Source organism: Podarcis filfolensis (genome assembly GCF_964270895.1).
Source record: "Podarcis filfolensis genome assembly, chromosome: 5".
NCBI lineage: Eukaryota > Metazoa > Chordata > Lepidosauria > Squamata > Lacertidae > Podarcis > Podarcis filfolensis.
The window spans coordinates 17,511,631-17,655,809 of NC_139608.1; the positions used below are offsets into that span (position 1 = coordinate 17,511,631).

The window sequence follows — 144,179 nt, forward strand, 5'->3', positions numbered from 1 at the left end:
ATTTTGACATTTTAAACTTTATTTAACATAATTTAAGTACAGATGTTGACAGCGACGTCTCTGATTTGCATGCGTGCTCCCTTATAGCGTTGATTTTAGCTCTGTGACTGTCATTTGTTTCCTCTTCGTACTGGTGCTGGGCTGTGTTTTATTGGATTCTGTTGTGCATTTAGATTGCGTTATGCTGATTGAACTTGTTTTAAATTGCTTAATAACCTAGGTTATTGAGCAGCTAACCAACACAATGCACAAAATAAAATGTCCAGAAGTACGGCGTTCCAGTCATTTTCTGTTTAACAAACACATTTATTTATTCCCTTTATCCCAGCAAATCAATGCCACTAGACATATGCACAAGTAAGCACACAGGGATACTTAAGGAACAACTACCAGGGAGAAAAAGCAGGGCACTCATTCAAATCTGTATCTCCTTTGATGCAGAAGGGCAAATTACATTTCACATGGAGTACCCTACTTGGGAGTAGATCTGCTTGTAAGTATCCTGTGGGAAAACCTAGTTGATTTCTTGAAATATGGGTTTTTGTAGACAATCTCCTCTTTCCTCAAAGGCAGTGATAGGAGTGTGCAATGATTCTGTGCTGCAGCAGAATAACAAGGCAAATTGGGGTGATTTGGAGTCATTTTACCTTTCCTTGAATCAAATTGTGATGTCGGCAAAGTACCCCTAGACGAATCAGGGCTCTGTGGTGTAGAGAGCCATAACTCATAATCTGGTGAACCGGGTTCGCTTCCTCCTCCTCCTCCTTAGGGTAGTGATAAAGTGGGATATCAAATCCAAACTCACAAGGCCTGCTGCTCTGATTTTCTGTACTCTCTACTTTTCTGGGCACTATATCTATATATGCTTTTACGTCTCTGTTTCTATACTCTAGATCCACAGGATTTGCAAGAAGCGAGGTGGTTGGAATGCTGCCTGCAGAGTGCTGAAGAACTCTGAATTAAAACAACAACAGAGCACAGCTTTTCTTTTTCCTTTAAAAAAAATCATTTGAAGCTCATCTGCACTCTGCAGGCAGTACTACGGACAGCCTGACCTTGCAATTTCTGTTGGAGGATATCCCTTCCCAATACTTGCGAGTGCCAGGAAAGCTATGTTGGCCGATGTGAAGCTGTTAAAAAAAGGGGGGGACAGGCAAGTATACAGATGATTGGTGACTTCTTAATTATTTTAAGGTAAAGAAAAGTAAGACAAATCCCTGCTCCTATCCTGAAAACATGAAACTCATACAGATCTTAGAGTTTTGGTTGGCCTAAAAATTGCCCTAATATGGTTTGTGGAGAAAAGAGAACCACTTTCACTTCCCCCATGAAAGCCTTTGCACCTGCAATCTGGAAGGTTCAATCCTCCCTAGTGGGGTGAGTATGGGTGTGTCCTGTGTCTACAAAGTTCATCTGCCAAAAGGATATATATATATATATATATAATCATTGTTAGATTCCCCATAAGAGTGAATTGTGAACATATGGTTTCATTTTACACTCAGCAGCTCAGAAGGTGAATCACAAATCAAATTGGACAGAGCACAGAGTGATTCAGAAACAGAATGTTGTTTTTTTAACTGCAAGCACAAGGCAAATATTGGGGTCCATACAGACCCTTAGAAAATACTCTTCCTGAAACAATTTCATATAGTCATGCATTTGGAAACTAGCCCACTGGGCCATTTAACCCAAAGTTTGCTTTACAGCATGATATACTATACCTAAAATCCTCTTCCTACTCATTTTCTTGGAAATAATCTCTAGTTATCACTTACGCACTTACATCCAATTCCATGTGCTTGTTTGCTTATTTATTGACCAATGACATCCTGCCCTCCCTGTGTGCACAGAGATAAACAAAGCTTAGGTTTATTGCCCTAGATATCCCTTGTGAATCACCAAGGATGGACGTTCTTTCACAGGCAGCACAGCAGCTGGGAAACTGCTGTTAGGTGCCACATTCCTTCTGTATCTGCCTAGATGCAGGCGAAGTCAACAGGGCTTAAATGTGCGTAAGCACAGAATGGAAGCCATAAGGTTGGTGTGTACAGGACTTCATGGACCAGCCTTACCCAGCAGCCTTCCTGGTGACTTCGGTAGTGATGGGTTCTGACAGCTACTACAGCCAAACATGGAGAACCACCTCCCAGCCTTTTCTGTGTCACTTTGACTTGCATCTTGCTCTTTCATGCTACAAGAAGATGGGAAATGCTGCCCGAGGCAGCTGACAGCACTGAAGGAGGGCTGGGAGAAGGCTCTTTGCATGAGAATGTGGCAGCTATTGGAACCACCAGCTCCTTCCTTCACCTCTTGACTTCATGGCGGCACATTCCCAGACTTCTGTTTAAACAGACCCATAGATTAAACATTTAATCTATGTCTACCTTGCATAGTCTAAACCTACTATTTCTTGCAGTATTAACAGTGGATAGGGTGAATAATCCTATTCAGTCTCCAATTTCAAATGCTTTTATTAAACAATGGAAACTGTTTCATTGTCAACCAAAGAAGAATGACAAATCAGGTTGATGGACTATGTTGAAATGGCAAAGTTAACTGGGAAGCTCAGGAACCAAGAAGACTAGAAATTTTAAAAAGAATGGGAAATGTTTATAATGTATATACAAAATCATTGCAAACAGGTCAAAACATTAGCAGGATTCTAAATACACTTGTAATGTAAAAGTACAGATAATTTAGGATGATGAAAAATTGGAAAAGTATTCATATGTACTTGAAAATATAATTAAGAGAATGCATGGGTGGGATAGGGGGAAGTCAGGAGATTCAGAGAAATCTTGATATGTGGAATTTGTATGATATTTTGATGTAACTTTATTCTTCTTCTCTCATTTCTTTTGAGTGTGTGTGTGTGTGTGTGTGTGTGTGAGAGAGAGAGAGAGAGAGAGAGAGAGAGAGAGAGAGAGACTGTTCCACCCTGAAATATTTGTTAAGAATCTGTTCTCATCTCAGTTTCTCCAACCCCAGCCAGAATATTAACAGCCATTCCTTGTATGAACACTCCACCCCATATATTGTTAGAAATTTGTGGCTGCCAGGCATCTCTAATCCATGAATCCACCCAATCTTAGAATTTAATCAAGCCAGGCTAGCTTCCTGAACCCCTGGATCCAGCAAGTGTTAAAATATAAGCCAGGCTAGTTTTTTGATGAGGTGATCACCTGGGTGATGGGCTCATAAGGGGCTCAGTGCAAGACGGCAAATGGGTGGCGCCTACTCCCTCAACAGAAAAAAAACAGAGTTTAGAGAGTTTACGAAGGAGTGGTGTGACTTGGAAGAAAAGCAGCAAGCCAGGAGAGAGCACCATGCCTGATCTCTGCTTGAATCCAAGGCTGTGGCTATGGGAGAAGTAAGACTCTTTTGGAATGTTAATGCTGTGAACCCCTCCATTGTAGGCTCGGGTTGTATATATGTGTAAATAAACCATATATCATAAAGACACCACAGTCTCTGCTGTGCCTCATTTCCCCAAGGAAACACAAACCCTGTGTAAGTGCCTGGAATCTCAAACCACTCAGAGACTGGGATGGCGTGCAACAATATTTTATCTCATTTCTATCTCTCCTTTAGGCCACTGTCTTGTTGCTATCAATATTATTCTTAGGCGAAGGGTCATAGCTCGGTCATAGACCGAGCAAGCAGAAGGTCCTGGATAAAATCCCTGGCATCTTCAGGTAGGGTTGGGAGCATACCCTAACTTAAACCCTGGAGAGCCACTGCCAGCTAGTATAGACCAGGGCTTCCCAAACTTGGGTCTCCAGCTGTTTTGGACTACAATTCCCATCATCCCTGACCACTGGTCTGGTAGCTAGGGATGATGGGAGTTGTAGTCCAAAAATAGCTGGAGACCCAAGTTTGGGAAACCCTGTTTAACTGAGTTAAATGGACCAATGGGTCTTACTCAGTAGAAGGCAGATTCCTGTGTTTATGTAGACCTGGAAATTGTCCCCTGGTGACCCTCTGACCATCTGTAGAGGCAATCCTGAGCTAGCTGGACCAAGGGTCTGTCTGATTCTGTATAAAACAGATTTCTATGTTCACACAGGCATGGGAATGCACCCTGCCTGAAACCCTGCAAAGTTGTCAGTGTAAACAATACTGAGCTGGATTGACCAAGAGGTCCTACTCAGAATAAGGTAGCTTCCTATGTTCCAGTTGTTGTTGTTGTTGTTCTGCAGCAGCACACAATGAATGCAACTCCACACTACTGGCATTCGTAAAGTCTGGATAAGATATTAGGCAAAAGGAGATTACCAATCTGCTGAGAAGATGCTGCGAAAGGCTATGTACAAAGGCAAGTAAACAAACATGGCTTCATTACACAGTTCACTACACCTTGCAAGCAATAGGCAGTCCTTTGTCCCTCGCCACATACAGTATTTCATCTGCACCACAACCCAGGAAAGCCAATAAAACATGAATGAGCGTTGCCAAGGCAAAGTTTTAAGACTTACGATTTTGAATTTTCTATTAGGGATAAGGTTAAATTTATGGATGATATACTGATTTAGAAATGTGTTTAGACAGGAACGTGGCATTTCCTATCCCACCCTCACCCCCTTCCCCTTCAGGCTGGAATCAGAAAGCTTGGTGAAAAGAAGATTGTTAAAGGTTCGGCAGTACATAAAATAAATTCAGCTTATACTTTCAGAGAGCCCTCTGGCTGTATAAAAAGATGATGACAGTGACAGTGGGGGGAAAATTGCTTATATCTACAATTCTCCATTATTTTCTCATTAGCCTGAGTTTTAAAGGGAATCATATTAGTGCCTCCAGAGGATGAACTATATAAACAAGAACTACAGATTTATCTGTGCATTAAAAGAAATGCTATGGTAACAGGTTTGATTGCCTCCACTGCAGTTTAGAATCCTAAAGGATGAATTATCCTGAGATAATCTCACCCCTGTACCCTTTTCTATATTATATTTCATACCTTTAATCCTCCAAGGCTATGGCTATCTAATAATACCCCTTTTGCCTTTCTTCCTGCTTTCCATGCGGCAGCTAAAAGTATTTCCTTATCATTTAACTAAAACACATCAGTTAAGTTGATTTTCCTTTGATTGCCGGGAATGCAATGAGTTACTGTGTGAGTTTTACATCTGGAAGATTTATGGAGATTAATTTGCAGTGTTAGATGCTGTTCCGCCGACACCCTTAGTTGAAAGTATTCTTTAAAGTAGGCTGTTGCGGGGCACTGTGGGTCTTTGCTGTGAGGAATGATCATTCTATTGGTTATAAGTGTTTCTGAAACAAAAGAAGAAAGAATAGTGATATGATGTACAGAAGCTGATGGCTAATAGAGGAAGTTCTAAACAAATTAATGGGGTTTCGGATATTGAGGACCTCTTGTTTTATTCTCCCAAAGAATACCAGGAACAGTTGTTTGTTAAGTGTGCTGATAACTATTAGGGGACACTTCACAGCACTACAGTTCCTAACACCTTTAAGAAACCACGGTTCCCATAATTATTTTTTTTTGGGGGGGGGAAGTAATGACTGTTGAATAGGAGTGCTTCAAATGTATGATTTGAATGTGACTTTGGTTTCCTTTCTGGAACCACAAAGAGATAGACTGTTTCTTTCTTTTTTTATTTGCATCCCAACTTTTCTTCAAGAAATTTATGTTACCCCTCCATTGTATGCCACAACAGCCCTGTAAGGTAGGTTAGGAGATAGGAACTGTCTGAAAGTTACTCAGCGAACTTCATGATTGAATGGGGATCTGAACCTGGGTCTCTCCAGTCTTAGTTCAGCAGTTTAATTTTTATGCCACTGTGGCTTGCCACAAAAAAGAGCATATGCACCTGGCCCCAGGAAATATGGTTAAAAGGTGTCATGTCTAGTAGAAGTGGAAGGAATTCTCTCCAAGATGGGGGGGTATGTTTCAGCCTTGTCTTTATGATTATTGGATCTTCCAGTTGCTAGCCAGTGTGACGTAATTGTTAGAGTGCTAGAAGAAGACCTAGGAGAGTAATGTTCCAAGAATCTCACTGGGTGACCTGGCCCTATTCACAGTCTCTACCTCATAGGGTTGTTGTGTGGATAAAATGGACCAGAGAGAACTACATGTATACCACCTTGAACTCCTTGGAGGAAAGGTGGGATAGAAGAAGAAGAAGAAGAAGAAGAAGAAGAAGAAGAAGAAGAAGAAGAAGAAGAAGAAGAAGAAGAATTTGGACTTGATATCCCACCTTTCACTCCCCTTAAGGAGTCTCAAAGGGGCTAACAATCTTCTTTCCCTTCCTCCCCCACAAGAAACACTCTGTGGGGTGAGTGAGGCTGAGAGACTTCAGAGAAGTGTGACTAGCCCAAGGTCACCCAGCTGCTGCATGTGGAGGAGCGGGGAAGCAAACCCGGTTCACCAGATTATGAGTCCACCACTCTTAACCACTATACCATATACCTGTTCATATTTGCAAAAGCACTGTCCTAAAAGGTGTGACTCAGATCACATGACTTTCCTTTATATGCAAACTCAAAACCCATCGCCACCTACTCAGAGCTCATGGATCAAATTATTCCCCCTTGGGCTTCTTTTCTCCATAGTGTCCAAGAGAGAGGTTGCCAGTTCTTTCATCTGGGGAATACTTTGCCACTTCCTGAGCCTAAACAAGCCTCTTAATTGGAAGGATTTGGACTGGTGACCTAGGCAAGTTTTCTTCCCATGAACCTTGCTTGCTTGTTCATGGTACATGGCTGCACAGTGGGAGAGAAGGTGAAGCAGTGTGAGTAGACTTTGACCAGCAGTGAATGACTGCAGCAATTGATTAACCCATCTGATTAATCCTTCTTCAATAAAAGCCCTCCCAGATACAATGCCATTGATGCCATTAGCAATGGTGTGACCAGCACTTTAAAAATAAATTGCAGCTGGCAGAGGGCTGTAGCTTAGTGGTTGTGTGCAAAAGGTGCCAGGTTCAATTCATAAGCATCTCCTGGAAAAGATTCCTGTCTGAATCCCTGGAGATTTACTGCCAGTCAGTACAGGCAACACTAAGCTAAATAGGCCATTGGTATGGGACCCAACGGGTGGCGCTGTGGGTTAAACCACAGAGCCTAGGGCTTGCTGATCAGAAGGTCGGCGGTTTGAATCCCCGTGACGGGGTGAGCTCCCATTGCTCAGTCCCTGCTCCTGCCAACCTAGCAGTTAGAAAGCACATCAAAATGCAAGTAGATAAATAGGTACTGCTCCAGCAGGAAGGTAAATGGCGTTTCTGTGCGCTGCTCTGGTTTGCCATGCTTAGTCATGCTGGCCATATGACCCAGAAGCTGTACACCGGCTCCCTTGGCCAATAAAGCGAGATGAGCGCCACAACCCCAGAGTCGGCCACAACTGGACCTAATGGTCAGGGGTCCTTTACCTTTATGGGACCCAACATGTTGAAGGGTATGCCACACCATTCCATTCCTCCCCACATTCCTCAGTTTTACCTGCCAACTAGTCAGCCAGCATTCTGTGCCCACTGAGCGTTATTCAGTTTTCAGGGTTCTCCCACCCTGGTTATTTAAAAATACAGTGGTTCCTTAGGTTACAGACGCTTCAGGTTACAGATGCTTCAGGTTTACAGACTCTGCTAACACAGAAATAGTTCTCGGGTTCAGAACTTTGCTTCAGGATGAGAACAGAAATCGTGCGGTGGCAGCAGGGCAGCAGCAGGAGGCCCCATTAGCTAAAGTGGTACCTCACGTTAAGAACAGTTTCAGGTTAAGAACGGACCTCCAGAACGAATTAAGTTCTTAACCCGAGATACCACTGTATGTATATTTTCTGGACTTCCTGAGGCTGCCCACAAACCTGCCGACATTCCCCTTTTGTGCGCCTTTTTGCTACATAAGTATAGGAACTTTGAAAAATTAGTTTTCTTTTTTTTTTTATAATATTTTTATTTTTTTCCAAATAGACATAACATACATAAACATACAAAGACAAAAACAAAACAAAAAAACATGTACCATTTCATATCCTAATTTCTTATACCTTTCTTCCCCGACTTCCTCATGCCTCCCATTTCTGTATTCCGATTTCTTATCAATTACTCAGCAAATCTTCCCTTATTTTAATTTAAATTTAAACTAATCTTCCTTATTCTCCTTGTCTTAACCATTGCTAATAGTAACCATTTGCTTTCCAGTCCAACATCATTCTAACTTTCATTGATTTTGTAGTATTTCTTTAAATAGTCCTTGAATTTTTTCCATTCTTCTTGCACTGCTTCTCTTCCCTGGTTTCGGATTCTGCTCGTCATTTCTGCCAAGCCCATGTAGTCTATCACCTTCATCTGCCATTCTTCCAGTGTGGGTAGCTCTTGCGTCTTCCAGTACTTCGCGATGAGTATTCTAGCTGCTGTTGTAGCATACATAAAAAAAGTTATATCCGTCTTTAACACCCCTTGGCCGACAATACCCAAGAGAAAGGCCTCTGGTTTCTTGGGGAAAGTATATTTAAATACCTTTTTAAGTTCATTATAGATCATTTCCCAGAATGCCTTAATCTTCGGGCAAGTCCACCAGAGATGAAAAAATGTACCTTCAGTTTCCTTACATTTCCAACATTTATTGTCAGGCAAATGGTAAATCTTTGCAAGCTTGACTGGGGTTATGTACCACCTATATATCATTTTCATAATATTTTCTCTTAAGGCATTACATGCCGTAAATTTCATCCCGGTGGTCCACAACTTTTCCCAATCAGCAAACAAAATATTATAACCAATGTCCTGAGCCCACTTAATCATAGCTGATTTAACCGTTTCATCTTGTGTATTCCATTTCAGCAGCAAATTGTACATTTTTGACAAATTCTTAGTACTGGGTTCTAACAGTTCTGTCTCCAATTTTGATTTTTCCACCTGGAAGCCAATTTTACTGTCCAGTTTAAACGCTTCATTTATTTGATGATAGTGCAGCCAATCTCTCACCTTCCCTTTTAATTTCTCAAAGCTCTGCAATCTCAGTTTGTCCCCTTCCTTTTCCAAAATTTCCCAGTATCTTGGCCACTTGGACTCCATATTTAACTTTTTAACTGCCTTAGCTTCCATTGGCGACAGCCACCTTGGAGTTTTATTTTCCAGCAAATCTTTATATCTAACCCAGACATTTAATAGTGCTTTTCTGACAATATGATTTTTAAAACTTTTATGTGCTTTAACCTTGTCATACCACAAATATGCATGCCACCCAAAAATATTGTTAAAACCTTCCAAATCCAAAATGTCTGTGTTTTCAAGAAGCAGCCATTCTTTCAGCCAGCAGAAAGCTGCCGCTTCATAGTACAGTTTAAAGTCTGGCAGGGCAAACCCCCCTCTTTCCTTTGAATCCGTTAATATCTTAAATTTAATTCTGGGCTTTTTGCCCTGCCAGACAAATTTAGATATGTCTTTTTGCCACTTCTTGAAACAATCCATTTTATCCATTATTTGCAATGCTTGGAACAAAAACAACATTCTTGGCAATACATTCATTTTTATAACTGCAATTCGGCCTAACAAGGAAAGCTTTAAATTGGACCAAATCTCCAAATCTTTTTTCACTTCTCTCCAAGTTTTTTCATAATTATCTTTAAACAGATTCACATTTTTAGCTGTCATATTTATACCCAAATATTTCACTTTTTTAACCACGGTCAACCCTGTCTCGTTCTGAAACCTTTCTTTTTCTACCTGTGTCAAATTTTTCTCCAAAACCTTTGTCTTTGACTTATTCAATTTAAATCCTGCCATTTGACCAAACTCTTGAATTATTTCCAAAACTCTTTTCGTGCTAGCTTCTGGCTCTTGCAATGTAAGTACTAAATCATCTGCAAATGCTCTCAATTTATATTGTTTAGCTCCGACCTGAATCCCTTTAACCAACTGGTCCCTCCTAATCATATTAAGCAAAACCTCCAGGACCGATATAAAAAGTAGTGGGGAGATAGGGCACCCCTGACGTGTCCCTTTTTGAATCTTGAACTCTTCTGTAACCACATTATTTACAATAAGTTTCGCTTTCTGTTCAGAGTATATTGCACCTATACCATTCTCAAACCCTTGGCCTACCCCCATCCCCCGGAGGTTCTTCAACATAAAACTCCAAGAAATGTTGTCAAAGGCTTTCTCGGCATCCACAAATATCAAAACCGCCTTAGTGTTTATATTCACTTCCAGCTTTTCCAAAATGTCAATTATATTCCTTACATTGTTCGACAAATGCCTTTTTGGGAGAAAGCCCGCTTGGTCCCCGTGAATCTCCTCCATCAGAACTCTTTTCAGTCTCTTTGCTAAAATATCAGCAAAGATTTTGTAATCCACATTCAATAACGAGATGGGTCGGTAGTTTTTAAGTTGAGTCTTTTCAGTCTCTGTCTTTGGTATAAGTGTGATATAGGCCTCACTCCACGTATCAGGTGCCCTTTTCCCCTCCATAATCTCATTACAGACTTCCTTCAAAGGCTGTATCAGTCCTTCCTTCAAAACTTTATAATATTTAGAAGTCAGTCCATCCGGCCCCGGGGATTTGCCCAGCGTCATGCCTTGAATGGCATCTTCTATTTCTTGTGCTGATATCTCCTGATTCAAAATTGTTTTACTTTCCTGCGAAACCTTTTTCAGCCCATTTTTCTCGAGGAATTGTTGTATATCCATTTCATTCTGCGGCCCTTGTGTGTAGAGTTGTCTAAAGTAGTTCTGAAAACAGTTCCTAATTTCCACTGGGTTGCTTATATTCTTTCCTTCCACCTCTATATTTGTCACCGTGTTGAGTTTTTGTCTCTTCTTTATTTGCCAAGCCAATAACTTACCACATTTGTCAGCAGATTCAAAGGTCTTGAAAAATTAGTTTTCTAACCTATAGGAATATAGGTTACAATATACCATTCAATTCATGGAAGAAGTTGTGGAAAGAAGATTTAAAATTTACGGCTTGTAGTGCTTTAAAAGAAAATTACGGTATATGAAATGGTATTTATCTCCAGTAAAGTTAGCTAAAATGTATAAGAATTTATCAACTGTGTGCTAGAAGTGCAAAGATAAAGTAGGTACATTCTATCATATGTGGTGGTTGTGTAAAGAGGCAGTAGGCTTCTGGGAAATGATTTATAACAAATTGGGGGGGGGGGGATGTTTAAGATAAGTTTTGTTAAAAAACCAGAGGCCTTTTTATTAGGAATAACAGGTGAAGACGTACCAAGAAATGTTAAAAGACTATTTATGTATGCAACCACAGCAGCAAGGATGCTATTTGCCCAAAGATGGAAGGAAAAGAAAGTTCCAATGAAGGAAGAATGGATAACAAAGATGATAGACTATGGCAAAGATGACCGGGAAGATCCGCGACCAAGGTGAAAAGTTTGTACAAGACTGGAAAACTTTTTTATAGAATACCTTAAAGTTCATTGTAAAGAGTTAAAAACATTAGCAGGATTGATATAGCATCTATGAAGTCCCATGTCTTAAGGTTATTAATGGATTTGAGATTGAATGGAAAAGATAAGATGTGTAAGGAAACAAAGGGGAGATGTTGGAGACCAGAGTGGGTGGGAGGGAAGTTCAGAAGGCATAAATAATTACTTAGATTTAATTTGTGTTATGTTGAAAATTTAGAAATAAAAAATATTTAAAAAGAAAAAAAGAAAAATTAGTTTTCTATTAGTAAGTGTAGCAATATTCTTCAGCAATTGAAATGTTCGGCATTCCCCCCCCCCCCCGAAATCTGAGTGTTTTTACTATAGAAATGAAATGATTCAGAAATAAAAGAGTAGCTGAATGGATTATAAACTGAGGCAGAGAAGCCATATTAAGGGGCAATAGCCTCTGTGTGGTTCAGACAAATCCTAGTGCAGTATAAGCCTCATCAAGGCCTGCCACATTCGGGAAAGGGTCTATTTTTGTCTGTTTCTCCGGGTCTAAATTGGCTCTGTGCACACCCCTACCTGTCAGTAATGAGCAGCTATTTCCAGGTGTCACAAACTCCCATCTCTGGAGGCCGAGCCCTGAATGGATCGCTGTAATTATCTCCACAACCAACACAGAATATAACAATTGTAACTTATCAGCGACAATGGGAAGCAATTGTAGGTAGGCGAAGGGATTTCCAGCTGGTGCATATGCACAAATGACCATTTTCATATTGAAAATGGCAGGTTCCAGACAGGCACAAACAGACACAGACACACACACATGGTTATTACAGGGATGGGAACGAGAATCTTTTTGAAACTCCATTTCCAAGTGTCTCTGAAAACGCAGCGCAGTGGAATTCTAGGCTTGTTTCATATAAATCGTCTGCAGTTGAACCTGGAATTTAAGGGCAGAGTCACAGGTCATGGGTTGTAGCTACTCAGGAGTGTTAGTCCTACTCAGACTACACCCATTGAAATTAACAGACATGGCTAACTAAGGCCTATTGATTTTGATGCATTGATTTTAATGAAAACAGTATCCTTCATCAATCTGTAACTGCGCACTGCTGTACATCCTGACAGCATTACACTGCATCATCAACAACAACAACATCATCATCATATAGTTGTACCTTGATTCTCAAGCTTAATCCATTCTGGAAGTCTGTTCCAAAACCAAAGCATTCCAAAACCAAGGCGCGCTTTCCCATAGAAAGTAATGCAAAACTGCTTAATCCCTTCCAGACTTTTAAAAACAAACCCAAGAACTAGGGTTACCAGATGTCCCTGGTTTCCGGTTGACAGTCCCCAGATTTCCAAATCTTTCCCCGGACAAATTCAGTCCCCAGGATGTCCCCGGATTTGCAAATCTGTTCCCGGGAAATGTGGCAGCGGCAGCCTCAGCAGCCTGGAGCCAGCCTGGTAGTGCAATTGGCTCTGGCTGGTTCCAGGAGCTGTTCGCTGCCCACTGCCCGCTGCCCGCTGCCGTGGCACCTGCCATTTTTCCTTGCCAGAACTTCCGGCAAGGAAAAATGGCAGGCGCTACAGCAGCGAGCAGCTCCTGAAGCCAGCCAGACCCAACTGTGCTACCAGGTTGGCTCCAGGCTGCTGACTGCCGCCGCCACTGCCAAAGGGGTACCGGGGACGTCCGGCGGTACAGATCTCCTGCCCCCTTCCCCCTTTGTTTTGACTGAGGGGGCTTTTGGATGGGGGATTTTATACATTTCCACAGTCACACAACCAATCAATCAGTAGCTGACTGAGTTCCACACGGTCACAAAAACAAATTAACCGAAAAAACCTCAAAAACAAAAACGCAAAATAGCAAAAACAAAAGTGCCAAACTTTGGTGCAGGTGCCCTGGAAACAATAGCTGACAGCCGCATTGGATGTTTGGCTTCCAAAAAATGTTCAAAAACTGGAACACTTGCTTCTGGGTTTTTGGCATTTGGGAACCAAGGCGTTTGAACACCAAGGTACAATAATAATAATAATAATAATAATAATAATAATAATAATAATAATACCTCAGCAACTCTGGGTGGCTTCCAACATATATAAAAACATAATTAAGCACTAAAAAACTTCCCTATACAGGGCTGACTTCAGATGGTTCGGGGGTTGGATAACTCCATACTGTCCAACATTTCTGTGATGAAAACAGGAACACCCTAAGGAAAAGCGGGACATTCCAGGATTAAATCAGAAGCCAGCGTGGCTTCTGTAAATCCAGGACTGTCACTGGAAAATAGGGACACTTGGAGGGTCTGAATTAAATACAGTATATTTATCTATGATTAAGAGTAAGAATCATGCTTGCTTGCTTGCTTTTTATTAACAACTATTAAAGAGGGTGCTTACATAAAGTATTAATGCCATGCTACGGATAGAAGTATTCCTGCATAAAACTAACATGGTATCGCAGTTCCTATAGCAACTAAATGTTTCAGAGTGGACACCACAGTAAGTGCCAATCTGTGAATATCTGGAATATGTTGCAGTACATTTGTGGCCTCATTATTATTTTTTAATCTTTTGTCATCAGGTTGACTTTAAAGTCCTGTTGTTGAATTATTCAAATTATTCCATTTGAATCATATTGGGGGAAAAGATGAAATTATGTCCATTTGAAATCTAAACAGGACTTAAATAATAATTTGCCTTTCTGTGGGAGTAAAATCTCTAGAATAGCTTGCCATCTGCTCCCACTATTTCTGTTTATCCAAGATTTTCCCAGCATCTATCTCTGGTGCATATCTGTCCCTGTTTTGCCTTTGAGAGATGCCTTCTTCAAATTACGTTAATGTGATCTGCTAGCTTTTTCATTGCTATGCTTCCCAGGGCTTTAGGGGTGAGAGCCTTTACAGGTAAACCTCTGTTGTTGTTGTTGATGATGATGATGTTGTTACTTCTGCTGCTGCTACTTCTACCCATCCTTCACCGATAAGTCCCAGGGAGCAAAAGTTTCAAAATCCAGAATTAAAAACAGATAAACCAGTTATAATCAGAGGGACAGAGTAGGCCCTGAAAACACACATCTCAGGTGTCAAAGACTAAGATAAAGAGGTACAGCTTCAGCATTTGTGGAAAGTTGTGTAATGAAGGTGCCAAACACACTTCTGTAGGTAGGGAGTTGCACAATTCAGAGGCTACCACAGATAATTTCCTCTCCAGGGCACCACCACTTGGACTTCTGAGGGAGATGGAACAACCAAGAGGGCTGCCTCTGTTGATCTTAATACCTGGGCCTAAGCCCTTTAGGGCTTTAAATTGTGGCATGAATGCCTTAGATTTGGCCCAGCTGTTTCTGTGACTGAGTGTTGGTTGTATACTTTGGGAAAGATCTGACATTACTTTACCCAGATGCAGTTTGCATCAGTTCATGGGTGTAAAAACATGATGTCCTTACCAAATGTGACATGCATGTACAAAATCCAATGTGTATCTGCAAATCGGGTCCTCTCTTAAAGAGGACGCATATTGCAGTGAGACCTGGACAACCGACGCCCTGTGTTGTGGATGGGTACAACTGGTCCGCCACAACACCCGATTGGTAGGTCCCTCGAAGCTGGGTGCAATCTGGTCATGTGTCGTCTGTCATTGGGACAGGGGCACGGCAGGAATTTTCCCCACTTGGCTGATTGGCTGCTGCCATTTGGGTTTCGCCTGCCTTGTAGCAAATCATCACAACTTGTAAGGTTGCGGATAGGCTCTGGTTCAGGTGATAGGGATGGGAGAACGCTCTCACCATCCCTATGTGAAGGGTATTCCGTTAAAGGAATCCAGGGACTCGATGGTTTGGTCAACCCCTGAGAGGGGGTTGTGCCTGTGCCTGAGTCCAGGGGGACATATGGGTGGTGGAGATGGCCCATTCCCAGCTTTCCGCTTATCCATGTGTTCACCCTTGACTGACCTATGCTGGAACCCTGGGTCAGCGCTACCTGCATGGCAGGGAGCTAGTTGAACCAGAGCCTATGCAACCAGTCACTTTCTGTAATCAATAAAGTTGTGGCCTAAATTCTGCCAAAAACCAAATTTGAGTCATGTGTGAATTTATTTAGTGGGGAGGTTTCTGGGTCTGAACATGCAAAAATCACACAGTCAATTTCAACTATAAAAGTTAGAAATCAAACATGCTCCATTTTACACTTATTAGGTTCCATATTCCTCTTCAAACCTAATAGTCCCAGGTTGATGCCCAGGAATTTCTGAGGCAGGTCTGGTGCACTCCTTGGTCAGGGAGGGCGAGGGTATATATACAACCTTTCATGCACCTGGAACATATCAGATGTTGCACTGATGCATCTAGCCCAAAGATTTGCCAATGGGGTTTCTTACAGATTATCAAATTTCTACCATTTTCAAAGATTAGTGAGAGTTACATTGCAAGAGAGGGACTGATTCAATAGGCTTCTAATATAATTTGTACAAAACAGTGGAGGGAGGAATTAACATGATAGTGTTCTTAACTACCAGACTTACATTCCTTCTCTACCTCATTCATAGGCTAAGGCTGCAAAACTAACTCCAGTTACCTGGGAGTCAGGCCCACTGAATGCACTATGGCTTATTTCTGAACAGACATGGTTAGGATTGCAGTGTAACTTATATTCCTGACTTGAAGTGGTTCTTTTGCTGTTCACATAGCAGATCAGTATTAAATGCTACCATTAAAGCATTATGAATGTTACCTTAATTAGAGGCTTCACAACAAATCAATGACTCTTTAAGCACTCAAAACAAGCTACACTTACATCATTATCATATCATTGTTGTTTCCAGGAATTGTAATGTGCATCTACAAGGCAAGTAGATGCAGAGACAGAAAAGCATGCTGGAGACTATTTGCATATGATACCGATATGGAAAGTGATCTGCCCCTTCACTCTCCCTTCATGTTACAGGGGGCAAAGAGGGCACCCCCAGTGATACCAGAAGTGCTATTTAGCTCACCCATAATGGTTGCTGATTAATATCTCTTTGTTCTTTTCTGGTACAGAGAGCATCTGTTTAGGGGAACTTGTGTACACTGCCATTTCAGACGTGTGCCGTGAGAGTTTATCTTGCTGTCAGTACCCAGATTACAAATGTCATCTACAAAACAGATGACTTTTGGGGGTGGGTATCCTTTCATTCCTTTTTCCTTTCTTCTATCTGCACATTACGCCATACCTTTCCCTTCTTAACTCAGACTGCAACAGGAACTGCAAGGTTTTGATCTGGCAACTTATTGTTGTTGTTGTTTAGTCGTTTAGTCGTGTCCGACTCTTCATGGCCCCATGGACCAGAGCACGCCAGGCACTCCTGTCTTCCACTGCCTCCCGCAGTTTGGTCAGGCTCATGTTTGTAGCTTCGAGAACACTGTCCAACCATCTCATCCTCTGTTGTCCCCTTCTCCTTGTGCCCTCCATCTTTCCCAACACCAGGGTCTTTTCCAGGGAGTCTTCTCTTCTCATGAGGTGGCCAAAGTATTGGAGCCTCAACTTCACGATCTGTCCTTCCCGTGAGCACTCAGGGCTGATTTCCTTAAGAATGGATACGTTTGATCTTCTTGCAGTCCATGGGACTCTCAAGAGGCTCCTCCAACACCATAATTCAAAAACATCAATTCTTCGGCGATCAGCCTTCTTTATGGTCCAGCTCTCACTTCCATACATCAGTACTGGGAAATCCATGGCTTTAACTATACGGACCTTTGTTGGCAAGGTGATGTCTCTGCTTTTTAAGATGCTGTCTAGGTTTTTTTTTTTTTAAATAATATTTATTACTTTTAAACCTTACAAAAAGGAGAAAAGAAAAGAAAAAAAGAAAAAGCAAAAGAAAGAAAAAACAATACAGTACAATATATAAACAATACACAACACAACATTAACACATTAAACAAAACGAGAGCCAAAACAATTCAAAAAACACACATCATACCATCTCAATACCCTCTCTTTCATTCCCTTGTTTCATCGACCTCCTCTCACCTCCCTTTTTGTATTCCATTTCTATTAATTATTTCAGCAAATCCTTTCCATTTTTCTCTATTTTCTGTCATATGGTTATCTTAACATATTTTAACCTTATTTTCCATTAATACTATAGTACTTATTTATACTTAATTCATTATAACATTTCTACTAAAGCCATATAATTCCATTCCATCATTTTTCTAACACTCATTAATTTTACATTATTTCTATATATAGACTTTAAACTTTTTCCAATATTCTTCCACCATCTCTTCTCCCTGGTCTCGGATTCTGCCAGTCTTTTCCATCAATTCCATATAGTCCATCAACCTGGTGATCTTCTGTCCGAGGCTCTTAACTCTTTTCCAAGTCCCTTCTGCAAGTCTTCTTCATATTTATACATGCACTTTACTTTGTCTTCTCCTGATCTTGTTCTTATTTTCCTTCCTTTGATGCTGAAGAGTAGATCTCGGGGAAATTCCCACCTAGCAATGTTTTTATTCCTTCTTGACAGGTCAGCCAAATCTCCATAGTTAAAACTAAGATTCAAAAGATATTTCAGGACGTATTTCAAAGTTCCTCCAAATCTGGAGGTCCCCACAACTCCAGTCTCCTCCTGACCTAAGTCCATGTCCCAAAGGTCAGTAAATCCCTGCATGAAGGGATCTATCCAACTTTCCTTCTCCAGTCCAAGCGGGGCTCCAATCCTCAAAATCTGACTTTCTCTAAATTCACTCATAAAAAGCATCAACTTATAGTCATCAAATTGCATCTGTAAGGCTGGGGCTCTCTCCCTCTCCACTTGTGCTACTTTAGGTTCAACAACAACAATTTTCTCCCCCGCCTTCTCCACAACTTGCCATGTCAAAGTAGATCCCTGCATCGATTCCTGAATAGTTTCTGTAATAATGTTCTCTTTTTGTCCCAAATTAGTCACTTTTTGTCCCAAGTTATCAATTTTTATAGTCATCACATCCGTCTTCTTATGGAGCTGTTCCAGTGGATCATTTATCTTACATAATGCAACCACTAAGGCTTCTTCTGTCAACATTCTTAACGCTCCAAGATCAGTCCCAGATTCTCACAGTTTTTTATCTTGCAGCTGGAAATTCCCCCAGCTCAGCTCATGTAACAATTTCAAAGGCTTCCTCTAGGGGGAAACAATTTCTATTTGTATCAATCCTTTTAAGCACAGTTCAAGCAATAAAGTTAGTTTCAATTTTCAGTTACATTTACTCCTTTTTAAATGCAGAAGGAGACAATGGAAACAATGTATTTCTCTTATTTAACTAGCTGTCAACGAACAATCTATTCACAGTCAATGAGCATTTCCAAAACGTCAGTCTTACTAGCAGCCCGTTTCCAGGTTCAGAGTGGTGGTAATTTGACTTTCTTCACTCTCTCCTGCAGGCTTACACGATCCAAAATTTTCCCCCTCTTCTCCTGCTTCCAAGGGGGGTTTAATAATTTTAGCCGATGGAAGTTTAATCCTTTACGGAAGGCTTTCCAAGACTTTAGCTTGCAGCCTCTTTGCTTCAGTCTATTTACAAAAGGGGAAGGCGGACTTCCTGTTTGAAACCTCCCCGTTTCGGTGCCAAATTAAGACGTTTAAAAATCCAATTTTCCATTCTACTCATGGGTAGTTGTTTTAAAATCAAATTGTCCACAGGAAAAAGTCAGCGCTCTCCGGCAACAGCAATGCGGCTTCACTCCGTGAAAGAAGCAGTCAATTCGAAGCACCGCGCCACTCACCCCACTTCGCTCCGGATCCCCGAAACCGGGTTTCCCCGTGAGTAGGGGAGGCGCAAAAGGTGCCAGCCGAATCCCACGTTCACAGGCTTCTCCCACCTGTGATTTTTTGTGGGTCCCCACCTTTGCCGTGGCGGCCAGACCCTAATTTCCACGAAGCAAATTCCTCCCGATCAGAGGAATTCCGCCATTGTCCAGAGGCGCCAATCCGGAAGTCCCAAGATGCTGTCTAGGTTTGCCATTGCCTTTCTCCCAAGGAGCAGGCGTCTTTTAGTTTCGTGACTGCTGTCACCATCTGCAGTGATCATGGAGCCCAAAAAAGTAAAATCTCTCACTGCCTCCATTTCTTCCCCTTCTATTTGCCAGGAGGTGATGGGACCAGTGGCCATGATCTTCATTTTTTTGATGTTGAGCTTCAGACCATATTTTGCGCTCTCCTCTTTCACCCTCATTAAAATGTTCTTTAATTTCTCCTCACTTTCTGTCATCAAGGTTGTATCATCTGCATATCTGAGGTTGTTGATATTTCTTCCGGCGATCTTAATTCTGGCTTGGGATTCATCCAGCCCAGCCTTTCGCATGATGAATTCTGCATATAAGTTAAATAAGCAGGGAGACAATATACAGCCTTGCCGTACTCCTTTCCCAATTTTGAACCAATCAGTTGTTCCATATCCAGTTCTAACTGTAGCTTCTTGTCCCACATAGAGATTTCTCAGGAGACAGATGAGGTGATCAGGCACTCCCATTTCTTTAAGAACTTGCCATAGTTTGCTGTGGTCGACACAGTCAAAGGCTTTTGCATAGTCACTGAAGCAGAAGTAGATTTCTTTCTGGAACTCTCTAGCTTTCTCCATAATCCAGCGCATGTTTGCAATTTGGTCTCTGGTTCCTCTGCCCCTTCGAAATCCAGCTTGCACTTCTGGGAGTTCTCGGTCCACATACTGCTTAAGCCTGCCTTGTAGAATTTTAAGCATAACCTTGCTAGAGTGTGAAATGAGTGCAATTGTGCGGTAGTTGGAGCATTCTTTGGCATTGCCCTTCTTTGGGATTGGGATGTAGACTGAAATTCTCCAATCCTCTGGCCACTGCTGAGTTTTCCAAATTTGCTGGCATATTGAGTGTAGCACCTTGACAGCATCATCGTTTAAAATTTTAAATAGTTCAGCTGGAATATCATCACTTCCACTGGCCTTGTTATTAGCAGTGATTTCTAAGGCCCATTTGACTTCACTCTCCAGGATGTCTGGCTCAAGGTTAGCAACCACACTACCTGGGGTGTCAAAACAAAAAACAAAAATTTTCCCTTCCAGTAGCACCTTAAAGACCAACTAAGTTAGTTCTTGGTATGAGCTTTCGTGTGCATGCACACTTCTTCAGATACACAGATACCTGGGGTGTATGAGACATCCATTTCTTTCTGCTATAATTCCTCTGTGTATTCTTGCCACCTCTTTTTGATGTCTTCTGCTTCTTCTGCTTGGCAACTTATAGTTCTGTGCATAGTGCTCTGTGTGATGGGCCACCAGGACTTTATGCTGACGCATATCTCTAGCCAGGTCAGTAAAGCAGTAGTAGCCAGCAGAGACGCGGGTGGGGCTGTGGTCTAAACCACTGAGGCTCTTGGGCTTGCCGATCAGAAGGTCGGCGGTTCGAATCCCCACGACGGTGTGAGCTCCTGTTGCTCTGTCCCAGCTCCTGCCAACCTAGCAGTTCAAAAGCACGTCAGTGCAAGTAAATAAACAGGTACCCCTGTGGTGGGAAGGTAAACGGTGTTTCCGTGCACTCTGGTTTCCATCACGATGTTCCGTTGCACCAGAAGAGGTTTAGCCATGCTGGCCACATGAACCAGAAAGCTTTCTGTAGACAAATGCAGGCTCCCTCAGCCTGAAGCGAAATGAGTGATGCACCCCACAGTCACTTTTGACTGGACCTAACCATCCAGGAGTAACCGTCCAGGCTACCTTTTTACCTTAGTAGCCAACAATGTGCTCTACTGATGATTTGGATTTCAACTCTAACCCTGCTCCTGCCAAACTCAAATCAATATATTTTTCATCCCCACTCCAGTGATTCTACGTATCTGAATAACTCTTGAATTATCATTCATTTGCATTGCTCCTTCCTCTTTCTCCCTTTGCAATGTTTTTCTCTTTGCAACGTTTCTTCATTTGCATGCTCTCCTCCACCTGCCCCAATTTCCCACATGACCAGAATGGCTGTCTTCCCCACACCGTGCCCCCACCTTATTACTTTCCCCATCTTATTCTCTGTCTCTCATGCGCACGCACACAAACATAAAAATGACTTCATTTGTATTCTGGCGATTGGCAACCCAATTTATCCTGCCTTGCCAGTTCGTTTAAAGTCTCTACATATGAAGTCATATAAGACAGCTGACTCCCTTAAAAGAGCATATTTAAATGCAGCCTGGCAAACATTCCTGCAGACTGGCAGCATCTACAAGTTCCTAAGTGACCTTTCCCTGTGTTTCCTATGCAACCGTACCTGAAGCAAAATCTTTGTTTTTCCCCACCAGATGTCTTAATTAAAAGGACACCGTAACAGCTATCTCCCAGAAATGAATGGAAGGCATCATTTAAATGCTGCGCATTCATTTTTCAACTGCTTGGCCAGCAAGAAAATATATAACAAGCAAGCAGCAATTGCGGAAGTTGCTACAACAGTTTCACTGTCTACCAGTTAATTTCCAGATACAATTCAAAGTGTTGGTTTGTTGCCTATAAAGCCCTATTCAGATTAGGTACAAGTTATCTGAAATACCATATTCCCTCATATGGACTTGCCCAGGTTCTGAGATCTTTGAAGAAGGCCCTTCTCTCAGTCCAACAACCCGTCTCACAGGCACACTTGGTAGGGATGCAGCGAAGGGCCTTCTCAGTGGTTACTCCTCCCAGGATGGATCTACACTAACGGTTTTTAACGTTAAGGAAGGGTTAAGGAATGGTTTTGATAGCATAGATCAGGGTTCAGCAAACTTTTTCAGCAGGGGGCCGGTCCACTGTCCCTCAGACCTTGTGGGGGGCTGGACTATATTTTGAAGGGGAAAAATGAACGAATTACTATGCCCCACAAATAACCCAGAGATGCATTTTAAATAAAAGGACACATTCTACTCATGTAAAAACACGCTGATTCCCGGACTTTCTGCTGGCCAGATTGAGAAGGCGATTGGGCCAGATCCGGCCCCCGGGCCTTAGTTTGCCTACCCATGACATAGATGGACACATGACGCCCTACTTTTTACATTCACAATGCGTTATTACCTTGTCTTTTTATCACTTTTTAAAATCGTTCTATGCTGCTATATCAGTGAAACATGGCTCATATGTCCCTATGTAGCGTTCCCCTTCCCCCCCTTTTTTACCACATTCAAACTCTGCCTCCCCTTCCAGTGGTATTGGAGGGACAATGTTCAGTTCAAATAACAAAGGACACAGAAGGAGGGAGGGAGAAAGGACGAATTAAAATGTGACATCAGAGGATGGAGCGGAGAGACCAGCAGCTGCAGGGAAAGAAACAGCGTTTTGGGAAGTGGTGTGGCCGGGTATTACTTACATTTGACCCCCAAGAAACAAGGTAAAAAACTTTTTGATTAACAAGTATTCCCTGTGATGTTTTGGAATGACATATCTAATATCGTTCTAATAGGGGGAAATAACATTAAACAGGTCAGTGTAGATCCAGCCTCTGACATCTTTGGATTTTCCTGCCAAGAGAAATTAGACTTGGCTTCCTCCTTGCTGTCCTTCTGACAGCAGGTGAAAACCTTCTTTTTTATTTTTTTTAATAAGATATTTATTCGAATTTTCCATTTTATACAAACAAAGAAAAAATTAAAAAGAAAAAATAATAAAAACACATAAAGTTCATAACTTATTTTTCAATAACATATTTCCCTGACCTCCTCATGCCTCCCCTTCTTGTATTACAGTTCAAATTGTTTATCCAGCAAATCCTTATCTCATAGCATTACAGCTAAAAAAACCCTTATTTTCTATCCATCTTCTTAAATTATTGTAACTTAAACTTTTACTTAGATACAAAGAAAAAAGAACCATTTTTGTGCCATTACAGCTAGAAACCACTTAATTTCAATCCAACATCACTCAACATTCATTACTATTGCAGTGTTTTTGTAAGTAATCCTTGAATTTCTTCCATTCTTCTTCTGCCGACTCTTCTCCCGGGTCACGGATTCTGCCAGTCATTTCTGCCAATCCCATAAAGTCAATCAACTTCGTCTGCCATTCTTCCAGAGTGGGTAAATCTTGCGTCTTCCAATACTTTCCGATGAGTATTCTTGCTGCTGTTGTAGCATACATAAAGAGAGTTCTATCCTTTTTTAACACCAATTGGCCGACCATGCCCAAGAGAAAGGCCTCTGGTTTCTTGAAAACCTTCTTATTCCAGCAGGCCTCTAGGAAAAGAATGGTGCTATAACATTTTTTATTGTTGCTATTATTTGTATTTTAAATATATCTTTATTATACATTGTTTTAATTCTGTTAGTGTTTAGTTACTTTTTAATGTTTATCTATTTTATGTTTTTAGCCTTTTCTGGTTTTTTTTCCTGTGTGTTTTTATTTTTTTTATTTTTTCTACCCACTTGTAATTATCATCATCACCATCATCATTTATTATTCATACCACTTTTCCCTCTGACCCCACACACCACTGGCCAGTGTACCCAAAAAGGCTGATCAGAAGAGAGTGCAGCCCTCAAGCTGGAAAATGCCCAAATTTCCCCTAATATAAAAGTTTCTAGGAATGTGAAATGGATAGATATTTAGGTTATTTCATCTGCTTCTCGATAAATGTTTGGAAGACCATTGGCAACAAAGTGTAGCCCTGTAAAAAGAAACTCTCAGGTGAGATCTGGGCAAATTCACTCTTCTGTGTGTGGAATAAAAATATATAGAGCTTGGCATTATGACAACGTGTTATGGAATTAAAATTTGGCCACAACTTTATTAAACTTTCAAATGTAGGAGAACCTTGGATTAGGCATTGGGTGTGTATCCCTCCCAGCCCTGCAGCTGGGGGAACTGGTCTCCTCAGGGTAAATGGGATATGGGGGTGCTCTGCAAGATGTATGTGTACTCACGCAGCCCACCCCATATCCCCACATGAAGGGTAGTTCACTGACAACCTTTCAGTGTATGGCCCTTTAAGAAGGGACCCTGAAATTGCCACCGCATAGGGAAGAAAAGACTAAAAGATTCCACCCAAGGCCTAAAACTGCCAAAGTTGTGACGAATTGCTACGGGGAAGACAAAACCTGCCAATGCAGGAAAATTTCTTCCCGGCTCTTCAACAGCAACCAGTCAAAAGACCGTAGCAGCCTCCGCTAAACAGGAAGAAAAAGGTTAACCTGCAAACTAGAAACATTAAACAAAGGGAGGGGAGGGTGCGTGGGTGAAGCTCCTGAGTTGACTGCCTGGCTACTGCCGGCTCCTCCCCCTATTTATGTGACTGGCCCCACCTCCCAGCAGTGTAAATTGACTAACTGAGGCTGGGCGTGAGCCTCAAAGAATAACACTGAGAGGCAGGCCAGCCCATACAAACTGGTAAGTTCCCTGAGGTCCGAAGCACCGTGCGTGATCCCGCAAAGGGCCCTCACAGTGTAAAGTGTGAGTGCTCATTCTAAATCTGCTCTAAAGGAGAGCTTCTTCCGTAGAGACCGATATATTTGAGCTCCGTATTTTGCTGGCTGTAGCCTCTTTTCTATCTTGTTTCCCATGGTGTCATCTTATCTAATCACAGCTTAGTAAATGCTAACGCCATAAGAAGCCTTCAGCAGAAATGAGAGTTCATGCATCTGTCTCTTGCTGAAAATGCTTATGAATAATGGCATATGGCTGTTCTAGTCAGTTAGGAAGAGGTGAGCATCTCTTCCAGTGTCATTTGAATGGAGGGGGACTGCAATGGCTGTAGACTTTTATAATGGTGGTGGAAAGATTGACCTTAAAAATTACTGAGATGACACAAGAACCGGAGCTTCTATTTTCTGCCCTGGTAGATGAAGACCATTCCCAACACATGATACAGCTACCTTGCTGAATCCAAGAATGGGCAAACCAGTCTATTTCTAGTAACATTTTCACATGCATTCAGCCATGTGTCCATTCTGTTTCATCTCTCAACCATGTTCAGCTTGTGACAGGAACAACATCACAGTCCTAGATCATGGAGACTGAAATATACTCAGAGTCGCAAAGTGATTTCATGCTCTTTATTCAGCTCATAGTGGTGAGGAGGAATGAATGAAAGTCCCCTCAAAGTATCTGCTTTATATACATTATTTACACAATGGGCTGCACATGACTGGCTAATTCCAGAATTCTACTGTAAGCCAATCAGGTTGTGGATTCACTTCTATCTGGAGCATGATTGGGTGGTTCCTGCCAACCAATCACATGGAGGAGAAAGTATGTAGAAAATGGTGTGTGAAATTGTGGAAATACTTCACAATTAACCTTTGCAGGAACCTTATGATGAGAAGAGATTTTGACCTTATCAAAGGAGGAAGGGACTCACTCAATGGCATAGCATGAGGGGGGGTCACAGGGTTGGTTACCCTGGGCGCAAAATTATTAGGGGCGCCAAATTTCAACACCCAGTACTGCCTCAGTGCAGCTGTGGGCTTCCATTGCTGGGCTCCATTGAAAACAGCTTCTCCATGTGAACCAGGAAGTGACTTCCCCAGACAATGGTAATCCATGCTATGTCACTGGACTCACCAAGCTGCCTCTACAAATGTGATTAGATGTGGGAGTCTGAAGGAACACACTGCTGCATCTTTCAAGGGCCGTCTTATTCTTATTCTTAGATTCAGGGGTGCCAACTTGAATAAAATATGGTGGGGCAGGTAAGCGCCGTTCCACATAATTGATCACTTGTCATAGTGCACAAACACTTTTTGAATTGCAATGCCCATCAATTTTGGGGAAGGCAGGCCCCCTCAAATATTTTATGCCAACCTAGCAGTTCGAAAGCATGTCAAAGTGCAAGTAGATAAATAGGTACCACTCCAGCGGGAAGGTAAACGGAGTTTCCGTGCGCTGCTCTGGTTCACCAGAAGCGGCTTAGTCATGCTGGCCACATGACCAGGAAGCTGTACGCCGGCTCCCTCGGCCAATAAAGCGAGATGAGTGCCGCAACCCCAGAGTCGGTCACGACTGGACCTAATGGTCAGGGGTCCCTCTACCTTTACCTTAAAGACCCCCTCAGCCCCTAGAAGTTGGCTCCTGTGATTTGATTTATATCCTGCCTTTCCTCCCGAAGAGGCCCAGACAAAGACACTACCACTGTTGCTTGGGTAGACCCAAGCCTCGGGAGATGCATAGGTGAGACAGCCCAGGTATCAGTGCCAAGGGGCCCTGTAAGCGCATTGGTCCCCCAGCAACTGTCCAAGGATATCAGGTGGTGTCATTGGCCCTATCTCAGTAAGATGTTACACCTTTTTGTTGTACGGGGGGAGGGAGGACCTGAGCTTAAGCATGGAAATGAGACATTTGTTTCTTTTTCTCATGCTCATTCATCTTTAATACTTTTGTCCCCAATCATGTTTCCACTGAAGACCATATCACAGATTGACTTTTGTCTAAAGCAGAATTTCAGTCGCAATTAGAAGACTCCTTCATTAGTGAAACATGCAAAGGACTACAATGGCAGACAAGGGGGAGATGTTTATTTTCCTGGGACATTGCACGTATCCCAACCAGGGACCCACAGAAAACAGGATAAAAGTTGTTAGCCACTCCATACCATCAGTTTCTCTCCAGCTCTGGATTCTGCAACTGTGGAAGATGCATCTAAGGGACCTTCCAAGGGATTTCAAGGGGTGAATAAAGGAGCTGTTAGAGGAGATTTTAGAAGAGTCCCAAACATTCCTAATTAATCTGACTGCTTTAGGCTTTGGCATGGTTCATTATTTTTTTAAGAACCGGGAGAACATCTGTAATAATTTCATTGATAAGATTTCAAGTTATTAAAATATTGTGCTAGATATTTAATTCCCAGCCAACCAAGTAAAATAAAAAACCCAACCTTTTTCTCTTTTTTCCCAAAGTGACAATTCCTAGGACAGAATCAATAATTGATCATCTTTCTAACTTTTTTTAAAGTGTCGTTTTACCTGAAATTAAAGCCAAGCAATTTCACAAGTTCCACTGAATGATTTCTATCAATATCATATAAGAGTTAAAAATCCAACCCAGTAATTTAATACTGTACCTTGTCTACTGCCTATTTAAGTTATTTTGCCTCCTTATGTATTTTCACCCGCTTCACAGTCCTCTTCACAACTCTGCTTTTTTTTTTACAATATGGTTATACACAAACAATCTTATAAATGGAAATGTTTCTTGATGCGAAGAAGTGCTTTTCCCCTTGTTTTCATAATTCAGGCCCTGCTTCATTCATCATGCTCCACACTAGGGGTGGGTGGACTACAAGCTTGCAAAATCTACTTTGTGTTTCTTTTTAATAGAACCTCAAGGTCAACCAGCTGGCGCCAAGTGCAAAATAATGGCTTCTAAAGAGGACTGGCATATTCTTAGAATTAAGGAACAGGGCACCACTGAGTGCATCTTAGCCCAGGAATTTGTTTTTCTGTCTCAGAAGTGAGCTCATGGACCTTCCACACAAAAATCCATTCTTGTTTTCTTTCAGTAAAGCAATTGCAAGTCAGATCCTTGTTGATCTACTGCAAATCACCCACAAACCAGCAGATCCTGATCAAGCTTCTCTTCAGTGCTACTCTACACTGTTGATTGTGAGCAGCCTTCCCACATGTGGAATCTACTTCATTTTTTAAAGGGAATCTCAAGATCCACCACTTGGAGCCAGGTGTAAAAGACACACACTTAAAGCATTAAAGAACTCTGACCCCAGTACTTTGTTTTCAGTACAAACTAGTCCATTTACCACCAAAGCCGTTTTCACTTTGCTATATAATTGCAGGGGTGCGGGGGCCTCATTTTGTTGTTGCTATTATTATGATTATTTTTTAAGAGAGTAAAAAATATTTGCTGATATACTGTGGAAGGTCCTTGCTTCAATCCCTGGAATCTCCAAATAGGATTGGGAGATTTTGTACAGTGATTAAAACTTTATAATTAACCCTAACAGGAACCTTATGTGGAGAAGGGACAGTCTGAAATACTGGAGACCCAATGGTGGTCATTGTAGCTACTAGGAACAAGGATCTGGTTCAGTATATTATATATATATATATATATACACACACACACACACACACACACAACATACACACACACACACACACACATATATATAATGTGATTCCACCTTTGGGCAGTTTCAGTACTTGTGAAAGCATTTGTTTCCATCAGTTTTGGCTGGGCACACAGTTGATTGCCATCAGTTCCTTTCCGTAATGCCATCATCACATAGCTAATCATCATAGCCTGAAAATGGGAGAGAGAAGCCTTATGTTTGCAAAGGTTTGTTAGAGATTTGTTTGCACATGCTGAAGTGATGGACAAGTTACAGGAGTCAGAGCACACCTGGACACCTGGAATACTGTGTCCAATTCTGGGCACCACAATTTAAGAAGGATGTTGACAAGCTGGAATGTGTGCATAGGAAGGCAACCAAGATGATCAAGGGTCTTATGAGGAACAGATGAAGGAGCTATGCTTAGCCTGGAAAAGAGGAGACTGAGAGGAGATATCTTAAAGGGTGTCACATGGAGGAGGGAGCATGCTTGTTTTCTCCTGTTCTGGAAGGTAGGACTCAAACCAATGGCTTCAAGTTGCAAGAAAGGAGATTCCGACTAAATATTCGGAAAAACTATCTGACAGTAAGAGCTGTTCAGCAGTGGAACAGACTCCCACTAGAGGTGGTGGACTCTCCTTACTTGGATGTTTTTAAACAGAGGTTGGATGGCCATCTGTCAGGGATGCTTTAGCTGAGATTCCTTCACTGCAGGGTGTTGGACTAGATGACCCTTGTGGTCCATTCCAGCTCTAAGATTCTGTGACCTGAACCACACAAAGCCGGTTGAGAGAGGGGCAGAATGGGGATGCAAAGTAGTTCTGGCACAGCAGCCGAGCACACGAAACACCATTGCTTCATTGGCATGTTTCCAACACAGATTGCATTAGTGAAGCAGCACACAGCTGGATTGAACCCTCATGCTGTCTGCAGTTTATTTTTTTTTTTAAATAATATTTATTGAGTTTTTTCATAATTTCTCCAATCATACAATTTTAAGCATCACTTATTTTGACTTATTCGACCTCCCTCAACTCCTCTGATAATCATCCATACTTAATTTCTTATCAACACATTCCTTAATTATAGTATTACCATTTTAATACATCTTCCCGTCCTCTTTTACCTTTTTTGCAATATTCCTTATTTTTTTCACAAAGCTTCTTTGAAACACACTAGCGTTGTATTTTCCTCACATACAGTTTTCAAATAATCTCTAAATTTCCCCCAGTCCTCTAGAAACTCATAGTCTCTCTGAAGTCTGATTTTCCCAGTTAATTTATCGAGTTCTGCGAAGTTTGTCAGTTTTTCTCTCCATTCTTTGATATTTGGAAGTTCTTTCTGCTTCCATCTTTGAGCTAGCAATATTCTCGCAGCTGTTATTGCGTATTGGAAGATTTTGCGATCCCTCCTCTTTATATCATTTCTAGTTATTCCCAGCAGGAAGGTCCATGCTGTCTGCAGTTTAATAAGAATGAAAGGATAGGAAGATGCACCATCTCCTTACTCCGCCCCTATTTTGACTGTATATGCTAAAAAATCTATAAATAAACATTAGCCCCACCCATTCTGGGCTGGCACCTGATCAGCTGATCCCTAGGTCAGGGTGGGGCACTGGGTCAAGATGGGAGTGGCTGTGCACACTCCTAAAACTAACAAATTACACTATCCATTTAAAAATCTTAGGATTCCTTGGTTTTTTAGGATTCTTAAAATTCCTGGGCACCTTTCAGTTAGTCATGTATAAACTGGGCATCATTTTTGCTTAGCTCACAAGGTAAAAGCAGAAATTGACTCGTGTGTTCATGTTGCATCTCCTGTTGGTCTTTAGCCAGCTACTGGAAAAACTTTAAAAGGTGGGGTGCCATGACCATAAATTTCGTCTGCATGGCTTAGAAGGCATCTCACAGAGAAGCATGAACAATGAAATGGAAACCCAAGCGATACATGTGTGTGCGTAAGAAAGGGCACCTTATGCTCAGCACAAAACGAAAGCAGCAAGACCTTCTAAATACCCTGCCTGAGGGAATTCATTACTTTAACAGGTTTGCTCTTGGAACGCCACTTTGAGGCTCATTTTCTTATCAGTTTGCAAATGTCATAATTATTGAATAGGCATTTAGCGAGTTGGAAGTGTGATGGAACCGAACCTCAAGTGCCACCTCATAAATTAGTGCCTATTGTGTGAAGCGATTTCAGAGCCATTCTTTCTCCTTGATGAACTTTGGGAGCTACGGCAAATGGTACTTTGCAGACAATAATGCATTTGCTGCGACAACAAATGTTTCCCCTTCTCAGTGTTGAAGAACACAAGAAGAGCCTTGCTGGATCAGACCAAAGGCCTATGTAGACCAGTGTCCTGCTGTCACAGTGGCCAGTCAGATACCCATGGGAAGCTGCAAGCAGGGTAAGAGTGAGGTGTTGTTGTGTTTTTTTCAAGTTTGCATCTATTTGTGAGTGGAGTAGGAATTTTGTTTTGTAGTGAAGCTGATAGGTGATGCAATTAATAACAAGACTTTCAAAAACTCGGAGAGACAAGAAATATTATTTAGTCATCAGTCAGTGGGAGAAGACTGCAATGGGATAAAAGAATTCCAGTTCTGGAAAGAAAAAAGCATACTCAGTTTCAGCCCTTGTAATGGCTGCCTTTATCCTCCCCATACAAGTCCATACAATGTAGATGCTTATAATGGGAAAGGGTCAAAGAAAAGCAGATACTGAGCATGAGATGTGTTCACTTTTTATTTCTCTGTTGTGGTGCCTGCCTTTTAAATAGCTGCATAGAAACAGATGTTTGACAGATACCGCCTTTCTTGGTATAAAGATGTTATGACAGGGACATTCTTCTAGATAAGTCCTTGCCTGTTGTGCAGTGTTTAATCCAACTATGGAAAACATGGAGTTAAGTGCCATAGCCAGGAATAATTTGTGTTTGGGATCTTAAACCGAGTATGCCCACCTAGTCATCCATCTAGGTGGGTTGGAAAGGATTCGTGGATGAGGACACAATTGTTGGGTGCTGAAAATTGCATACCTGTGCCTTTTCAAATGTGTTTGGATAATTACTTGAGTTTGGCGCAAGCTGTATTGCACACATGGCTTACAACAAGCCATGAAACTAGATGATTACTATTTCTAAAACTCCTTGAAAATGGATACTAAGATTACATACTTAGACGTACTTAGACGGTTAATGAGTGGGTTTGCCAGCTTCAACCATTACAAACGCTGCATTTAACATGCGCCCGAGATGGTTTAGAAGTGGTAGGTAAATGATGTAGCATTAAGCGGGGGGAAAGAGAAATAACATGAAATGGAGAATAAAAATAGGGGAAGTGGGGAAGTGGTTGAGAGAAACCATCCTGAGAGTCAAAGTTTTGTGAAATTAATAGTCTCTCTAGATCTCATTTTAATGCTGTTCTGTAGATATGATTTATGCAGATCAGCCATGGTACTTACAAGGCCAGGCAGCATACTTCCCCATCCTCAGATAAAATACCAGTAAAGACACAACACAGTTGAATGGGATCTACTGTAATCAGGCCAAAACTTTATTGACTACAGACAAGGAGGTTTGGCATAGGCAATGGGTAACCATTTATTTCCGGCCCACCTGCCTGAAATGATGTCAGTGGCAACCCGGCAGAAGGGAATCCTATGACTTACATCAAATAGGGGGATCCCTGCCGGGATTGCCGCCTCTAGTAGAACTGAGGCCCAAGCCCCCATCTGGAAATATGGCCAGAAGCAACTCCATTGTGGATCCCTTTAATGGAATACCCTGTTTCTGAAGGAGAAAGCGAGGGTACAAACCCCCCTCCAGCCAAGACTAAGGTTAAAAGGTAAAGGGACCCCTGACCATTAGGTCCAGTCGTGACCGACTCTGGGGTTGCAGTGCTCATCTCGCTTTATTGGCCGAGGGAGCTGGCATACAGCTTCCGGGTCATGTGGCCAGCATGACTAAGCCGCTTCTGGCAAACCAGAGCAATGCACGGAAATGCCGTTTACCTTCCCACCAAAGTGGTACCTATTTATCTGCTTGCACTTTTGGGTGTGCTTTCGAACAGGAGCAGGGCCTGAGCAATGGGAGCTCACCCCGTCGCGGGGATTCAAACCGCCGACCTTCTGATCGGCAAGTCCTACGCTCTGTGGTTTAACCCACAGCGCCACCCGCATCCCCAATGCCTAAACCACCAAAGTTGTGGTGATTGCTATGAGGTAGGCAAAAACCCCAAGTCACAGCCAATTTGCAAATTTCTACCCGGCCCCCAAAACATGGCGAACACCACAGCCATGGCAGGGCCAATGCAAAATTAAAGGAGTGGGTGGGTTGATCTGATGAAGAAGAGCTGGGTGCTGGGGGCTGACACAGGCTGTTTAAATTCCCCAGGAGTGGACCTGAGGGGAGCCTGATTGTTCCTTCAAGCACACCCCCAAAGAGCCTTGCCCTCTGCACCAGTCTGCCATTGGCCAATTCGACAGGCTGGCCCGGAGCTAGATTTCAAGCCGGGAGCACATGTTGAACAGTGTTCTCGAAGCTACTAACATGAGTTTGACCAAATTGCGGGAGGCGGTGGAAGACAGGAGTGCCTGGCGTGCTCTGGTCCCTGAGGTCATGAAGAGTTGGACATGACTAAATGACTAAACAACAACAAATATATAGAGTACCTACATTCTGCATGTGCAAATGGCTTTAGATACCTATTAGGTCCATAAATTACCATATAGCATATAGTCAATGCAAAAAAGAGTGACAATTTGTTGTTGACAAAGGACAGCTGGACATATAAAGGACCCCCTTACCTTAAGTAGCTTAGGGCCTCATCAAACCTAAATCCGGCCCTGAGAGGACTTTTCCCAGGTAATATAACCCAATAAATATAACATTTCTACCAATTCCTATTGTTAAGTTCATTCAGGGCATGGAGCACTGCTCTTTCTAGATGGGCTTTTGGTCTGATCCATCTGTTCTCTCTCTCTCTCTCTCTCTCTCTCTCTCTCTCTCTCTCTCTCTCTCTCTCACACACACACACACACACACACACACACACACACAGCTTGAAACCTGAATAAAGGTTTTATTCAGAAGCCTTATCTGAGGAAGAAAAAGCATGCGAGGAAATCAAATGACTGACAGAGATGCCTATATTAAAATGCTGACATTTATTCTTGTCCAAAGAAAGCAGATTTTAATAGGATAAACATGTCAAACAATTGACGCTAACTATACTGGCAAGCAGTTAGTATGGCTAACTGACCAGGGAAAACAGACCCAGGTTTTTTTTTTACGTTTAATTGTAAAATGGCCAGGAGAGAGCAGAAGCCATTCCTCACCTCCACCTAATAAATGAAAACCTCTAAAAGGGTTACATAAAACAAAAGAAAATATCCGTTAAAAAAATACTGATAAAAACCAGCCATTAAAAACAAGTTGGCATAACATATGTCAAAATGTAAATAAAATCAGCAGTTTTAAAGCAAATGTGCACAGTACAAATGCACATTTAAAAAGAGTCAAAGTTGTTTTGTACATTGACAGGCCAACATAAAGAAAAGGTTGTTGACTCAGTGGTGCTCATCAAATCTCAGGTGCTAACTTTTCTTGGTGAATCATTGATCCCCTTTCCTCTTGTCTCTATCATCCTTCCCTCAGAGCCCTCTAGCCTTTTGCAGAATAATACACGCTACATGGAATTGAGTTTGAAGGCACTTCAACTGCAAAATGCAGTGCCTGGTATGTTCTGTTTTCAAAACCACTAGCGCCAATTAGCACAGGTCCTAAATGTTTATATTGGTGCAACCACCTCCCTAGCTGGTTTACTGCTTCTATTTTTTATTTTTTATTTTTTATTTTAATATTGCTCGTCTTAATCTTTTTGCATGCTTGCTTGCTTTGCATGTGTGGTCTCCTCATCTGGAAATTATTTCTGAAGGAAGTCTTCTTGCCTCTAGTTTCCTTGAGTCTGCATGTTAACCATGCCAGCATCCTCTTGGCCTTGGTGGTGCCTTGCCTGATCTGCTGCATACATTCTGGCTGAGCTTCTATTATTATGATTTTGAGCAACCCACAAGCATTCTGGAGAGTTTTGACCATGTTCTCTTTCCTCCCACTTCCCCACCACCACCAAAAAACAACTCCCTCAGTGAAGTCTTGTCACAAACAATCCAGGCATCAGATCAGGAGAAGGGCTATGGCTCAGTGGCAGAGCATCTCCTTTGAATGTAGAAGGTCCCAGGTTCGATCCCAGGTCGGGCTGGGTATTTCCCCTGCCTGAAACCATAGAGAGCTTGTCAATGTAGACAATGGATCAATTATTGTGTTGGCAATAAGGCACTTTCCTATCTTCCAGTTTGTGGGGGAAGAGACAGAGATGGGTGTAGAAAAATGGTTCAACAGGCAAGCATACAAACAAAATGCAGAAAACAAGGGAGAAAGATGGGACAGATGTAGGAAGACATTAATGCCAGCTCAGGTATTGTTCACTCCTTTGTGTATTAACAGGAGACGATAGAGTGGAGTCGTGCCAAGTAGCCTTGCTCCATTCTCCTGGGCAATAATGAAATATCCTAAAAGGGCAATGCAACCAGGTGTGTGCAATGTGTCCTTCCTCCCTACAGATGTTTGCACTGTACACATGGTCATCAGAGGCTGAGCTGCACCATGTGACCCTGCTCCTTGCTCCTGTGTTGCTGTTTAAGGTACCCAAGAATGCCCAGAGCCTAAAGTTCAGGTTGATATATCTACAGCATGCGTCAGAGGCTGCAGGGGCAAAGGAGAGAAAGAGAGATTCTTCCATAAGCCACTGATTAAATAGCTATGGCCTGAGAGGGAAAGGGCGGTGTGTATGAGAATTTGCCAGCCGAAACCTTGTCTGCAGGCTCAAGTCTGTTTTTTAGCATATTAGCAATGGCCAAATAATCCTGAGGTGCTGAATGAAGTGCCTCCACGAATCAATTATTGGCACCACTAAAGACGTGGGAACAGTTTGAAAATGCTTTCCTATTAGGTGGTATTATGTTTATATTGCATATGCCACCCTGAATGTACAGGGCTGCATTGAATGTAGTGCCAAAGAGATTGTCCCTCCAGTGCAACCGTTACTGCTTGCCTGATGGAACGATCTGGCCCTGCCACCCGCACTGAGTTTTTTGAGGGGAGGGGTTCCCCTGACCCTCAGGAACAGATGTAGGGAGGTCACAGGAGTGCACAAGGGGAGGAGAGGGGGGAAGTCCCATTGTAGTAGTGGGCATCACTGCACTGGTTTCCGCTAGTGCAACAGGCTTAATCTACTACTACTACTACTACTACTAAATAATATTTATACCCTGCCCATCTGGCTGGGTTTCCCCAGCCACTCTGGGCAGCTTCCAGCAAAATATTAAAACACAATAATTCATCAAATATTAAAAGCTTCCCTAAACAGGGATGTCTTCTAAAAGTCAATTAGCTGTTTATTTCCCACCTGGTGGGAGTGCATTCCACAGGGCGAGAAGGCCCTCTGCCTGGTTCCCTGTAACTTCGCTTCTCGCAGCGAGGGAACCGCCAGAAGGCACTCAGAGCTGGACCTCAGTGTCCGGGCAGAACGATGGGGGTGGAGATGCTCCTTCAGGTATACTGGGCTGAGGCCGTTTAGGGCTTTAAAGGTCAACACCAACACTTTGAATTGTGCCCAGAAATGTACTGGGAGCCAATGTAGGTCTTTCAGGACTGGTGTTATGTGGTCTCGGCGGCCACCCCCAGTCACCAGTCTTGCTGCTGCATTGTGGATTAGTTGTAGTTTCTGGCTCACCTTCAAAGGTAGCCCCATGTAAAGTGCATTTACACAGCAGTAAATATAAATTGTGTGAGAGTTTCACATGTACTGGAAGCTTGAAAACGGGGGGTAAAATATTGTCTGAGCTCATATTAACAGCTCCCAGGAACCTGGTGGGATCTGAACAGTTGAAAGAGACTCCATAGGTCACCTTGTCCAAACTTTATTGAAAGTATGATCAAACTAGCAGAGAAGGGAACCTTATCTCTGACTCTGAGATTTACACCTGGGGTAGAGAAGTTCAAGAAGTTGTTGGACTGCTACTACCATCCGGGCTCACCCACGCTTTGCTTTTCCCGCACCTACAGACCCTCCAAATGTCCCTATTTTCCAGGGAGAGTCCTGGATTTACAGAAGCCAACCCAGTTTCTGATTTGATCCCGGAATGTCCCGTTTTTCCATAGGACGCCCCTAGTTTCATCGAAAAAATGTTGCATGGTATGGTAGGACGTCCCTATTTTCGTTGGATAAATGTTGGAGTGTATGGAGTTATGTGACCTCTGAGTCAAGGAGATAAGTATCTATACAACCTTTAGAAGACATCTGAAGACAGTCCTGTATAGCTATTTTTTAATGCTTAATGTTTTATTATGTTTTTATATAAGTTGGAAGCTGCCCAGAGTAGCTGGGGTAACCCAGTCAGATGGGCGGGGTATAAATAGTAAAATAACTACTACTACTACTACTACTAGATAGGAGATCTGTATTTTTATCAGAGAGTTGTTGGAGGGTATGCAGCTAGGAAGAATGGGTCTGAGCAATTTTCCACATGTCCATTCTTTCTGGGTCTGAGTGGTTTTTCCATTTCCCCCACTACTTTCCCCAGGAAAACCTGCTCTTTACTGCTGAGTCAGAGCAAACGTCAAAACCCACAGGAAACCTGATTGATGTTTGCTCTGATTCAGTGGTAAAGAGCAGGTTTACTCAGGGGGAAGCAGCGGGAGAAGCAGAAGTGTGGACAAGGTACAACAGGAGCAGCACCTCAGCAGCATCTTGAGGGTCACAGGTCCCCCCTCCACTCCTGATTTATGCATTCCTTAATAGTCTGTTCTATTGAAAAACTAACTAGGCAACTAGTGATGTATGGAAGTGAGAGCTGGACCATAAAGAAGGCTGATCACCGAAGAATTGATGTTTTTGAATTATGGTGCTGGAGGAGACTCTTGAGAGTGCCATGGACTGCAAGAAGATCAAACCTATCCATTCTTAAGGAAATCAGCCCTGAGTGCTCACTGGAAGGACAGATTGTGAAGCTGAGGCTCCAATACTTTGGCCACCTCATGAGAAGAGAAGACTCCCTGGAAAAGACCCTGATGTTGGGAAAGATGGAGGGCACAAGGAGAAGGGGATGACTGAGGACAAGATGGTTGAACAGTGTTCTCGAAGCTACCAGCATGAGTTTGACCAAACTGCAGGAGGCAGTGTAAGACAGAAGTGCCTGGTGTTCTCTGGTCCATGGGGTCACGAAGAGTCGGACATGACTAAATGACTAAACAACAACAACAACTAGGCACCGACAGTGCTATTTCTTAATACAGTTCCTAAAGAGGGAAGGGCGTTTGGGGAGGCTCTGCCCCACTAGAAATGTTTCCTGAAACACAGTTTTTCTTCTCTCTCACCTGTTGTATAGCTATAAAACTGCTAGCACATTTGCAAAGCTAAGCAGGATCCCATAGGGTTTCAAACTGGAAGGGGAGCCATGTGTTGAGATTCCTGCATTGCAGGGGGTTGGACTAGATGGCTCACAAGATCCCTCCCAAGTCTACAGTTCTATGATTCTATGCTTCATACTGTATATCACACAGCTCCTCTCCTGCCTGTACAGTGGTACCTCAGGTTAAGTACCATATTTTTCGTCCCATAGGACGCTCCGTCCCATAGGACGCACCTAGTTTTTTGGGGGGGAAATAAAGGGAAAAAAATTTCCCTTTATTTTTTTCCAAAAAGCAGGTCGGAGAAACCGAACCAGGTCGAGGAACAGCGGGATGGCGGCGCTGCGCCTCCCTGCTGTCCCCCGAGCTTGTGGGGCTGGCCGATGTCTGCCCAGCGCGCGGGGCACTCTGCTTCAGGGTGCCCACGCGCCAGGTGGCAGGCTGCTATCCGCAGCGTGGGGAGCCCTGCAGGGAACTCCTGCAGGGCTCCCCACGCTGCGGATGTATGCCCGGCGCAAGGGGCGCTCTGCTTTAGGGCGCCCCGCCCGCTGGGCGGCAGACTGCTATCCGCAGCATGGGGAGCCCTGTGGGGAACTCCTGCAGGGCTCCCCACGCTGCGGATGTGTTCCCGAAGCGCCGGGCGCCCTGAAAGCAGAGCGCCCGACGCTCCGGGAAGCAGGCTGCTATTCGCAGCCTAGACATCCCTGCGGGACCTCCCACAGGGCTGCCTAGGCTGTGGATGTGTTCCCGAAGCGCCGGGCGCCCTGAGAGCAGAGCGCCCAATGCTCTGGGAAGCAGGCTGCTATCCGCAGCCTAGACATCCGTGCGGGACCTCCCACAGGGCTGCCTAGGCTGTGGATGTGTTCCCGAAGTGCCGGGCGCCCTGAGAGCAGAGCGCCCGACGCTCCGGGAAGCAGGCTGCTATCCGCAGCCTAGACATCCCTGCGGGACCTCCCACAGGGCTGCCTAGGCTGCGGATGTCTTCCTGAAGCCTGGAGAGTGAGAGGGGTCGGTGCGCACCAACCCCTCTCGCTCTCCAAGCTTCAGCGAAAGCCTGCATTCGCCCCATAGGACGCACCCAGATTTCCCCTTCAGTTTTGGAGGAGGAAAAGTGCGTCCTATAGGGCGAAAAATACGGTACTTAATTCGTTCCGGAGGTCCGTTCTTAACCTGAAACTGTTCTTAACCTGAAGCACCACTTTAGCAAATGGGGCCTCCTGCTGCCGCCGCACCGCCGGAGCACGATTTCTGTTCTCATCCTGAAGCAAAGTTCTTAACCTGAAGCACTATTAGCGGAGTCTGTAACCTGAAGTGTATGTAACCCGAGGTACCACTGTACTAGCAAAATGTTCTGGCAGAGGTGGGGGGACAATATTATGTAAGGCTAGGAAAAGTTCCTGGAATCAGATGCAGATGAGCGGAAGAAAACAGCAATAACCTTCTCTCATTGGGGTGCAGGCCAATCCTCTAGCTGTTCCCTTGGCTGCAATCCTCTTTTCAAAAGTGAGAAAAAATGTGAGTCATTCTGAGCGGCTGCTGTCACTGCCGCTTTGTTGGGAACAGCCTTCTTTGATCCTCAAAAGCATGAATTCCTCTGCTAGCTGTAACCTTTTCCTGGTTGCCGGCCAATCTCTGCACTGAGAGAATAGGACATGAAAGCGCCATCTGGGGGAACCTGCAGGCCTCTGCAGAAAATGAAACCAAGACCAGTTATTATGACAGAATATGAGATTCATCAGCTTCTTCAGTGGGTGGGAAGCTTGAGTTCTCAGTTTAGATTAAAAATCAACCCATGCAAAGCAGATTCTGTAGCGTGCATGGTGTAACTGAGTGCATTCAGCAGCTCTGTACCTCATCACAGATCTCTGCTGGAGGCCCTCACAAAGATGTTTAATTGGTAAATATTTGGGAAACAAAGATTTTTTTGCACCGAGGAGCAAATTTCAGCTGAGCTAAATTAGTGTGTCTCGAATGTTATGAAATCACACTTCTTTCTTCCCTGTGTTCTGATCTTCTCTGTGGGGGTCTGCACACAAATGTAAGCGTTACCACTGTTACCAGTCTCAGCATCTTAAAAAAAAAAAATCCTCGTGAAAATTGATAGATATTTTAACATGGGTTTCCCAAATATTCCTTTTTTGGTTTGGAAAGGCAACCTTCCCTAGTACTATGCAATTTTCCTATGCTGGTTTCACCAAAAAATATGCATTTTTTGCATAATTACATTGTATATGCATTTTTATACACATTACTTGACTTGAGAAATGCTTTATATTTTGGAGAAGTGTGATTTTTTAAAAGGGTGTTTGTGTTGAAATTTGTGCATTGTATTGGAAAGAGTGAATTTGGTAGTTTTGCCTTTAAATGTGACCATAATAATAATAATAATAATAATAATAATAATAATAATAATAATAGCTCTCCCATCCCCAATGGTGGCTGACATTTTGTTTTTCCCATTTTTGATTTTTGCATGTGAAGCACAGCATTGCTTTGGGACTTTATTTTGATGGAAGAACTGGTGGTCACCTCAAAGATCAGCTTACCTGTGGGGTGCAATATTTTTCTTGGGTGTCATTCCTTTCCCCAAATGCCCTGGAATGACACTACACTGGAGCATTCTGGGGGGAAATAAATGTCGGCTGCCAGGAGTGACTGCCAGTGTCTGCTCTACCAGTTTCCTTTTGTATCCAATGCTTCTTTCTTAATCATAAATTAGAGGGGAATGAACCAAATGGGCCCCACTTCATTCTGCTATTCATTGCAAAATAAATGTACATCCCTATATCTCTACTTACAGGAAGCTTTACCTTAAATGCATATAACAAACACACCCTGGGACATTGTTCATCCAACTGCATGTTCATAATTGCCTGCTGAAATCATGGAAGTATTTATACCACAAATGTTCTGGAGTGGTGTGGCGCTTCACATTTCTTGTGTTATTGGGCAAAAGTGCCGCTCCAGAGAGAGTGACATTGCCAAACAATTATTGCAGCAGAATGATGGGTGCTTGGTCCAGTATGAACCCACTACTAATGCACGGTGGCGCTGTGGTGTAAACCACTGAGCCTCTTGAGCTTCCTGATCGGAAGGTTGGCAGTTTGAATCCGTTCAATGGGGTGAGCTCCTGTTGCTCTGTCGCAGCTCCTGCCAACCTAGCAGTTCAAAAGCACACCAGTGCAAGTAGATAAATAGGTACCACTGTGGCGGGAAGGTAAACAGCATTTCCGTGCGCTCTGGTTTCCATCAAGGTGTTCTGTTGTGCTAGAAGCGGTTTAGTCATGCTGGCCACATGACCTGGAAAGTTGTCTGTGGACAAACGCCAGCTCCTTCGGCCTGAAAGCAAGATGAGCGCCACAATCCCATAGTCGCCTTTGACTGGACTTAACTGTCCAGGGGTCCTTTACCTTTTTTACCTTTTACCTGTGCCAATGACATGTTGTAGAATACACTTGCAAAAAAACAACCCATCAGTCTGGAAGGACGCTCTCAAATATGAAGTAACAAAGTATTGGCTTTGCTATATAAAGAAGCCTGAACAGTGTAAACTCTATCTATATGTTCTATCTATAAGCCCTATCAGTTTAATCAGAGTTAAATTCATGAGCTGTATCTGTCTACATGGGCACGTAACTGTAGGATGAGAGGATTTCCTTGTCAAACACAACCAATCAATTTTTAGAGAGAAGAACAGAACAGATATGTTCAAGGTTGCTGTGTTCTAAGGCAGCCTTCCCCCAACATGGTGCCCTTGAAAACTACATGGCCCACCAGCTTGCACAGGGTGTCAGGCAATATGGGAGTTGTAGTCCAAAATAATCGGGAGAGCACCACATTGAGGAAAGCTGTTCGAGGGCAATGGGATTCTGGTCAAGGTGATCAATCAAAGAGGATTTAAGATAAGAGCAGAAAGGTTGATAGGTCCTTTGGAGGTCATGCAGGCCTAAAAGAAGATCATTAATTTTTGCTTTCCTCCCAGTTGGCCCTTGGTATTATCTCAATCTAGAGTTTAACATGAGTTTTAAGATTGTATTAATCCATGATAAATGTTTATCTGAATGAACCCTTAGGAAAAGAAGGACTGCTGGCAATGAATCTATAGTTCTCTCCCCTCCCCAATTGTTTTAGAAACCCTCAGCTTTGAGACGACAGGGAGAAGGCAGATAATTTGCCAACAGTTCTGTTTCTGTGACGGCAAATCCATCATTCCAAATCAACTTAGTATGTTTGAGATACTTGAAGTTTGCGGTTGTATTGTTACAAATCTGCTTCGATTAGGTTTACCATGATATGACTTTGTGGTTTTTTTCTGTATTTCAATGAAAAGTCTCCTGGATTAATGTGCCCTCAAAGCTCTGTAAGCTGCTTTCCCTAAATGTGCTTTATAGGGATAATTCGTAAAACTGCATGAGATAAAACATTAATTATTGCTATGAAAACGGGACTGCATTGTTTTGCGCCGATCTGTTTTGATGCGCTCCTCCACTTCTTTACATGCATCCAAACAATCTGGGTGAAACTGAAAAGAAACTCAAAACATCACAAGGCTGTTTTTAACTGCAAATGAAAACCAGGAAATAAAACAATCCTTTGTTCGTTTTATCAAGCACACTCCAGCGCGCTTCATTCTGCACTGCCTTCCAACTTGCTTAAAACATGTACAAAATGGGTGCTCCAATTTCAATCGGATAATACTTTAAACCTCCTTTGTGCGAAACTCATGGAGCAGGCTCAGAAAGAGTTTGTCAGTTCATCGCCTAATACACTTTGGGCAAGCCAGCATATGCTGATGGTTCAATGGTAAAGGTTGAATATTCGGTTTTGTGCCACAGAATGCCTCAGACCCTTTTCCGGAACGAGGGCCACATTTCCTCGCGGGCCACTTTCCAGGGGCCACTTTGCAAATGGTGGGTGGGGCCAGGCAAAAATGACCAGAACAAGGGATGTGACTCTTACATCAAGCAATATTCCAGCCACACAGTTGGAGGTTTCAACACACACACTTCTCCACCCTAGCAAACACAAAACATTACAGCCAGGTAAAAGCATTCAAGGAGGGCGTGGGCAAAGGATGTGGGGTGGCCTGTGGAGAGGTTCAAGGGCTAGACAAAGACACTTGGAGGACCAAATTCAGTCCTCAGGTGCTACACAATGTGCACATCCACATATAAAAGGGGGGGGGGAACAATTTCTCCACTCCAACTGTTTTCAAACAAACTGCACACTTTAAGTCAGGGATGGGGCAGCTGCAGGTCTCTAGAATTTGTTGGACTACAACTCCCATCATCCTTGTCTACAGGCCATGCTGGCTGGCTGTGCTGGGAGATGGGGTCCAACTGCATCTGAAGGGTCACAGGTTCTGCCATCTGTCCTTTGGGTGCATGTACAATTGATGCTGCATGTTCTGCCCTTGGACAGACCATCAGCTTGTGCCAAGGGGCACATATTATTTTATTATTTCACTCATTATTTCATTTATGTCCCACACCCTAGCAACCATGCAGCACTAGCTAAGATAATGCACTTTGAAAAAAGGAACAGGACACCTTATCTTAGCTCAAGAATATTTTTTTTCCATTTCAGAACCGAGCTCACTGTCCTTTCACGCAAAAATACGTTCAGGGTTCCCACCCAGCTTTCTTTCAGCAGCAGATACCAATCTACTGTCTGCCCACCACGACCCAAAGCCGCCCATCTCCTTCATTACATGAAGGGTTTGGGGTGTTAAACTAGGACCTGGGAGACCAGAGTTTGAATCCCCACTCAGCCATGAAGCTCTTTGGGTGATCTCAGGCAGTCACTGTCTCTCAGGCAGACCTAACTCACAGGGTTGTTGTAAAGATAAAAGTTGAGCTCCTGGGAGAAAGTGGGATATAAATCACAAATGAATGAAAGTTGTGGTTTTCAGACTCAAAACCAGGAGGAGAGAGCAAGTCAGTCACTCACGTAGCTTCTCCGTCTGCACGCTACCTTAGTTTCTGATCATAAAATCAACACTATTCTTTTAGAAGTTCTAATATTTAATACATCACAAGTGTTTGCGAAATGTGGGGATTATTAAAAATTTTATAATACAATATGCCGCTGTGTTTATATATTAATACATTGGAACTCGTTAGCAACAACTGTTGTTAAGTAAGATGTTAAGATGTCTAATGTTGTGGTGTGAAGAGGTATGCTTGGACTGGTTCCAGTTTCTTTTATGGATCATTATTATTTGAATGACATGAGTGTGTTTACTGAAAGACTGATTAACGACTAGCTTTGACTGACCTCTGTGGAAATGCTCGCTTTGTAAAGAGAAATTAGAGGAGTGTGTTTATTTCAATCCCTAATGCAGAGAGAATAATTGTTGAGGGTGAATAAACACAGGGCCTAATTGATTACTTAGACAGCAAGAAACCCAATTAGGGGAAATGAAAAGAAGAAGGGATTGAGGACAGTTTGATTAATTTATTAGGGATCAATCTCTCTTAAAGGCTAAATATTGCTTTGCAATGATCAACACTCTTCAGCACATGGAAATGTATACATAGGTGGTCCTGACGTAAAGTGGGCTGCTTCGGGTGATAGTTTCTGGGGAACAATATATTTTGCATTTGTTTGTATTTTTTTTTAAAAAAAACAAGTTACTGAAAGAAAGTTGTGAGGAAGCTACATATATTTGATAGCATGGTGTGAGTATCTCTTCCTTAACCCCTGAGGAGTGGGGGCAGGGACTAGTCTAGTAGTGGACTGTGGGGTCTCAGATTTCACCGCCGCCCTATGTGTTGCCAAAATTCAGCACCCCCTTGATTTTCGCACTTCCTCTTAAATCATAGTTGTGGCTTCTCCACAGCGTCCCCAGGCTCCACACCCAGTGTGACCAAACCAGTTGCACTCTCCTAAATCTGCCTCTGACTAGTGCAAGATTCCTTGGGCATTGTTGGAGTTATAATGCTCTTATTGTTTTCTGTCTAAAAATACATTTTGTACTTCTGCAGCTCTTTGCACCCCCCCCCAAAAAAAGACCTGATGATACCTCCCTCTTGTGTGTGAATGGGACCTGCTATGATTGTGTAGGATTAAGTTCTGTAAGTGAAGGCTGCTGAATTTGACCTGAATCCTGAGCAAACATCCAGGTTGCTCTTTGGATGAGGTTTAGAACTTACCTTATCCAAATTCCTTTGAATTGTTCACTTTTGGTAAGTTTCTGTTTGAGGTCCGCCAGGCAATTAACTTTCACTGTTGGGTATGGGAAGATTTCCAGCAGTAACTCAAGTGAAGGGACAGCCACACTCTGTTCCTGGAAAAGGAAATATGAGTGTGTGTTTGTGTGTGTTTTCTAAACCAGCTCCAACAATACAGGTAGTTTTGTATGTGGTTGTGTTTTTTGTCATGATCTGTTGGTTTTTTTAGTGACTTTTCCAGAGATCATTTTCTCACCCAGCAAATTGTGAAATTTGTGCCTTTAGTTCTTGCGGAAAAGGATGCCCACTTCACACATAGGCCTGCATGACGGGTGTGTGGGAGCAGGTGTGTGTGTGTGTGTGTTAGTGTGTGTGTTAGCGATTCGCCGCCCTTCAGCTACCTTGAAGGCTGGGAGTACAACAGTATTACATCAAAATGATATGTGTGCTTCCAATCAATCATAAAATCATTAAAGGGCATTAAAAGGAATAACTCATTTGGCTGCAGAGAGCTCATGTGTGTGCCCTTGAATTCAAGAAGAGGGCACAGCCATGAGCCCACTGAGGCCAAACTCGTTACCTCTTTTAACACCCTTTAATGAAAGCAGTTAGAGCATGGATTTTAGTCACACTGAAACAATAGAGACAGTGGGGGGGGGAGCAAAGGGAAAAGAGTTTAGCTAGAGGGAAAGCTCCTTTCAATTCTTGAACTGGGCTCAGGAGCTTCCCATGCTATATGGGGGGGGGGGGAGAGACTCCTTAAAGGCATTAAAAAGAGGTTGTATCTTTGAGGCCAATGCTGAACACTGCAAGCCAGCTTCAGTAATGTCTGTGAAGGATAACAGCAACGGGAGACTAAATTTGTGCCCTGTAACAGAGGAAGTTGATAATTTCTGCAGCTCTGATGGGAAGATGCCTGATCATTCCCTGAGGGAATTATTTCTGCCTTTGATCCACACACAAAACTCATTTTCTCATCGAAAAGAGTTGCGCCTGCATAGCCATGGGAATGTATCACCCTAATAAAGGTCAATGAGATGTTCACACAAGGACCAAATGCAGGATATACTTGAACCGTATGAATAAGGAAACGTGATTGCTCAGGGTGGACAGAAGTGTTATAATCTGGTACTTAAAAAGGTAAAGGGACCCCTGACCACCTGACCATTAGGTCCAGTCATGACCGACTCTCGCTTTATTGGCCGAGGGAGCCGGCGTACAGTTTCCGGGTCATGTGGCCAGCATGACTAAGCCTCTTCTGAAGCACACGGAAACACCATTTACCTTCCCGCTGGAGCGGTACCTATTTATCTACTTGCACTTTGACGTGCTTTCAAACTGCTAGGTTGGCAGGAGCAGGGACCGAGCAACAGGAGCTGACCCCGTCGCGGGGATTCGAACCGCCGACGTTCTGATCGGCAAGTCCTAGGCTCTGTGGTTTAACCCACAGCGCCACCCGCATCCCTAATCTGGTACTTAAGTTGTCCCAATAGAAAAGAATGAAAATGTAGGCTGGTTGCCTGTAGCAAGAGTACAGAGCATCTCTACATCAAACCACATTTAGTGCCCAAGGCTGGCTTGACTTTCTTTACTTATGTCTTCCTCTTCCTTATCCTAACCTCCTTTATGAAGGAAATCATGGGATTTCCAGACAGGCTCCAATCCACACAATGACCAGACCTAGACCTGCTTAGCTTCAACGTGGTTGTTCCAATAATTTTGGAGGTGGGAGCCTGGTGGCTTAAGGATGGTACTCGGCAGTTCCAGCTAGGAGCCTGCCAGGATAAGAGTAGAGACTATCAGAAGACTGGTGAGGGCCAAGGATGGCAACAAGCTGGCCAGTGAAGAAGCTACTTTTCCTGTATTATAAACACTTACATATATGGGTCTATGAACTAAGCATGCATGCCAATGTCACAGTTTCCTTTTCTTCCAAAAATCACAGGGGCAAGAAGAGATCCTCTGGTGATAACATTTCTATTGAAATTGTGGCATTTTAAAATAGAGCAAGGGATGCGGGTGGCGCTGTGGGTTAAACCACAGAGCCTAGGACTTGCCGATCAGAAGTTTGGCGGTTCGAATCCCCATGATGGGGTGAGCTCCCGTTGCTCGGTCCCTGCTCCTGCCAGCCTAGCAGTTCGAAAACACGTCAAAGTGCAAGTAGATAAATAGGTACCGCTCCGGCGGGAAGGTAAACGGCGTTTCCGTGCGCTGCTCTGGTTTGCCAGAAGCGGCTTAGTCATGCTGGCCACAAGACCCGGAAGCTGTACGCCGGCTCCCTTGGCCAATAAAGCGATATGAGCGCCGCAACCTCAGAGTCGGCCACAACTGGGCATAATGGTCAGGGATCCCTTTATCTTTACCTTTAAAATAGAGCAACCACAGTAAAAAAAAATCTAAAATATACTGTGTTTATCTTACAGTTTTGGAAATCTCTTATATCAGTACTTTGAGGTTCGCTGAGTCTTGTTCCCTCCACCCCACCCTCCAAAATGTGTTGTATCCACACATTTGCTTTAGCTGTTGTTTTTTATGCCCGTGAAGCTTTGCTGCCTGAGGCAGAATAGCAAATGGAGGTCCCTCTCCCCCAAAACAAGGTGTTTTGTACACAAAGATACTTACTTCACCAAAGCTTTATTAGGCATTATGAATATGGGCCATCATAAAACATCCATATATAAAACTTTAAAATATATACAAAAACAGCCATGTAAAATATGTAATAATGAGGATTTTCATTGGAGTTTCTTCCCGCTAAATAGTGCCATTCACCACTCTAAGAGATACTATTGACAAAAACTCAGCCACCCTTGCAGTTACTTCCGGGTTAATGTCAAACAGATAGAATTTGATACTTTTCTTGTGCCATGATGCTAGATTACCCCCCAAAATTGGATAGCACGTGTTTGCGTAGCTATCTTTGTACACTAAGATGTCTGAGTTGTTTTGGCACCTTAGAAAGAAAATCCCACAAGTGCCTCACTCTGGAAGTAAATAATAATACTATGGTAATAATAAATTAAACAACAACAATTTGCTACCCCTATCAGGTCACCCAAAACCAGCTCCTTCCTTCTGCCTAATGGTAGGGCCCTTCCTCCTGGTATCACCACAGGGGCCAGGTAGCTGTTCCTTGCTTTGCTTGAAAGCTCTCACCTTTTCTCCATAGGCCCAAATGTTGCCCACTTACTTTTGTGTGTGTTGAACTGGTGGCAATGAAGCCATCTTTGCTGCTTTCTGAGCTGGGTCTGTTTCAGCTGGAACACAGTGAGTCAGATTCTGAGAGAATGTTACTCGTGGGAGCATTTTGGATAAATTTAAAACCTGCTCCATGTGATAAATGAGCTAATGGAAGAAAAAGAAGTGGGGGGCGGGGACAGGACACCCAACCAACAGATTGATGTTTGTAACAGATTTTTTTCCTCGGGACTGAGACAATATGTAGAACAATGGAAGTGGGTCTCCTTGAAGCAAACGGGCACAGATGTATGTATCCAAGTAAGTAATGATAGGGCTAGTGTTTCAGGGAAAATTTCAATCCATAAACATAACATGACAGAAGAGACACTCAGGGTCAAATTAATCCTTATGGCAAGTATAACATAAGGCATAAGACCAGACATAAGATACTGGTCACTGTGTTTGCCGTTGGCAAGTCAGAAATCGTTTTTTGAAGCAGGCAAATGTCAATACTGTTGCCATCTGAGAAGCCAGTTCAAACATTCCTTGAGTCAGCTGTTCAGAAATAACTGATTCATGTGAGTAGACTCATTGCGTGAGCAGTGTCATGACAGAGAAGGCATTATCAGAATGGAACAGCAGCTTCTTCCATGAAAATCAACACTGAGTTCCCAATACACCCTTCTCACAGAAGAACTAGCTCCTTTGAGAGTTTCTACTTCAGCATTCTTCATCTGCACTTACTGACTGACCCAAATAACACGCCCTATGTTTGTGTGTGTGTGTGTGTGGTTCTTGCGTTGAGGAAAACTCAACTAGAGTTCCCATCTGGACAACTTCTGGCAGCCACATCTGGGCAGGGCCAGAGGCAAAAAGTGGGCAAAGCAATGAATGTCAATTTTGTATACAAAACTAGTTTCCACACGCACTCACACATGCTTCTCTATCCTCTGTCCAGGCAACCAAGAGGTATTACCAGAGTTCAAGAACACATTTCAGTCAGGGGGAAAGCAGTGTGCAAAGCTGGGCTGGTGAAGGGTATGGCATGAGGGGTGTGGCTAAGGAGCACCTGGAGCTTGAGTACAGTCCAAGGAGCCAGATAGAGGGACCTGGGCGCTACATTTGGGGCCCATGCCGGAGACCCCCTCTCTTTGACTTTTTTCTTTATATATTTCCAAAATAGGCAAGTCACTATCTGTGTAAGCAATTGTTTAGAACAGTGGTTCCCAATTGGTGGTCCGCAGACCCCAGGGAGTCTGTGTAACCCACCCAGCGGGTCCATGGCACCATTCACATAACAAAACTAGCAAAACCAAATTTTTGTTTACCTTAGCACAGTATGGGAGTAAAAAAGATCAGGGAGAAGCAAAGCAGCTGTGAGCTTTTCTCTGCAAAACCAGACTTTCATGCATTCCCAGTGAGATGTAGCGTGACTGGGGTAATTTAGTAATTTTAGAGGGTGAACATTACTTTTTGCAAATTTATTCAGTGAAGGGTCTTAAAAATACGTTTTGGGGTATAAAGAATTCAAATCTGCTATCATTATTTTAGTGACTGAACAACAATTGGGTTGGTAAGTCTACATTTGATTAAAAAGCACATAAACTGTTCCTGGAAAGCCAAAGAATTTTAATTTACCTTCTGAATATGTCAGATCATTCTTAACAATAATAGTAAGTACTTGGCAATCATTTTGACACAATTTCTATGCAATTTTACACGTTTTACTTACCAAGCAAAACTAAATTATATTAATTTAACCTATATATTTTGAATTCCCAGGTCACGTTACAACTTTTTCAGCACCCCTCATTTTTTGAATTTGGAAATTTCAACATTCAACATGCCCTATACGCAGTACGGAGTGGGGGAAGCCTGGTTGTCTGAATGCATCCTGAGAACACAAGACAGAATGCAAAAGGCCTGGTGAAGAGGTAGTGACTCATCATGTGCTCAGTTCTGTGCTACATCATGCCATGTGGCATCACTGTTTCCTCTGAGCACACTTGATTCTGACCAGGAGTGGAAGGAACTGGAGGAGGAGGAGGAGGAGGAGGAGGAGGAGGAGGAGGGAAGGAAGGAAGGATATTACGGAACCAAGCCCTTTTGGTGAACCCCCATCCCTTCAGTTTCCCAAGCAGGAGACCCTGAGGATGCTTCTTCTCCCAGAGGAAGATCCAGACAGCAAGGAGGATCCAGTGCCGTCTTCCAGGGAGAGGTGGCACATCAAGAGATTCAGTCCACTAGACATAGCATCCACCTGCAGGCCAGGAATTCCCACTGGGACAGGGGTTCTTGAAAATAACTGGAAATTCTCCACCTCTGCTTAAAGGTTGGGTGGGTAAGCATGGAAACTTGTTGGAACAATATCACAGCTCCTGAGCAGTCTTGGAACTCTACTAATCTCACACCCCTGAACCTTGATCCTTACTCCTGGGCCAGACTTCTTTGTTTTTTAAGACCTCCAGGACTAGATTTTGCTCTTTGCTTGCCACTGAACTTGTACCATTAGATTGCTCCCCCCCCCCTTTTTAACTTTGAGTAAAAATGACACATATCAGTGGTTTGGATCAGGAGACAAGATACATTGCTTCTTGGCTGACCCACAGTGTCAAGGCAACCACCACAGACCGTGACATTGCACTGTGGCCAGCCAAAATGCTCTAGGCCTCACCGATATTGGGCTTTCTTTTGAGAATCAGATTGACATTTACAGAACCTCTGATCTTTGCATATGTGACAGCTCACAATGGACATCACTGATGGACATAATATTGGTTATCCTATACCTGCAGTCCAAGATGCTGTGTTAACCTAGGATTCTACTAGGCTGTGTGCTGTATCTTGCTTAAGGCTCCTTCTCTCAGACTGGAAGCAGGAGACCCAGCCGTGCAGATTCACCCTGATGTGCCAGCATTGCAGCTTGAAGGATCAGGCCATGAGAGAATGACCTGGACAAAAAAGAAATGGCTTCAGGATACTGTCTAGGTGAGCATTTGTGGAGCATTAAGAGATGATCGCCTGTCAGGCAAAGGGATTGACCCAGATCGGGGGAAGAGTGTGGAAGAGAATTTTAATGAATTCCTGCGGCGTTAAGACTATGCGGAGCAGAAAAAGAGCTTTGAGTTATGCATGGTGGCACAATAAAGCACACTGCAGGGAAGTCCAGCGCAAGGCCTCAGTGAGGTGAAGCTTGATGAAAAGATAGAGGGAAATGAGGATAAAGCTGGCAGAAACAGCCCCTCTTCAGAACCGTGACGTTCAAGGCAATGGTTTCACATGTGATGCTAAGAGCACAATTTTCAAGCAATGTGTAAGTTGGCCAACTGCATTCCCTGTGGGCACATAAGTAACTAGGCCAGTTCACACCTTACTGCTGGACCAGAGCTGCTATTGAAAAGCTGCTTCCGTTTGGCCAGGAGGTACCCTGGATCAGTATTCTTCAACTTTGATGACCTTTCCAGATGATGTTGACCTACATCTTCCATCATCCCTGGGGAGGATGGGAGCTATAGCACAACAACTTTTGAGGCCCTAAGGTTAAAAAAAACCACTGGCCTGGATTGTTCGATTAGTTCCTACACCAGCATCCCCAATGGAGGTTTAGTACCAGTTTGAAAACTCAGTGTACCACCCAGGTACTCCATGATAGGATAGATGCTCTTGGGCAGACCCAACTCCTCCTACCAAGTGGATGAAGATCCTGGCAATGGGGTAAGGTAAGGTTACCAGACGTCCCTGTTTCCCTGGGACAGTCTCCGGATTTACAAATCAGTCCCCTGACAAAATCCATCCATTTAATAGGAAGTTGAAAAGTGTCCCCGGATTCATTGAAAAAAATCTGGTAACCTTAAGGTAATGGGGAGGTTGGTCCATGGCATGGAATACGAGCAAGGCGGGAAAACATGGGAAGAGAAGGAGCATGACCTGGAATTTTATAGGCGTGCATTGTGCAATTTCTTATTAACTGTTCAAGACACTTCTCTGCTGCTCTGGCTGGTTATTCTGTAGCTCCATTCTTTTACTAGAGTTGACAGCAGGTGGTAGGCTGGATCCCAGCCTAATATTTCTGGGGTGCTGGATTCATGATCTACTATAAGTTCACATTCTGACCCTTGTGTGCATTACTCCTGTGAAATGGAAGGTGTCATTCCTGCTCTCCCTTCAGAAACAACCAGTAGCAACATATGAATTAAACTCAAGTGACAAGAAGCTGTGTTGTATGAACTTGGACCAATACCTTTTATCTTGGGAAGTCCCTGTAGGCAATTGATGGGAGACCTGCAGCTTGCCAGATCTTGTTGCACTCAGGAGTAGATGTTGTGGTGGAGCACTGATGCTCATCTGACCTTCTAACAGCTGAGCTACTGTTGCTTATTGGGAAGGAGAGAGGGGGACAGCAGGCAGGTCGGTGTGGTGCAAACACTCCAGCAGGGGCATCAGATTGGCTCTGCCAGCCGATTTGCACTGTGCCAACCATTTGCACCACCTCACCCTTCCCTTCCTTCTTCCCAGTAAGCAACAGTGACTCAGTTGTTGGGAAGAGAGTGCCAACCCCACCACTGCACCGTCTGTTACTGGTTGGACTGCAGTTCCCATTGGCCATGTTGCCTGGAGCTGATGGGAGTCGGAGTCCAACTATAACTTGAAGGACAGAGGTTCCCCGCCCCTCCTACAAACAGTTTTTCACACAAAGACTTGAAGCTGGCTAATGCTAGAACCGTTTGGGTGTTACTAGTGGGTAAAGGATGGGCAAGCAGTATTGCACCCACTGGCTCTGCCGTTGTTTTGCACATCCAGCTCAACATGGGCACCAAGGCTCTGTCTGCATGATTGCATGTAGACCCTGCAATGCGGAAAGGCATGGAGCCAGTGAGCATATTCCATTTTTCTCCTGATTCACCCAGTTCAGTCTGCACTGGGGCAACGTGATCTGCAGAGTCCATGTAGCCAACTAGATCTGCAGTGGCTGTCCATAGGCAGGGCTCTTTTCTGTCTTTGTTGCCTAAAGTCCTTTCCCTTGAGATTCATCCTGGGACCTTGGTTCTAGCTGCAAAGGGTTGCCATACATCCAGGAATTCCCAGACACGTCCTCTTTTGGAGTCCTACATGCCCACCTGGGGAGAATTTTAAAGCAAGTGTCCTGGATTTTGGATATATATATATATATATATATATATATATATATATACCGGTAAATGCACAGGTAGCTCTGGTTTGGACTCTGGCTCTGGCATGGGCAACCTGGGCTCTGGCGATGGTGACGGCAGCCCAAACTCTAGCATGGTTGAACTGGGCTCTGGTTCAGGCTCTGGCTGTGGTGTTGGCGTCCCAGGGTCTGGTTCAGGCATGGGCACTGGTGATCCGGACTGTGGCTGTGGTGTGGGCAGCTGGCTATCAGGCGATTGCCCTAAATTGTGTCCAGATTTTGACCTCTTGAAATATGGCAACCCTAGTAGCACCAGCTATGTTCTACAACTGAGCTATGGGGACAGAGGTTGACTGACTTCCATTGTTGGGATAGGGACAGAATTACCTTCCAGATCTGATTGGCTGTTTACCCAGATTCTATTTATGCTGTGGTTCCTTTCTGTGCTTTGTGAACCAAAGAGCTGGCAGTATGGGGACGGATGGACTTTGGGGTCCCTTGCCAATCCTTGTGATCCTCACAAACCATGGCTAATAGCATCTTTGAAACCATTGCTTCCCTAAAGTAAGAATGAGAAATAGATTGAAAGACACACTACCCTGGTTTTAAACATATTTATCAAATAAAGTAGCAATAATGAAGATGGTGATGATGAGTGGTATATTCTATAGAAAATATGAATGGCTCAGTAGACTGGTAATTAGATTTGAAGCCTTTCACCTCTTACTCAGTAGTTTGAAGCTAGCTCAGGTCACTACTGACTCTAAGGCATTATCACATGATTAATGCCCTATGAAAACCGCTGGAGGTTTTCATCTAGTGACTGCTTCTGTCCCCGTTTAACTCCCAGAGAGCTTTGCCATTATGTGGTACTACCTCTAAGTTATACCTTTGACTGACAATCTGCTTCCTTCTGCACAGTGAACTTTCTTCCGCCCTGCTCTCTAAGCATATATTCAACTGCCTGTGAACCTTAGAAGTGGGCCTCACTCAGTCATCCTTCTCTTATTCTTTTGATTATTCAAAATGCACATTTCTGAAATATAGTGGTACCTCGGGTTACATACGCTTCAGGTTACATATGCTTCAGGTTACAGACTCCACTAACCCAGAAATAGTACCTCGGGTTAAGAACTTTGCTTCAGGATGAGAAGAGAAATTGTGTGGCGGCGGCATGGCAGCAGTGGGAGGTCCCATTAGCTAAAGTGGTGTCTCAGGTTAAGAACAGTTTCAGGTTAAGAACGGACCTCCAGAACGAATTAAGTACATAACCAGAGGTACCACTGTACTAAGCCTGAGAACTCTGCTATTCTGATTGTTTTGCTGCCGCATGCATTATTCGAAAATTGGAATGTCAATGTTCCTTCAACGTTTGCATTGGTAATCCTGTATGCTGGATAATATTATTGTTATCATCATCATCATCATCATCATCATCATCATCATCATTACTGTTAGATTAGAAGCTTAAAAAGAGTCCTTTTGGGTCAGAACCTGAATAGCGGTTACACACTGATACAGGATGGCTCAGCACCCCAAAATTCCCCCCAAAGCCAACTTGTGACAAGATTTTCATTTGAACAATGGGTTGCATGGATTGTTTTCAGAGGAACAAAGCCTCAGGTTGAGGATGCATTCACTTTTTCAAACAGCTGAATGAAAATCTGGAATAAACCCGGAATCTGCTAACCACCTTGGAAATGACGCTTTCCACACTACATAAGGGAATTTGAGTGACCTCCATACCTGTTGGGTCAACAGAGCCCTCAAAGCCCCAGGGAGCAAGTTGCCTCTGGCAGCTCCCCCCAATTCTTTGTACTTCGCCAAATGAATCAGCTTCACGATTCTCTCATCTTTCACCCTCCCACTTGGAACTGCCACATGCTCCCCTGCTCGGATGAATCTCATCTCACCACTGAACGGAACCCACTCTGTTCTCTCCACACAGAACGTGCCTGCGAAGCTACATACTCATGCTTGTGCTGTGGATATTATTAGAAATGCAAATAGACCTTGAAATGCTGCATTGGGTGCATGAAGCTTGCCTCTTCCCAAACACAGACTTTTCTGGCTCTTTCTGAGCTCACCTTTCGACACAATGAAATGATCTGACAACACAGTTGTGCCTCACTATGTTTTCTCTTCGCTTTTGATGAGAGATAGTGCTGGAATGGGTAAGAGGGTCTGCCCCGGAATCATTTTTGAATGCAAAGATCTCCTCTCTGACATCTGCAGTAATACGACGATGACTAGAGAGTGTCTGGCCATGTGCAGAGTACCGGTTCCTCTCTAATAAAGAACTACAAGCTGCCTCTATATATCTGGTGTCAGAGGACAGGCCATCTAGGTCAGAGGCCTACTGTGTTATTGCAAATTAGAGAGTCAGGACCAAATTAGCTGAGTTGGTGAATGGGTGGTGGCCTCTGTGGCTATATCAAGTTTTGCACTCCTATCTCTTAAACACCTAGAAGAACTTGCCTCATGTCATGCCATCATGATAGTCCACCATTTTCCAATGGTGTAGAGCAGCCTTTCTCAACCTGTGGGTCCCCAGCTGTTGTTGAATTACAACTCCCATCACCCCTAGCTAGCAAGGCCAGAGCTCAGGGATGGTGGGAGTTGTAGTCCAACAACATCTGGGGACCCACAGGTTGAGAACTGGCGGTGTAGAGCATTTTTCTTCAACCTGGGGTCCCCAGATGTTGGTGGAATACAACTCCCATCATTCCTTGCTACTGGCTAAGCTGGCTAGTGATGAGGGGATTCTAATTCAACAATATCCAGGAGGCCCAGGGTTAAAGAAGTCTTAAAGAAGGAGAAAATCAAGATAAAGAAATGTTGTGGAGGAGAACAGGGCTGTTAATTGCTACTAGACAAACTGGATGCATGAAAACTCAGCATGAGAGGTAGTATACCTTTGAATATCAATTGCTGGAAATCACAACAAGGAAATCACAACAGACCAACTCGTGGTCTGCTTGTAGTCTTCTCTGCCAGGCCACCATGGGAAACGAATTGCTGGACTAGACTGGCCTTTGACCTAGTTCAATAGAACTTTTCTTATATTCTTTAACTTTCCTGCTAGACAAGCTATGGGAACCTGTGATAAATATTGTTGAGAAACATTGGTTTGTCTGAATTCACAGTCACCGTTGGCACCTGGTTGGCTGCTGTGATATATGGGATGCTAGAATACACTAGTGGCCAAAATTGTGGAAACCTTTTGGGGAAAGTGTATTTCTGAGGTTTGGTGGCTCATAGCACCTGATGCGCTCTCTAAACACTCATGCTCATTGGCTACGTTCAAATGAAGGAAAGCTACAGTATATCAACCTAAGCAAGTTGTGCTTCCCTTTTCTGGTTATTTTACTATAACTTTTTATAGAATACAGATAATTGAACAAACTTTGTTGCATTACATTCTTCATTAAATTATCTTTCCATTGATATATAACTTTATGGTATTACTATAAAAAAGTGGTGTTATGAGCCATCAAACCTCAGAAATACACTTTTCCCAAAAGGTTTTCACAGTTTTGGCCACCATTGCAGATGGCCTTGAACCCACAGGACTCTTCTGAAGTTTTCAGGATCCATGGTTGAATGACATAAACCAGCACTGATTCATCTAAACATTTGCCCTGTAGAAGCCATGAGAATGCTGGTTTGGGAGAGGCAGGTGGACCCAGGGGCTAGGCTGGTAGAGAAAGCCATTATAATTCAATACCTTTTAAAGGAGGGTTAGACAACTTCATGAAGGAAGGATCTATCAATGACTACCAGTCATTAACCACCAAGTTCATTGGCAGTATCCCACTCAGCACCAGTTGTAGAGGATTAACAGTAGGAGAAGCCTATTGCTTTCATGCCCTGTGGGCTTCCTGGAGGCCTCAGGTTGGCTGGTGGGAAGAAGGATGCTAAACTCAATAAACCTTATATCTGATCCAGCAGCATGGTGCAGTGGCTAGAGTGCTGGACAAGGACCTAAAGATCACAATTACAATCTTTACCCAGCCATGAAGCTCACCGGGTGACCTTGGTCAGCTACTGCCTCTCAGCCTCATGTACCTCACAAGAAGGGGGTTAAATGAGAACCATGGACACCACATCTTGAGAACCTTGGAGAAAGAGGTGGGGCATAAATGCAAATAAATAAGAACATTAAGAAGTGGGACATGCACCTTGTGAACTAGATTGTGTTGCCACTGGGCTTCTTGTGGAGCCTGCCTGCATTAATAGCAACAGCACCGGTGAGGCAGTCTTCTGCCAGCAGATCTTTGGGTGCTTGCAAATGCCCCGACCTTGTCACTCCCTAGATTCATCCCTGGCATAGTTCCTTCCTCCCTTCAGCTGCTTTATCTTCTCCACTGCTTGGTGGTGAGCTTCCCACTCCTCTCTCCCTCTCTCCTGGCGATCTTCCCCAAAGAAGTGTCAGGAGAGGAGCTGTTAGGAAAGGCAACGAGTTGCTTTTACAGAGCAGATTGAATGGAGCATTAAACGACTGCATTAAGGAGGACTGCAGTGAGGCTAATGGTGGCCTCCGGTGGAAATGCAATGCTCTAATAATGCTCTCAGAAAAGGGGCACTTCCCAGGCCAGATCCCTTATCTGGTTCGTGCAAAAGGGTGCCCAAAGGTGATCCTTTTAGAAGGCTGGGCAGGGTCACCTGAACATCATAATTAAGAGGGGAGGTTGCCAAAAGAGGGTTACTATTTCCAGCTGCAACTCAGGGAGATCTGCTGATAATTATGGTTTCCTGCTAATCTAATTTTTACCATGTCAGTATTCTTTTATTTCCTGGAAAGACAAGGCATTTATTCAGATTCATAACCTGCCCTCTCTCTGCTGAGGCTCGTGGCAACTGATAGCAATATAAAAATAGTGGCCACAAAGCAATCAATAGTTTTTAAACATCAGCAACAGATAGATGGATGAACGGGCTGGAAAGGCAGCACAGCATAGATTAGTTTTAAAAAGAAGCAGCGGCAGTCATGATTCTATGTTAGCAGCACCATCATCAATAATAATAATAAATATATATTTCAAGGTCAGTAGGACCCTAAAGGGCATACATGCTAGAGTTGTGTGTTTTGTTTCCTAATATCACAAAAAACCCCACACCATTTTATTTCATATAGTCAAGGATCAATTGTTTTATCATGAATATTTTTGATGAGATTATATAAGGAACAAAATACTCTCAGAGGGATGGGGTGGCGGTTAGTAATGCAGTACACCAGGGGAAGATTCAGTTCTATGTTTACCTCTGTCAGGGATTTCCTTCTTGTGAGTGTAGCATGTAGGTTCAAGGAATAGACAGCAGCTCTATATGTTTGGGACAGTCAAATGATGGTCTCAGGATCTACCTGGCTCCCAAACTTCTTGCTGGGCTCTGAGCATAGTCCCTCAATGCAAAGACCTCCATCCTTGCTATGCATCTGAGCTGGTTTCTTCCAAATCACACAGGTCCTTCTCTTCACCATCCCTCAGGATGAGCCACAAGAGATTCACTCAGAGATCTCCCCTCACGGCCTCAGGTGATAATGAAGGCAAATGGCAATCAGTGTGCCACAGTGGTCAGAGTGTCAGATCGGGACCTGGCAGACCAGGGGTCCAGTTCTCACTTGACCATGAAGCTCACTAAGTGACCTTGGGCCAATTGCTCTCTCAGCCTCGCAGGGATGTTGTGAGGATAAAACAGGGAGGGCAGTGTTTATTACCTGGAGCTCCTTACAGGTAAGGTAGGATATAAATGTCATAATAAACTGATATATAGGGAGAGAGATTTAAAATGCAATGTATATAGAAACTCTTCTCTTATATAAGAGAGTTTGCTTGCTTATTTATTTCCACATTCCTCCAAGGAGCTCAATATAGCATACATGATTCTTTCATCATCACCCACCTTGTCGTGGACAGCTCAGTTGGTTAGAGCATGGTGCTGATAATGCCAAGGTTGCAAGTTCAATCCCTATATGGGACAACTGCATATTCCTGCATTGCAGGGAGTTTGATTAGATGATCCTCAGGGTCCCTTCCATCTCTACAATTCTATCTACCTATCATCTATCTGTCATCTATCATCTCTCAATAAAATTCAAGGTAGGCCAAGCTAAGCAACAGCAACTTGTCCAAGGTTAATCCATTGAACTTCAGGGCTGAGTAGGGATTTGAACCCAAGTCTCCGCAATCCTAGCCCACAACAATGACCATGGCACTACAAACAGCCCATGCTGTTCTAAGCTAGTGAGTATGACCAATATCTTCAGACCTAGCTCAATTCAAAAGATGGCTCCTGTTAAAACAAAACAACAACAACAACAATCATGTTACTAATCAGGACCAAATATCTACCCTGCACTAAACATTCTGGAAGAACAACCTCTGTGTTAGCTTCAGACTGTGCCATTTTGTGATTGCAATGCATAACAAATGGGAATACCATTGCCTCCAAAGGAATATGATTCAAAGGGTGGGGGAAAACACACTGTTCTGGTGCTTCCAGAGAGAAACCTGTTTCTTTCTTTCAGGTATTGGGTATCAGGTGTGCTGGTTCAGCAGAACAGGGATCAGAACTGGTGGCATAGTTGCAAAAGAGGACCACACACACACACACACAATCATTTCCAGCTTCGCCTCAGTACTATCTCAGCAAGCTGATATCTGGACACAGCCCAAGGTAGAGTACAGCCCAAAAATGTGGATACTGTTCAGCCAAGAACTGAATGCACATAAACTTGAACTTGGATCAAGGTGAAAGATTCTGCTGAGCATTATGTTATTGTTACTATTATCACCATCCCACCCACACCATTGATTTAGATTCATCACCCAAGCTTCATCATGAATTCCCAAGATAGGTTGCAACAATTCTAAAGTAAAAAATAGTTAAATTACAGTCAAGAGAATGGGGTGGGTTCTAAAATGATGGGGGAAGCCAAGAATTCATTCTATGCTTTTGAAGAGAGGAATCAGAGCCAGTTCATTCTGCCAACAAGGATGGGCTGCACCTCAGATGGAGAGCACATGCCTTGCATGCCAAGGATGGACAGTACATGCCTAGCATGCAGAAGGTCCCAGGCTCAATCCCTGGCATCTCCAAGTCTGACTGGGAAAGGGCCCTGTCTCAAACCCTGAGGAGCTGCACACTGTAATTTAGATGGACTGATGAGGCATCTCCTGATGTTCACTAAGGATGTCCTACAGCATCAGGAGAAAAAGAAGAAATGTTTCAAGTAGAGGTATTCCAGGGGCTATGAAAGCCTGTGCAGTAGGGGATCTCTAGTTCACAGATGAGGAACCTAGCACTTTCTAAATTGTGTTGGACTCCCAACTCTCACTAGCCCTGGGCCACCCTCAGAGATGATTGGCGCTGGAGTCCATCAACATCCAGAGGACCTCCAGTTTCCCTGAAGTTGGGGTGGGTGGCAAGGAAATCCAAGTTGCTAAACCTTGTTTAGGGAAGCTTTTAATGTTTAATAGACTATTGTATTTAATGTATTTAAATTATGTATTGTATTTAATGTTTAATAGACTATTGTAGTTTAATATTCTGTTGGAAGCCGCCTAGAGTGGCTGGGGAAACCCAGCCAGATGGGTGGGGTATAAATAATAAATTATCATCATCATCATCATCATCCTGGAGGAGGAAATCACATCTCCCTGCCTTAAACTATCTCATTGGGTCGTTCCCCCCCCCACAAATTGGGCCCTTCAGAAGTTCAATCTCTGGTTTATCTCAGCAGGGGGGAGGAGGGGAAAGCTTTGCTCGGAAAAGTGGAGAGCTGCTGGTGGTTAGCGTAGACAACAGAGAGCAAGAGCAGAGTGAGTTGGTGCAAGGCACACCCTATGCAACACAGATAAATGAAGGTTCCCATTTTCTCATCGTCACCAGGGTGTGCATTTTTCATTCCTGATCATCAAGTGGCACTTGTGGTGTGCTGCAGGTGACTCCTTTTGGACGCCTCTGAGCTTCACCCTCCCATTCCTGGAAGCCCTCTCCGTCCTCCCATTCCCAGACCACCATAACCCTGAAGCTGTTTTACCTGAAAAACAGCCCATCTCCCCAACTCTGATTCCTGAGGAACTCTGACTTCTCCATGCAACTGAACTGCAGCAGATCTCCAAAAACTGCGGGCTTCCTTTGGTTTCCCCACTCCGCCCCGGTCCCCTCTTCAAATACAGCTGTTTAAAAGAGGCATCTCTCCCCTTCCTCCTTAAAGCCATGTTGTTTTCTGCCTGAGGCTGGGACGAGGAGCTGACCTGCTCTATCCTGTGCACAAGAGATCCACCCACTAGTACCATCTCTCTCTCTCTCTCTCTCTCTCTCTCTCTCTCTCTCTCTCTCGATACATCAGACAAGAAGAGAAGGATACAAGCGAGCAAAGCAAGCAGCTGAAGGCTGATGTCCCACCTCCAGACGACTCCAGGAGGCTCCGGGCAGAGTTTCCCCTCCTCGCCGACAGATGAGAGAGGTGGAGGAAGCCAGGCGCCCAGATGCGTGATCCAGAGATCCGGTACCCGGGATCCGGCTCGCCCAACCCTCCTTTCCCGCGTCTCGGAGGGAGCCACGCGATTGCTCTGTGAAGCTTAAGGCAGCGGCGGCAGCAGCGCCCTACTGGAGCGAGGCGGTGCGCTTTCGCCTCGGAGGCGCCATGCCCAGCTTGGGCGCCGCGCACCCGGCGCTCTTTCCTCTGATGCGCCTTCGCTTTTCCTGGCTCTCTCCTCGCCGTCGATCCCCGACGCTTCTCTCCTGCTGGGCAAAATTTGAGTGGGGGAGAGAAAACCGCCTCGACGAAAAAGGATTACACCGGCGAAGCAGACAGCCGCGTTGGGCTGGGGAGGGGCGCGTGAGGGTGTCTCCGTGCGCGCTCGAGGGCGCGCGCGCGCCTGGGTGCGCGCCTCGCCGCTGAAATGCAGGCGGCGGGTCGGCGAGGCTGACATGGACCCGGGGCACGCTCCGCGGCCCGCCATGGGGGTCAGCGAGCCGCAGCCGCTCCGGAAAGGAGAGGAAGAAGCTCGGCAAGAGTGCCTCCTCCGTCGGCCCGCAAAGCCACGCCGCCCGGGGAGACCCGGGGAGCTCCGCCTCGCAGCCAGCCCGGCGCTCGGATCTCCTTAGGTATTTGCTGTCCTTCCTGGGTTTTTTGCGCCTTCGCTTCTTGATCTGGCGGAGGGATGAGGCGCGATTGCGGGGTTTGGCCACTGTGTGTGTGTGTGTGTGTGTGTGTGTGAGAGAGAGAGAGAGAGAGAGAGAGAGAGAGAGAGAGAGAGATGCGATGTTTTTGTTGCCATTGTTGCTCGCTTGCATTTGCAAGACGCACCCCCCCCCCCCAAGGATCTGGAAGGAAGACCCTTAAAATAATAACCAAGCCAATGTTCTTCCAATGTATACATTGTCACCAGCCTCTTTTCTGTTATTATTTTAGTGTCTTCCTTTCATCTCCGCCCCCGCCCGCCAACAACTCTATAAACATTTCACGGATCCTTATTCCCCACTCCCCACCCCGCAACACACACGCGTTTTAAAACGCAGGATTCTCGTGCTTTGTAATGATAATAGCAGCTATGCAGCTTTGTAATCGACAGCGATCGCCACTTCTACGTTGCAACAGGACTTGGTTCTGAAAAGGAGCAGCGCTGGCGAGGAGAGCGATTTGAAGGTGGCGGTGGGGAGCAGAGATTTGGCTGCTCCCTTGTTGGGTCCTAAGAGAACCCGCGTCGGGGCAAAGAGGCACGGAAAGGGGTGTATGTGTGTGCTTGCTGTCCCATCGGATTCCCAGCTTGCCAGCTCTCCACTCTTTGTAGCAGAATCCCCAAAGAGAGGATGGGCTGCAAGGGCGGTGGGGACAGAGGCATCAGAATTCCTCCCAGGCGCAAGCGGAGCCTCTTCTGTCTCCGAGGGATGTCTCTAGCTGCCACCTGCCAGCCCCACCTCCCCTCCTTTCCTCAAGGGGGAGATCAGGAGGCGGCCACCCAAACCCAACTCTTCCGGGCGCGGAGGAATCCTGCCCTGCCTTTCCCTGCTCTAAGCGAAATAGATTTGCAAGAGGAATTATTAAAAATAAATCTGGGGGTATTCCGTTCGCAAGTTCCTAGCTTCTGACAAGCGAGGGGCGTGTGGGTCTATGAAAGCAATAGGATCATGGGCCCAACCAACACACCACCTTCAAGGGAACTTGGGCAAATGGGTGCCAACTTAATCTAGGGGAAGCTGACTAAGCATGGGAGCTTATTGTGTTAGGGAATCTTTCCTGCACTCTAGTAACCAGGCATCTTTGTTCTCTATGTTCCCTCCAGCTCCAGATATGCTCCTTTTGGTTGCCTCCTTGCTTTTTACGGAAAGAGAGAGCTGTTCAATTTACCTTTGGAGATTGGCGGCTCCCCTCCCTTGGATCTAGGCAGAAATCGAGGCATAGGTTCTCCTTCTCTGGGGTCAGACAGCAAGTCCAAGCCAGCACAATTAGGGGGGAGGGAGAGAGAGAGAGATAAATTAAAAGGATGGAAAGGAGGCGAGGCAGGTAAAATAAGGAGAGAGAGGCAGCAAGGGAGCGGTTAAATCCGCCGCCGCCGTCACCCCTTCCCTCTGGAAGGAAAAGATGCAAAATGGTCCATTGTCACCCAAGTGTCTTCAACACTTGGCTAGGAGCTTTGGAAAAGGAGGAAGGAGGGGGGGGGGATATCTGGGAAGAAATAAGAGCCTGTTGGATGTTGTGGGGTGGACTGAAGCCTTTTCAGCTGCAGGGGGGTGGGGAGTAGAAAGAGGAGCGGGGAGGACGAGGAAAGCAAGAAGGAAGAGAGGGGAGGGTCTCTCCTCCAAGTTCCCCCGGCGCTGCCCTTTCCTTTACCTCTGCTGGGACAGGTTTAGGTTTGATGGAGAACTGCAGGCGAGGGCGGGAGAGCGAGAGAACGCGCGAGCGAGCTCAACTGAGCCTACTACTTTGGAAGCCAGCGGAGAGAGTTCTTGGCTATGTGGAGAGGGGCGGGTATCTCCTCTCCCCTTAATGGCTGCAGCTCTCAAGGATTTGCTGGAATATGCACACTTGGTGGCCCAGGGGACATTCCCCTATTATGATCCTTTTTTCCATCCCAGGCTTTCCTCCCCTTCCAGAGGGGGGCGGACGTAGGAGACCACCACCCAGCCAGCACCGAGATTGTTCCTCTGCTCCTGGCTGCTTCTTCTTTCTCCATCATCTCGGGTTCCCCCGCTCCTGATCCCCCGAATAACTCTTCCTCCTCCTCCTCCTCCTGGCGGGGAATGGGGGGTGGGGGTAGAAAGCAAGCCCAGTACAGTCAGGGCTTCCCAGACGTGCCCCCCCACCTGGTGCCAAGTGCGTCCTCCTACATTTGTTCCCCTTTTCTTCAAGCTCAAATCCATGACGTGGTGGTGGGGGAAGCCTGATTCAGGGGCAACAATGCGCTCTCTCCCTCACACACACACACACAAAAGGGAAGAAGGAGTGGAAGAAGGAGCGAAAGGATGAGAAGCCCCAGCCTGAACCTCCTGCCATAGACCTTCCCTCCCTCGTTTCTCAAAGATGAGCTGGTGGTACCCAGAGAAGGCAGCGGCGGCAGCGGCAGCGGCAGATCTAGGAGGCTGCAGCAGCCCCCTTTGCCTCCCTCCTCCATTGACTGTGCCAAACAGCATCTCTGCATCCTAAGGAACCTCATTGCATTCCTAGCACGTCTCATCTTTGCTTGCTTCCCCCCCCTTCCTTTTGCTTCAGCCCTCAGCAGGAGTATAGAACCAGAACAGAGAGAAAGAGAGAAACCAGCAATCCTTATTTTATTTTATTTTTAAAAGCCGTTGAAAATTCCGTACATAGATATCTATTTTTCCAAGTGGGTTTGGCTATTTTTTCCTCCCCTCTCTCCTTTCCCGGCTCTCTCCAAATGTGCTAAAAAAAATTATCTCCTTCGGACCGGTAAGTACAAGCTGTTTCTGGATCTCTCGATCTCTCTTTCTCCCTTCCCCCTCCCCGCTTTTCTGCTGGGATAGAGCATCTCTTTCTACCCCCCTTTTTTTTAATGCAGAAGAGGAAAAGAACTTAAGTAGCTTATCTCTCTGTCCGTCCATCTCTCTCTATTTATCTATCCATCTTTCTACTGAGACAAAGAGCAAAAAACAAGACCTCTCCCCTTCCTCTTTCCTCATTCAGATCGTGCCTGGTAATTTTCCTTCCAACGGGTCCCCCAGTTCCCTTCATTTGCAAATAGATTCTCTGCTTCGATTTATTTCATTTTTCTGTAATGAAATGCTCTTATTCCACCCTGCCCCCACCTGCGCCTCCCATTTCTTTCCCTAACTAGGTCCTTTTGCTATTAAGGGCTTTCTTTTTTCATAACGGGGAGGGAGGAATTCCCTTCGCCTGCATGGGTGTGTTGGGGTGTGGGGGTGGAGTGGAGAGTGCACGATAATCCATATCTGTAAAGCTCCTTTGCTATGAAGAGAACAGAAATAAATACCAGGACTCTGGCAAACCCGTTTGAAATGGGCAGCAGCAGCAGCAACAGCAAGTAGGGGCTGTGAAGCCATCGTTGTCAGGAGTCATAGTCTTTAACAGTGATTTATTCTTCTGTGTTGGAATGATCTGGGCAAAAGGAGTCAAGGAGAAAAAGAGATGCCCTCCCTTTGCCGCCCCAAGCAGAGGAGGCTGTAGGTCACGGGGTCCAGTTGTCCCCTCCAAGAGGAATCTTTTGTGAGCTTTTGCTGTAAAGCAAGGCTTATTTCTCCTGGGCTTAGTGTGAAGGTATTTTTTCCCCCTCTTACTTTTCCTCCCCCTTCTCCTCTTTTGTCCTGCTGGATCATCCCTGGATGGTTCTACAGGCACAAAACACCCACGTCCAGAGTCTCTCCCCCCCACATCCCTATTGCCCCCTTTCATTCCACCATCTCTTTCCGTACGTAGCCCTGCAACTGCCGCTTTCCCCCTTGGGTATGTGGATGGCAGAGGCATGTGCCTCCCGAAGATTAATCATCTCTAAATGATTTAATCAGCTGAAATGACTAATATGGAGTGTGCATTTATCTGATACTATACCAGTTGCGTTAATCCATTTTGTGTGCTTGGGAGAGAAGGGTCTCTCTCTCTCTCTCTCTCTCTCTCTCTCTCTCTCTCTCTCTCTCTCTCCTTCTCCCTCTCCCCCAACCCCCGGTATTGAAGCAAGCCTTGCTACTAACCCTTGTATACTGATAAAATCCCAGTTATGGATATTCCTACAGGGATCGGGGCTCTGGGAACTTGTCTGTCCCCATTTCCTTAAATAATGGCTGTATCATAGCATTAGATGGGCATTGCCTGAATAACAAAAAACACAACAACTTCCAAGTTAAGCGTTTGTGCGTTCATGAGAATGCAATGTATAGACTGCATGGTTTTGTGTGTGTGTGTGTGTGTGTGTGTGTACCAGATAAAAATCTCTTCCTGCACCTCATCTCTCCTTACTCTTGTGATTGATGCAGGTGTCGAGGTAAGACTGAGATGATCTCCCATATGCTTCCTCCTAAACGCTCCTTGTCTTTGTGTTGGCGGGGGAAATGTTTCACAACATAGGCCCTATAGGTTCATTTGCTGTTTTTCATGAGGGTGTCATTCACCAAGTAGCCTGGGAGCAGGATGGGGAAACAAGAAGGCTGTTGCATGATGAGATGTTTCAGTATCACTTAAGTCAAAACCAGGGGAGGTTCTAAGAGCAATGCTAGAGTTTTCTTTTCTTTTCTTTTTTGTAATGAACTTCCAAGTAACCTCACGAAACCCCGTTAGATGCTCTAGATGCATGGTTCAATATAAAAATAGCCCGATAAAATGCTGATCGACCGTAATCCATTTGTGTTTTCATTTCTGTTCCAGTTTTGTAATCCGTCGCAACCATGAAGTCTCCGACAGCCGACCCTCCCCGTAAGAGAAGGATGTTGTGGATTATTCTTCTGAGCACAATTGCTGTAGCGTGGACTACCCCCATCCCCTTGATAGAGGACTCGGAGGAGATTGAGGAGTCTTGCTTCGATCCTTGTTACTGTGAAGTCAAAGAAAGCCTTTTTCACATACACTGCGACAACAAGGGATTTATAAATATTAGCCAGATAACGGAGTCCTGGTCGAGACCTTTCAAACTTTACCTGCAGAGGAACTCCATGAGGAGATTATATACTAACAGTTTTCTCCACCTGAACAACGCCGTGTCGATCAACCTGGGGAACAACGCACTACAAGACATTCAGACGGGAGCCTTTAACGGCCTCAGAATCCTGAAGAGGTTGTACCTGCATGAGAACAAATTGGACATCTTCAGAAACGACACTTTCCTGGGCTTGGAGAGTCTGGAATATCTGCAGGCAGATTACAATGTCATTAAGCGGATCGAGAGCGGGGCATTTCGGAACCTGAGCAAGCTCCGGGTCCTGATCTTGAACGACAACCTTATCCCCATCCTCCCCACCAATTTGTTTAAGTCGGTGTCTTTAACTCACTTGGACTTGCGTGGAAACAGGTTGAAAGTGCTCTCCTACCGAGGGATGCTGGATCACATTGGCAGAAGCCTGATGGAGATCCAGCTGGAGGAGAACCCTTGGAACTGTACCTGTGATATTGTCCAGCTGAAGAGCTGGCTGGAGCGCATCCCTTACACTGCCCTTGTGGGAGACATAACCTGTGAGACCCCTTTCCACTTCCATGGGAAGGACCTGAGGGAAATTAAGAGGAATAAACTCTGCCCAATGCTGTCTGACTCGGAGCTGGTCAGCATCGGTGCCCCTCAGTTGCCCTCGAGCAAGGAGAACGCGTGGCCTACTAAGCCTTCTTCCATGCTGTCCTCTTTCCATTTCACTGCTTCCTCTGTCGAATACAAAACTTCCATTAAGCAGCCCAGGCCCACCAAACAGCCCAGGGCACACAAGCCACCCCCGACACCTCGAGGCCTATACCCTGCGCCCAACCAGCCCCCAATAGCTGGTTACCAGACAAGGCCACCCATCCCCATCATCTGCCCTACTGGCTGCTCATGCAGTTTGCACATCAATGACTTGGGCCTGACAGTCAACTGCAAGGAAAGAGGGTTCCACAATATTTCCGAGCTCCTGCCCAGGCCCGTCAACGCCAAGAAGCTGGTCCTGAGCGGTAATTTGATACAGAAAATTTACCGTTCCGATTTCTGGAATTTTTCTTCCCTGGATCTCCTGCATTTGGGGAACAATCGGATCTCCTACGTTCAGGACGGGGCCTTTGTCAACCTGCCCAACCTGAAGAGCCTGTACCTGAATGGCAATGACATTGAGAAGCTGACCCCAGGCATGTTCAGGGGTCTGCAGAGCCTGCACTATCTGTATTTTGAGTACAACCAGATCAGGGAGATCCAGCCCGCTGCCTTCAGTCTCATGCCCAACCTGAAGCTTCTCTTCCTCAACGACAACCTCCTGAGGAACCTGCCTACAGATGCCTTTGCAGGCACCTCTCTGACCAGGCTCAACCTGAGGAACAACAAATTCCTGTACTTGCCCGTGGCCGGCGTGTTGGAGCACCTCAACGCCATTGTGCAGATTGACCTGAAGCTCAACCCGTGGGATTGCACGTGTGACCTGGTGCCTCTCAAGCAGTGGATCGAGGCCATCAGCTCCGTCATCATGGTGGGGGATGTCCTTTGCGCCAGCCCAGACAACCTTACCCACAGAGACATCCGCTCTGTGGAGCTGGAGGTACTCTGCCCTGAGATGTTGCATGCTGCTGCTGCCTCGCCAGCCCCTCCAGCGTGGGGCCACCCTAGCCCCACCAGCCCGTCGCCCTATGAGCTCCCCCCGGCTGGGGGAGGCCCGGTGCCCCTCTCCGTGCTCATCCTCAGCCTCCTTGTACTGTTCTTCTCGGCGGTCTTCATTGCTGCGGGCCTTTTCGCCTTTGTCCTGCGCAGGCGCCACAAGAAGCTACCCTTCCGGAACAAGCAGCGGCAGGAGACCCTCGACTTGACAGGCATCCAGATGCAGTGCCACCACCTCTTCGAGGAGGGAGGCGGCGGAGGCGGCGGGGGACTCAGCGCCTCCCCGGAAAAGGCACCCCCGGTGGGCCACGTCTACGACTACATCCCGCATCCAGTGACCCAGATGTGCAACAACCCCATCTACAAGCCCCGCGAGGAGGACGAAGTGGTGGCGGGGGAGCCGGGGCAACCTGGGGACATGCTTTTGGGAGGTGGTGGTGGTGCTGGTAGTGGTGGTGGTGGTGGAGGAGGAGTTGGCTGTGCAGGGGAACAGTTTGCCGACCCCACAAAGGACGGTGGGAGCAGCAGCTGCTACAGGACCTTGCTGGAGAAGGAGAAGGAGTGGAGCTTGGCCGTGTCCAGCTCGCAGCTCAACACCATAGTGACCACCAACCATCACCCGCACCCGCACCCGCCCGGCGGGGGGATTGGAGGGGGGCTGCCTCTCCTGGGGGAACTAGCGCTGGTGCCGCCTCTCCTCCACCACGAAAAGAACGGTGGGGTGGTGCTCTTCCCCCCTAGTGGTGCCATTCTAGACAGCAGGGACAGACCGCCTTTGGCGCCACCATGCACGGTGGGCTTTGTGGACTGCCTCTACGGCACGGTGCCCAAATTAAAGGAACTGCACGTGCACCCCCCTGGCATGCAATATCCAGACCTGCAGCAGGACGCCAGGCTGAAAGAGACCCTCCTCTTCTCGGCTGGTAAGGGCTTCCCAGACCACCACCAACCCCCCCAAAGCGAATACCTCGAGTTAAGGGCCAAACTCCAAACCAAGCCGGATTACCTCGAAGTCCTGGAGAAGACCACTTATAGGTTTTGAAACAAAACAAAACAAAAGTCTAGCTTTTACAGCCAAATCCCAGACCCGCCCCACAGCCCCTCGGCCCCCTGAGTCCCCACTCCTTGGCTCCCCGCCCTTCCTGCCCCCAAACCACCGCATGCTGATACTAGAGGATACTGCTCTGTGCTTTCCCCCTGCCAGATGATGGTTTGGAGGAAAGGCCCTTCTCAGATGATCATGAATCGATAAAGTGCCTTTTGCAGACTTTTGCCAGCAGATGTTAATCAATCATTATTTTTTTATACTGGAAAAAAAATGGAGACTTTGACTGTGCCATGTTGTCTAAGGTATACGAATATTATTATAATTAGTATCATGGGGGGGGGGGTTATTTGCCTCGGTCCTGATGACAGTAAATTCAATGTGTGTTACGCTACTCTCTCTATCTCCTCTCTCTCTTGCAGGCTTTTGTTTTTTTCTGTTGTAGTTTTTTTAAAACAAACAAACAAAACAAAACAGAAACCTTTCCGTTCTATCTTTTTTTTTTAATGCTATGGGGTGGGAGGTGGATTTTTTTTTTTTTAAAAAAAAAGACAACATCGGTTGTGGCTTTGGTTATTCTTTCCCTCATCATGGCACAGAACCTGTACGTTACTTTGAAGGGGTGGTGGGTGTCTGGGGTGGAGAAGAGAACCACAAGAACAGCAACAAAAAATTGCAGTTTTCTGCATGTCTGGGAACTGCAGGCAGTGGCGGGGAGGGGGGTCCTTTTCTTCCCCAAATGTTCTCACTCTCTTGGCTTCTCCTCCTCCTCCTCTCTCTCTCTCTCTCTCTCTCTCTCTCTCTCTCTCTCTCTCTCTCACACACACACACACGCACAGGTCCAAACGCTTATTCTGCTCCACTCTGTATCCTAAACCCCCTCCAATCAGCCTTCTAGCCATCCCAAATTGCTTGCACCCTGTTCTATTTCTGCATCTCTCCCCCCACCACCGCAGGGATGGGGTACCACAGTCTATTCCAGAGGGGAGGTCACTGGCTTGCTTCTTCAGTGAAGGAGCTGTCTATTTGTTCCCTTCTGTGGCTGCCCTACAGGGAAGGAAAGGTCATTGCCATTTGATTGAGTTCCTTTCTGGAGGACAGCTGCACCTCTAATTAAAAAGAGAACCGGACGTCACAAATGCATTGGAAAGGGGAAAGAGCTGCCACCGGTGTCTCTGTAAAAGAAGCCCTTTTAGGTTGCAGTCCTGTGCCCCCTCACCTGGGAGTAATTCCCATGGAAATCAGTGGGGCTTCCTCCTGAGTAGAGGTGCTAACGTTCTCCCCCCCCCCCTCGCTCACAAATGCCGACAACACACAAACACACACAAATACAATTGTGCATATATTTATTCTGTACTTTCAAGTGAATATAAATTGTAAAGGTAATGTTTAATCATTGTACAGTGATGCGTCTGGTATAGCTTTCCTAATAAAACGTTTTGAAAAAAATATATAGATATAGGTATATAGATATATATTAGAAGTTAAAAGAAAAAGCTTGAATCTTAAAACTTCAACTATACCCTTTTCACACCAATGCTTCCCTCCCCCCCCCCTTTTAAGGCCACATGTTATTTTATTAACAACAATCCACTGTGATGTTAGCAAGGTATAGGACAACAAATAACTCTTGGTGCAATTTTTTCTATATATAAAAAAAGATGGTTCTGGAGTTTAGAATTCAGATTTCCAGTCTCTTCCTCTCTCTCTCTCTGTTTCTCTCTTTCCCCTCCCTCCATTTCAATTTGTTATGCATCTCTCTTGGTGAGTTTCCCCCCACCCCTCCTAGATGAAAATATGCAATAGATTTATTTTAATTCCTTTTAATTGCTAGGATTATTATGTTCCGCTGCAAGGATATGAGGAAAAGAAATGATAATATGAGATACAATTTGCAGTTGAGATTGGATAAAATATTTAAAAGTACATGGAAGGAAATGCATTTATAGAGGTGTGTGTGTGTGTGTGTGTGTGTGCAGGATGGCAAGCATACATTGCTCCATTTTGGGCAACAACAGTTGTTAGGCATGTTTGCGTTTCTCCACCCTTTTTTGATAAAAACTAAAACAATCAAGAAAATTAGGCCTAATAGCATGAGTTCAAGTCTCTGCCTCTCTGATCTCACACTCGTTTTCACTGAAACCGTAGCTGGAGATGTGAGACAAAGAAGTGTTGTGTGTGGAATTTTCTTATTTAAGATATTTCTTCTTTTAACTTTTCAGTCGCTATGACATTGCCAAATTGATTTGTGTAGAGCATGTTATTCTTTAAGCCCTTTAGGTTAGAATAAAACCAAAGAGGGGAAGAGAGAGAGGTTGGGGGAGAGGGGGAGAAAGTGGAAAAGATGCTTTGTTTATTTCGTTTCTTTCCAAGGTATCTAGCTGGTATCTTGTTTCTTGTAGAACTGGGTTGACACATGAATAAAGCCGAAGGAAAAAGCTTTGTTTGGTGGCGGAAAAACAAAACAAAAAACCTCACACCTTCCAGTATGGCCAGTAGATGGCGACAGAGCTCCAGCAATTGCCTCACAGAGACCCAAGGTTACTTTTGAATTGTGCACAGCCCATCAACGGTGCTTTCCACTTGGACTCTTGAATCTGCCCTTAATAGAAAAATCATCGCATTGAATGTAATTCAGCAGACGTCACTAATGCCTTACATCGAGATAGAGATATAATTAAAGGGAAAGTGTGGATATTAGCTCCTTTGGTGTGTACGGATGTGAAACGGGGAAATCCTCTATTTTGAAGATTTTTATACACACACACACACACACACACACCCTGGCGCGCACGCACACACACACACACATCCACACACACACACACACACACACACACACACACACACATTGCACACCGATGCAGAAAAAGAGGGAAATGTATTTAGAAATGAAATATTACAAAATATATATTTTATTTGTCTTACTGAAAAAAAATGTTATCCAGGGAAAATGAAATGTTTCTGCTGCAAATGAGAAAAACACTTAAAAGCTGCTTCCAATGCTCATTGGTGTTTCTAACAAATCTTGTTAAGGAATCGTAGCATAAATCATAGCAATTTAGGCCAGGGTCAGACTTTTTTTACCTATGCTACAATGTCATATGCGTGCTCATTTTATTTTAAAGAAAAGTCTGCTCTTTTGAAAATACTGTTTTAAAAAAGAAAACTGGTATATATAATATTATGTACATGTGGTAGAGCCGCCCAATGAACAACCATGTACAAATCAGTTTTTAAAAATGGGAGCTTTAGAATGTAAAATGGTTTAACCCTGCTAGGCCTTTTATTTTTTAGTCTATAGCCAAAGAACCCAGCATCACTCATTGGGGGATTGTGGCAGAATTTAGGCTTCAGTATGCCAGACTATGGATTGAGACAGGCCCATGTGCACAGTTTAGTCTCTCTTGCCTTTGGGTTTTTTTATATTATGTATTGATTAAATGGCCTACAGGTAGCATATGTGCGGTTGGAGGTTTTGTGCCTGCTGCATATAATCTTGCTGCCCCAAGATAAGCTTGTGCGCAAGGCTGACACCTTCTCTGCAAAACAACAACATCAACAGTGTGCTTGGTGGGTTATGGCTGTGACCAGGCCTGGATTAACCCTTACATTAAGTCTGCTACAAGATAGGGAGACTTCCATGTTGGATGCTTAGCTTCTGAGAATTCCTCAGCACAGGGGATGGGCCTAGATGGGGGAAGAGGAAGCTGTTGGGTCGCATCTCGCTGCATATTTTATCTTCTGACCCACAGCGATTCTGCAGGCTGCCTGAAATCCATGCATGGGAGACATGCAAGGGGGTTGAGCCTTGGAGCTTTCTGTGTGCAAAGGATGGGCTCTGATACTTATGACCCCTTCCCTAAAAGGATTTTTAAAAACCCCTGGATTTGAATTTAGGGACCTTTTCAGCTGTGGGGTGAAAGTGAAAACCTCTACACAACAGAAAGCATCCCTATGCTGCCAACGGGGTTAGATGGATCACGTTAAATTTCTGCGTACTGTATCTGAAAACATGGCTGTGATCCTTTTCCCCTGTAGCAGGGAATCAGCATCCCAAAGGCCCACATGGAGGAAGAGAGCTGAATCCAGGGAGGCTGGCTAGCAGGAGACTCAGAATATGTTTCTATTGGGGTACAGATGGGGTGAGCATTATGGCCACCTAGAAGCAGAGGTTTTCTGCTTGAATTCATAGGTCAAGGAGATACAAAAAGCCCACCTATAGGCTCCTTGGGTGTGTGACCCATTGGGAATGAACCTATCAGGGTTCCTGAAGCTATTCTTGGTCCTTAAGGTTTCAATACTAACTAGGTATACCCAGACACCAATGCCAATTAATTCAATGGGGCTCACACCCAGGTAAGTGGGGTTAGGATTGCAGCCTAAATCTTTGATATTGGAAGCTCTTCAAAAAGCTATGATATCCTATTGTGGTGTCTTTTTTGCTCAATTGACTTCCCATGCTTCTCTCTGGAGCCCTCATGCACCCCCAAAATCTACTGTGGAAGGTTGGGGGATCCCCTGAGACAGACAGGGGGGCTGCAGAAGAAAGGGGAGAATGGGAATCCCATTTGTTGAGGGATGTTGGATCCGACCCATCTTTCAGTCTTTCCCACCTTATTGAGTTATAACACACAGCTGTCTTTACAATATAGATTTTCTTCCTATCGCATTAAGCACTTTTTTCTCTATCTCTCTCAAAAAAAGTTGTTGGTACAGATAAGCTTGCATGCGTTAAACAAAATTATAAACCAGGAAAAGCAGATCCAGATACTCTGAAAGGCAGTCATTATGCAGCTATTGATAACAACACACGCATGAACACCATTCAGTATTGTACAGAGCAGGTTAAACTGCAGATCTTACCATGACAAGGTGCTGAACACATTTTAAATACAGTATTGCACACATCAAAGTATAGCGGGAATAAATGGTTATAAATAATGTTTATATTTTATTTATACTCGCATCTCAACTCCAATATAGGGTGCAATTTTCATCTGAAAATGGTGAAGCGATCTTATTTATTCAGTGGAAATAAATTTATGAGAATGAAATTTTGTATTAAAAGAGATACTTTTTTTTGGCTAAAATCGAGTTATATTTTTTGTTCCCTTGTGCAGGCAATTTCTTTCGTGTGTTAAAAATTACACTAATACCCGCTGTGCATAAGGGGTACGAATATATAGCTATAACATTTCTCCGTATAATAGTCGGATTTTATTGGTTCATAATGCTTTTGGGATTGAGTTGCTAATGAACATATCTGTTGTTTCGGGTTTCTCAGAAGTGGGTCATTGTATCAGTGGCTATTTTCATTCATTAATCTGAGTGATGGGTAATTAGTGTAGATGATTTATCACTTTCAGCATCATTATTAGAATATTGGAAGGAATGGGATAAAATGAGATTATCTACATCTACAGGAGAGCTGCTTTCTTCCTTTCCCCCCTGAGAAAATGCTTCAATACTTCTAATTAGTATAATTTTTTTAGGGTGCTTCTGAAACAAATGGATGTGATGTTTGGTCAGGGCTTGTGCTAAACCACATTGTAGAGCTCAGTTTCTCCAAACAATATTTTGAATCCTGACCCTCTCTGGGATGTGTGATGTGTAAGCAAGTGAGGAGGATGAGGTGTAGTCTGGTGAACAGATGGGGGGGTGGAGAAATGTCGGTTGCCTAGCAACCCTGGAACTCCTGCATCACTTCAGCATAGGCGCAGAAGAGATGAGCAAAGACATCACAGGGATAGAAAGCAGAGGACCTAAGTAAATCCCGTCTTGCTTAGGACTATTAGCCTGGAAAAGACGAGACTGGGAGGAGATATGATAGCCATCTTCAAATCTCTAAAGGGCTGTCACATAGAAGGCAGAGCAAGCTTGTTTTCTCCTCAACCAATGGATTCAAGTTACAAGAAAGGAGATGTTGACTAAACATCAGGAATAACTTGGATGGTCAGAGCTGTTGAGATACTTGAAGATGGCAATCATATCTCCTCTTAGTCTCCTGTTTTCATGGTTAAAAAGTCATAGCAAAACAGTTGAATGACTGGTATAATTTACTAATTAACCTTCTACTAAATGAATGGAACAAAAGGTTTTAAAGTTTCCAAGGTGTCAAAGACATATAAGAATAATATTACTTCCGCTGCACATATGTTATAAAAGTATTATTAATGAAAACTGCAATGCTGTGAGCAGGATGAAGGGTTTTCACAACTGGTGATAGAGTGGAGATTCAGATTGCTGCTGATGTGATATGGAAAGTGAAATGCTAAATGGTTACCTATTGTGCATTGACAGAAGTTCAGTTTTATGTATTATGCTGAATACAAGAACTCTTTGCATTGAATGGGAAAAGCTAGTTGTTGGGCAGGAGGGAGGGTGAGAGTATGGCAGATTCTCCAGCATTGGGGGGCGTGGTGTTGTGCAAAGCAGTTGATAAGAGGCCACCAAGTTTGCGTGGGTGTTTATTGAGCTATTTTTTTAGATTTATATAGCACATTCCTATGCTTGAAGCAGTTCAGTTTAAAGCAGTAGCTTAAAGTGCAATGGGCTCAAAACAAAAAGAAAAGAGGGCGGGAGGGGGGAGAGACCAAAAGAAAGAAAGGAAAGCAAACACAGGTATCGTGACAATTGCACAAGAAAATTATGGGAGAGAAAAGAGGCAAATGGCAATTGGTCAGAGCCCAGCTGAATGAGGGGCTCTTGCTGTCCTTCCTCTCTCTGGAGTTGCTTAGTTTATTTACAGTGGTACCTCGGGTTAAGAACTTAATTCGTTCCAGAGGTCCGTTCTTAACCTGAAACTGTTCTTAACCTGAGACACCACTTTAGCTAATGTGGCCTCCCACTACCGCCGCACGATTTCTGTTCTCATCCTGAAGCAAAGTTCTTAACCCAAGGTACTATTTCTGGGTTAGCAGAGTCTGTAACCTGAAGCGTCTGTAACCTGAAGCATCTGTAACCCAAGGTACCACTGTATTTGTTTTGAAATGTCTACTCAGTCGCAGATGGTGTGCTGGGGCTGTGCCACTCACCTGACCTGGCTGAGTCACTGCTGCATGCCAGGACGGAGAGGGTGAGGGATGGGGCATAAGTGAGGTTGGCATGGTGCAAATGCACATGCAGAGCCAATATGGTGTGCCTGTTGGCACGTTTACCCCTGCTGCTGCCGCCCCACCCCTCATCCTCTTCATGCCACCACACGGTCCACTGCTGTTTATGCCTCATACCTGCAACATGTTTGTGTTACCCAGAGCCCACCACAGTTGAAATACCACCATCCATAATGATAAAAAACCCCAAGCAATGTAAAACTGAGCTCAGTAGATTAAAAAAGAATTCGCTATTTCAAATCTGAAATGCAAAGCATGGGGAAAGCTGGCTGGAACAGGCACTTCCCCCCACTAACACAAAGCAGCAAGGCAGGGCATAATAACAGAGTGTCTAGAATAAGCAGCTGGGCAATTGGGCTTTCTAAGTCTTTGCCCAGCCAATTAAATAATCCTATATTAGCCAGAATCTTCAAAGCATACTAAAGCACGCTAAAAAAAAGGACAGGTGCAAAAATATTTCCGATAGCATTGAAAGTGGGATCTCAAAGCTGAGCGAATGTTGTCACAAATTGTCTGAAATCCCCCAAGAGCTAAGGCAGGAGTTAGCTTTGTGCTATCTATTTAAAGCAGTATTATATACGACCGTATTTTTTGCTCTATAAGACTCACTTTTTCCCTCCTAAAAAGTAAGGGGAAATGTGTGTGTGTCTTATGGAGCGAATGCAGGCTCTGCAGCTACCCCAGAAGCCAGAACAGCAAGAGGGATTGCTGCTTTCACTGTGCAGTGATCCCTCTTGCTGTTCTGGCTTCTGAGATTCAGAATATTTTTTTTCTTGTTTTCCTCCTCCAAAAACTAGGTGCGTCTTGTGGTCTGGTGCATCTTATAGAGCGAAAAATACGGTATTTGGTTTCCTCCAAAGAATTCTGAGAGCCGTAGTTTGTTAAGGGTGTCTGGTGTAGCAGGCCCTTCAAACTTTACAATTCTATGATTCTGTTAATTGTTAGGAGACCTCCTTCCTCGTTTCCCTTACAGAACTGATTTAATCATCCCTCCTCCCAGGGAATTCTGGGAATTGTAGTTCAGTGATGGGAAGAGGGGTCTGCTATCAATTCTTAGCATCCTTAACAAAGGACTGTTCTCAGGAGTCTCTTTTCTTTTTTTGGAAAAGGCGGGGGTGGGGGGAGCTATGGCTGCTTAAAGTGATATGATATGATGCACAGTACAAATAGGACCTAAGATCATTCAAATCCCCCACTGCCACCCTGCAAAATAAAATCTCCTGAAATAACTCTGCATGTTGCCTGAAAATGTATGACTTTCTGAGGATACAGGTTATGGCTGTATTTTATGACTCAGGGATTTTATAAATCAATATGTTTGATGTAAAACCAACTGATCACCGTAAGCGAGATGGCCAGCAGAAATCTCAGGTGTACAAAGTGTGCTGAGAATCTGAAGTAGTTACTGTGATTATCAGTTTCAAGGTCAAAGTTCAACCACTTGGCAAGCTTGTGAAACCTTGGGTGATCCTAATTACTGTTTGCACCAGCAGAGTTCTGTTAATTGTCAACTTTCTCTTGTTCTGTAGAGAAAGCAAGGTTTTTGTTGGGGGTAATTATGTTAAAATATGATTTTGCCCATTTCTCCTGTATTCAAGTTTTTATGGGAAGGATCTGGGCTTAGGTAGTCATAAACAAATGTGACTAATTTTTATTGATTTTAATGGATCCACCACTATCCTTTTAGAAGAAAATGGCATTTTTTCATTCCAATAAGTATGGATTTATTTGATCTAACATTCATTTTATTCACCCTTTTATTTATGTTGGAAAACAATCCTTTATATTAAGATAGCACTAGTAGGCCCAGCAGCTCTTTTTCCGAAAATCTGAAGTTGAAAGGAAAATATTTCTAGTTTCAAAAAAATAAAAAATAAATAAAAATAATGCAATCCTATTCACAATCACCTGGGATTATGTCTACAGTTTAGCTGTAGACATGCACAGCATTGTACTGATAATGATCCAAATGATTTCTCTTTTTCTTGAAATTAATCACTAATTGCTCACCTAGAAAGCCTTACAGAGATCTGGCATTGTCAGTTGGCATAAAAAATGGCAAAGAAGCAGAAAAAAAATCACTGCGGAAATCTGTGAATTGGCTGCAGCCTAGGTGATTATATAAATTTTTGCCTAACAGGTCATTATGGTATATATATAGATTGAGTACTCAGCTGTATCACAACAGAACACATTGAAAGGAGAGTCCATTGCTTGGTGTGGTAGATCATATATTCTGTCTCCATATGACTCTAGGTTTAATTCCAACTATCTCTTGTCAAAGATGCTCAGTCTGGAAAATATTTTGTCAGAGATCTTAGAAAGCCAATGGCAGCCTTAGCATATTTGCTAAAGCTAAGCAGGGTCCAGTATGGTTTCAAATTGGATGGGAGACCATGTGCTGAGATTCCTGCATTGGTAGGGAGTTGAACTAGATGACCCTGTGTTGGTTCCATGATTCTATGACTATGATAATATTAAGCAAAATAATGGAGAAGCAACCATGCAGAGGCCATACCACTTCAAAACACAGGTCTTGCTTATCCCCTTCTCAAAAACCCCCTGATAACTTGACTGGGGTGAAGATGTGTCTTCTTTTTTTATTAAGCTGCTAATTTTTTGTATACAGTGGTACCTCAGGTTAAGTACTTAATTCGTTCCGGAGGTCCGTGCTTAACCTGAAACTGTTCTTAACCTGAAGCACCACTTTAGCTAATCGGGCCTCCTGCTGCTGCTGCGCTACCAGAGCCCGATTTCTGTTCTCATCCTGAAGCAAAGTTCTTAACCTGAAGTACTATTTCTGGGTTAGTGGAGTCTGTAACCTGAAGTGTATGTAACCTGAAGCGTATGTAACCTGAGGTACCACTGTATAGGGATTAATTTTCTCTCTTTTATTTCCTTTTTACTGGGGTGTGGTTGGCAATCTGAACATAAGCTCCAACTGCAGTCTGAAGTGCTAGAGTCCCCAAAAGGTTGTGAACAGAATGATATTTCTGAATGTGTGTGGTTCGGCTCTCAGCAATATACAGCTATGATGCAGAAACTCAAGTATAAGCTCACACTTCAAATGTTCCTATGCGCCTGAATGGGAAACCAATGGGATTTTTGTGTTTGTGTGTGTGTTTACAGCCTGCGAAGAAATGAGCAGAAACTGATTCTCTTTGGAGATGTGTAGAAGAATCTCTCTTTAGAGGCTCCTACCATGGAATCAAAATGTATTAATGGTTTATGGATACATCATACAATTTCCAATAGAGGGACCCAATGGGGGGAAACTTGGTTTGGCGGGCCTTTTAATGTGGGCCTATGTAATGGGAACTTGCTGAAACAATGCTGAACCAAAACACAGATATCCTCCAAAATTCACACTTCTCCAAATGTTGTGATGCAATTCTTCAGTTGGGGGAGATATATGCAAAAATGTGTATATTAGGGGTATTTATTTTTTTGCATAAAATGCATATTTTCATAGAAATTAGAAACCAAGTGCATTATATCAGGGGAATCTGCTTGCAAAACGTGACTATCAAGCGATGCCAAAAATTGTGTACTGAGAGAAATGCACACCAAAAAACCCATGAATTTTCACGAGGACTTCTTTTAAAAATTGCAAACTGATGAGGAAATGTGGTGAAATGAACCGAAAGCTAAAAAAAGTGAGAAAGTGAAAGTGGTTTGCCTGCCCCTAGGCCAAGGCAATGTCTTTGCACCATGAAGTTCAAATATGCTGTTTGAATCCATACAAGGTTCTATGGTATTCATTTGTTTCTTATTTTCAAAACTATTTTCTGGACAGATGCAAAGTGTGATTGGCATTGTAGATGCCGAATGTATATGTTATTTTAAATGAGCTAAATTGTCTTTCTGTGGCATGCTCTTCACGGCGAAACATTCACTTGGAATTTAATTTTATGTGGTCCATATGCTTCCTCAGACAAGTTGTATTAAGTTCAGGAGGCAACCAATATCCAACCGGTATGTAGCTTCCAGTTCACCTTTCGTTGTTCATTAGCTGTCCAGTGTGAGAAAAGATAGTTGTATGTGATCATAGAACTTGGCTGTAGCAACTTCGCACTATCAGGCTATAGAGAAAAAACAGCACCTGTGTGTGCAGGAGGAAGGAAGAAGGGGACACCTGGATGCATGGTGGGGAGCTGGGCAGTACAGCAGAAACTCAAGGCCCCGCTCAGCAGATTGGGCAGGTGGAGTCCAATCACAGCAGGGCTGGCTTAGATTTTATTATTATGGCTTAACTGCACCACTGAAGCTGGGGCCATGTGGAGAAGACACCACAATACAAGGTTTAAGGAGTTCCTAACCACACCCAGGTGGGATGCAGGTGGCGCTGTGGGTTAAACCAGAGCCTAGGACTTGCTGATCAGAAGGTCGGTCATGACGGGGTGAGCTCCTGTGGTTCAGTCCCAGCTCCTGCCCACCTAGCAGTTCAAAAGCACATCAAAGTGCAAGTAGATAAATAGGTACCGCTCTGGCGGGAAGGTAAACGGCGTTTCCTTGCACTGCTCTGGTTTGCCAGAAGCGGCTTAGTCATGCTGGCCACATGACCCGGAAGCTGTACGCCGGCTCCCTCGGCCAATAAAGCGAGATGAGCGCCGCAACCCCAGAGTCGGTCATGACTGGACCTAATGGTCAGGGGTCCCTTTACCTTTACCCACACCCAGTGCACTAGTATAATCTTTTTGCATCACCACCCCATGGGAAGTAGAAAGGTGCCTTATATATGCAGCCTTTTTGGTCAATCTGGCTCAGTATTGGCTAGATTCATTCATTCATTTTATTACATTTATGTACCACCTTTATCGTACAACGATCTCAAGGTGGTATCCATGGTTCTCCTCCTCCCCATTTCACCCCCCAAACAACTCTGTGAAGGTCTATTAGGCTGAGAGTGACCAAGATTGGCCCAGCAAGCTTCATGGCTGAGTGGGGATTCAAACCCTGCTCTCCCAGCTCCCAGTCCAGCACTCTAACCATTACGCCACAATGGCAGGGTGTCAGGCAAGGATCTTTCCCAGCCCTACCAGGAGATGCCAGGGATGGAACCTGGGACCTTCTGCATGCAAAGCAGATGTTCTTCTGCTCAGCTACAATCTTTCTCCGACGTATCCAGTCTGTGTCTTTCCTTTGTCCCAGTTGCGGGGAACCTTTGACCTCCCAGATGCTGCTGACTACCACTCTCATCTTGCCTGGCCACTGGCAATGCTTGCTGGGGCTGATGGGAACTGTAGTTCAGTGACATCTGAAGGGCCAAAGCTTCCCTACACCTGCTCTATCCAGTGGTGCTCTCTGGAAGCCACATATCTCCTCAATGCATCACATTAGCCTCCTCCACTTTTCCTGTTGAAATAATATAATGTCAGATGGTAGTTTCCATAGCAATTGCAGCTTCAATACCGATGCCAAGAAAATCTTCATTGTCTAAGTGAAGCTTACTATGACTAAGAAACCACAAATAAAAGGCTAGGAATAATCCTCTACACCTCGAAGGCTTGGTGTTGCCTGCAGATCTTATGCCTGTGTACTGTGTTGCCAGTGGCCCAAATCTCTTTGTAGCAGCGCTTTCCTTTTTTTGAGCAGGAACTCGCTGGAACTCAGTTCTGGCATCTCTCAGGTGGGTGCCATTGCCATTCTAAGAGAACAAGAGAGGTGTTCATGGTCAGTTCCGGCACCTCTTTTTTTCTAGAAGAATAGCACTTTTCAGTTTGGCTGATCATGTCATTGTTCTGTGTTGCCTAGATCAGGGATGGCTAACTTCTTGCCTTGCAGCCAAGTCTGCCAGAGCAATCCCCACACATGGGCAGCAGCAACCACACCAGAATTAAGTAGGTACAGCACCAGCAAGCTCAGTGCCCTGATGGAGATGGATACAGGAATACCTGTATACCTGAAGGAGTGTCTCCACCCCCATCGTTCTGCCCGGACACTGAGGTCCAGTGCTGAGGGCCTTCTGGTGGTTCCCTTGCTGCGAGAAGCCAAGTTAAAGGGAACCAGGTAGAGGGCCTTCTCAGTAGTGGCACCCACCCTGTGGAATGCCCTCCCACCAGATGTCAAAGAGAAAAACAACTACCAGATTTTTAGAAGACATCTGAAGGCAGCCCTGTTTAGTGAAGCTTTTAATGTTTAATAGGTTATTGTATTTTAATATTCTGTTGGAAGTCACCAGAGTGGCTGGCAAAACCCAGCCAGATGGGTGGGGTATAAATAATAAAGGATGATGATGATGATGCAGACTTTACCATACAATATGCAAACCGAAACGTAGCCACCCCTCAAAACTCATGCTTCCCTTAATGTTTACAAAAGTGCATATGTTGTGCACATGCTGGGGAAATAACAAAAAGAAATGCATTATATTAGGGAAAATTGCTTTGCAAAAGATGTGTCCATTAGGCAAAATATACTGGGGAAACATGATAAACAAAGAAAAACCAAAGCTTTGCCTTGGGTGCAAATTACCCCCTCCCCAGTCATCAGATAATTTGATGGGTGGCATGCTCATCTGCATGGATATCTCTTGTGTGCGTGTGCATATGTGCATGAGAGAGAATGTGTGCCAGGGTGTGGGATGGCCATGCCCACTTTTGACCACATTTACTCCTGCCATGTGTCTCGCTGTGCAAACTGTAGCCAGGTCTCATTTCTTTGCCTCACCTACCTCACAGGGTTGCTGTGAGTTTAGAATGCACATGGCCAACCATATAGGTCACCTTGAGATCATTGGGTGAAGGACCAGATAAAAACACTGGATAAATCAATAAACAGCTTCTCCCCCCCCCCCCAGTTCATAATTTGACCCAAATAATCTCAAATGTTTCAAGGCCAAAACCTTTGGTGCGCTGACTGTACAAAGATGGAGAATGCAGTTAAAAAGCAACCAAATGTTCATTCATTTTCATAATTCTTGGATTCCCCCAAAGTTTTGTGCTTAAAAGGCAGCTGCAGTGTTCTGGTAATCTACTCCTAGTTGTGGATTTTATACATTTATCTCCCATCTGATAAAGGGGTGTAGAGCTGATGCCAGTTCCAGGGAATTGCAAGTGAGGAGAGTGATGTTGTACTTTGGTTCTTCCTATAGTGAGAACAGGGTGCAGGATGAGATCCTTTGGTCTGTGTATAAGGAGTTTTTAGGGCTTATTGTGATAAGGAAGAGTATATGAGCATCATAGTTTGAAGTGAGGACATGATTATGTAGTTGTGGAGACTATTAGAGAAAAGTCTGAAAGACTGGAGAGCTGTTGTCCATCAGCACAAACAATATCAAGCTAGGTGGAACAATAGTCTGACTTGGTATATGGCAATTCTGTGAATTGTTCCTATGATTCTAGGATGTGATGACAATGATGATGATTGTGCTACTAGTGTACATGGTGCTGCACAAGAAAATGGGTCCTAACTATGTAGGAGAGCATTTCCCAGGTTGGAAAGTAACACTAGGCATCTTCACATGTTACGCTGAACGCAGGTGCAAGCTGTCTTGATGCACATACAAGTGCTTGCATGGTTTGTTTTGCTCAACTATTACATACATAATGTTGTGTACACACATAGGTGGAGTCCATACTTGCTGAATATTGCATGTGCTAGCTATTAGGCACACAGACTGTACAGTTGTTGAGCGTAATGTGTAAATGGACGAGGAACATGTATAAGGAAAGATGAAAAGTCTTGAGCATATCGAGTCTGGTGACCAAAATGCAAATAGTTCTTTGGACAGTTTTTTGGGAACTACATTCTTTGGTATTGGAGGGAGGAGACAGTTCAAGGGTAGAGAGGAAGACGTGTGTGTCATCTGTGTATAAGTGGTACTGAAGCCATGGGGTTTGATAAGGTCACTTAAGGACAGTGTATATACAGAGAAGAGGGCCAATAACAGATCCAGGAGGAACCACCACAGAGAGGGAGAAACATGAGAGGATGAGCTTCCTCACAGGCATAAAGAGAGCTAAACATGAGATAACAGCATATATGGTTGAAAGTAGAGACATCTTATAAACAATGACAGCGTCTTCAGCAGAATTGACTTTTTATGTTGACTTACGTTAATGTCATCCATGTTTTGGTTATAGAATACAAAGGATACTAGGTTCCCAGTACTTCCACTTTGTTGATAAGTTCCTTCCTGTTGCTGAGGACCAGGGCCATGATTTGTTGTTGTTGTTTAGTCGTTTAGTCGTGTCCGACGCTTCGTGACCCCATGGACCAGAGCACTCCAGGCACTCCTGTCTTCCACTGCCCCCCGCAGTTTGGTCAAACTCATGTTGATAGGTTCGAGAACACTGTCCAACCATCTTGTCCTTTGTCGTCCCCTTTTCCTTGTGCTCTCCCAACATCAGGGTCTTTTCCAGGGAGTCTTCTCTTCTCATGAGGTGGCCAAATTATTGTTGCTTATTCCGCCTTCTGGGAAATGAAATTGTCATTGAGGCAAGTGAGGAATTGGTTGGACCTTATATTCTTGGCAGAGTTTGAGTTCCAACAGATGTTGGGGTACTTGAAGTCTCCCATGACTGCTATATCTCTCCTTTTTGAATGCTTGGTAATCTAAATTCACTTTGACCATGCAGTAAACAGTATAATGTCACAATGCTAAGTAGCCAATAAGTCTTGGATATGTGATGATGTCACTGAGGGCTAATGAGGACACTAGGTAAATCACTATGTAAATCAGGGACAGCTACCTGTGAACCTCCAGATGTTTTTTGACACCAGTTCCTACCAGGTTCAGGCAACAAGGCTAACAGTTAGGCATTATCAGGGTGATCACTCAGTAACACCTGGAGGACCAAAGTTCAGTGTAAATGAATAAGTGAACTAGAGTTGAAATGTTCACCAGAAATCATGAATCCATTTCACTTAGCTCAGTTTGTCATGTTTATAAAGGTACAACACAAGTAATATAACTGGCTGGTGTTGATTTGCATGCCTATGGATTGGAAGTGGATTGCATAAAAAAAACTCCATAGCTTACCAATTCTTCTCATCAAAAAGAAATGCCTATGTAGGTCAAGTCATATATTTCATCCTCACCACCTCCAATTCTGATCACTGGTAGCAGCCTGGAAAGACCTCTGCCCAAGACATAGGTGGGGAATCTTTTTCATCCTGGGAGCCATCTTCCCTGCTGGGCAGACTTCCAGGGTCCATATACCAGTAGTGGACAGAACCAAAGGCAAAAGTGAACCTAGTCATAGGCAAAAGTGGGCAGGGCAATGAATGCAAATGTTACCTTTACACTTTAGGCTAGCTTCTACACACACTTGCACACCCTACTCCAGGCAAGCAGGAAGCATGATCATACTTCAAGGCACATTTCAGCCAAGGAGGAAGAGGAGGGATGAGGCAAAGCAAGGATAGAAAGGGGTGTGGCCTGGGGATGGGTGTGTGATGGGGAGGTGGTGTGCCCTAAGGGCCAGACAGAGAGGTCTGGAGGGCCACAATTATAATTAGGGTCTGAGGTTCCCCATTTCTGGTTTCAGACCTTGGAGAAGTACTGCCAGCCAAAATTAACAGTTGTGCAATGACATGATATACTGCAAACTCATACTGGAAACAGGCAAGCCCTCCAGGAGTGTTCTCAGAGTGGCACAATAGTTTTCTGGAGGAAAATTCCATAGCCAGTCCTAGTGCTCAGGAAGGAATGGAGAAGTCAGCGAGGACAGACAGAGGCTGGTAGATCAATAATTCTTTCCCCATTCACATTCTGATCCAAGTGGAGTAAGTAGTTTGTAATTTTGAAAGCTCACATTTCCAATAGCCAGATTCCAATTCTGGACTTCTCCAGTATCTCTAATTCCTATGTAAGGGAGCAGCTCTCATTTAAGCCGACCTGCCTCATTCAACATAGCAAGCATGCTAGCATATTTAAGGACTTCTTATGATTTGTAGCAAACAGCAAAAAAGTTGGGGGGGGAATCATCATCACAGGAAGCTACATTGCCCCACACTTGTGTTAACAGCAATCAGGATGGAGGTATTGAGGGACATGCATACATCCTGGCCAACCCCAAAATTCTATTTGCAACCAGCTAAAACTAGGGCAAGTTCACCTTAGTTCAGGAGAGGGAGGCGGGGAGGGTATTTTGTCAGAAAAGCAGTGTTCTGTAATGCTTTCCAAATGTCAAATGCAGGGAGCCTTGATGTAATCTGGATGTTGCTCGCACCAGAGCTGTGCGTCAACAGCCTCTCAAAATTCTCCACCCTGTTTGTGGGCAGAGAAATTGGAGGGACCGGTTCACTTCATTTCTCCAGGGAGAGAGGAAGAGTGGAAATGATGAGACGTTACATCTTGCATCATAGAAGGATAAATGGCCCCTTGGAGGGGTATGATCCAACTTCAAATATCTAGTTCAGATGGAGCCAGTGTTTGCTTGGACAGTAAATGGTCCTAGTTCCATTTCTGGAATTATCACACTGGGCTGCAAAAGATTCTTGGCCAAAACCAGTCAGAGTAGAGCAGCTATCTCCAACCCAGTGCCCTCCAGATGTTATTAGACTGTAACTCCTACCGTCATTTACCATTGTCCATGCTGGCTGTGTTTGATGGACACTGGATTCCAAACACCTGGTAGGCACCAGGTCAGGGGAGACTACAATAAATAATACTGGGATAGATGGACGGATAGTTTCAACGCCTTTAGGGAAGCTTCCTATAATCCCATGACCTGGTAATGTAGAAATTCCAGTGAGAAATTTAGATGGGTATTTTGCTTTTGACTTAAATGGCAGGCAATAGTTGAACGTAAATGCCTACTATGTATGGGTTGTGGTGAAACAGCTCCTAAACACTGTCATATCTTAATCATGCAATGAATCTGGGGCAGCTGTGCCTCTCCAGATGTTTTTGGACTACAACATCCATCATATCTAATGGCTAATGGTCTGGGCTGATAGAAGTTGTAGTCCAACAACATCTGGGATAGAGCTAGTCAACATGGTGCCCGCCCCCCATTTGTTGCTGTACTACAAGTCCATGATGTCAGGAGTTGTGGTCCAAAAACATCTGGCAGTTATAAAATTGGCTCTGGTCTGGAGGGTCACAAGTTAGCCACCCCTGGAATGACTGAAAAGAAAGCATTGAAGGTGTTTAAAGCAAAGGTATGTCACTGGTAATTTTTTTTTTAAAAAAAAAACCACAAAATACTATGGATCCAATGAGCCCTATGGGACAGCTCAGAGGAAGGAACGGGGATTTTAGAATAAGCAATGGTTCAAAGGAAACAGCTGCAGACTTGTATCTTCTGTAAGCGGCTCCCTAAGCTGCATACTTGAAATTATTCCTGCTCGCTAAATTTCCACATGCTTTGTGTCAGATTAAAAGTAGGTCATTGCAATGTGGATCAGGTACCTAAGCTCGTCTCTCCCTGAACTGAGAATCAGTGTCATAATCTGACCACATGCTGTAGCATGAAAACGTTTTCTCTAGGCAGGTGCCACCAGGACAAAATAAGCTCTTCCACGATTCTTTAAAAAATAAAGTAAAGCAGGCCTTCATTTCATGGTTGCCAGAGCATCATGAAACTGTCATGCTGGAGCCAATCTATCATCATTTGCAAACTCTAATGTTATTAAGGAGAGACAGGGAGGGAAATCACAGAGGGAGAAGAGGATTATATTCTCCCCCAAACTTTTACAGGCTTCCAGATGAAAAACAAATAATCAATTGGAATGAATCAGTGAGATGAGAAATATTTACACAGGATTAAAAATAAAAGGTTATTAAACCATCACTTTCTTTCTTGATTTTGCACTGCTACCTTGCCTTATAAGGAGAAGCACATCACAATTTATTTCTGAGCCTAACGAGACTGAGCCCTTTGTTTTTGCATTCTGTTTGCCGAAATATCATTTGCATTAAGAGTTTAAGGACATGGCACTTCTTTCCAGGATTTGGACCATTCGATCAATTGGCAGTTAAACTCCCCGCCCCCTGAAAAAGAAGTAATACAGCACCAAGAGAAAAAGGGGCATTGTTTGCATAAAATTGGCATTTCTATGTAGATGCACAAATTTAAAATAGTGACTACATTTATTTCAAAAAATGTACACACCACTTGATTGTTTAAAAAGGCACTCTCAAAGCGGTTTACAAAACTGCTCACTGCTGGTAGTTGTATCAAACTAAGTCCTACTCAGAGTAGACCCATTGAATTGATGGGCCTAAGTTAATCACATCACTTCATTGGGTCTGTTCTGAGTAGGAATAGTATTGGATACCTTATCTATTTTGGAAAGTTGCTTGATCACTATGCATTTCTACATCTCTTAAGATATTGTCACCACATTTTCCTTGATGGCTCCCGAGACCAAGGAGTATGTTTGGATACTAATGGATGCCGTTTTCAATCAAGAACCTTTCAAAACTGTGATGCTTTCAACCACCAGTATCTCAAAACTGCACTGGTGTGGTGTTTTTGTTTGTTTATTTGTTTCGTGGAGTTTCTGAGCAATGCTGGGTACAAAGCTGGCCTGATTTAAATAGAACTGTAATACATATCACCATAGTGAGAAATAGAGTTACTAGCTCAGTCTGTTTACCTGCTCAGTCTGCTGTCCAGGTGCAAATCGCTGATGGGCAACTTCACAGATCCTGCTTCATTTTGTGGGATATATCATCTTTCTCATGGTTTTATTTTGAAACGAGACTTGGACGGGGCACCCCTTAGCCTTCAAATAGAGGGCTGTCTTTCCTAAAGTAGGACACATGGCCACTCTAAACCAATCCCATCTCTGCATCCCTGGGGCCTTCAAGCATGTACGGGGACCTGCATGGCTCATACAGGTAACAAATGTTGACTTGGCTCAAGCATCTTGGTCCATCAGCTCCAGTTAATTAGGTCTACACATCAGATGCTGCTGTATCGGGATGAGAAAGCGTATCCACACCAAAGCTCTATGATTCTACACATAGCTCTCACTCTCTTTAACAGACTCATAAGTGCAATGGGAGCCTGCCATCTATTGCTGTGGTTAGGACAGGGGCAATTTGGCAGAGTGAGGCAGCCGAGTGGCAAATAGTGGGCAGAGCTCTCTGTGCCCTGCTTCCTCTAAGCTAACCTGAAGCCCTTAAGTGTAGCCAAGGATGCTGTTCCATCACAAACAACGAAGTTGGAGTGACACATTTGACTTGTGTACATGGAATGGGCAAGTTGCCCTTCACCCAAGGCAGCAAAATGTATTGGGCCATCTCTTTTTGGGGAGCCCACCCTGACCAGCTTTTTTCACCCTTCCCTCTGAAGAAGAAGAAGAAGAAGAAGAAGAAGAAGAAGAAGAAGAAGAGTAATTTTATTATTTATATGCCACCCATCTTGACTGGGTTGCCCCAGCCACCCTGGGTAGCTTCCAGAAAAATGTTACCAGCTGTAAATAGGGACCATCACTCATTCATATAATCAGAAATATTCTAACCATCTTTATCCGTGCCCTGGCAAGCTCCAGATTGGTTTACTGCACTATCCTGCATGTGGACTGCTTTTGAAAATTGTTCTAACATTGCTACCATCTTTGCCCCCATTCAACATTCTTGTGAAAGATGATACCTCATCATGTATCCTTCCTCATGCAGACATTCTCAGTCCCATTTCAGAGCTCCCCTAAGTAGTGAAATCTTGTTTTAAAAGTGTAAGTTCCCATGCAGCCCTTTGGACCACCTCAGAGAAGAATCCACCAAGAAGGTAGATCTTGGGCAGCACACATTATTTCAGGTGCTGCAGAACAAGCACATTCGCTCTAGAATGTGGGCCCCACCCCTATCCCAGATCTTCCTTTGTGTGCCCTCAGCAGATGAAGTGAAGAAGGTGGAGACAGCAGAAAAGGTCTTCTCAGTTTTGACACTCTGCCTACAGAATGCTCTCCCTAGGGAGACTTGTCTATGCCTACTTCAATATCTTTCTGCAAACAGGCCCTTATTTTTATTCTCCCAGCATTTTAATGTTTAGTACATTATTTCATGCTGCTTTGGAGTTTTATTATTGATATGTGTCGTGTTTTTGTTTTCAAGCCAATACTGCATAGAAAGATGCATGCTGGAAAAAGGTGGACAGAGCCCTTTTCTGTTTCAGTCATAAGTCCGCTCCATCTCATTTTGGATGGGATTTTTTTTTTCAAAGAACAGATGGGAAATCTGCCTTTAAACCATATGCATTTTGCATGCTCTTCTTTATGAAAAATAGGCACTTTCCAATGCTTTTCAGTTCATTACATCCATAAAACATGCATTTTGTATGCATCTCTTACATCAAACGGGTATTTTGCATGTACCAAAAACAGCGTTTAAAAATATTCAGAAGTGCTCAATCCAACTGGGAACCTGCAAGCAAGTTCAGGAGTCTTGGATCAGCTTGGCCTGCTGTGAAAAGTGGACAAAATAAATAAATAAATCATCCCATATCCCTATCTGAAGCAGCAGCATATAATCCTTAAATCAAATATTCTGAGTGGGGAAAGACAGGAGAGTTCTGCAACTGAAGGTGTAGTGGTTAGGAGCAGTGGACTTGTAATCTGGTGAACCAGGTTTGCTTCCCCGCTCCTCCACATGCTGGGTGCCCTTGGGCTAGTCACACTTCTTTGAAGTCTCTCAGCCTCACTCACCTCACAGAGTGCTTGTTGTGGGGAAGGAAGGGAAAAGAGATTGTTAGCCACTTTGAGACTCCTTAGGGTAGTGATAAAGCAGGGTATCAAATGCAAACTCTTCAGGTTCTGATGAGGACTCGAACTACAAACCTCCTCTCTGTGTACCAGTGACCCTTATGATGGTCTCCATCCTACTCCTAGGCTCCAACATGGCTCCTACGACAGATCATTGGGCTCCTAAATTTCAGTGGCGCCCTGTGTGATGCTAAAATTTGATGCCCAACCACACATTCTACAGCATTGCTTTGGTGCCCCCTGCAGAACAGCACCCAGTGCAGATGCACTAAAACTGCCCTAAAACCGACTCTGCCTTAGAGGCACACTGGTTCCTTCTAATCTATCCTGGCTGAAAATGGTCACAGCCTATGCCTGCATTTTAGCCTATGCAACAGCCAGTCTCTGCACTTGCCAATGTAGCTCCACCCACCACTAAGAGAAGCACTGTCAGGCTTCTCCAAACCATTCATGGGATTTAGCTCTCCAGCTTCCTAGCTGAAGCTGCAAATGTCTTTCTTCAAAATTCCTTTAATTTTTTCCTCCCTATTGCCAGAGCACTCATATCAGCCTTCCCAAACTGGGTACTGTTTTGGACTACAACTCCCATCATCCTTGACAATTGGCTATGCTGCCTGGAGTTGATCAGCATAGATTCTCTTGAGCTGTCTTGATACAGACCAGCATCCTCGGTTTTACATGAGCGGCTACAGTGGTCCATTTCCATTTTTAACCAAATGTACTCTTTGCATGGGTCTTTTTTGCGGCACCCAAAAATGACCTTTTAGGGATATATGAAGCTACCTTATCCTGAATTGATCCAGTTAACTCAGTCTTGTCTACACTGACTAGCAGTGACTCTCCAAGATTTCAAACTGGGAACATTCCCAGCCTTACCGGGAGATGCCCAGAGTTGAAACAGAGACCTTCTGTATGCAAAGCATGTGCTGTACTACCAGGCTGCAGTCCATTGGATGGTCATCTGCCATGGATGCTTTAGTTGAGATTTCTGCATTGCAGGGGGTTGGACTAGATGACCCCTGGGCCCCTTCCAACTTTACATTTCTGTGATTCTATGATTTGTTGAACAAGAGACGAGCAACAAATCCCATTCTGTGACATTTTCTCGGGGCAGTATCTTAAGCTTCAGATTCACTTAGATAAACTGAATCCCCCCTCCCCTTCTCTCCTTGTAAATTATAAATGGCAAGTGTAAAGCAAGTATCAAACTGTGAAAGGGGTTGAGGGTTGAATGAGCAAAAAAGACTTCGGTGTTAACAGAAGCACCTAAGGTCTCTTCCGATTTCTCTGTTCGCAAACAGCTGCCTTTTGCTTTGTGCTTAAATGTGATATTTAGCACATGTGGTATTTTCAAGAAAAATATAGGCCATTTTCCTATAAATGTCAGACTTCTTATGTGGAGAATATGCTGAAAGCAGATAGCATACACAGTGCCAAGCAAACCTTTCACTGAGTTTTGGGTTTATTTTTTATAACACACCCACGCATACACACATGCTCACAAACATAATTAATCTGGGAAATGTTGTATTTATCCAGTATCTCATGCTTTCAGTACATTATTAAGGCATTTTATTATCAAGTACATCATGATTATGTAAGGTGAGTAGATAAAGCTCAGTGAGGGACGGAAAACATTTTCAACATGTGTTTTTTTATTAAAAAAATGAAATGAAAATGAAAACAGCTGAATTAAAATGTCATCATAATTTCCTTTTTAAAATAGGTTAAAGCAGAGGTGTACCTTCCAGGGCGATTTCCCTGAGCACAAAATTTTTGAGGGGCACACCTCTGCAGCTGCCACCCCAACCAGAGGTTGCCACCCCAACCTGAGCAACATGCCAAACAGGAGCAGGGAAAGGATGGGCTCCTGTATCTCTCAGCAGCACAGCATCCCTTGATGGCAGGGGAGGTGGGCAGATGGCGAGATTCACAGCAATGGTGGTAGTGGCACCCTAACCTGAGGAGGCGCACATGTATGTCCTGCCGGTGTGCCCTGGGCACTGGCAACCCACGCTATGCCATTGGGTTAAAGCAAAACCTACACTTACCTCTTCATACTGAATCCATGTTCCAGTAGGAACACGAGAAGCTGCTTTTTACAGAGTAAAACCATTGGTCCATCTAGCTGAATATTGTTGATACCAGAGGTGGATATTTCAGGTCTCCGACCCCCACCAGCCCTAGCTAGCGTAGTCAGTTATCAGTGGTGATGGGAAGTGTAGTCTAGTACCCTGTCTACATTCAATAGCAGTGCCTTTCTGGAATTTCAGAGTAGGGCCTCCCCCTCACCCTGAAGATACCATGGACTGATCCTGGGATCTCTTGGGTACATAGCCCTTCCCCAAAAGGCGGTGGGGTGGGGAGGAGCTTATGAAGCTAACTGTCATCCAGTTTTGTTTTCTCCAGAATATGCTATTCAAAAATATACTGCCTCAGAACTATGGGCGCTCAGTTCATTTATCGTGGCCAGAAATAGACCTGTCTGCAATTAATTTGTCCATTCCTTTTTAAAGAAGCCATTTAGGCTAATGGCCATCACTAGAGAATTCTGAGCATTAATATTCCCTTGTGAAAAGAAGGATTTTATATTGTCAGAAAAGGAAAGAAACTAACTGCCAGCTTGACAACTGTTACAATTAGAGGCCAGATTCTAGCAGGTTATTCACCCAACCAACTTTGTTTTTCATACTGCGTGTGAACACATTTCTATGCCCAATTTTTATAGATAATAAATTTAAAATTGAATGGAACTTATGCTTTTGAAATGCAATGCTTTTGTGGACGTCTTTTTAGACTGAAAATCTATATATGCATACCTGGGAATAAGGCTAAATACAAACCATGCCTTTAAATCACATTTAAAGCACGCACGCACGCACGCACACACACACAGGCTCCTGGCAAACGGAGTTTCTTAAGGGTGCTGTAGGTATGAAAGAGGTAAACTGCAGTTCTCACAATTCTTTGGGGGTGATTTAAAGTTACGATGTCCCATTGAATTCAATAGGACTTTCTTCTGAGAGGATATCCATAGGAATGACTGTTAATCTTGAATATATCCATTAAGAGGTATTGGGACCCTGCTACCTTCTCAGCTGTTAAGAAACCAACTGCTAAAGAGGGCTTGACAACTGAATACGCACAACTGAATGGCTTGGTTTACTTACATGCTCATTGGAAAAAGGAAATTGTAGCCATTGTGTAAACAATACATTTGTTCATCCACAGCTGGTCAATGTCTTGAACAGGATCAAACAATATGTTGCAAAAGTTTTGGATGTCCACATCCAGCACAACCACATGATCTATCATGCCAGCTTCCATTATGTTTCCATTGTGTTGCAGATAAATTACCTCTACCTCACTGGGTCCCTGGGACCAGATGAACAATTGCCCCATCTCTCCCTTTGGAGAATTTACTCCTGTGTGCAGATCAATAACCCTCCATCCTCACTGACTCATTAAACCAGTAAAAAAACAAAACAAAACCCTACAAAAATATTGCATGCCTCTGCAAAACTATAATGTTACAAAGCAGACACTTCCCTCGTTTTGCATGTAGAACTGTCTGCCTACACAAAATGCATAGCAGAACAATTATGAAAAAAGAATGGATGTTTGTAGTAGATAGAAATGGGCAATTTGCTGGGTTAATGTCACGTGGCCCTTGGCCCAATTTGAAAAGCCAGTTCTGAGCTCTTGCGAAAGTGATTTGTTCCTTGCCTAGCAGCCCTGTGGGAAAGAGCAGAAAGAAAGGTCTTAGAAAGAAGGAGTTAAATGTGGTAGCCCCACCCACTTTTGTATCTGGCCCCACCTACTACTAGCATGTGGCCCCTGACAGATTACTTCCAAGGGAATGAAGGCCTTAACAGGGGGAGGGGAGGGATTGCCTGCACCTGGTCTAAGAAAAAAGGAGCACATCTTTTGCTTAAATTATTTAGACCACTCCACAAACATTCCCAGTGCCAAAAGACCTATTGCTTTATATGCATGCTGGTAACATTTAAACATAACATTTAATATTTAAGAGCTTCTTAGAAGCCATTTCTACAAATCCTTTTCCACTGCTGGCCACATTTCTTTTAATTTGTTCTCTCCTCGATGCATCACTCGACTTGGAGGGGGATTGAAATTCATGTACCTAATGAGCTCAAGTTGTAGTTTATCTTGAGAATAATCCAATAGAGGAGCAAATTCAATAGTGGTGTTGACATTATTCCAGTTGGATTATTCACTCAGAAACCATCTGCTGATTATTCTTAAACCTGTTGGTAACAAGGGAGCAAATCGTATTCTTCACCTTCCTCACTTTGGGGCGGGGAATCTTGCCAAAGAAGAAAGGAAGGAAGAAAAGCGTTTTTTAAAGGGCGCTGTCACACAGCCAGGAACAATCCATATTGATATGGCCTATGTTATCCTATGATACGAGGACACCGTAATTGCATGTTGATGCACAGGTCTCTATTTTATGATGTCACAGCACTAACTCTGAGCTGGCTGACCTGCATTTCGAAAAGTGAATCATGGGGGATGAGCAGACTGAAGGCCAACCAATATGAATCCAATAGATACATAGGTAGATGTAATGTGGAAACCACCTCTACAGTGTAAAACTGCTGGTTGTTTGGAAGCACTGCCATCAATCCCATAATCAACACATTTCTGTGCTGTGGGCTGCAATTTCTCAGAAGATAACTTTCTGAAGACATTTCTTTAAAAGCTTTTTCTTGTCCCCCCACACTTACAAAACCAAATATTAAAAGCAAGTGTAAAAACAAGAGTTAATAACATCTGAAACCACTCACTGAAAATATGGATAAAAGACAGGTCCACAGCACTGGTGGAGGAAGAGGAGTGCGGGAGGAGCACACCTCCCCCGGCAGCGCAATCCCAGTGGGGTGCCATCGCGGCTGCCTCCCCGCCCGCACTGGGCGCCACACCCCTGCAGGCGGTGTGGCACGCCCCCAGGACGCACGCCACGCCCCTGCGGGCAGCATGTCACGCCCCCAGGATGTGCCCCCTCCTGCTCTCCACCCCCCGGTGCCTGAGCATGAAGCTCCACCACTGGTCCACAGCCCACTAAAATCCTACCCCACTAAAAGATAACAAGAAAATTAAGGTCCAAAGGCCTGTTGAAGAAAAATGATTTTGATTGTTGCCTAAAAACATATAGTGATAGGGCCAGGTATGCTGCCGCCCCCCTCCACCCACCCCCTGAGGAGACACATGGAGAAGGACCCAGGTTGGTTCATGTAGGGTAAGGCAGTCCTTGAGGCATTGAATATTCACTGAATATTCTCCATCATTGTTTGTGGGGGCTGACACTGCTCCTTGCCCCACCATTCATAAAATGGCTGAGAATTGATGTAGGTCTTGGGCATGCCCTGGGGTATCAAAGAAAGAAGGAAAGAATGAAGTTAGTGATAAGGCCAGGCATGCCTCTGCTGATGATGAGATCCACTCCTGAGAAACTGCTGGAGAATTTCTCTCCTGTCCTCTACCCTGGAGAAACTCAGTGGAATAGTTATTTCCAATTTCTTTGCCCACAAACAGGGTGGAGAATTTTGAGAGGCCATTTCTGTACACTGTATTAGGGCCATCAAAAGGACAAGAAGCAAAAAGGCAGTGTGTTTGTGTGTTGCATGATGTGCAATTTTGGTTTCTGTTGTGTGGAAATAACTTTACACTAAAATCCTACACTACAATCTACTCAGAAGCAAGTTAAGTAAGCATAGGATTGTCAGTTTTAAGTTCTATCAGTTTCTCAATCTTAAGCTTGCTTTGTCGCATTTCCACATTGCATTTTTTTCTTTAAAAACAGCATGAAATATTGCACACATTTTTCCTAACATATGCAATTTTGTTTGCAACTTGGCCTACTATACACCTTTTTTGCAAGCAATTTTCTCTGATATAATGTTTTATATGCTATTTTCACTAATATATGCATTTTGGTGCACACTTCTGGGTTAGAGAACTGCATCACAAAATTTGGAGAAGTACGAATTTTGAAGGAGAGCTGTGTTTTGGTTGGCTTATTGGTTCAGGAATTGCAAATTGGGGAAGTTCACATTCCAATGCCAAGCGAACCAATTTCTTCTCTGTCTCCACCCTGCACCCTCCAAAATTCTAAAGAAATTCTAAAGAACCCCGAGAAAGAGGCAGAAAAATGGAAACTTCTTTGCCAGGAGACAAATACTTCCAAAAAGTTGGAGGACAGATGTTGGTACAACACTGGGATTTATAGTCTTCTTGTGGAGAACAGTCAATGGCCAGCCTGAGAGAGACAATTCACCACAGTATCTAAACATCTTTTACTGCCAAGTGCAGTGGTCACCAAGCTTTTTTGAGCCAGTGGGCACATGTGGAACTTTCTCAGAATGCCATGATTGCCAGCCACAGCATGCCTGCTGTGGGGGCATGGCACAACACCAAATGGGTACCAAGGAGGGTTGGCATGTCAGAAAATAGCTACTGTGACATAATGTGTGTGGCATAATGGCTGGCACAAATAATAGAAATAGATATAATAGCACAAAATGGTTTGGGAATGCCCTCTCCCCATAAGCCATCTCATAAATATGGGGACCTACATCAACCATCCCTGCACTCACTTACAGATAGACCCTCTTGGAGTTCTGTTGTTCAGAACAGATGGGAAGGTGGGTGTCCATTCCTGGCATCCAGTGACATGTGGGCATGTTTACAGTGCCATGTTGTCAAGGAATGGCTAGGTGCAGAGGAATGGTGGGAGGAACCAGCTGGAGAACCACCAGGGGAAGAATCCTCAGAGCCCGGGGAGTGGTGGTGGGACAATGATGAATGGTCAGAGGGAGAAGAGGAGACCAGGAAGAGGAAGTATCAGAAACTGAAGAAGTAACAGGGCTTAGTGAGCTGGGAGAGCCGGTGGCATAGAGAAGTCCAGAATCAGAGGCAGAAGCTGAAGCAGGAGAGTGGGATGAGGAAGCCAAGATGCAGAGATGAGTCAGGCTGGTGAAGAGTCACAGGTGTTTCCCTCTTCTGCTGCAACAAGCTCCCCTCCACCCTTGTCTCCCAGAACCACAAGAGGCATGAAGAGGTTGGAGGAGAGGTTGGCTACATGAAGGCACAGTCTCTGACTGCTTGGGAAAAGCCCTGGAGAGGAGGGAAGTTAGATGGCTGTGAGGACATGGAGGCTTTCAGTCTCAGAAACTGATTTTCATGGAGTAAGACCACCAGGAGTGAGCTCATTAGGCCTGGTGCTCAACCAAGTCTGCGTAGATTGTGTTTTTGCTAATGCAGTAGTACATCGGGATGCGAACGGAGCCCCGTTCCAGAGCCCCGATCGCATCCTGAATAGAATGTAAGACATGATGGCGCATCTGCGCATGTGCGGGTCGCGTTTTGCCACTTCAGCGCATGCACGTGACATCATTTTGAGCGTCCGTGCATGCGCGAGCGGCAAAACTCGGAAGTAACACGCTCCATTACTTCCGGGTTGCCACGGAGCGCAACCCGAAAGCACTCAACCTGAAGCACATTCAACCCGAGGTATGACTGTAGAGTCAACTAACTCCAATTTTGGACTATGTGATTATTGATCAGCATGCCCCTGTGATATGCATGTGAGATGCTGAGCGGGTGCAAATTAGAAGAGTAAGCAGTTCCTCATCTATTGTATAATTATGAGGGGATATTTCCTGAGACCTTTTGCAAACACCTTAGGAGTCACTGGCAGGTGGGTCCCATGCCAGTGATCCCTAGTCTAGGGATCTGCTCCAACATTTTGCCTTCTTGGCTCAGCACCTGAGGCATAGCCATGAATTCCTGATTCCAGCCCCAGCAGTTGCATTACATCTATGTGTAGTTGGCAATGAACTTTGGGAGTGGGGTGCAACCATAGGGCAAATGTTGCCTATCATTGCTGTAAAGCAATAATAATTCCTGTTTTTACAGATAACGCACCTGAGCTTGAGAGACAGCAACTTGTCCAAGGATACCCCATGACCTTTTGGCTGAAGACGGATTTGAATCTGACGCAAGCTTTCTATGCACTGGACCAGACTGCCTGTCAGTTCAAGAATTAATATGTACTCATTCACATGTAGTACTTTGTGTGTGGCTTTTCTACAAAATGTAATCAAAGCAACTTTCAGTTAAAAATGATGACGTTGTTAAATTTGCATAGACCAACATCCCAGCAATGGTGTCAATTGTTTAAGGAAGGGCACCCGAATGAATCTTGCAGACGACAGAATTAATGTTGCATTTCATTGCCATGAATCAAAACAACTCAGAACAGAGTCAGAAGTGGGAAAAGTCTGAAGGACTCAGATGGTGAAAAGAAACAGCATCCTAACTGACCCTATGTGGAGTCAGTGGGCCTATCCATACCTCAGCTTAATATGGGTTGTGAACCCCTTCTGTCTCCTTAAATTCCCCTCATCCACGTGTTCTTCTCTTCCAATTATTGCTGTTCCACAATTTCTCCTGCCTAAATCCAGAGGTTTGCATGCTTTGAAAATACAAATTGGAGATCTGTATCAATAGCACAGGGAATCCCTTAATTTAGAAGGAGAAAGTGTGGGACAGCAGTAGTTGGAGAAACCCATGTGGACAAAAAGGCACAAGGATTCACCATCCACATTAAGCCAAAGTGTGGAGAGGCACAGATTCCTTGAGAACTGAAGATAGCTTGATTCAAGGTTATTTTCTTAATTTAGTGGACATATTCAAGGTCTCAGTATGAGTGGATGCAACCACTGCATCATTCGGAAGCACTAAGGCCTGGGAGGGGTGCTGAATTCTAGAACTGTAATATCATCCTTAAAAAAACAAAACAAAAAGTTTGTTTATTTATTATTATTCATTTAAATATTTCCTCTCTCTCTTCAGCCAGAAAAAGCTGCCCAAAGCAGTTTACAGACCAATCAAGGCAAGGCAGAAGATAAGGAATGGATCAAGGAGATAATTCTGGGACCTACCATTTCATCATGAAGATGGGAATCTTCATTTCAGAGGTGGATGCACTATCCTGCAGCGAAATACCTGCTCCCATCAGTGGAGCAACAATACCAAGAAGAATTCTGGCTCTACAATGATTCCCGATGGTGAATCAACCCAACAGGGAAGCAACCCAACAGAACAGTTGCAGAAGTTCCAGGGCAATGAATGGCAGCTGCAGAAACTCATGGTTTGCTCAGGTTATGCTCCCTGTGGACTGTGCCTATTATTATATTATTTTATTTAAGCTTCAAAAGCACAGGGGATTTGTCTTATGAAGATTTTTGTTTCCAGGTTGCAGCTACCACCAGGACCATTATCAACATGGCACATTTAATTTCCAGATTTTTTTTTTTTTAAAAAAAGATTGCTGTTGCATTCTCCTAACAGCTGGATTTTGTATTTTCATATATGGGGCCTAAACCACTGTATTTTCATGGGAAGCTGCCCTCTCCTGAGTCAGACCATTGGCCCAAATAACTCAGTATGTTCTACTCTGTTGGGCAGTAGCTCTTCAGGACTTCCCCAGAGCTCCTGGGGATTGAACCTGGGACCTTCTGCATGAAAAGCAGATGCTCTACCACGGAGCTATGGCTCTCAGAAGCAGTTTTGTCTTCCTAGCAGCTCTGGGTGCAACCCAAAACCTGAAGCACCTAAAGAACCCCATTTCCATGTCTGCTACCTCCTCCCTCATTCCATCTTAAAGGTGTGACCAGATGCACATTTCACTGTTTCACTTTTTTTTGTGCCCCCCTCTCCATTGCCAGCCTTGCCCCATTTATCATGTAGCCTGATGAAGAGTTCTGCAGAACTCAAAAGTTTGCACACATTTTTGGTTGGCCTAATAAAGGTCTTACAATAATATGGATTTTGGTGTTTTCCTTATGAGCCACCATGGCTTCCTTTACTCTTTGCATTCTTCTAAGCATTATCCATTAGCCATAAGGCAGCTTGGCTGAGCAAAAGAGACAAATCCGGTAACTGATTAAAACTGAGAATGGTATTAGAACTGAAATGGCACCCTATGCAGAGATTAAGGAAAACTCCCCAGCAGATGGTTCCTTACCTGAGTTGAAGAGTTCTAGGTCTGTGCATGAGTGGATGGAATCACTTCAATGTTTTCAAGCACAAAAGGGGTTTCAGTGCAACCTAGTTTTAATTTCACCATATTTTCAAGTTCTTTTCTGAGCGCAGTTCAAAGTGTTGGTGGTGACCTTTAAAGCCCTAAACAGCCTCAGCCCAGTATACCTAAAGGAGTCTCCACCCCCATCATTCAGCCTGGACACTGAGGTCCACCTTTGAGGGTCTTCTGGTGGATCCCTCACTGTAAGAAGTTACAGGGGACCAGGAGCAGGGTCTTCTTGGCAGTGGCGCCCACCCTGTGAACCAGATGCCAAGGAGATAAAAAACTACACAATTTTTAGAAGACACCTGGAGGCAGTTTTTAAGGTATGGCAGTTTATTATGTTTTTATATGTGCTGGAAGCTGCCCAAAGTGGCTGGGGAGACCCAGCCAGATGGGTGGGGTATAAATAATAAAATTATTATTATCATTATTATTTTGTGATAGCGTATAAACATTGAATAGGGTGCGGGTGGCGCTGTGGTCTTAACCACAGAGCCTAGGGCTTGCCGATCAGAAGGTTGGCGGTTTGAATCCCCATGACGGGGTGAGCTCCCGTTGCTCTGTCCCTGCTCCTGCCAATCTAGCAGTTCGAAAGCATGTCAAAGTGCAAGTAGATAAATAGGTACCGCTCTGGCGGGAAGGTAAACAGGGTTTCCGTGCGCTGCTCTGGTTTGCCAGAAGTGGCTTAGTCATGCTGGCCACATGACCCGGAAGCTGTCTGCGGACAAACGTCGGCTTCCTCAGCCAGTAAAGCGAGATGAGCGCCGCAACCCCAGAGTTGTCCGCGACAGGATTTAACAGTCGGGGGTGCCTTTACCTTTATAAGCATTGGACAAACTCTGAAACCACAGCCACTTGGTTGTACCAAACAAAGTTATTGCTGGCTGAGCATAGCTGAGTCAAGAATCAGTCAGCTGAGCAAAAAATCAGCTGCATCCTAAGCTGCTCATCCCAGCAGATCTTGCCTTAGGAGAGTCCCCTAATTCTATTAGATCCCATTCTTCCATTGTTACCTAAAAAATGGATGCCTCACTGGAAAGTGATGCCACACATTCAGGATCATGGATATGTACATGTCGTAAGGTTAAGATTTTCTAAATTATTAATCTGCTAGCTCCATTTAACCACCTCATTTAGTACTTAGCGTAGATTCCATTTAAAGCCACAGATCCAATGGAACATTTGCATAAATCCATTTTAAGTAATGTACATCATAATTCTCCTTACTACTGCTGACCAATTTATTAATCCACACAGTGCCAAGCAACCACTCATCATAGTGTCACTTGCAATTGCCGATAAACTGCAATAAACTACTAGAATGCGCACAATGAGGTAGAAATTGGTCTAATCCTTCTGAGGGGTGCTGCTATGCTGCTCGCCTGTACTGACACTTGTCTTTAGATGCTTACGGGATGGAGAGGAGGAGGAGAATATGTAAAGCAGACTTCAGTAAGCACTACTTTGATTATTTCCTGTGAATTATTCAACATAAATAGAACAAAAATAATCCTAAATTATTTGCTTAAATGGGGACTAAATTGATGAACCCCTGTTGGTCTCTTAACGCTATCGCTGGCATAATAGGCTGAACAACTTTACCAACGAGGCAATATTTATTTTTTGCTTCCGCAAGGTTTGTGGCCTGAATGACACTATAATTACAGCAAAATGCACAAGTCATTTAAATTATCATAGCAATTAAAGCAGGCTAAGGCACTGCAATTAGTTTCTTGCAAGATACACAATAAGTGTTTCAGGATCCCTTATTCTTTGCCGAAACAAAAGCTTTGCTTTGTTGCATCAGGGTTTCAGACTCAGAGCAGAACAATCACAGTACACAGTGGATGGTATTCAATTTAGTTTTACTGAGAGTAGATCAACTGAAATTAATGAACATCTCTATTTAGTTGAATACCATCCAGTTTGTCTGCACCTTGGTACATGCATGCAAGTGTCCATACACTACAAAATGAGTGTCAATATATGTTACCCAGAAGAGGACAGGGATATCTACCCAAACACCTGATCCAAATAGGTTCAAGCAAGGCCAAAGAGATACAGCAATTAGTGCCAGCTGGACAATGAGTCATTGAGATAGCTGGTCACAATGACAGTGCTGTTACAGTTGTCCAGCTGGCACTAATTGCTATATTTCTATAGGTAAACATTAGAATTCCAAGGCATTCTGCAGCACCCTCATGCAGTTTCCTCCCAGTCATACCTCTGGTTGTGAACGTGATCCATGCGGTAGGCACATTCACAATCCACAGCATTCGCAGTCTGAAGTGCTGCATCTGAGCACGCGCGTGACGCAATTCAGCACTTCTGCGCATGTGTGTGACGCCATTTTGTGCTTCTGCGCATGCGTGAGCGCCGAAACCTGGAAGTAACCAGTTCCAGTACTTCCAGGTTCGGCGCAGTCCGCAACCCAAAAACACGCAACTCGCAGTGTTCATAACCCGAGGTATGGCTGTACTGTTGCGCAGAATTACACAACCTTAAATCTGGGCCTGTATTATTTTTTCATTAAATTATTATGTTTTCAATAGATCTTCCACACCTTCTCGAATGTCAAAAAACACATGTTCAAAACGGTAATAACGATCTTAGCAATTTCCTCACTACAGAAGAAGTCTCTCTTTTGAAAACAAGAGAAGTATTTCAGTCGTTTTTGTTTTACCGTTCTTTCTCGGCATCAAAGAGAACATTATCCGCAGCACTAAATTATTGTATGCTGACAATACCCAGATCATACTTTGATTTGGTTGTCAGGAGGAGAATGTGAAATTCTTTCTTGTCCCGTCAGCAGATTTGAGAGTGTCTTGAGTGACAGCGTAAGGCTGGATCACTGCCAGATGTAACATTTACAGCAGGCATAGGCAAACTCCGGCCCTCCAGATGTTTGAGACTACAATTCCCATCATCCCTGACCACTGGTCCTGTTAGCTAGGGATGATGGGAATTGTAGCCCCAAACATCTGGAGGGCCGAAGTTTTCCTATGCCTGATTTACAGTGATAAATATAATAAAACAAGTAGTCTTGGTATATTTCTCTCTGCATGGTAATACCAAACTTACCAAGGGCTTTAAGGTCATTACAACCCATGGGTGGGGCGAATAACTACTCTTTGCTTGTCCATTGGATTTGAAAGGGAAAAGCCTATCCACAGGCTATGTAAAAGAGGTTATAATTCAATAACGAATTAGCATGTAATCAAGTTGGCTTGGAACTGGTTGGAAATGGTTAAAGGAGAAGTCTTGTCCATTTTCTTTATGTAACATGCATCCTCTTGTTCCTCTTTAACATTTACCTTTTTTGAAATGAAGGGCTAAGCTTATTAATTTAAGAGTGGGTATACAGAACACTTAATTTGAAACAATCATTCTGCATATTCTGTGTGGAATCCTGGCCAAACAATGCATGCTTTTAAAAATTAAAATAGTCCATCATAAACCAAACATGGAGCAAAGGGTAATTTCCCTTTAATTTCCTTGAGGTCATTACAGTCTCAATAGCCTATCAAAAAGCTGAAAACTGCTGCCGGTCATCAATGTATGGCAGAGCATTCTTCAATGAACAGTAGAATGTTTGGCAACTGAGAGAACTCACCCAAGTTGGCTTTGAGAGATGTCTCATCACAAAAGAGTCTCAACATGAGTGCAAGACAGCATTTAGCAGAATATAATTAAACATCCGTATTAAAATATATTAAAACCACCAACCTGCCCAGCAATTAACTCAATATAAATCAAGCAGACACAATATAAAATCAAGCAGACGAGGTCATTAGAACATGTGTACGCACACAAAAGTGCTCCCAGGCAGGTGAGGAATTAACTGCATGTTTCTTTTACCTGCTTATGTTTTTCTTAACTGAAAAAGAAATTCAGAGGCTGTTATCAGGAGCTGAACAATGATGGGACTCTGAATGAGTTGATTAATCGCTTCTCTTCCTACTATTTGTTCAAAATCACTTGTCCAAAACTGCTTTCCCACACATGGGGGAGAGATGCAGGGACCTGTGTCTATGCATGTGGGTGGAACAGCAGCTTGGAATAGGGACATCCAGCAAGCATCATGGCTCAGTACAGATTTGAATGTTCCATTTTGCTGTAATCCATCCACTAAGCTACATTAACTTAATAATAATAATAATAATAATAATAATAATAATAATAATAATAATATATTTATACCCCGCCCATCTGACTGGGTTTCTCCAGCCACTCTGGGTGGCTTCCAACAGAATATTAAAATATAATAACCTATTAAACATTAAAAGCTTCCTTAAACAGGGCTGCCTTCAGATGTCTTCTAAAAGTCTGGAAGCTGTTTTTCTCTTTAACTTATACTTCTTCTCCTTCTCTCTGTCATTGCACCATATTTATATCTCTACTTTCTTTAAAACCCTCGACCCAAGGTGGATTACCAAATTAGGTAATAAAGCATTTTGAATTTAGAATCATAGAACTGTAGATTTGGAAGGGACCTCCTACTCGTCTAGTACAACCCGCTGCATTGTATGAATCTCAAATAGACCACCCATGACAGCTGGCCATCCAAACTCTGCTTAAAACTCTGCCAAACTCTCCTGGAAGGAAGGAGAGTCCAAATTCATTTCCTTTCTATCAATATGCCAGCCATCGCTCAGATATTACCAGTTGGTATCACAGAATGTAGGGACACGGGTGGCACTGTGGGTTAAACCACAGAGCCTAGGACTTGCTGATCAGAAGGTTGGCAGTTCGAATCCCCGCGATGGGGTGAGCTCCCGTAGCTCAGTCCCAGCTCCTGACAACCTAGCTGTTCGAAAGCACGTCAAGTGCAAGTAGATAAATAGGTACCACTCTGGTGTGAAGGTAAACAGCGTTTCCGTGCGCTGCTCTGGTTCGCCAGAAGCGGCTTAGTCATGCTGGCCACATGACCCGGAAACTGTACGCCGGCTCCCTCGGCCAATAAAGTGAGATGAGCGCTGCAACCCCAGAGTCGGCCATGACGGAACCTAATGGTCAGGGGTCCCTTTACCTTTTTATCACAGAATGAACACAATGACAAATTTTGAACACTTGCTTCACATTTGAAATTCCTGTTCAAAAGCAGTGGTCTTGCATATCGTAACACAGCATGAGTGAGGTTCTTCCTGTCGAATGTTGACCTCTACAGATCTTGACTCACCAAAGCCTGTTCTGTTTGCTCTTAATTATCTCCTGTCTCTCAGGTACTTGCTAGCTTGTTAATACTCACCAGGCATGGTAACCAAAAAAGATTTGATTCAGTGGAGACAAAACAGAAGGTAAAAAGATCAGTTAAGGCTAATTCTAAAAGGAAAGAAGCTTGGGCCTCTTGCATAATACAGTGATCATCAAATGCTATAGCTGCTAAGATGTCTTGTGGTCCTTGCCTTTGCTGAGGATACCATAATGACAATTACGTTATATGATCAGTCAACACAAGCGAACTATACTGGTATAGGACCTATGTCGTTAGATACCTCTGTATTAGTTCTTGGCTCATATTTACTGAGCCAATATGGGTTCCCTTCCTTCCCTGGGAACTGTGTCATCAGATCCTTAATTGCTTGGAAAAACAGGATGCCACAACACATTCTTTTTTCCCCACCTTTTGATCCTGCAGCTATCTAGCTTCTGGAATGGATCCATAACCTTGGATTGAAAGGCAGTGATCTTGGAGTTTATGCATAGTGTAGCCACTTGAAGCAGTTTTAAGGTCAAAGCAGCTGTGACACCAAACTAAGCTTGAAGTGTCATGGTTGGGTAAATACATGTGGGCCATTGAATGGGAGCCCGTGCCAGAAGAGGGTGCCGTAGTGTATTTTGCTATACTGTTTGTTCCGTCTTTGTATGTGTGACAAACTTTGGAGATTTATCCTGTGTTTTGCTAGGGCTTGGAAATGAATTATTTGGAGACAAAATCTGAGACCCTCATATACATAGCTGTCAACTTTTCCCTTTTCTTGTGAGGAATCCTATTCGGAATAAGGGAATTTCCCTTTAAAAAAGGGAAACGTTGACAGCTATGCTCATATATTGAGTTATACTCACTTTAAAGATTTAATTAATGAGCTAAAACTAAGAGGAAAATCCCTCAAGGAAGCAATACCCATAAGAGATTTTTCACTTGAAAATTGTACCCAAGTGATGCAGTCCATCTCCCACGAGGATTCTCTGTACTCTGTTTCCCCAAATCTGTACACACAGTCTGAGCATCAGCCTTCCTCCTCTTCAAATGAAATGAAAAGCACACTTTAAAAAATATATATATCCAGACACACAATATTTCATTCCCACCATCAGTGCCCCCGTTGAAATGACTCCTTCTCTGAGAGTATAATAGCAATTTAAATTCCACCATCAGGGATAATCCAAGTGAATTTAAACAACCCACACTCAGAAACTAGGTGATACAGGCAATAATCCCTCAGGAGGGAAGCCTGATTCCACCCCCACTCTCCGATTCTCAATTAAATTTCAAGAATGAACTTGATGTATTGCTAGGAATCGATCAAATTCGAAGTGCAAATGAGTTCCTACAGAGGCGCATGAGGAGATTCCCCACAGGGGATTCAAATGGCCTCCCTGGAATATCAGGCCTCTGTGACAGTCAGTGAATTTCTGAAAAGACTCACTTTTTGATAATAGAGGATGCTGCTTCAACACATGACTAGAAGGAGAAGAAGCTGGTCCATATCTACGTCAGCTTGCACTGTGTACTCATTTAGCAAAGCATAACAGAAAGGCCTGCATTCCAAATTTGTCTGTAGAAGCACCAAGGAGTCTGTATTTCGGTGATAAACAAATAAAGAAAGAAAGAAAAAAGCTGGGATGGTTCCCAGCCATTCCTCCTGAACCTACCAACCTCTCCATTCTGGTAGAAGACAGAGTACTGCATGCCACACAACACTACCATGATCCTGAATGAGGCAACTGCCTTAGGTAGCAAATTCTGGGAGGCAGCAGTGGCAGGCAGCCCTACCCTCTTCTGCCTTTTCTCCTTAGCCACCCTTGAATAGCAGAGTTGTGTGGGTCATGTCCTCCACCATGAAGTAGCCTATTGCCCTCAGGTGCATTGGAGGAAACCATCATATTGCTGGTGTCAAACAAAGAGTCAACAGTCCAATCATCTTCTACATATAGAATGCGGTGGGTGTGGATGCCATCTTGCCCTTTCCATCAGGCAGCAAAATGCCTTGGGCTGGCCATCCACATGGTATGCTCTGAACCTCATAAACTAACTTGCTTTCCTTGCGTAGTGGGGAACTCTATCAGTATTGAAGTAAAGTCGAAAGGCCAGTACATTTAACTTCTGTACTTGGATTTGGGGTGGGGCGGGGCTGGAAGGAGTATCCAAAGCTACGTTTTGGTTCCTGTATTGTACTGTGAAGTTAGGTAGGTTCCCATTAAAATAAGAACTGAACCAGATGTGTTCCTACCCACAAGTTCAGTCTGCTTTTGACGGCAGGTGACTGGTAAGTGAGGTTTTCCTTGCTGCAGTGGGATGCAAGAAGATGACCGAATGGGGGCAAACGGCTGACAGCATGTGATACCTTGACTAAAACATCTGCACTGGCTGCCAATAGGTTACTGGATCAGGTTCCAGGTTCTTCTGTTGATATACAAAGTCTTGAACTACTTGGGAACAGGATACCTTAAATTCTTATATCCCAGATGGATTTCTGAACTCATCCATCTCCAAGACGGAGGCAATATATTTCCCTTGCAATTGCATATTGATGAGAGAAGTTTTAATGCTCTACAGACTGCTTCTCCTTATCAGCTTGTTATCTGAGCTCCAGACAACATTGTATGCCTTGACCAATGGAGAGTATTCAGTCCTTGTGATACGGAAATGAGATTTGATTTTCCAGGGACTAAGTAACAACTTGAATAAACATAGTCTTCCACAAGGCAGCCTTTTCTTGATATGGTTACTTATACTGCTTACAAAGGACAATGATTGTTCTTTATCACATTTTGCTCTGATAATGACTGTTGTCTGCTGATTTATTTGGGAGCCTTTCAACAGTTTGGAAATGCTGGAATTTCAGTGGTGTGGTAGATAAGAGCTGCCTAGTTCATCTCTAGGAGCTGGGAAGGCTTTGAAAGTTTCCTTGCAGGACCAAACTAGAAATGACATCTGTCACGAAGGTTGCCCTTGCATTGTTGACATTTCTTTAACCAGTAAAGAAAAGCGGGGGTTAGCTAACCTGCATCATGGAGGGCCAAAGGGAAACCTGAATCATAGTTCCATGATTCCAATAAAATCGCCTCCACACTTGCTGTTTGCAATGGGAGGGTTATTTGCATATCCAAACAAAATATGCTTCTGAGTAATTAAAACAAATTGGGTTTGATAGCCATAGCTGCAACCTGCAGGAGCCAGGAAGATGTTGCCTCCTAAGAAGCAGGGATCCGGGATTCACAAGAATGGAGGAACTTGATAGACCACAGATAAACAAGCTTCCCAACACAGGACAAAATCTACCTCATTTTTCCTGATTTGCTATGAAGGCAATTTGGAGCTGTGTCTGTTGAAGCTTTTCAAAGCTCTGTTTCTAACACACCTTTGAGATCTACTCTCGCCAAGATTGTCAGTGAAGGCATTAAATGCAAAGTAATCATTAAAGCATGTTAATGCAATATTGGGATAGGAATGCACAACTTTCAGTGCCACATAGGCAAAATGTGATCAAAAATAAAGTTAATTACAACATTAACCTTGCTGGCTGATCTTCTCCATTTGCATCTCAGGCCTCAGTCTTTGTAAGGCAGTAGCAGGGAATCTGTTGCCCTCCAAACACTGTTGGACCACAACTCCCATCATCCTTGATCATTGGCCATGCTGGCTGGAACTCAGTTCAGCAACATCAGGAGAGCCTCAGATTCCCCAAGGGGGGAAGAGTCTAAAGGGGTGGAAACCACAGCTGTCAACTTTTCCCTTTTCTTGTGAGGAATCCTATTCGGAATAAGGGAATTTCCCTTTAAAAAAGGGAAAGGTTGACAGCTATGGTAGAATCAAAGTTCTCCTTTCATATGTGGGAAGCATGAAGAGTTTCCAGAAGCAAAAATTACTTGGTATCTGAAGACAAACTGAAAGCAAAGCAACAGTGTGTAGGGAGTGGACTAGTTAAAACACCCAGAATAATATAAATTGGGCATTTATATTTGCAACCTTTACAAGCCTTCGGAGATTGGACTACAATTCCCATCATCCTTTACCTTTAGCCAAGCTGGTTGTGGCTGATTGGGAGTCCACCAACATCTGGAGGGCCATGGCAGGTTTCCCTCTGCTTATATAAATGAACCGTAGAAAAAGAGGGATTGAAACCATGGGCACAAAGTTGAGGTTGCCCTCCTCAGTCAATTATCTGTCCAGGCTCTGCATGCACTGAACACAGCACCGCTCTGAAAAAGAGGAAAATAAATGTATAGTGTAGGCTGAATACTTTGCAATTTACTCTGACATATTAATATCCTGAGCTTCCATGAGGAAGTCACTGCACTTGTGACATTTCACACCCACTCTCATGCTTCCAGACTTCAAAATTTCAAAACAACACGGTGTTGTCGAGAAGGGAAGTTTAATAAATTGTATGTCTGTCAAAGGCATATAGGCTTGTTTGCTTGGAGGACCCTACAGGCATTCAGCTTAATGTGCATCAGCTGTCTCTTGCACCAAACGCATGGATAGTCGATCCAGTTGGACAGCAATACTGCAGGTATGGTCAATGGACAGTGCTCTGCACTTCTCTCTGTGAATTCATACATGCCTGAAGAGGAATTGTGGAAGGGGCTAATGCATTCTTAGATATGGATACAACACAGAAAACTGACTGGCCCAAATTAACATTTGCAAGATAAACAGGAATCCTCTATCCCAGAGGCTTCACAGCTGTCCCTGTTGTAACAGGATTCTTGACCTTTGGTCCCATTCATCATAATGTCAGCTGATAGATGTAATGAAACAAACAGTTCTAGTAAAAGAGATGTTTTATTAAGGGCACTATATGTGGTGTTGGGTTTTTTTGGGGTGGGGATTATTAAGTAATGAGTTCTTGAGTATATCTGATATGATAAAAGTGTGGCATAACTAGCCTCATAGAACCAACATGCTTAAGTTACTTCCCTTACCTTGATTGGGTTGCCATATTTCAAAGAGTAAAAACCAGGTCCTCCCGAAAGTTATTAAGCCATTATTAAGCCATTATTAAGTTCCTATACCAATAATCTAGGAACTTTTGCCACTTTTTAACTAAACTTATTGCCTGTGCAACTTTTATGACTGAAGTATGGAAAAGCACATGAATCCGACATTTGGAGAGTTTGTAAGTAAACCATTTTTAAACTTACCAAACGTGTGGTCTTTTTCCTATGCTGGCAGAAGGAAACTTTGGAAGGGAACTTTTTAAAGGAAAAAAATTGGAACACATTTGGAGAGGCACATTCTAAAGGGTTTACAGCATATATTTTCATGCTTTCCTTTGCTGCAGTGATTTTAAATCTCTGTCTGAGTTCTTTCTCCAAATAGTATTTGTCCCTAATTGGATCTTTGCATCCATGAATGCTCCTTTCTTTCACACACACACTCTCTATGTATATTGCACCAACAAAAATTGTGTCAGCTCGGCATATGACAGACACACATGGCAAGCAATGCAATGCATGCAGCCCTGGTGGAGTCAAATCTGGTTCCTGAAGCAATTTTATCAGGCCCTAACAAATATGCCGACCTTTCTGACAAAAATCCGTATAGTTAAAGATATGATTTTCCCAGTAGTGATGTATGGAAGTGAGAGCTGGACCATAAAAAAGGCTGATCACTGAAGAATTGATGCTTTTGAATTATGGTGCTGGAGGAGACTCTTGAGAGTCCCATGGACTGCAAAAAGATCAAACCGATCCATCCTGAAGGAAATCAACCCTGAGTGCTCACTGGAAGGACAGATCCTGAAGCTGAGGCTCCAATATTTGGCTACATCATGAGAAGAGAAGGCTCCCTGGAAAAGACCCTGATGCTGTGAAAGATTGAGGGCACAAGGAGAAGGGGGTGACCGAGGACAAGATGGTTAGACAGTGTTCTCGAAACTACCTACATGAATTTGATGAAACTGCGGGAGGCAGTGGAAGATAGGAGTGCCTGGAGTGCTCTGGTCCATGAGGTCACGAAGAGTTGGACACGACTAAATGACTAAACAACAACAACAAAACAAATGTGTGTGTGTGTGTGTGTGTGTGTGTTGAAAGATCTGCCCCTTCTTTCACTTGTAAGTAAAATGGAGAGAAATAGATGACAAATTTGTAAGAAGAAGAAAAACATAACAATTAAATTGTTCCAGAAATCTTAAATTTCAAAGATTTCTGGAACAATTTAATTGCTGTAGTTTTCTTCTTCTTCTTCTTCTTCCTCTTCTTCTTTTTCTTCTTCTTTATTTATTTATACCCTGCCCATCTGGCTGGGTTTCCCCAGCCACTCTTGGTGGCTCCCATCATCATCATCATCATCATCATCATCATCATCATCATCATATGACAAAACATAAAACATTAAAAACTTCCCTAAACAGATTGAATGTTGCTTCCTTTTCTTCCCCCCTGCTTCCCCTCCTTTCGTTGTTTTTTTTAAATAATATTTATTACTTTTAAAAGTTACAAAAAAGGAAAAGAAAGAAAAGAAAGACAAAAAGGAAAAAAAACAAAAGAGAAGAAAAGCAAAAACAATACAATACAATATATAAACAATACAAAACCCAACCTGAACCCATTAAACTAAACACATAAATAAAGCAAAACAAAAACAATTTAAAAACATCCCTCCTTTTCCATACTCTATCCTTCATTCCCTTGTTTCCTCGACTTCCTCACACCTCCCTTTTTGTATCCCACTTCTAGTACTTGTTTCAGCAAATCCTTTCCATCTTTCTCTATTTTCTATCATATTATAAATAACATATTTTTTAACCTTATTTCCCATTAAGACTAAATTACTTATATGTACTTAACTTCTTCTTATAGCGTTTCTGCTAAATCCATAAAATATCATTCCACCATTTTTCTAGCAGTCAATACTTTTACAATATTTCTAAATATACACTTTAAATTTTCCAGTCTTCTTCCACCATCTCCTCTCCCTGGTTTCGGATTCTGCCAGTCCTTTCCGTCAGTTCCATATAGTCCATCAACCTGGAGATCTTATGTCCGAGGCTCTTAAATCTTTTCCAAGTCCCTTCTGCAGATCTTCTTCATATTCTTTAATGCTCAGGAGCAAATCTCGGGAAAACTCCAACCTACTTTTATTCCTTCTGGACAGTTCAGCCAAATTTCCATGATTAAAACTAAAGTCCATAAAGAGTTTCAGGACGTATTTCAGGATTCCTCCAAATCTAGAGGCCCCCAAAACTTCAGGCTCCTCCAAACCCAAGCCCATGTCCCAAAAGTCAGTCAATCCCTGGATAGAGGGATCTTTCCAACTTCAGTCCAAGCCGGGATCCAATCCTCAAAATCCTCAAAAAGACTTTTACTAGATTCAATCATGGAAGACCTCAATTTATAATCCTCAATTTGCTTCTGAAAAACTAAGGATCCGGCTTGTACTACTTTAGGTTTCACAACAACAGCTTTCTCCTTTTCCTCCACCATTTGTCCTGCCAAGGTACGTTCCTGTGCCAAGTCCTGAATTGTTTCTGTGTTGGTACTCACTTTTTGACTCAAATTAGTCACTTTCTGTTCCAAGTTATCCATTTTAAAGATCGTGTCATCTGTCTTTTTATGAAGCTGTTCCAGCGAGTAGTTTATCTTATATAATACAGTCACAATAGCTTCTCCTATCAACATTTTGAATGGTCCAAGGTCAATCTCTGGTTCTCAGAATCCTTATCTTGCAGCTGGAGATCTCCCTGTTACACTCCTGTAACAGTTTCACATGCTCCCTCTAGAGGGAAACAGTCTCCACTTGTATCAATTCTTTCAAACACAACTCGAGCAAATAAAAATAGTTTCGATTTTCAGTTACTTTTTCCTCCTTTTTTGAACGCAGAAGAGGACAATGGAAACAGTATCTTTCTTATTTTAGCTAGCTGTCAGATCCGTTCTGTCAATGAACATTCCCCAAACGTCATCTGGCAGCCCTTTTCCAGGTTCAGAGCAGTGGTAATTTGATTTTCACTCTCTCCTGCAGGCTCACTAGGTCCAAAACTTCCTCCCTCTTCTCCTGCTTCCAAGGGGGGTTTTGTATTTTTGACCGATGGAAATTTAATCCTTTGTCAAAAGCTTTCAAAGACTTTAGCTTGTAGCGTCTTTGCTTCAATCTATTTACAAAAGTGGAAGGCGGACTTCCTGTTTAGAACCTTCCCGCTTCGGTGCCAAATTAAAGTATTTCAAGATCCAATTTTCCGTTCTACTCACGGGTAGTTGTTTAAAATCCAATTGTCCAGAGGAAAAAGTCAGCGCTCTCCGGCAGCAGCAATGCGGCTTGACTCCGTGAAAGAAGCGGTCGATTCAAAGCACCGCGCTACTCACCCCACGTCGCTCCGGATCCCCAAAATAGGGTTTCCCCGCGAGTAGGGGAGGCGCAAAGGGTGCCAGCCGAATCCCAAGTTCACAGGCTTCTCCCGCCTGTGGTTTCAATGGGTCTCCGCCTTCGCCGTGGCGGTCAGACCCTGCTTTTCACGGAGCAAGTTCCTCCCGATCGGAGGAGCTCCGCCATTGCCGGAGGCGCCAACCCGGAAGTCCAGATTGAATGTTGCTTCCTTACGTATAGCAGGCAATAAGAATCTTTCAAAATTCCAAGTTTAAAGGTAAATGCTAAAGATTGGCTTTGGGGTGGTCACTGGCACAATTCTAACCCAAGATCCAATTGGATGAGCAAGTTAGGATGGGGTGGACCTGTGGTTCAGCTGGATGGTTTCTAACTCAACTGTTTGGCACTATCATAAGTCCCTAACTCCAGCTCAGCTGGAGATAATGCCAGTGTAGCTCCCCCCATCCTGGCTCAACTGGGGCTGAGCCAAGGCTGGAGGAATTTACGCTGGCATAAGCCCAGAAAAAAGCGTTCCAGGATAGTGGTGGGACTCAGACTAAGAAGTAGGAGCGTATGCTATATCCTACCTCAGTTCAGCTCAGTCACTTTGTTTGGCAACCTGGAGGAAATTAGTGCAAGCAAAGGAGGGTGGTCTAACTCAAACACTGTTTTAAAGGCTTGTTTTCCCTCTGCCAGGCTTAAAGGTAAAGGTAAAGGGACCCCTAAGCATTAGGTCCAGTTGTGGCCGACTCTGGGGTTGCGGCGCTCATCTTGCTTTACTGGCCGAGGGAGCTGAAGTACAGCTTCCGGGTCATGTGGCCAGCATGACTAAGCCGCTTCTGGCAAACCAGAGCAGCGCACGGAAACGCTGTTTACCTTCCCACCGGAGCGATAACTATTTATCTACTTGCACTTTGACGTGCTTTCGAACTGCTAGGTTGGCAGGAGCAGGGACCGAGCAATGGGAGCTCACCCCGTCGCGGGGATTTGAATCACCAACCTTCTGATCGGCAAGTCCTAGGCTCTGTGGTTTAACCCACAGCGCCACCCGCGTCCCTCTGCCAGGCTTAGGCCAGCTCAATTGGCAGGAGTCCTGCTCCTGAACAGAGTTTGGATCTGGTGTTTTTTGCACCAGCTTAAGTTAAACCAGTGTAACTTAAGCTTCCTATATTTACAATCGCTCCCTAAGAGAGCAAAAGAAAATCTTGAAAAACAGGAAGAAAATTTACTAGTCCTAAGCTACAAACACTTCAGACTGTGAACATTTTAAGAGAATATTTTTGGAAAACAATAACATTTTATGGGGGTTTTTTCCCTTCAAAATTAGCACAATATAGATGGCCTAAAAGGTTATGTACAACACAATGCTGGTCTTTTTTGATGGAAAAAGAGGAACTGCATTTCAGAGGCAAGATGAGTAACTGTTATTGTGCAAAGCTTTACAAACTATTACCAAACAGCTGGCAAAAGAAGAAGAAGATTGCGATAGCGCCATTCAGACTGCTACAAGTTTATCCTTCAGAAAGAATTTCCATGGCCTGGTTGGGGTCCACTTCTGGAAAGAAATGTGAGAGTTGCAGGCATTTTAAATAAGTTCATTGATTGGTAGCCTTTGCTGAGCAGTAACTGAAAAAGAAAGGAATTTGTTAACTAAGGAGCAGCAGAAGTCCAATGTGGGTGCATCTACCATGCACCTAAGGGCCAAACAATTTGGGAAAGCTGTGGCTAAATGATAGAGCATCAGCTTGGCCTGGAGAATGTATCAGGTTCATCATCTCCAGGTAAGGGCTGGGGAACTGCTGCCAGCCAGTGTAAACAATACTGAGCTGGATGGACCAAAGATGTGACTGAGTATAAGGCAGCATCCTATGGCTACCACAAGAAATTATTAATCCATGCTCGGCTTCATGATTCCACCTCCATCTTCTCAATATAAGTCTTCTAAGCAGAAATCACACCACCCCTGATTACTGGGCAAAACAATCTCCCATAGATGTCAATTTGCAGCTGGGTAGATACAGGGACAATGCCAGTGCTAGAGGAAGCCTCGCAGACACCTGGGGCGGTGTGCCCAGGGGCGGGGCAAACTGCCCATAGGGGTGGAGCACGCTGCGCGGAGCCCATAGGGGCTAGGGGTGGGCCGTGGCACCTGGCGCCCATAGGGACAGGCAGAGGCGGAGCTAGTGGTTTTGGCGGGCATTCCGGGGGGGCAGCTTCGGTGCACATCCCGGGGGAGGTGCCACCCATGGCGATGTCACCCCCCCCTCAGGGATGGCACCCAGGGCAAATCACACCTACCTTGCTCCGCCTCTGGGCGGTGCAACCCATTTTGCTGCTTGAGGCGGAACAGGAAGTGCTGTTTTGCTGTGCCGCTTCCACCACTGCTGCCATCATCTACTTGCTCCACTGCTTCGCTGCCCCTGCACACCTTGCCCCATCTGTCGCTAGCAGAGAAGCAGCATCACCATCAATTGTGTGGGATATTTACAACGCAGTCAAACCAGCAACTCCAGGTTTCCTAGATAAGCACCTGATAGGAGATGAAGCTCAGAGTTTTCCTGTAAGTTTGCTAGAGAGAACTATGTGAGAGACACTCCAATTGTGCCCAAACAGGGGGAGGACATATATTCTCCTACCTGCCTGGGCACATCCTCTTTCTTTTCTTCATCTCACCACCAAGCCAGAGATGTGAAGAACATCTGCTGTGTCTCAGCTCCAATGCCCAGATGCCATTTTAAACTAGATCAAAGTATGTCCTTGTAACTGAATTACCATTTTAAGCCTGCCTGAACAAAGCTGCTGTATCTGTTACCAGTTCCAGATTCACGTATAAGCTAAACAAGCTATAGATTAGGCCCCACTCTCTTGGTGGCCCCCCAAAAAATTAAAGGAAAAACAAACTGGATGTACATTTCCAAAATACAGTCATACCTCTGGTTACAGACGCTTCAGGTTGCGCTTTGTTGGGTTGCGGACTGCCAAAACCGGGAAGTACCAGAACGGGTTACTTCCGGGTTTCAGCAGTCGCACATGCACAGAAGTGCTAAATCGCACTTTGTGCATGCTCAGACACACTGAATTGCAAGTCGCGCGTGCGCAGACGCACCGCTGTGGGTTGCAGACGCTGCGGGTTGTGGACGTGCATCCCACACGGATCATGTTCACAACCCAAGCGTCCACTGTATAAGATAAAAACCAAATAAATTAAGACCTACATACAGCAACCGTGTTTTGTGTTGTGTAGGCTCCTATGATGTACCGGTAAGTCCCTAAAATATCACTGGTTTGCTCATTTCTATATATAGGGTGCCTACATTCTGCATAGACTGGTTGCATGGCATGTATTTCACTATTAATATACTTCTTCTTAATTGTATTTCAGTTCAACAGTTACTTTGATAAAATACATATTTTGGCTTTAAGATACATATTAGGTCCATAAATTACCATATAGCATATATTCAACACAAAAAAACAGTGACAATTTCTTGTTGACAAAGGACAGCTGGACATATAAAAGGGCCCCATTACCTTCAGTAGCATAGGGCCTCGTCAAACCTAAATCCGGCCCTGTCTCTTACTCTTCAGCAAGTATTCTGAATGAGTAAATGTTAATTTTACCTTTTACTAGACTGTTTGTGTGATTATTGTTTTACTGGAGAGAAAAAGGGGAAATGACTGGAGAATCCTGTTTGCCTTAAATTGTCCTGGATTGCTTAAACTAAAAGGCTAAAACTAGTCTCAGCTTCCCTTTTAAGCTACAAAGGGATGGCACTCTGCTGAACTCACAAACATGAGCAAGGAAAGATTAATATAATCTCTCTGAGCATCTGCTCACATCTCTACAGATTTTGGCAGATCTTGGTGTTGATTTTGGGCGAGATGGCAATGGCACTTCTCTGTCGCTGGCAGTGGCAGCAGGGCAGGTGGGGCACCCATGGGCATGTCTCCTGAGGGGCTTGTCCTGACTGAGGCAGAAGCAGCACCTTGCCTAATGCTAGGCCGGCTCTGGGTACTTGACTTCCTTCAATAAATGGCCAAATGAGAGGAGGAGAAATGGCAGGTGCCAAGTTTGTGTAAAGCAACTGTAGACACAGTGACACCATCTCCAGATTAATTGACAGGGGCCAGGTACCTGCTGAACTTTTCTATTGTACTCAGCAATGTAGAACTCCCTTCCCTCTGCCATACGTGAACCATCATCCGTCAGTCGCTTCAGATGTCATGTAATGGCATTCTGATTTGCTCAGGCTTTTCCTAACTACTAGATTTTGGTGTTGTTGTTTTTAAATCTCTGCTTTTAAGATACTGTTTATTCTTGTTGTACATCTCTTAGAGATTTTAAATGGTAAGCAGTGTAGAAATGCTTTCAGACAAACAAATAACCAATCAATCAATCAATCAATCAATAAATGGCACTAATAGCCCAGAGTACTTACAATTTAACAGGCCTTTCCCCCATTCTTTTGAGGCAGGAGTAAAGATTAAATCAGGAATGGGAACATGTGGCCCTCCCAATATTTCTGGACTCCCCTCATCCCTGACCATTGGTCATGCTGACAGGGGCTGGTGGGAGTTTGAGTCTGACAATATCTTGAGGTCCAGTGGTTTCTCCCCCCTGTTTTAAGTCCCTGTTGTTAATCATTATGTGTAAGAAATGTTAAAGTAGTGATGTGATTGTTGTTTCAGATTCATTAATGCTGAGTAAAAATGGGGGAAAGTGTAGTTTTCTGTCTGTGACCTAATCTATTCCAGGGCTTGGTGCAGTAAATTCCTTTTAAATTCTGCTCCAATGTTCTATATCCCAAGGATGCAAATAGTCAGAGGGTCTAAAAATGAAGACTTTTCTGGAGTCCCTAAGAAGCACCAAGAGCTCTAACTTCTACAATTTTGAAGCCATGCTCAATTCTGTTAGATTAGTCTCTCTCTCTCTGAAATGACCTTATAGAACTACATATAAATGCAAGGTCAGATCACCCGGAAGACCCATTCTTCTTAGAATACATTAGCTTTAATGGAAAGACATTACAAACAAAACCTCTTAAATTTCTTTATAGAAGGTCCTAAAGCTGTTGAAACATACCATAAAAGTTACCACACAAAATACCTTAAATCCGTTTGTTGTCATTTCTCCCCCTCCTTTAACAAAAGTTAAATCTTTGAACAAACTACGAAAGGATGCCTGCCTGAAATAAATATTCAAAGAGTGTAGATTTCACTGGGTAATTATGAATATTTCAAATTGTTAAAAGTTTTCCTCTCGCAGTTGCAATTCCCATGAAATGGTAATGCGACTTTGTTTAGAGTAGTAAGTCTGTTGATTTCAGAGAGTCTACCCTGAGCATAACTAATATTGAATATCACCCATATCTCCATGTGTGAGACAGAGATGAATGACAGAAGGATCCACCAATATTTTTCTTAAAAAACTAGAGGGTCTGTTTACATTTCAGCTGTCCATGGGGATCCTCCCCTCATTTGCCTGTAATATTTATACTAGCCTTCCCCAAACTGGTAACCTCAAGTCATTCTGAATCATCAAGGTTGAGGGGAATTGGATTTCAAAACATTTGGTAGGCCATGTTGGAGAATGGCCATAGATCAGTGGCATAACATCTATCATCTATGCAGAAGGCCCTGGGATTAATCCTCAGCATTGCCAGGCTCCTAGAAAGATAGTTTGCCATATCTTGAAATCCAAAGAAGAGGATGGGGAGGAAGTCCTGGCGGGGAGGGGGGAAGACTAATGGAGCCCCCACCCTATCCCTGGCAAGGCTGAGGAGGTGCAGGCTCCATCACACTTCTCCACTGAGGGGTGCATGGCTGCACGCCCCTCAACAGAGAAGTTTAAAGGAGCCTTCACCACATCTCTGGTAGACTTCATTAGCCTCCCCCCAAGGCAGCAGTGATTGGGGCAGGCCAGCACGCTTGCCTCATCCAAGACCACCCGGATATTTGCCCAAAAGAGGACATGTCTGGGATTCCCTGGGCGTATGGCAACCCTACTGGAAATCCACTGCTAATCAGTGTAGGCAATACTGAGCGAGATGAGCCAATGACTGCCTCCTATGAAGGGTTGTATGTAAATACAAACAAATAAGTGGGTCTCCTTAATATGTCAAGTCACTTTTAAGCGAACTGGTTGGGTGATTCATCATATGGTGTAGTGGTTAAGAGCGGTAGTCTCGTAATCTGGCGAACTGGGTTCACTTCCCCGCTCCTCCACATGCAGCTGCTGGGTGACCTTGGGCTAGTCACACTTCTCTGAAGTCTCTCAGCCTCACTTACCTCACAGAGTGTTTGTTGTGGGGGAGGAAGGGAAAAGGAGATTGTTTTGTTTTGTTTTTCTATTTTTAAAATAATTTTCCAAATTTATAACAAACATAAAAAACCACAAACATTCCTAACTGTAAAAATTCCATTTTTGTTAACATTGATGGGTGACTTCCTCGAATCCCCCTGGCTGAGTTTCCATATACATCACTGTAGCGGTTTTCCAAAACTGATTTCCCAAAAATTTACTCAGTCCATTAACATCTTTCTTTCTTTTCATTATAGCTTTTAACCTTAGGATTCTATAACATCACATATTTAAATCCTAGGCCTATCTGATACTCGCAAGTAATTCTATTTAGGTTATCTTAACATATTTGACTAAATAGTCTTTAAATTTCTTCCATTCCTCTTGGTACTCCTCCTCCTTCTGGTAGCGGACCCTTCCGGTCAGGTTGGTTAGCTCCGAAAATTCCATCATCTAAATTCCATCATCTTCATCTGCCATTCCTCCACTGTTGGTACTTCTTGTGATTTCCAGTTTCTGGCCAACAATGGGAAAAGGAGATTGTTAGCCGCTTTGAGACTCCTTAGGGTGGTGATAAAGTGGGATATCAAATCCAAACTACTACTACTACTCTCCTTCTTCTTCTTCTTCTTCTTCTTCTTCTTCTTCTTCATCATCATAAAAGAAGCTCCCCAACCCATTAATAGAATGGATATCTTTCTGATTCTGTTGTGCTCAGAATAACTGGTGATATATTACTTTGCCCCTCTATAACTGAAAGGTATGTGTAAGTCGCACAGAAGTACACTCTGACCCAGTTTGATTCTCTTATCATGCTTCAAACTTTTGCCTAATATAAGATTCCTAACTTCAGGGTATCCTGCAGCATTAGATTGTTCCAGGTTTGCTGTTCATTTTCTGGTGTGTGTGTGTGTGTTTCAGCACAGAGGAGAAGGGAAGTTGAGCCAGTTCAGATGCAGCAGTAAAACAATGCCTCTAAAAACCACAGGGACTAGCTTCCTGAGAGTCTGCCACTCTGATGCTTTTGAATTGGGTTTAAGAGCCAGCTGCACACAGTGTTATTTTTGCCACGGTACCTGCAGAGCAATTTGAGACTTTTCGTTCCCATTTCCTTCACTACTGAAGGGAACGTTCTAACACAGAAGTGTCAAAATAAAATGTCATCTCACAGTTCCACTAGTATTTCTATGGCAGATTTTACTGATGGATCAGCTGTGGGGGATCTCAGGCCTAAGGGCCAAATGAGACCCTCCCAGTCTCTCTATCTGGTACTTGGGACTCTCTCCACAGCACCCCGTATCCCCTCCCCAACTACACCCCTCTCTGACCCTGCACCCCACCTTCCTTGGGTGTCTTTGCCTGGCTGCTATTTGTCCTTGAACTCTTACAATGTCCCTTGCTTGCCTGGATGGAAGTCAGAGAGCAATGTACTGAGAAATTAGCCTACCATAAAAGGGGAACATTTATATCAGCTGCTGCACCCACTTTTGCCTCTGGCACGGCCCACAACAGTCCCCAGAAGGGACTGTAGCCCTTGAGCTGAACATTGTCCCCAGCCCCTACATTGCAGGGGGTTGGACTGGATGACCCTTAGGGTCCCTTCCCACTCTACACTTCTATTATTAGAGCATGGGGTTTGTTAGAACCAGTGTGGTGTAGTGGTTAAGAGCGGTAGACTTGTAATCTGGTGAACCGAGTTCTCGTCTATGCTCCTCCACATGCAGCTGCTGGGTGACCTTGGGCTAGTCACACTTCTTTGAAGTCTCTCAGCCCCACTCACCTCACAGAGTGTTTGGTGTGGGGGAGGAAGGGAAAGGAGAATGTTAGCCGCTTTGAGACTCCTTCGGACAGTGATAAAGCGGGATATCAAATCCAAACTCTTCTTCTTCTTCTTCTTCTTCTTCTTCTTCTTCTTCTTCTTCTTCTTGGCGCAAGAGAAAGGGCCAGTCATAGATAATTGTGGCAGAAATGGGTTTCAAAAGATGGATCTGCTGCAATCTGAGAATGGACTTTCATGCGCAAATGGGGTGGGAAATTTCTGAAGCCGGGGTGGTTATAGGGTAGCATGACTGGTTCGGCTGCAGGGGGGCACCACAACAAAGCTGCAGAATGGAGAGCGAGAGGTGAGGGATGCCAAGTTTTAGCATCACACAGGGCACCACTGAAACTTGAGAGCCTAAAGTCTGCCACAGCTGAAGATCTCGCATGACACCACCACCATTCCTGCACCATTCTGGCTCTCCACCATACTGGCTTATCTCAAGTTGAAAGACAAGGTTCTGCTACTATAGTGCAGTTTCGCCCTGATAACCATGTCGATGGTTGTTTATCTTCTTGTTTCAACAGATTGCAGTCAGCAATAGGACTTTGCAATAAAGCTATCTATGCTGAACTTTTGCCTTACCACCAAACACAGGCAAGCACAGAAAAGGAAGATAGTTGGCTGGTGTTGTATTGATTGCTTTGCTGCAATGGTTGGCTTTGGAACTCGAAGGCCCCCGTTAGCATTGTCCCTCCCAAAAATTTCTGAGTATTCAATAAGTGAACTGAAAAAGAATCCACCCATTAGCTTGTAACACTTAGATAAACTGAATGCTTCTATTTTCATATCAGAGTGAGGAAACATGATAAGGTATGAACTAGCTGCTGTTGCTCAACATGCAAAATAAACTAGGATCTACTCAGTGAGGTTAAACACTCTGCTTTTCCACAGATCTGATTGCCACAGAACCTCTTTTTCTAGCACACACCCACCCACCCATTTCAACATAGAGTAATTCCCTTCATGTTAGCAGCACAACCACCAAGGGAGACAATCCTACTCAACCCTTTCAGAGATTTGCAGTAGCTTTGTTTTTAAAGAAACTTTATGGGGTTAGGATAACCTGATAGCTTGGTTTGTTAGAGCATGGTGCTGAGAATGCCAAGCTTGCAGGTTTGTTTGTTTGTTTTTTAAATAATATTTATTACTTTTAAAGATTACAGAAAAGGAAAAGAAAAGGAAAAAAGACAAGAGAGAGAAAACAAAAAAAGAAAAGAAACAATACAATACAATGTATAAACAATACAAAACACAACCTAAACACATTAAACTAAACAAAACCCTAACCCACCCTAACCCTAAACAAAACAAAACAAAAACCATTTAAAAACATACAACACACCTTTTCCATACACCTTTTCCATCTTTCTCTATTTTCTATCATATTATAGATATCTTGACATATTTTTTAACCTTATTTTTCATTAAAACTAAAATACTTATATATACTTAACTCCTTATAATAGTTCTGCTAAGGCCATAAAATTTCTTTCCACCATTTTTCTATCACTCATTAATTTTACAGTATTTCTATATATAAACTTTAAATTCTCCAATCTTCTTCCACCATCTCCTCTCCCTGGTTTTGGATTCTGCCAGTCCTTTCTGTCAATTCCATATAGTCCATCAACCTGGAGATCTTATGTCCGAGGCTCTTAACTCTTTTCCAGGTCCCTTCTGCAGGTCTTCTTCATATTCTTTAATGCCAAAGAGCAGATCTCGGGAAGACTCCAACCTAACCATGCTTTTATTCCTTCTGGACAGGTCAGCCAAATTTCCATGGTTGAAGCTAAGGTCTATAAGGTGTTTCATGACATTTTTCAAAATTCCTCCAAATCCAAAGGCCCCCAGAACTCCAATCTCCTCCAGACCCAAGTCCATGTCCCAAAAATCAGTTAATCCCTGCATAGAGGGATCTTTCCAACTTTCCTTCTTCCATCCAAGCCGGGATCCAATCCTCAAAATCTGGCTTTTTCTTGATTCAATCATAGAAAGCCTCAACTTGTAATCCTCAATTTGCTTCTGTAAGACTGAGGATCCCGCTTGTATTCCTTTAGGCTCAACAACCACAGCTTTCTCTTTCTCCTCCACAATTTGTCCTGCCAAAGTAGATTCTTGTACCAAGTCCTGAATTATCTCTGTATTGGTGCTCACTTTTTGTCTCCAATTAGTCACTTTTTGTTCCAAGTTGTCAATTTTAAAAGACATGTCATCCGTCCTCTTATGAAGCTGTTCCAGCGAATAGCTTATCTTACATAATACCGACACAATGGCTTCTCCTGTCAACATTTTAGATGGTCCAAGGTCAATCTCTGGTTCTCACAATTTCTTATCTCACAGCTGGCGATTCCCCAGTTATACTCCTGTAACAGTTTCAAAGGCTCCCTCTAGAGGGAAACAGTCTCCACTTGTATCAATCCCTTCAAACACAACTCAAGCCATAAAGATAGTTTCACTTTTCAGTTACTTTTCCTCCTTTTTAAACACAGAAGAGGACAATGGAAACAGTATCTTTCTCTTATTTAACTAGCTGTCAAAAATGTTCTGTTCGCAGTCAGTGAACTCTCCCAAAACGTCACTCTTTCTGGCAGCCCTTTTCCAGGTTCAGAGCAGTGGTAATTTGGTTTTTCACACTCTCCTGCAGGCTCGCTAAGTCCAAAATTTCCCCCCTCTTCTCCTGCTTCCAAGGGGGGTTTTGTAGTTTCAACCGATGGAAATTTAATCCTTTGCCAAAAGCTTTCAAAGACTTTAGCTTATAACGTCTTTGCTTCAATCTATTTACAAAAGAGGAAGGAGGACTTCCTGTTTAAGACCTTCCCCGTTTCGGTGCCAAATTAAGGTATTTAAAAATCCAATTTTCTGTTCTACTCACGGGTAGTTGTTTAAAATCCAATTGTCCACAGGAAAAAGTCAGCGCTCTCCGGCAACAGCAATGCGGCTTCACTCTGTGAAAGAAGCAGTCAATTTGAAGCACCACGCCACTCACCCCACGTCGCTCCGGATCCCCAAAACAGGGTTTCCCCGCGAGTAGGGGAGGCGCGAAAGGTGCCAGCCGAATCCCAGGTTCACAAGCTTCTCCCGCTTGTGATTTCAATGGGTCTCCGCCTTCGCCGTGGCAGTCAGACCCTGCTTTCCACGGAGCAAGTTCCTCCCGATTGGAGGAGCTCCGCCATTGCCGGAGGCGCCAACCCGGAAGGTTGCAGGTTTGTTCCCCATATGGGACGGCTGCATATTCCTTCATTGCAGGGGGTTGGGACCAGATGTTCCAGATTTTTCCAGCTCTGCTATGATTCTATTATCATGGCCTAAGAATGGAGCATTTAGTCGTAACTGCTTCAGAGTTATTCCTGATTAACCTGGAACCAGTCCTGTTCCATACCCAGGTTATGTAAAGTTAAAGGGACCCCTGACCATTAGGTCCAGTCATGGCCAACTCTGGGGTTGCGGTGCTCATCTCACTTTATTGGCCGAGGGAGCTGGAGTACAGCTTCCGGGTCATGTGGCCAGCATGACTAAGCCGCTTCTGGCGAACCAGAGCAGCACACTGAAACGGCGTTTACCTTCCCGCCAGAGCAGTACCTATTTATCTACTTGCACTTTGACGTGCTTTCGAACTGCTAGGTTGGCAGGAGCAGGGACCGAGCAATGGGAGCTCACCCCGTCGTGGGGATTCGAACTGCTGACCTTCTGATCGGCAAGTCCTAGGCTCTGTGGTTTAACCCACAGCGCCACCCGCGTCCCACCCAGGTTATGTAGGATAGTACATATCTACAGGAAAGTACCTATCGAAAGGTGAAGACAGCTATGTGACTATACTGTAATTCTGCAGAAGCAGAGAATGTGCTTTTGGGAGTTTCAGGTTTTATTTCTGAAATGGGAAAGTCCTTAGCTCTTATGGCAGATTTTGTGTGACAATGCCATGCAGTCACATGGCAGTTTGTTCCATTTCCCCAACATTTCTCTAACTGTTGATTTCTGCATTATATTTGAGCTTTCGTGTGATATGAGTGCCACTTCCAGAAACCAAATGGAAGTTTAGCTCCCACTTCCATGTTATTTGATTCCAGAAAAAAATCTATTTGCCACCTTGACCCAGAAAAAACATGGGAATAAAGTGGTGAAATTTGGGGTGGTATACCAGCATATAGTTCTTTCCTGGCGTTTTCATGGGGGAACAGAAGCACCCGTACAATGAAAGAGTGGCTGAATAGCTATGTGGTCCAGTAACGTTGTGCCACACCATGCCCACTGGTATGAATGGAATTTAACAGAACATGCTGGTATATTGGTCAAAAAGCCACAGTTCCTTAACATGACAGGTACTGCAGTGTGAAAGCAACATTGGAAAATGGGGCAGAAGCAACAGCATTATAATCAGAAAAACGAACACAGTACAGTCGCACCTTGGATCCTGAACGCCTTGGTACTCAGACGTTTTGGCTCCCAACACCGCAAACCCAGAAGTGAGCGTTTCAGTTTGCGAACATTCTTTGGAACCCGAACGTCCGACAGGGATCTGCAGCTTCCAATTGGCTGCAGGAGTTACCCAATTGAAATATACTCAGAGTCGCAAAGTGATTTCATGCTCTTTATTCAGCTCGTAGTGGTGAGGAGGAATGAATGAAAGTCCCCTCAAAGCATCTGCTTTATATACATTATTTATACAATGGGCTGCACATGATTGGCTAATTCCGGAATTCTACTGTAAGCCAATCAGGTTGTGAATTCACTTCTATCTGGAGCATGATTGGGTGGTTCCTGCCAACCAATCATACTGCTGCATTGTTCTAGGAACAATCAGACTGCTGCATTCTGAATCCTATTGTTCTAGGACCAATCAGACTGCTGCCTTTTGGATCCTATTGTTCTAGGACCAACCAGACTGCTGCAGTTTGGATCCTATTCAACTCAGTACATAACACCAATGTTGGAGCAATGCTTGCTGAAATCTCAGAAGCGAAAGTGGTGTGAGAATAAGATTTTGCTGTGGCTGAGATAGTAATTATGCTTGACTCCTTGCTAGTGGAGCCAAAGTGCCTATTCAAAACAGTAAAAACTGCAGAATCAATTATGCAAAATAATAAGCAATGGGGTCATGGCCAATGGCCAAATAAAACCAAATGTGAATCCTGAAACGAGAGAGGAATTTGCTTGAATTCATATGATTTAAACCAGTTGTAGAGTTCAGCTTTTATATCAGAAGTCAAGATTCCAGGACAGAATTTGGATTGCCCGGTTGCAAAATGTCAGTTTCACCTCTCCCCTTCATTTAGTTCTCATAGCCTTGCTGCAGTTCTCACCATATAAATACAAATTACCAATACGAAGAATTGCTTTGAACTAATGAACTGCTGGCAACATTGTAAGACAGTATTGCTGCAAATTATTACTTGAGAAGGCATTCAAATTCCATCTTAGTTCTGCTTACAAGCAGTATCTGTTTAATGATAAAAGAAAATCAATAAGATTGCTAGAATTTAATTAAAGCACTGCAACATCAGTTTGAGAAAAGGTAGCTTATGCTATGGGAAATGATGTCACATTTTGCTGTAAGAGTCTGTTCACTATCAGAAGCCCTGGCACTGTGGGTTAAGTGTATTTAAGCCACAAAGCCCTCATTTATGTATTTTACTTCTTAAGGGTACAATCCTCTGAATATACACCACCATTTTTTGTAGAAACTTCCATTCCATGCCCCATCCCCACTTCAACCAAATTCCAGAGCAACACTAGATCCTGGGTACTATGGGAATGTAAAATGGTGGCCTTCTTGTGGATTTATGGTTTTAGATTTATTCATTTAACTTTATTCATTTATAAACAGCGTGGTGTTTTAAAAATCTCTAAGTGCTCTACGATTTAAAAAATATAGTTTAAATAAATATATGACATCAAAACAACATGATAAAAGTATAAAGGTAAAAGGTAAAGGTACCCTTGACAGTTAAGTCCAGTCGCGGATGCCTGGGTTTTCGCGCTCATCTCGCTCTATAGGCCGAGGGAGCCGGCGTTTGTCCGCAAACAGTTTAGCAGCTTCTGGCGAACAAGAGCAGCGCACAGAAACTCCATTTACCTTCCCGCCGGAGTGGTACCTATTTATCTACTTGCACTTTGACGTGCTTTCGAACTGCTAGGTGGGCAGGAGCTGGGACCGAACAATGGGAGCTCACCCCATCGTGGGGATTTGAACTGCCGACCTTCTGATCGGCAAGCCCTAGGCTCTGTGGTTTAGACCACAGTGCCACCTGCATCCCTGATAGAAGTATAAAGGCATATAAAAACAAAACAGTATAAAAACAAATAAAACAGAAATTCACAAGTTTCTGTGGAAACAGGGTCCACTCCAATTTATGGGTCAGGGAAAACCAAGGCAAATAGATAAAGTTTTCACAAGATGTCTGAAGCAACTGGTGGTCGCTGTTTCAGATACAGAAGAGGGAATGGTATTCCACAGTACAGGGGGAAAGCAGAAAATCCCCATTTTGTGGTCCCCATTCTATGAATATTCTGCCACAAATCAAGGCCGAGATGCCTATGCTGCTGATTGAACATTCCTTATTGAAGTAGACTGCTGTCTAGTAACCCAGATTTGTTGGTCGATGAGTGCTGCTCCTCCCAGGCATCATTTTTATTGTGCATTCATGACAACTGGTGCACAGAGGCACACAAGTTGCACTTCTGCAAGTAAAAGTACTACGGAGCACATGTGTCACATAAAAGGCCTAAGAAGAACGTGTATAAGAAAGAAAGAAAGAAAGAAAGAAAGAAAGAAAGAAAGAAAGAAAGAAAGAGAAATTAAAGTTTTTGCAGTTAAAGTGCTATAGCACTAAAGAAGTTGAGGTGCCTTTTATGTCCTTATAGAGAGAAGGGAGATCTTCTTGCAAAACAATGCAGCTGTTTATAGAACAGAAACATTCAGATAAGAAAGGAGCCCTATTCTTTTCTTCTCCTTTGTCAGCAACATTAGCAGTAGATTATCCAAAGCTACCTAAAGGTTGCAAGCAGCTCCACGCTGTGTTTCCCTCATCAAATGCAGAAGTAACAAGATAGCAAAGTGCCAAGAGGAAAGGAAAATAATTTTCAGAAGGAGAGGCATCAGATTAAAACTTAAAACGTACTGGAAACCACCAAGGGTTCCTGTCCATGTGCGGAAGTTTCTGTAGTTAATTAGTTTCCAAGAGCGGGTGAGTAAAACTCCATCGTGTTAGGAAGACAGGTTCGTGCTTTGGGTTTTCATTTTTTTGGTCTGGTGTCTTGGCTATAGAAAGGAAGGTAGCTTTTCCAGGATATTTTATGGTATTTTTAAATGTGCCCTTTACTTAGGCTTCAGTATAGTCCAGATTTCAGGATGCATTTCAGCCTTTGGTGACCCCATTTGGAGTTCTGGGCACCAGAGTTTAAAAAGGATATTGACAAGGTGGAATGTGTGCAGAAGAGGGCGACCAAGGAGATCAAAGGTCTGGAAACCAAGCCTTATGAGGAACGGTTGAAGGAGCTGGGTAAGTTTAGCCTGGAGAAAAGAAGACTGAGAAGTGGTAGAATAGCCATCTTCACATATCTGAAGGTTTGTCACATGGTAAAATGGAGCAAGCTCGTTTTTAATTATTTTATTGTTATTTAAATTTCCCTGGAGACTCCCCAAAACACATTATGAAAACCTGTACTCCTGTAACATCCACCACAATTTACAACAGTACAGTGATACCTCGGGTTACAGACGCTTCAGGTTACAGACGCTTCAGGTTACAGACTCCGCTAACCAAGAAATAGTACCTCTGCTTCAGGATGAGAACAGAAATCATGCTCCGGTGGCGCAAAAGGAGGCACCATTAGCTAAAATGGTACCTCAGGTTAAGAACAGTTTCAGGTTAAGAACGGATCGCCGGAACAAATTAAGTTCTTAACCCGAGGTACCACTATATACATCTGTAAAACAAGTTTCTATTAAGTGAGCCACAAGTACAGTGGTACCTCAGGTTAAGAACTTAATTCGTTCTGGAGGTCCGTTCTTAACCTGAAACTGTTCTTAACCTGAGGTATCTCTTTAGCTAATGGGGCCTCCGACTGCTGCTGTGCCGCCGCCGCACGATTTCTGTTCTCATCCTGAAGCAAAGTTCTTCACCCGAGGTACTATTTCTGGGTTAGCAGAGTCTGTAACCTGAAGCATATGTAACCTGAGGTACCACTGTATCAACTTTTGGAATTGGTCTTTGGTTTTTCTGGAGAATTGGTAAACAAAATAAGGCCCCTCCATTCTTTGTGCTTTGTTCCTCTTCCCAACTTGTTTTCTGCTGTTCCAAAGAGTAGGACCAAACTAATGGATTCAAATTACAGGAAAGAAGAGTCCGTCTAAACACCAAGAAGAACTTTTTGGTGGTAAGAGCTGTTTGACAGTGGAACGGACTCCCTCGGAAGGTAGTGGAGGTTTTTAAACAATGGTTAGATGGTCATCTGTCAATAAGCCTTTAGCTGTGATTCCTGCTTTGCAAAGGGTTGGACTACATGAGTCTTGGGGTCCCTTCAAACTCTACAATTCTATGGTTTTACGATTTTATTTAATGTCTAGTCTCACTCCATCGGTTCCCCTTGTTTGTCCTGGTAAATGCAGAATGTTAAATGCTTCCCAGCTGTGCCATTTCATGCATGTGGCGGCTGAATAAGAAACATTTACTACACATTGTATAATTCATTTCTCTTCCATTACCATGGTAACCTGCTGTGTGGCTATATCTTATGTAATTTCCACCCTAATATATATAAAAAACTAGAATAGGTTGATGAAAAGCAGACTTTTCAAGAAGCAAAAATAAAATAGAATAGAATTGCAGGCAATGGCGCACATTAATGTTACGCACAAAATTGGTTTCCCTCAAGTCCAAAACATTTAATCGTAGCGAGGAAATACCTTTTTGCTATCTGATGAAACTGCCTCTCCTTTTTAGCATGGACAGCTGTTTCTCGCAATAACTAAGCTTTCTCAGTTGTGGAGAAATTTAGCACCTGCTCTCATTTTCAGTCTCCTGGGAAGGAGTTATCCCCACTGGGAGCCCAGTGGGGATAACTCCTTCTAAAATGACATAGTTGATTCTGAAAACTCTACATGCTTTTGGGTTGCTTTTAGTCGTCCCTATTTTCACTGGAGAAATGTTGGAGGGTATGGAGTTATCCAACCCCCAAGCCGTCTGAAGGCAATCCTTTATAGGGAAGTCTTTTGTGTTTATTGTTTTATTATGTTTTTATAGATGTTGGAAGACACCCAGAGTGGCTAGGGCAACCCAGTAAGATGTGCAGAGTATAAATAGTAAAATTATCATTAGGGAATGGGACGTCACTTTTTTCCATCAGAGAAAAGTTGGAGGGTGTGTGCAATGTGTGCAAGACTGACTCAAGATTGAGGTGCCCCTGCCCTTAAAACAAATACAGTGGTACCTCAGGTTAAGTACTTAATTCGTTCCGGAGGTCCGTTCTTAACCTGAAACTGTTCTTAACCTGAAGCACCACTTTAGCTAATGGGGCCTCCTGCTGCTGCCGCGCCACCGGAGCACAATTTCTGTTCTCATCCTGAAGCAAAGTTCTTAACCCGAGGTAATATTTCTGGGTTAGCAGAGTCTGTAACCTGAAGCATATGTAACCTGAAGTGTATGTAACCTGAGGTACCACTGTATTGAGGAGGGCAAGGTGCCTTATTGGCAAGCCTGTTAGCAACGCTTCCTAAACCCTCAAAGTAAAGCTTTTCACCCAGCCAGAAGAGCAATCTGTAGAGCCCTGAACTCACCCAGTGCCTGTCAGGGACTGGCAGGACACTGACAAATGTGGTCTGGGGGAAGAGGGGCTGGAGTCTGACTCAGGAGAGGGAACTGTACCAGCCAGAAGGCAGGGGAAGCTTCAGCGATAGATGGTGGAACATAGGATAGGTCGGAGGAAGAGGCAGGTCAGGCAAATGAAGGGCCAGGTGCTTCCCCACTGTTATATGAATTTTAAGGTCTCAGATATAGAATAAATATTCATAAGTGCACACGTATCTAAATATATGAACCATGTGTCTGAAATAGTATGGGAGAGTAATCCTGAAGCCATTTTGACTCTCTCAATGACTTCTAATATTCCTCTGCAGTAAGGGAGGGAAATGGGGAAAGCCTTCCCATTGTCTTTTTGCTTGCAAATCCTGTCTTAAGGGTGCATCTGTCTATGAATCTTCTTCTTCTTCTTCTTCTTCTTCTTCTTCTTCTTCTTCTTCTTCTTCTTCTTCGATCACTCGTGGCCGAATAAGATTGTCTTCCATAAACACGGCTTTAACAATGAGTTCGCAAGTGACTGTGGAGGTCAATTCTGGATGCACACGTCCTTCCACAGTGGGGACATTGGTTTCCGGGCGAGAGTTGACCACGGTGTGGATTTGCCAAGCGTGCTTTCCGTTTAGCACGTTTCTCCCTTGCATCCTGAGTTTGAGTGTCTTCAAGGCCCATGACACCTTTGGTAAAGGCTGTTCTCTGGAGTGCTCACAGGCAAGTGTTTCCCAGTTGTCGGTGTTTATACTACATTTTTTTAAGATTTGCCTTGAGACAGGCTTTAAACCTCTTTTGTTGACCACCAGCATTACACTTTCCATTTTTAAGTTCAGAATAGAGTAGTTGCTTTGGAAGATGATAATCAAGCTGGATTCAGGAACTAAAGTATTGGCCAGACTGCCCAGGGAATGCAATCAGTGACCATTGCGTGTGTAAGTCCCCAGGCCACCCCTCAAATAACTTCACACATAACACGTAATTTAGTTTTGGTTTTTGGGCACTATTTTAGCCACAACTTTATTAAAATACAAAATCAGTGAGTGGTTGTTTAGACATTGGTTATGACTATCTGTCCCCCCCGCCTGGGACAGAACTGACATCCTGAGGTCCGATCGGTAGCCAGTAGAAGGGAAAGTCTAACTTGGGGATCATTTGAGCTAAGCATCAGACCCACGCCGCTCACCCCAGCAGCTTCCCGAAAGCTTGCTGGCCCGGTCCTATGACAAGGATTCCCATGACAGGGATTGGGCGGCCCTGGTCCCATGACAGGGATTGGACGAAATCATGGAAAGCCCCAGGATTCCTTTACCGGAATTCCCTTCAGCGCAACGAGAGGGGCAGGCACGGCCTAACCTCACCCCTCCACCACCAGCATATTATAACCAATGCCTAACCACAACCTTGCAAGTTGTGACAAATTGCTGAGTAGTAGGCAAAAACCAAATGGCACAGCCAATCACCAAATGGCAAACTTCCTACTAGGCCCCTGCGCCAAGGCAGACGACCCCATGACAGGCAAAGCAAGGTCAACCGGAAAAGAGGGCGGGCGGGCGGGTGATCCGATGCACTCTGCAAAGAGAAAGAGAAACCAGAGTGCACTGATATTTAAAGACTATGGTCCCACCCACCCAATTTGCAACATACAATTTGCCCCAGCAACCCGGTTATCCAATCGCAATGCCAGGCAACAACTATTAACCTGCCTGGCAACCAGAGACCTGGCCCGGCGGCCCACACCGCAACACGTGCTCTCATTTATTGGAGAACACGCTTTATCAGAAACCTTGGCAGGCAGGAATTCTGCTGTAGACCGCTTCCTTCTGTGATGCATGTAGCTATGATGCTTTGCAGGTGGTCTTGGGCTACAGGGTGGGCAATTTCAAAAGTCTATATAAGGGCTTGTGCACTGTTTTTTCAGGGTTCTCCTCTCTTCTGCACGTGGTGAGTGGTGACCCTGTTGCAACAGTTCCTTGAATAAAGATCAGGCTTACTAACCGCTTTGCTTTTAATTTACTCTGGTTGGCCTCTGTTTTTTCTCCTACTGAAAGGGAACCCCCTTAAGGACTCTATAAAGGTTCTGGAATACCCCATAAGGGGGAAGGAGCAGTTTTTTTTCACTTTTTATTATAACACCAGTCTCCTGCCCCACTGTCTTCCAGAACCAGGAGCGGATTGAGAAACGATGAGAGGAAGAAATTTCTGGCTGCATATGCACAGCCCAGCAGGGAAAGGTGCATAAACAGGTGGCGGCCCCTGTTGCTGCACTTCCTCCATAGAACAGGTACCTGGGGAAAGCTGCCTAGATGCTAGATAGGTGTCAGTGGGTATACAGAGCTGTAAAAGTGACTGTGTTTTCTTTGACAATAAATTGTTGACTATCTTCCGTGTGCATTCCCTTTGGCTGTGAAGTGCCCTTGGCAATGCCCTAGTCTGCCCCCATCCTGGTAAGCAGTAATGGCACCAGTATTGGAAGGGTAGCAATGTAGCACTACTGCACCTGCCACTTGGCCTCATGAAATGAACCATATCTGGGGGGAAATAGATTTTTTTGCATTTCCCATGAAGGGTATATTGCAAATCTTGCCACATGAGGTGTCAGGAATGAGCCAGCTCCGAGTGAAGGTTTGTAGTCAACTGCAGAAAGCAGCCAGGAACAGAGAGGCTTAGATGTTAGTCAGGCAGGGGAGAGCTGGCAGCTGCAGACTTCGGCTCTCCTGACCTTGGTGGGCAGGCTGATAAGGCAGTAGCTGAGAGCAGGCTAGAATACAGCCGAAGCTCACCAGAAGCACAAATAGGCACGAATAGATTCAGAGACAGCCTTTCAAAAAAGGAGGAGGTTGGAGCTGATCCACCATGTCCGAAGAGTCAGCAAATGGGAGGGCTGCTAGATGGGAAGCAAAACAAAGGACATAAAGGTCATAAGTTCAATATCTTCTGGAGATGCTGGAAGAAGTCTTCAGAACGGTCATCTTGAGTAATGATGCAGGGGGCTTTATCAGAGCCGTCTGGAGTGATCTGGTTTGAGGGGTTTTTTGCAATAAATCCTCCTTTTTAATTACCTATGCTTACTGTGTTATCAAGCTGGGATCTTGGACTCCTGGCATGAGGGCAACAGGAAAGGGGAAAAAATGATCAGGTACAAAAGTCGACATGTGGTCACTTTTCCAAGTTAAAAATGTTTGCAGCTTGAGCCAAAGAGACACCTGCCCCTTCCTGATCTTACAGCTTGCAATTCTTGGTTATGAAGATGTTTACATGCCTTAGTAAACTGCTTCTGCATGAACATAGGAAGACAATATGATTATCTGCATCCCCAACAGAATAGAAAGGGTCAAGCATGGAAAAAAGAAGGTCAGCAGCAACAACAAGCAGCAAATGAATGTTGTATTATTTTTAATCAGCAGCTTATGTTTGGCACACCTGAATTTACACCATCAATTCTCTATAGACTCTCATTTAACAGGTCGTTGTGATCAGAAACATGAAAGCATAACATAGTTTACCTCTTCTGTGTACATTTGGAATGCAGCCAAGAAAAATTTCAAAAAAGAATTTCTCTTTTTTTGGAGGGGGGAATTATGAGAAAACATTGCCTTGCAGATCAAATTTGCCAATAGCAATAAATAATGAAAAATAATCTTTACAGGCAATGCAGTCTTTTTGATTTCTTTGCTTTCTAGTTTTGGCAAGAATGGAAGCTTAGGGCAAAGTCTGAGGTCTGGATTTGCCTACAGTGGATGTTTAGGGCAGAGTCTGACCTTGGTGAAATTCTGCAGTTTCATCAGTGCCTGGACTAAAAACCACCCGAGAATCCCATGGACTATGCATCAAATTCTATGATGGAAGAAAGGTGGGATATGAAGGTTCTGAACAAATAAGCTTAAAATGGGAGGTTTGAGCCTGGCCCTGCTCCAACCTCTCAGTGTTTTTATGAATGAAGTCATAGCAGCTACTGACAATAAGGAAAGCAGATCTAGCCAATTAGACAAACAAATGGTTAGCGTGATATACCCATTGTCTAGACTCTAGATTAGAAACTTATTGGCTCTATTTTTAAGCCTTTTGGTCCTTCCTGGTGAAGAAATGATTGCTACCCTGTGGTAAACCATTCTGGTATAGATGATTTAGTGGATTTAGTAACTGAATGGGCAATAGTGCACCAACTTCAAACAAAAGGTAGTAGCAAAGACGTGAGTTCGTGATCTTTTTAACTTGAATCTTATTCCATCCAGAATTACCCAGCCATTGCATATGAAGTCCATCATTATTAAACCCGTATTGCAAAACATGGGACTGTGGTTGAGGGAGTGTGGATTATGCCTATGAAGTAATACAGTGTGGTTATGTTCATTTTGCTTTGGGTAGGGTGGGGGAGATATAGGCTAGAGTTGCATGCCACGGCCCTGAACTATACTGTAGCATTGCTATTCTGGTGTGGACACAAGGTGAACCCACTAAGAAACAACTTCCCAGAATCCTCTGCAAGAAGCAGAAGCTGCATCACCAATGTGCCAGGGCTCCACAACAGACGAATCCATGCGAAAATATCTCCAAAGCTAGGCATTTTGTAAAGCGCAGGCAAAATCATGTGCTTTATGGCAATATATGAATTTTAAGGGGAATGCTTCAACAATTGACTTTACTGCTATGCATAATAAAAATTAGAATAGCTTATGGAATGTTGACATCATGATCTCTGGTGTCAAAGGATGATGTGGTGTTTTAAGGAGCAATCCTAAAAAATGCTGTAGTGTTGCTATATCTTTAAGGGTTTCCGAGGCCTGTGAGGGTGAGATGCGTGGCCATTTACTGTTTGTTCTTCTTAAGATGCACCCCTTGCTTTCCAAATAAAGTTAGTTGAGACTTTATGGTGGACATGCTGTGAAGCCTATGCTTAGCAGATTCCAAATGAGCTCAGCCTTGAGCTTTCAATTGGTTCCTTTCATGCTTTCAAAGGGTTTAACCTTCTCACATGGGACTTTATAACTTTTAGTTCACATAACTGCTTTTCTACAAAAATGAAACAATTAAAACAAGGTTAACAGGGATGCCAGAATTAACGAACTTGTCTAATCGCATGCCTTTCCTCATCAGGATGCCTTTCTGAATAAATGGTATACATGCTACATGTTTAATGAATATAATTAATTGTGTTAGACTACTGTAGAGTTAAACACTATTAATTACCCAGGCCTCTGCAGCTGTAGTTAATGAATCCATGCAAATTTTCTGATTGCTGAGTGTTCTTCAGTCTCATTCATTAAAAGCATTTTTTTCTATCAATTTAATCCCATTATGGTAAATTGAAAGGGAAATTGAATTGTGGGGTGTCCACCCTGACCAACACAGTTTCACTAACAGGTATTTCTATGGCGTGTCTTAATCTTCCTGTGGGGAAAAATGAAAAAGATCTGAGATTTTTCTCTCTCTTTAACCCCCCCACCCCCACCTAAAAGATGCAGACACAGTGATATCAAATGTCAGTCATGCATAGAGTAGGCCAATTGAAACTAATAGACTTAAGCCCATTATTTCAATGAGTCTGCTCTGAGAATGACTAACACTAGATATCGCCTGTTCAATTCAGAGGCCTTAAAACGGTCGATATTAGCTGAATTTCATTTTCCATTTATTATAGATGTAACCCACCATGGAACTCTATGGCACTGAAGAACCTCATGGTGAACGCATGCCTTAAACTTCTATGTAGTATCTGAATTCAGCTATGTAGATCACAGGTGCAACTAGAGACTTGCACAAAACCAATTTCACAACCCCATCCTCGTTGCTTGCTTTATCACCTGGATTTCTGTCCTATCTTCAGAAACCATCACCAGGCTTTTTCGTTTCACCTCCACCACCTCCAGTCATGCTCCTGGGGTGCTTGATACAGTCACTGCCAGTTTGAAGTTCTTTTGCTCCAAAGCTTGACATGTAGTTAGCCTTGTGTAGGGATGGATGAATTGCCAGTTTTGGTTTCTCTTAGTTCTGCATATTTCAAGTCTTTGGTTTGCCCCATTTCTACATCGGTTTGCATTTAAAAAAATAAATAAAAGCTGGCAAAAAAAAAGATTTTGCACCATTTTGTGGGCACTCATTAAACTCATTTTGTATTCTATCATGCCTAATATATACATTTCACAAGCAACTTGTCCTTTTGTGCTGTGCAGCTGTAAACAAGGAAGAGGCAGCTTTTCTATTTCGTCCTTGGCTCCCTTCTCACTCTGTGTTTAACCAGATATTACCTTTCCTCCTCAGTTGATTCAGGACTTGATCAAGGTGGCATGTTCCCTAGATTAGACCAGGTTCGGGTCAATTTGGGCCCCCAGATCTTCTCTCTCAGTGTGTTCATTCAGACATTATATGTAAATCTGGGTGTGACCTTTTCTCCTGGATTCATCTCAGAGAAAAACTATTAAAGTGAAGGAAAAATATTGGCTATTTCTTGCCGGCTTCTACAATGATATCACAAAATCACACCAGTTGCTTTCCGGTCTGCTTCATAGGACCAGAAATGTGTAACAACTGTCTTTTGATCCATTGGGTAATAAAATGTGTAACAACATCTGTTTCCCTGGAGAAACTTCACAAATGTTCATGGAGATGCAGTGATTCCAAACAAATTTCTAGATTTGTATCAAGCAGCAGCCTTTTCAGTGACCTGAAGAAAGCTGCTGTTTATATCCATCTCAAGACCTGTCAGGGACAGGTCTACTTGCACTGTAACATGGCAGGCTAATATTAGACCCGGATCTATGCCAGACAAACCTCAAGAAAGGCACCTGGATAGATAATTATTTATTTTGCTTTTGAGAAACCATTTCCCTGTTTTCAGTGGCGTAGCAAGGTCAGGTGGTACCCGGGGTGGAAAATTTCTTGTCACACTCCCCCCGCCACCATTGAAATCTAGTTGGACTCCCAAGAGACTGCGATCTATTCGCAGTATGAAAATACTGGCTGTGATCTACCCATTGTCATTGCCAGGAATTGTTCAGCTTTTTTAGAGAAGGATTGGCGAAAGTTGTTGAGCTTTTTTGGGGTTATAGGGTTTGGGTCCTGAGTTGAGGGAGCTTCTGCTTCTCTCCTTCCCTCCACCCTCGGCTTGTTTGCTCACCTGTCTCCTTCCCGTCCTCTGCCTGTATGCCTTTTCCAGCAGCCCGGGAGCGCGGGGCTGTCAAAACAAAGGGGAAAGGGGGGACGGCCGCCGGCAAAGCAGTGGGCGGGTGGTGCACCGAATGCCACTCCCCTCGGAAAAGGCACCCAGGGCGGTCCGTTCCCACCTTGCTCCACGCCTGCCTGTTTTTCAGCTGTATGTTACACCACTTCCCCTTTAATAAAGTAAAGGTAAAGGGACCCCTGACCATTAGGTCCAGTCGTGACTGACTCTGGGGTTGCGGCGCTCATCTCGATTAATTGGCTGAGGGAGCCGGCATACAGCTTCTGGATCATGTGGCCAGCATGACTAAGCCGCTTCTGGTAAACCGGAGCCGCGCACGGAAACGCCGTTTACCTTTCTGCAGGAGCAGTACCTATTTATCTACTTGCACTTTGACGTGCTTTCGAACTGCTAGCTGGGCAGGATAATACTAGTTCTAATACTAATAATACTTTAATACTAGTTCTTAATACAATCCCTGTATGAATTTCTTACCTAATATAACTGTTACTGGAAATTGGAAGGGGGGTGAGAGACCTTCCCCTGCCCCACAAGCCTTGCCTCTCCACAATCCAAGGCAAAGACTAAGAGTCTCTGCTGCACATTACCAAATGTACCACTCCACTGATAAATGTATCTATGTACAGTGGAACCTCAGTTGTCAAACATAATCCATTCCGAAAGACCGTTCAACTTCTGAAACGTTGGACAACCAAGGCTCAATGGATGGTCGGCAAATTCCATTGAGTGGAGAAACACGTCTCGGAAGCCTTTCGACTTCTGAGGCACATTCAAAAATGGAAGCAATTACTTCCAGGTTTTCGGTATCCAAAAACCGAAATGTTTGGCTTCCGAGACGCTCGAAAACCAAGGTTCCACTGTACTGGCTCAATGGGGAAAAAATAGAAATCCATATAAAATCACTCCAGTGATGGATTTACACCATTCCAACATTGTTCTGCTCAAAAGGAAAATGGCTAGCAGGGAAGGAGCTTGGGACATGGGTTGGGGCAGCCATAATCCCTGAAGTGTGAGAAAACATACTCAGCAGCCCCACTGCTTGGGTGATAATTGTTGTTTCACCTAAAAGGTCACCTGAAAGGTGGGAGGTGGAGGTCAGGTGAGGGCGGGGCAAGCCTGGTACTCACGTTTCTGCCAGAAGACCCCTCCCAATTTATGACATAGTTATGAGAAATATATGATGTTTTTACTAAGGGTGTTACGAATAATTTGGGAAACTTATTAAAAGAGGAGCCATCCTTTGTTGGGGGCTTCTTTCTGCTTCTTCCATGTGGTAGTTTGAAGTCTTGTTGCAACAATAAAGATCAGGCCTACTGGCTGCTGTTTTGCTCCTATAATCTTGGCTGGAGTCTTTGTTTGACAATCCAAGTGAGCCGGGGAATCTTTCTCTAACACAAACAATTCAGTTTGGAAGCTTCCTAGCTCATGTGGTTCATTAGCAACAGATGTTGCTGGACTCTAATGCTGATCACCCTTGACCATTGGCCATGTTGGCTGTGGCAAATGTGGGTGGGGGAACTCCAGCAACATTTGGAAGATCCACAGATTCCCCATTCTTGGATTACAAAATTTTGCAGGAGCTGTGGCCTGGATGCCGTCGACATTTTACAGATGCATTACTGGAGGTGGAGGCAACTGATTCATGCTTGTTTCCCCCTCCCTTTTCAATCCAGGACTGAGCCTTGAGACTCTGCACCATCTGCTAATCACAGAATCCAAGGGTGCAAGTGACCAAGGGCTCCATATGTGGTTTATGTGGTTCCCAGCATGCTTGTTGCATTCAGATTGCCCTGCATTAATTCTTAAGCAAAATTTGGTGGGTACATTCATTTCTAACTGGAAGCAAAATGATGAATCACTTGAGCGAGGTTATGATTTAACCCAAATAATACATACTGTATTTATGTAAGTACCCCTGCTGAACTTCCAGTCATGTGATCCAGTCCTAAACCTTCTGGAATCAACCTTCTATGTAACTGTGTGGGATGGGATCTTTTAACAAAAACATTTATACAAATAAGGTGTGCTTGTTCAAGGATACAACTTTAGTGTTTTTGAACACAAAATGCTGCCTCATTCCTGACCTTTCGCTCTGATCACTGAGGAACATTTTTTTTTTCCATTTTCTGTTGCGTGAGATTTTTCAACTGTTCTTATATGTTCTTTCAATGCTGATTTCAAATCTGAAATCAATTTCCGTGTACATGCTATAGTTATCTTTCCATTTCTGACTTTTGCCGATATGTCATATTTACACTGGGGATAAGTGGACACTGACACGTTGATCTACCCTAACCACATGGTAATTATTGTTTTGCAAACTTAATTTTTCTTTATTTTTATAGTTTTGTAACCTAAATATTTGTATTTTTCAGATCGGACCATGGCTTCTTCAAGTAGACAAAAATGTGTAAACAATCTGATTTTTAGAAGACATCTGAAGGCAGCCCTGTTTAGGGAAGTTTATAATGTTTGATGTTTTATCGTGTTTTTAATATTCTGTTGGGAACCGCCCAGAGTGGCTGGGGAAATGTAGCCAGATGGGTGGGATATAAATAAACTAGTAGTATTAGTAGTAGTAGTAGTAGTTGTTGTTTAGTCGTTTAGTCGTGTCCGACTCTTCGTGACCCCATGGACCAGAGCCGGCCAGGCACTTCTGTCTTCCACTGCCTCCCGCAGTTTGGTCAAACTCATGCTGGTATCTTCAAGAAGTAGTAGTAGTAGTATTAAGATATATACAATCCAGAAAGAAAAGTTTGTATCAGTGCAAATATAAAATTAACACTTCTCTAACCACCCACCCTTTTCATAGTTCTTTAAAAATATGCAGGTCTGGTCAATGGTGCTTATTTGTAAAGGGAAACTGAGAAGAATGTAGACTGAAATGTAAAGTAAGTTTGATCTCTTAGCTTGTGATCGGCAAGGGAAAAAAAACCACACCAACTGCTCATCTTGGCTGAAATCCCTAGGGAGACAGAATGCTTAGTAAAGTTATAGGAATGATGCCTGCCTTTGACAAACAGGGAGTGTTGAAGTGTTAAGACTCCACAGCCAACTGCTCAATCTTGTGTGAAGAACAACATGGTACCATTAATGTTTAACTGTAACTAGCAATAAAACACATTAAATCTAATCTCTAGCATTCAGATCGATAAACTGGCAATGAGGATTACATTTGTCATTTGGGTAGAAGACGCTTTGCATCTGATTGTGCCGGCTGAAGTACAGCAAAATATATTTGCTTCAAATGGAAGAAGAACTATAAAAGATTATAGAATCCTTGAATCATAGAATTGTAGAATTGGAAGGAACCTCAAGGGTCATCTAGTCCAACCTCCTGCAATGCAGGAATCTCAGCTAAAGCATCCAAGACAGATGGACACCCAATCTCTGATTAAACACCTTCAAAGATGTCCGTTCCACTGTTGAACAGCTCTTACTGTCAGAAAGTTCTTCCTGATGTTGAGTCGGAATCTCCTTTCTTATAACTTGGATCCATTGGCTTCCTCTAACTTTCTCATAACTGGAATCCTTTGGA

General features: G+C 43.7%; 1 protein-coding gene and 1 long non-coding RNA gene across 6 annotated transcripts; one reads left to right on the forward strand and one right to left on the reverse strand.

The window, feature by feature from the left end:
* Nucleotides 1–39,551: 39,551 nt before the first annotated feature.
* On the reverse strand, nt 39,552–61,779 carry LOC310762489. The gene is made up of 3 exons (XR_014548020.1): nt 61,719–61,779; nt 48,206–53,312; nt 39,552–45,131 (listed from the first exon to the last, which is right to left on the reverse strand). It is a non-coding gene; the product is annotated as an uncharacterized lncRNA (long non-coding RNA).
* On the forward strand, nt 61,531–101,752 carry SLITRK3 (SLIT and NTRK like family member 3). Of its 5 annotated transcripts, none has more exons than XM_083613180.1 (4): nt 62,239–62,461; nt 67,191–70,010; nt 99,844–99,957; nt 100,783–101,752. In XM_083613180.1, exons 2-4 carry the CDS (start codon nt 67,211–67,213, stop codon nt 100,836–100,838), a joined length of 2,970 nt encoding a protein of 989 aa, XP_083469306.1. In that variant the 5' UTR covers nt 62,239–62,461; nt 67,191–67,210; the 3' UTR covers nt 100,839–101,752. The 5 variants fall into 5 exon arrangements, 3 of the variants coding, with proteins under 3 accessions (XP_083469308.1, XP_083469306.1, XP_083469307.1); XM_083613181.1 differs by lacking the exon at nt 62,239–62,461 and adding an exon at nt 63,722–65,264; XR_014547958.1 differs by lacking the exon at nt 100,783–101,752 and having other exon boundaries at nt 61,531–62,461; nt 67,191–70,437; nt 99,844–99,952.
* The last annotated feature ends 42,427 nt before the right edge of the window (nt 101,753–144,179 follow it).

Coding starts and splice junctions, on each gene's coding strand:
- SLITRK3 (XM_083613180.1), top strand. CDS start 67,211: ATGAAGTCTCCGACAGCCGACCCTCCCCGTAAGAGAAGGATGTTGTGG. Junction 70,011..99,843: donor GACCCTCCTCTTCTCGGCTG/GTAAGGGCTTCC, acceptor CTGTTTTTACAG/ATAACGCACCTGAGCTTGAG. Junction 99,958..100,782: donor TGCACTGGACCAGACTGCCT/GTCAGTTCAAGA, acceptor CTCTCTCTTCAG/CCAGAAAAAGCTGCCCAAAG.